This window comes from Sabethes cyaneus, chromosome 2 (assembly GCF_943734655.1).
Source record: "Sabethes cyaneus chromosome 2, idSabCyanKW18_F2, whole genome shotgun sequence".
Classification (NCBI taxonomy): domain Eukaryota; kingdom Metazoa; phylum Arthropoda; class Insecta; order Diptera; family Culicidae; genus Sabethes; species Sabethes cyaneus.
Window position 1 is genome coordinate 131,367,645 of NC_071354.1, and position 144,179 is coordinate 131,511,823.

Here is a 144,179-nt window from a genome sequence, read left to right on the forward strand (position 1 = left end):
TGCCACTTGCATTCTCTTAAGTGATTGAAGCGCCCGCTTGCGATACCTGCAGCTGGTGTTGGGCAGAGCTGCCAGATATCCCGCTTTTTTCAGCTTACCACATATTGTACACATATATTATAAATACGGCATGGTTAAAAGATATGTTTATATTAGAAATCAATATAATTCCAAATAGATGAAACAGAATGCACAAAATCATTGTTTCCGTGATTCGGCGTTAAATTCGATAAAGAATAATTCTTTTAAAAAATATCTGGCAGCTCTGCAAAGTGTTGCTGATATTTTGAGGTTTGTTCATGACAAAAAAGGAAGGAAATATTATCAATTTCCCACCCTTTCGTACGCGATGAATTATAACCGTCGCGGGCGAAACCGTCGCCAGAATCGTCGCGGGGGCAAATATCGTTTATTTTGTCAAGTAAATCAATAGCTTACGTGCTAGACAAGCATATAATATATACTTATAACTTACATACAGCCAAGTAAATTCTCTCTGCGACGATTTCAAGCTATCAAATAAGTGAGCAGCGCGTTTTGTTACCAAAGAAACAGACAATATTTTTTCCTTTTGTTTATCTGCCCGTTTAAGATTTCGTGCAAGTGCGAGCAGACTCTTCCGCGAAACTAAAAAAGGATGTTCAATTCTTTTCGCACTCACACGAAATCTCATTGTGGATTGGCAATGCGTGCGTAATGTCAAAAGTAAAATATTTCCTTCTGTTTTTTTTCTCGCTAAAAAGCTAAACATCGATGATTCGCGGTTTTGCTGATATTGTTCAGGCGTGAGAAAAAAAGAGGGAAGTATATTTTTGATTTTTTCGTACTCACACGTTGACAGTTCGTTACGAGGTTTCCTGTAAGTGCGAGCAGCCACGAAATCTCTTTTACTGCTTTCAACGCGAATTCGTGACTACAAAAGTGAATGAAATTTTCAAGCCTGTTCGCACTTACACGAAAACCCATGCCGAATTGTCAAAACTTGTGGGAAAACAATAGCAAAAATACTTTCTTCTCTTTTTTTCTTACAAAAACCAAACAAATATCAGCAACTTCGTAGTCTCGAATATGTATACAAGAGATCGTGTAGGGTGTAGCATCGTAGTCGCGAATGTGTACCTTATGGGGTTTCCTGTATGAGCGAGCGGGTGTCGATTTCTTTTAATATACACTAGGGCCCCCAGCTATATAGGATTTTGTGTTAGTGTGAGCAGGCTTCAAATTGCTTTTGCGCTCATGTCTTCGAATGAACATTTTAGGTGATCGCAGTGCCACCATACTGCGAGTGTCTCGTCTGTTTATCTGTGGTGCTAGTGTGCAAGCAAAATGTGTAGGACGATGGTTTTTAAAGGATTTTCTTCTATATGTCATGTCAGTTCGTCAGTGGCCATAGTTTCTTCCATGTAAATGAACAAATAACAAAGAATTTTTTTTTCAACAGTTCATACACTACTGCTATTTATTAATAGGACACAAGGTTGAACAGGTTTACCTTTCTTATACACTGTTAGAAAGGTATGAAAGTCGTTTGAAAAATATGAAATCGGTCACAGTCGCCGAGGGTCTTGTTTTTATGTTATTAATTTCAGCCTATTATATATATATATAATAGGCTGAAATTGAACAATTGAACAATGTATCAATGTTTTGGCATGTGTTGTGTATGTTTCTGTGTTTCATTTGTATATTGGAAATTTATTACAGTGGACCCCCGTTCGTTTGAACGATTCCTCATGCAAACTAACGCGGTTACTTTTTAATTTGAACAACTGGTAACCCGAAATATGCTGAAACCTGTGTGAACTGGCCGTCCTGCTCTTTGTTATTGTTTTGGTGGTTTGTTTTAGTTGGTAGTTGCAAGTGCGAATATTGCATTTTCCGATCGGATTTCTCTCTCAATCGTTAGGAAAACGAAGTGTGAAACCGATTAAACACGCTAGGTCAGTACAAACGAATCGTGTTTATGTGCATTGTCTGCATAAACAAACGATGTCATGTTGAGAATGACATTTGAACCATTTTTAATTTGCACGTCGTGCAAACCAACGGGGTTCAAATCAAAAAGTGTTCAGATTAAAAATGGTCAAACGAACGGGGGTCCACGGTAATACATGATTTACCTTTGCGCACAATTGAAGATAGAACTAACAAAAGGGCGAATGTCGCAAGCGTAAACAAACCGAGTGAGAGTTGATTTTCCTATCCTGGCCCAGCAAAATTTAACTCTCACTCGTTTTGTTTACATTTGCGACATTCGCCCTTTTGTTAATTCTATCTAGAATTATATATGTAAAGCTAAAAAACGAAATATTTTCTCGGGAAGCACAATAAAAAGTTAAAAATTTCGCGAAATGTTTCACAGCCTTATTGCGAATATTATTTTTCTGAACGAACTGAGCCCACTGTTATAGTGCAAAAGTATACCAAAAATATGTCGAATGATCTTACACTTCTTCACAAACGCAAAGCAAATAGCAAAATACTTTAAACGCACACAAACAATGTATAATGTTGAATATTTTAATATGATACAAAGCATGAATATGGTACAAAACAAATGGTTGTAGATACGCGATATTTCTCTCTTTCAGGCTAGAATACACGCACACATTCAAATGCCGTCTTGCGGCTGCAGGCTGCACTGCTGCTCTCGAGCAATAGGGGTTTGTCAAGTCGATCATCATTACTGCTTGGTCAATATGAGTTGGAGTAGAGAACGAACTGGACGCCATTGTGAAAATAATAAATTTTGAGGTGAAGTGTAGTATTAAATTTGTGATATTAAATGAAGACTGTGCTAATTAAGGTAAGCAGAGTAAAATGTTTGAAGTGTTGATTGTTTTCTAAGAAGTTGATTTTTCCATTTGAAAGTCCTGATAAACGAAAATAAGTATCGCTATAATTTAGGTGAAAAGTTTGGTGTTGAATTAATGTTTTTTGTTTCTGGAAATCTGGAATAAATCATCGAAATGTAATTATTTTGGTGTATACAAAAAACGGTGCCGGTTAAAGCAAGAAAAAGTGATTTTCTTTGTTTCAAATTCGTTTTGAATATTCTGGATAGTGAACGTCCGCCATTTTGTTTTATGCTGGCTTTGTTCATTTTCAGAAAATCGGCCATAATTGTATTTTTTTTTGCTGTAATGAGATTCCTTTTTCCTTTGTGTTTGTTCGGGCGAGTGAAGTTCATCACTAAAGGTTTTAGTGGTAGTGTGAACTTTCTAGGCCGTGAAAAGATGTATGCTGGTATAAAAAATATGCCTCGTAGGCAACTTGATGTCGGTCGTTTGATATGTACTGAGTATTGTATGCTCGCATCCAACTTCAAACTAGAAGTTTTAGGTAAGGGTAAACAAGTATGAAGTGAGAAACACGATCGGTCGAATCACCCGGTTTTAACGAACAGGGTTATGCGGTAGGTGCTTGTTTTAGTGCAGAGCATAGGCGGCATTACACATGCGTCAACTAAACAAATAACAGTAACATGGTTTTTCTACTACGTTTCAATTTATGAAACAAAAATACATTCCTCTGATAAACTTGGGGGCAACAACAATATATGGAGGTCTATAGTGATTCTTTGCATTATCAGTATAAGATAAATCATTCAAATACTGTCAAATGATGTCATACTCCCGCCAAATTACTCGATTGGGATTGTACTGTTGATTATTTTTAAACATGAAAAATCACAGAATTATCATTGTACTTGTGTTTGAGATATATGCGCTAGGTATCCCAATCGAAAAGCTTTAAGCACACAATGCCTGTATTTTAAGATATTCTATTAATTTGATAGGAAATTTTGAAAAATCTGAAAAAATTGGTATCTAATAAATTACTCACAATTAAACAAACTTGAGTTCCATTTTTGCTATTTTTTGTATCAACTATAGCACAAAAAATGCCTTATTTTTAATTTTATAATCGCGTTACTTGACATCAAAATATTTATTGTCCGTGAAAATGGTATTTCATACAGAACGATTTCGAATTTGGCAAACAAATGCGTGTCACCTATGTTGCCAGAATCGAAACCGTGCCCAAATCAAGACTTTTTTGATATGAAAAAATTGAATGTAAATGTGTTAGAAGATGACTGTATATTATCAACGGGAAACTAACAGTCATTAACTTTTCGTCGGAAAGCTCAATTTCGGAAGCAGTTTTTGGGCCCGAGTACGAGGTTCTGTTTGAAAAAAATGTAAATACTGCTTTCTTCTTGTCAATCTGAACACAGCGAATATATTTTCATGAACAGAATTTTTGTTTCAAACACAAAAACTGCTTTTGAAATTGGCAGAATCGATGACTGCTAATTTGACCTTAATCAACGACTGCTATCATTTTATGTTTAAAAAGTCTGCCAAGAGCTATCCGTCCAGTGCAAATAAGTTTTTGGCAACCTGCGGTAAGACGTAGTCCTACGGCGATAAAAATATTGTTCGAAATCGCACTTTTTTTTCAAGAACATACTGAGGGCATCATGTTTTCGTCATTTAAAGCATGTATGCGGAAACTGACTGATATTTTTTCCATATTTTTGGAAGTGAAATTAAATATTTTGTGTTGCCAAAATCGAGGCATGTCAAAATCGAACCATGCCAAATTCAAAATCCCATTGTATTGCTCCTAATGATTTTTTTTATTGATAAAATACTAAATACTTTCTAGTTGGCCTCGCGGTACGACGCTGACCTAACAAGCTAGTCGTCGCTGTTAGAGTCAATAGGTCGTATGAATAAAACAGTTTGCTTTGCTTTTCTCGCGTAAAGGGCCTAACAGAATGCTACGTCAACGCGTCCGTCAGCATTATTTTGACAGTTTTCCGATGGGTTTACTGTCAAATTGACGCTAATGGATGCGTTGTCGCAGCATTCTGTTTGGGCCTTAAATCTTATGGGAGCGTTTGCTCTAACTCTTTTAGTCATACGGCCTAATAAGGATCGTAGCACTAGCCCTGCAGTTGTCCTGTACTCTAACAGCTGGTTGCGAACTCTGTCGTATAAAAAACCGAAGGTCAAGTTTCGATAACGGAATGTACCAACTACCAACTAGGCTTTGCTTTTAGGATACTGATTAATTAGGACGGAAAAAAGAAAGTTTCTTGATTCCATGTTTGTCTAGGACTTCAGTCAAAGGACATCAACAAAGATCAAAGTATTTCAATAAACAAGTTACGCCGATTATAGAATGTTTCGACGACAATGGTGTGTAGTCGATGATATTGTTAATTGTTTCTCTCGATGGTTCCAGTTTCATCATAACCGTCAACTTGCCAGTCAGTTGAACTCAAGTTAATAAACGCTATTAATCCATTATTATTGAATCTCCAAATAAGTATATCGAGAGAAATCTTGGAATGTTTATTTAGGTTACAATTCCACAGCTACATACATTAGTAAACGTCTTAATGCTTTCTAAGGCGTTGGGAACTTGGGGCGCTTTGGGGGAAAGATACCTAAGGCATTGAATATGTCGTGAATGTTTTCTAAAACGTCTACATTCATTCTAATTGATAGGAGATTACGTTCTTGCCAATTAACAAGTCTCGTGCAAGGAGTCAATACAATGGGTTCAAAAATAGTAATACAAATTACTATTGGCGCAATATTGAATTTGATGATAACGTGGTACAGAACTTTGGGTCATATAAAACTACGAATTGTAGCTAATTGCTACCTACCTAAACTATGTGTATTACCTAAACAAGGATGACGTCATACCTTGCTGCTTATATAGTCTCGCGAACTATATTTTACATGTTTAGTTTTAGTATTTGAAACCGCATCTCGTTACAATATGCTGACAACGATGATGCGCCCAGCCGTCCTTCTTCTATACATTGTATTACCACAACATATTAGTTATAGCCCATTAGTCCATTCGAGTAGTATATGGAACAATCTGTGTGTTGGAACGTCATGCTAAGCACACATTCAATAACTAGAGTTAATGTTTCGAGTACCGTGCAAGCACCATATTCAAAACAGTGCCTAATTCTGAACAGCTGCAAATTTATCTTAAATATTGACAAAACTCTAGCTATTTAAACCATTTTAGTAATATAAATTCATCAGATGTAGTGATTAATTTGTCAATTTGTCATGATTTTGTCAATATTTACGAAAAATTAGCAACTGTTCAGAATTAGGTACTGTTTTGAATATGGTGCTTGCACGGTACGTAAAATAAATTTCGGGTTTCTCCAATCATCACGCAGTCACTTCGGTATTTTAATAAAGTTTCACCATAAATATATAAAGGTTGCCCTTACAATATACCTCCGTGTTTGAATGTATAGTGTGGGAGAGACGATACGTTCTTTGTTGTAATATAATAGCTACTATTACTGTGTTCGTTCATGAACATTCCTTCGGTGAACTTGCGGCGACTGGTTTTTGGCTGTTTACGAGCGATGTATACAGTTTATATGTATTGTTTTCTTTCGATCTGCGTAAACTAGGCGAGTTAAACCGTATTTGCATAAGTTATTAACATTGTCATGGCAAAACCACAAGCCATTTTCTTTAAAGCGCGACTTGATTGATGGCTCGGTTTTCTGGCTGACGGGTATTATTAAGAACATGTGCGCGTTACCTTCATTGATTGCGAGTAAGTCATTTGAGCTGGCTTCAAATTAACTATGCATGTATATGCCACATTCCATGTATATGCTGTATTCAAGGTCAACGGATGTGGATGAAAATGTTAGCTTTTTCGTTGTGTACATTAATCACGAAAAGGTTTCATTAGATGAGGAAAAGAGCCCAAGCAAAAAAGTCACGTGTTTTAAATTGCACAAATTTAGCAGCAGAAAGAAAATAATCTATTTGCAGCATAGTATTTTATACGTCAGCATGCGTTTCATGCTATTGTGAATCACTTGTTGTGATTCGCAGGAATAAAAATGACTTAAAATACGAATAAAGCATAATTTTTCCAAAACCGAGTATAAAACGTCAAAGAAAGATGAGGATCCATGAAAGAAGAGGAAGAACAATTTATACGACAACACTGCGATAATAATGTTACGCAAAAATGTATTATATTCCCGAAATATTTCTGATTGCTTTTTATAATTCAAAAGTAGAATGATTAAATTATTTATCAAATTTTGGATATACATAGCTATAGCTTGCGTTTCGTTTATGCTGCCATATTCTTCATTCTGTTTCTGGTATCGAATAAAACGCTGCTCCAACGCAAATTTTCTGCGAAGCTTTAGAATATTTCGCCATGAAGTTCAAAAGTTATGCTCTTGCGGGATTTAACTTAATGTCAACTAAAAATATATTTTTTAAATGATTGTTAATAGATTTTAAATTTATCTCTTATGAAAATATGTTTAACGGCAGTTTTTACAATCGACGGATTGGGCGGAAGAAGAAAGTAATGAAATAAAGGTGTTGATAGTATCTAAACAGAAAGGGACAAGATGTGAAGGGGAAAGCGCGGAAAATTAGGTAATGGAGGGTCATTCAAGTAACGCTTAAAAAGTTGTGTACGGTTCCTCTTTATCTAAGTTGGGAGGGTGCGCGGATCGAAACAAGCTATAATCGAAGCCAATTAATTATAACCGGAATAGAACTCATTTCTCCTCCCGGCCCTGCGGATCGCAAATATTTGTGAACCTTCAGACCACAGTGAATTGGATAAAAAGGAGATTCCACAACCCTCTAATTAAGCGTGCGACGTACTTCAAACTCCAATTAACACTTGCGGGTTCAGTTATTTTGAAACACGAATTGGGCCTCTTTCTCCGTTTATTGTAGTCAAATCCCCGAACAAGTTGTAATCTAACTCGTTTACTAACCGATGTGACGAAACTGTATTAGCTAGTTACAAGGCACTGCATGGGACATCCTGAATAAATTAGGACTCAGCAATGTTGAGGGAATATCAGCTGTTAGCAAGATGCAACGCACCAACGGCCTTGGACACAGCCTCCATTGAAACTTCTATTAAAATCTGCATGTTATTCCCGCAAATTTTTTTTGTTTTGCTGTAGGTCATGTTTTTAATGAATGTTTACACTATTCAAAAAAAAATAATGTTTCCAAAAAGGTAAATAACCCAATAAAATGTTTTTAATTTAATATGAACTTGAAATATATAACCTTGTTGATTAAATTTTCACTTGTTTGCTGTTTTGTGTTTTTGTGATATAAACAAATGCATGCAAGTTGTAGTTTTTTGCAGTGATTTGAATATGCTATAATATATCGGTATACTGGATTATATAATTAATTTATTGTAGGAAAAAGCGGCGCAATTGCAATTGTACCTTTTGAGAACGCATTAGGAGCGATTACACAGCGAGTAAAAACTTCAACGCCTTTTTTCTTGAAACCAGGTTTTCAAAGTCGGTACCATAAATATCTCAAGAACGTCTCAAGCAATTCTCATGAGTCTTTTTTTGTTTGAAAGCCAACAAAGTTATCTAGTGTTTGACCCATCCTTTTCTTGATATTGCAATTTTTGTATTTTTTTAGAAGTGTTTAAAGTCAATTTTTTCGACTAAAAACCTTTTATGTTTCAATGTCCGCCATTTTGTTATGCGTTCGAATTTGAAAAAAAAAGATGGGTCAAACACGAGATAATTTAATATACGCTCATATCGTTTTGGAATTTTTCAATTTGGATAAGCCCCCAGCGCCAATCCATGGTACCGCAATTCATGTTTTTTTTGAACGACTATCTTCAGGGAACCGTAGGAACAAGGGGAAGAGGTTCCCATATGAAAACAAAATTGTAAATATTAGTATAAAATGCAATGTTTCGAATGCAAAAAACCCGATTCAATTTGTCTTTCGCGTTATTAATTAATTAATTACGGGTAAAAAAAACCAATTGAATGCAACATGAAATAGCATAAAACTTAGATGAGGGTATAGTCTAAACAGTTTCAGTGAGTTCAATATCAAAATAATATAAACAACCTTAAAAAACAGCCTATAACTTAAAAAATCATTGGGTGTCGATTTTACTGGTAGTATTAAAACAAGTTTTTGAGGGCTCAGTCTCGAATACAACACAAACCTTTTCTAGGAAACTATAATGCCGCAACAAAACGGATTTTGAGCAGCTTTTATTTATACATATTTCGCTGTCGTTAGACGTCAAATTCTGTTCATCCCATTTGTCGTAAAATTTGTACATCCTCTCTCCCCAAAAGCCTGGACGTCCGGTTTGAATGCTCCCTTCTATAATACTCGTTCAAAGCGTTACTGTGCTTCGGTTTACCCTCTTTAGCGTCCTTTTTAGAGGGACATCTGGCCCAGGATACAGGAAAACAAAGTCGACAATAACCGCTAAACAAAAAGAACGCCACATCATATGCTTCGTCTTTCGGTGTGGGGTGATCTGTACAGTTGCCACAAAACGTGGATACGCAATAATGTTCAAACGTAGCAATGGTATCAGTTTTCCTGACAGCATGGGTAGTTGTTCCGGGGGTTTGGATATTATTTGATGGGGTGCGTTCTAAAAGCAAGGATTTCTGAAGCCTCAATGGACCTGATGTTGCGCATGTTCGATCTTATGCGTTGGGTTGAATGGTTTATGTACTTTTTCCCCCATGGCATGCTTTCAAAAAGGAATAGACATGAATACGTTGGAGAGCCCTTTTCTAGAATAATAGAGGGGTTGCAATCGGGATGGATCGAGACAACATAAAGGGATGCAAGGGCGGCGATTTAGTTTTACATTTGGGGTGGTCCTGGATAGGAAACAGCGGCCACACATACACGTATATATTTAGCAGGCGGTCTGCAATTCGTATAGTGATGTTTATTAGAAAAGTTGCAAGTTTGTAAGGGTGATCGCTAAACTAGATTTTGTATTTCGAAGCTTTCTCATCCAGCTTGTTTGCGGAGTGTAAAAATTGAATGTAATGTAGCAATAAACATTTCATATTCGTTTTTCAACAATATAACTGGCAAATTATTTAGATAACAGTGCAGAAATTTGTGTTTTGTTGCTTTTCATAACACTTCTGGTTATCTTTATGTTGACCATATCATAGGTATCTGATCTTTTCTTAAGTTGTACTACATTATGTACGAAATTATTCTAAAGTTGTATTATATTATGCACACTTTCTGAATGACATAATGATGATGTCTAAAGTTATATTTGTCTTTATCGGTACATAAATTTGAACATGTGTTACATGTTTGCCTTACGGAATGACCTCGCGATCAAACCAATGAAACTATCTGTGCCTCATTTCTAGAGCAGTATTTATTGTATATTCCGCAGCAGGTTCTTCTCGAGATTGATTTCAATCAGTTCATGCATACATTGTGAACTGAGTACAACGCACATTTGGAAACGATGAAAGCGCGATATATGTACATGTATTTTCACTAAACTTTAAGCTGCCACAGGAGAAGCCAAATAAGGTGAGCCGAGAAAAGTTTTCTCGAGTCCTACAGCGATCAGTGGAATTTCGCCTTTCTTTTTCTGTACTTCTGCTCGGCTGTCATTTTTTTCGTTCTGCGTGCATGGAAGGGAAGTGCGATGGTTAGTCGTTTCAGAGAATTATTTTCTTTGCCATGTCATGACTAGCCTCTCTGGTTTGGACAATTTCACCACTTTCAAAACGGCTGATGAGTTTTGATCCCTCTTGCTGTTCCGTGATGGCGTTGGCTGATACTTTCAGAACAGATGGAAAACTTTTCAACCGTTTATTTGTCTGTGGTATACATATAAGCTCTTATTTTTTTTTATTTAGTCGTGCATATTCCTGTCTGTCGTATGCTCATTTTCACCATGTTGGAACATGGTAGAAGTTTTTGTATCACGGCTTCTTATGCTGAAAACTATCTATAATAATATACTTGGGCATTTAAAAAAAAGATTCTAAAGTGAGTTCTCCATTCTACTTGGAGTACTTTATTGACAAATGGATTAAATATCAAATCAATTTTTTGGGATGCACGGCTACGAGCACAAATTAATGCTCAGAAATAGTTTATTTTGTTAACGGCTTTACATTATTTACATACAAGAATCGCACATAATCAGATTTTTTGAATGAAGATTTTTCCAATTAGAAATGGGGATTTGTGTGAAATTATTAGGTTTATATTTTTAACTTAAAACAATGTATTGCGTACTTTTGCGTGCTTCAAATATGAAAAAATCAGACTAATTCTACAACGGGAAAGTTTGGATAAAATTTCATTTAATTCTACTACGCTATATACCGGTTTTTACAGTTACGCGTATTTTGATTACTACTTGGTAATTTTCGTTGTGAACAGAACGGACGTCTGTTCCTAGCAGCGATGTTAACCTTCCAGACGTTTGTGCATGTATAAATTTGGAATCCACCTTAGTTATCTTAGTTCCTGTGAAAGCTGGTTTTGCTAATGTTACTGAAGTTTAAAGTGCTTCTACAAACTATTTTTGTTATACCTAAGACAAAAAAATTAGACTGAGAAAACAAAATACGTCGGAGGCAATCACAGGGTTCCAAATTTATGCATACACAAATGTGTGGAAAGTTGAAATCGCTGGTCCGCAGAATCAAATCGAATTTTCTTAACTTGTTGAATCGGGAATCGTATTATTCAACATTTCGTAACATTTTCAGTTTTTTTAAAAGTATTGATGCTTGCATAGGCATTGCAAAATTAAATTGGCATGGTTAAGTTTTATTTTATTTCAGCCTCTGTAAAAGCATTGGCGTTGCTGATTATGGACTTTAGGAATAAAACATTACTATATCTTACACCGTATCTAGGATTTATACACTATGATACTTCTCCAATAAGCTTCTCATTCAAGTGTGTGACCAACCGACATGGACGCTGACGTTTGCTTCATTTCATATACCCACATTTTCCTCCTATCCCGAACTTCTCCAGTGTCCCCATTGGTGGTATACTTTAGGCAAATCTCGCACACTAGTACATTGTGATTTATTTTTACGGTAGGTGTGCAGAGGGCTTCATTTCGTTGCATGGCGCGCCTGTCGTGGAGGAAATATTTTATGAGCTTATATTTTTCATGCTCCGAATTGGTTTTGCTTTCAAGTATGGAGCGAGCAGCTGCCTCATACTAGCGAAGTTACGATAGCAGCGGAGCATGAGAGTGTAAGAAACGAAGGAGAGTTGAGCCTTCGCTACAAAATCAAGAAAAAGTACTGGAAGCTTGGGATCGTGGTGTTTTTCATAAAGTCTGTTTTTGAGAATGTATTGGGTGTAAAAGTAAACACATATTTACATTTTGCCACCGAATTACACACCCTGTAATAGCATGCAAGCATATCATATTTATAAGCTGTGACAGTAGGCGTATTCTACTCAGTGATGCCGGCTTGCCGGCAAACGTGCGGTGGAAATTTTCTATATTTCGAAATGCTTTTTCAACAATTTGAACTCTGTGGCTGACGTGTTCCAATTTTAACGATTATGCTGATGTATAGTACTCTTTTGGACATTTTGTTGAATTTAAATAAAATATTCAGATTTCATTAAGTAAATCAAAAATGAACAATTCTCTTAAGTGGAATAAAACCATAGATGCGAGGAAAGAAGTTGCTGCATACTTCAGAATCATGATACAATACCTACCAAAATCCATTCATGTGTTTTTTGGGAGTGGTACTGTGGGACGTACTGCGTTAACCGGGTCCCGTGCAACGCTTAAAAACAAATATCAAAAGTTGAATTTTTTAATGGCGTTATTTTTTATCAAGAAAACATTGGAATTATAGCCAAAACGACAAATTAGTCAATCACATGCTTTACATATAAAAGTGGACTTTTCAAAGAACGCAATAGTTCATAACGGTGCGGTTTCACGACCATCGTCTTACTGTGCTTGGCGCTCTTTTTCTTTATAATCAAAGGAAGAAGTGCTTTGAGAACACCTAAACAATATTTTACAGAAAACCGCATTCACCCATGCAATTGCGGAAATTTGACAGAAAATCCATGGAAAACATGCAAATTTCCACAACGTATTAAAATCCGTATGTCTGGGTACTTGTATACTTGTAAACAAGTTCTCAATGATGCTTTCCTCAGACTGCGGACTGTCTCTCAATTGTTATTTCCGGAGTGATTCGCGATAAGGGCGCAACTAACAAAGTGTGAACAATTAGAAATATCACTGTGATAATTTGCCAGTACATTTTCAAGTCATAATTTGAATAAAAGTTACAAAAATCAAGTTTAAAGACATAAATTGGTGTAGAATAAATCTATCTTATAATTTCACAACAATACTGCATAAAATTTGTGCATTCAAGCTCAAAATCTAAGTTATATAGTTGAACCCCTTGGAACGAGCCTCAAAGCATTTTGACAATGAGATTCGCCCAGCCCGGTTTCGCCTTGTTTTGATTTTTTTATTTAGTTTCGCCTGTTTACAATGCGCCTGTGTTTTGAAAACAACGCAGTTTCGCTCTTTACTATCGCCTGTTTACAAAACGATTTGCAAATAAGCCTGTCACTTCACAATGAAAGGGGCTAAACTGCAAATTGTCTTTTGTTTTGATTAAACACTTCTATCGCCCATCACTAAAAACTTGTTTTAAATAACTCTTTTGTTTACAATTTGCCAGTTGAGCCCCAATCGCGAATCACTCCGGATTTAAAAATTGTAGCACATTGCGTATAATTTTTAGGGTGGCGGCTTGTGGCATCAATCCCCTTCTGTCTGTCTCGTCAGATGACCCCCGAAATTCAAATATTTAGAAGTAAGTTTCACGATTGCGTTATGTTTTCTGTGAGTTATGTTTGAAAAATCAGCGTTTAAAGACGGCACTCGATATCCGGAACCGAAAAATAATGTTATCATGAAATTTCACCATTGGTAGATTTTAAAACCGAGTTTGTACGGCCCTAATTTGAGAACAATAAAAAACGCTATCGTGAAATTTTTGCTCGATAGTTTCAATTTTTTCCTGATTTAGAACACAGGCATTTCTTTGAATTTCGCGAAAAATCGTTTCCAGATAATATTACACGTTTGATAACAAAACGCACTGGACACTTTTTTTAACAGTTTGAAATCGTCGCAAAAAGTATCTGCTTCGCTTTCGCTGTAAGTAAGTTATAAGTATACATATATTATGCTTGTCTGGCACGTAAGCTATTGATTTACTTGATAAAATAAACGATATTTGCCCGCGCGACGATTTCGCCCGCGACGGTTATAATTCATCGCGTACGAAAGGGTGGGAGCAATATTGAGAAAATTTGCTTACATTTTTGTTCAAAATGAGGGTTTGAAATAAAGCGGGAAAATCGGGAAATTTCTCTTGAAGCTTTATGGGAAATTAGAAGAGCTCGATTTTTTTTTAAAATATTTTCGTTCATAAGCGTGTCAACATGTACAAAATTTTATTGAATTCTGGGACTCTCTGTCTAAACCTATTTGACATGCAAATGGGAAATTTGATATGGTATTTCCAGTGATGCTTGGTTTGGAGATATGTATCCAACTTTTTTTTATGTTGCGCGAGCTCAAGCTTTGCAATGAATACCATTCATGTTCAAGCTTTTTGCTTGTGGTTGGCAGCCCTGTATTTCGTGTGTGGCTGCGGATATAATTTGCCGTGCTTCCCTACGACGGGATTCTTTCGATGGTGGTTGTTACTCCTAGCTGGCCTGGTATTTGTATGTTTTGAGAGCCGATTAGCCATCCACTGCAGCTGCCTCTAGCTGTGTTGCTGGTAATAGCAGTAGTCATCGCCGCGTCGTCGCTGTTTTTGGTTGGCGCTTTGGTGTGCTCATGTCGTCGCTGAGGTACCCACCTACAGCTAAAGGGAAACAAGGAGAAAAGAACTTTGCTAAAAGAAGAGTATATTTTCAGTGACTACTAAGAGAGATTACGTCTTTACATTTGCTATCGTGCGTTGGAAGAGCAGTTGGGTCGATCGTGGGGCTTTTAGTGGCGACAAGTATTTCATTCTGGGTGCCATAAAATTTAGTGCTTTTACAACACAGTTAGTGCTAAGAGAAGAATAAAATCAACAATAAGAAGATTGAAACTGAGTAGAAAATTGTGAAACGTCCATGTATGCGATGCTTTCCCGTTGTACAGTGTGCCTTGCATGCTTGCTTTACTGAAAAGCAGCACGGACTTACATAGGAGGATGATGTGCTGTGCTTAAGTGGGTCGCCATTTTCTTCAACTTTTCCGTTCGTGCTTGATGGAAAATATCGTTTCTGTGCAGTGAAGCAGTAAAATAAAGTAAGCAGAAAAATCGATTTTAAAGTGAGTTTGCTCTAATATTTTTACTCTATTGTTTAAATCATGTGAGATTAAATTTTGCAAGTTTTCACCAGCTATGAAAAAGTTTGTATAAAAATCGAAACACGTTGGAAAAAAATAATCAATTTTTATATCATTGCTTGAAACGAATCTGAGTGCAGTGCAAATACCTTTATGTGGGTCACTTTAGGTTGAAGATTTTCGGCGTGCTTTTTCTTTCACCTCATTTCATAGTATAATTTAAAATGAAATGCGTTCTTCATTAATGCTGTGCGTATGTTTCGTCAGGGAGAGTAAGCAGGAGGGTCACCACTTTTATAAATTGGATTTTTATTTATTTCAAGGGCGCGCAGTAAAATACGTGGAAATTTTTCGAAGTCTATCGCCAATATGCTGTATGCATCTTACATCAGAAAATATTTATTAGTTTATAAGAGTTCAACTTACGAAAAAATGCGTCACTCTTGCTCTGACACAGGCTCATTCTTTTTATTCTGTCCCCTTGTGATTGAACTTGCAAAATCGCATGTAGGAGGTGATTTTTTATTGTTTGTCTCGCTCACATATTTTCCATAGCCTTCATCCACTGCTGTTGGATAGGTTCGTGGGGTATTTGATGGTGTTATTGCACACAAATACGTAAATTATTATGAAGTTACCTGTTTTAGTTAGCTTGGTGTGGAAACGGGATTATGTTTGTATTGTGGAAGTATGAAATGAAAAATGAATAATTCTGAACTTTTCTCATGATTCTCATGATTACTGGAAAGAAACAAAGTTTGAGCGATAGAATAAAAAGTAAATTTTTCTTCTTAAGTATGCTTACAATATTTCAAACAATGTCTAATGTTAGTAGCCTTTTCAACTTGTGCTTTAGATGGTTCGTTTGCTATAATCATTTCGATTTTCTATAAACTTTACATATTATCTTTCGTCCATTGCATTTACCTAATGGGACAAAATCATCACCTTCTTATTTTGATCTTCATTAGATACGCATTAAATACAATGAACCCAAATGCCTGTAAAATTGCAATTTTTGCGTTTGATCTTCAATAAGCACTCTGTTTTTACAATTATCATAATAAAGTATATGTATTTGTATTTAAGGTACATGTTTTGCAATGATGAATTTAACAAATGTTACATGAAAAAACTGCTTTGCAACAGTGTGCCATTTTTAAATTACATGGTTTCATATTATAGTGAAGCATTACGTATGGTATATAATTCTGAAAATAGTGTCATGTATCATGAGGTAATTTGTACGGAACTCCAAATTTATACTACGAATAGTATAAATCAATATGATTTATGCATCAATTGTCGCAAATTCTGCCAAATTATGTTTCATCCGTTTTTCATCGATCATATGTTTCTAAATTATAGAACCAACAAATATAAACAGGAACAAACACAATGGATGATGATCAGCAGTTCTGTCTTCGATGGAACAATCACCAGAGCACACTCATCTCGGTGTTCGACACCCTGCTGGAGAATGGAACACTGGTTGATTGCACATTGGCGGCTGAAGGAAAATTCCTGAAAGCTCATAAAGTTGTTCTCTCCGCGTGCAGTCCCTATTTTGCGGTAAGTTACCATCGATTTAGGCACACACTTTTACTGATTTCTAATTCCATCAGGCACTACTATCGCAACAATACGACAAGCACCCCATCTTCATACTCAAAGATGTGAAATTTCAAGAGCTCCGAGCCATGATGGACTACATGTATCGTGGTGAGGTTAACATTTCTCAAGATCAGCTGGCTGCGCTACTGAAGGCCGCCGAATCCTTGCAAATCAAAGGACTGTCTGACAATCGGGGATCGTCCTCTGCTGCACCATCACAACAATCGAAGCCACCGCATAGTGAAACCTCAGCAACTAAAACGCTACCGCCACCAGTACCTGCGAACAAGGTAGTGTTTTTTCATCCTGCTGGCGAATGCCATTGTTTATTGATGTGTTTTTTTTTAACTTTCAGGCTTCAGGTTTAACTATCGAAAACAAAAGGCCTTTGAAACCGGAATTGCTCGATTCGGACGTGTCTGGATCGCGGGAAGGCTCTACTAGTCCAACATCGCGCAAGCGTAAAAAAATTCGGCGAAGAAGTGTTGATAATAACAACCTTATAGGTTAGTATATAAATTTCTAAAAAGCAATATATAAGTTGCTTCATCGTTATCTCGCATAGTTTCTTAGAGTCTTTATTTGAATGGTTTTCCGCAAAATAAAGTTTCATAACAAGCTACACTCTGTCGCTTGATTTGCTGGAAATTTCATCACGTGATTGATTTCTCATGTCTTTTTTACGTGATGTATTTCAACGATTTCAAATAACGAATGAACCGTGTTTTTTAATTCGTTTAATTATTTGCTATATTTTTTTTTATCATTTTCCGCATGCAGATAATCATGACCAGCATTCAAATTCCTCATCACATTCAATGCACACCTCCTTGCAATCGCAAGCGCTGGCCTTGACGTCATCGTCGACCGTGGCTGGTGTCCCTACAAGCAACAACACTGCTACCTCCCTCTCATCTTCAAGTACGGCGCCCTCGAACAGTGCGAATGTGTTAACCACGCCCGCCGCAGTTGCGGCGGCAGCAGCAGTTGCCCTCAAAAAGACTGACTCCGTTCAACAGCAGCAGGTTGCTGAAGCGTTAAAGTTGCAATTGGTAAAACATCAAAGTCAGCAACAGTCACAACAGCAACAACAGCAATCGCAACAGCAACAGGTACATCACACGGATGACGACGAACGGAGCGGTACAGAACAGGGCGAAGGGCAAGGCGAGCCTGACTCGGACGATATGGATGAAGCCCCGCAAGCCAAACGCCATCAACCGCAGGCAACTGGGGTAACGGTCGAAGGCACCGACAGTAAATCTATTAATCAATCCGAGTTAATGATTGAACCAAAAAACGAATACGATGACGGCCAAGATGAAAATGTGGAGGACTTAACACTAGATGAGGAAGAATTGCTGGACGATTTGGATCAAGCAGGACCCAGCCATGGTGGCGAAGGATCTAGTCAAGGTACTTGGAAAAACTTTAGATTGCATGTATCGCAATTGCAGTTATCCATTTTGTCAACCTTTGTATTTGCAGGCTATGCACAGTGGCAAATGGAACGGGAACAAAACGAAGCGTTCATGGCTGCACAGGACGCTGTCGGTGGACAACATCGAGACGCACAAGGTAAGCTAATTTTCTTATACTGACAGTTACGATGCACAAGACATTCGGGACGTAAAAGAGAGTGTGTCACCATCGTTAGCTTGAAATGGACGGTAGAATTTGCTGAGCGCTAATGCAAAGCAGGTTTGAGCGCAGCACGTCTTTTACTTAAATTATCTCTTTTGCATTACATTTAGTGGGCATTATTATTATTGGTATGTCCATTTCCATGTGCGTGTCGTAAAAAGATATCTTTATTAACATTGAATTTTGTTCTTTGCGGTTAGAATTGGTAATGATCAGAAGAAAAAAAGTGCAACGATTAGGTGGTGTTCATTAATAAAGGTGCAAACTCTTTTTCTCGATAGTTTTATGGATCGTACGTCGATAATGTTTTCTCTTTTAATAATAATTTTGCAAAAAATTGAATGAAGTAAAAATAATTATAGAGAAAAAGCGAGAAAAAACAACCAACATATGATGAAAATAAGTAGGCAAAATAAAGTTTTCATAACTATTTTATTGCATTTTTGGCTTTTGTGTCACGAACTGGCAGTGCCTTTGTATACGTTGCTGACGAGAAAGATTAAAGTCATAAAATTTATTTACAATTCTCTCAACGCACACAGCAAGCGCAAGCAAGGGAGCGCCGTTCCAAGATGAACGAGTAGAAAAAATTTGCATACACAATTTGCAGTAAACAGTGCATACGAAGTAAACGAATCTGCAAACGCGTAGGTGGTGCTTGACATTTACAATTATTTATAATGCTTATTGGGTATTTTTATGTCCATGAATGCCCTCAAAATGTATTCAGGGGACAAATCTTCAAGCTTGTTGAAGCACAGCTAGCCGTATCCAATGTGCCCAATTGCGGAATATCCTTCTGATTAACCTCAATGGATACTCATCATATATAATTTGTTACTTTGCTGCAAATTGCTGGCGCTGGAGTACGTTTTAGAAATAAAAGCACAGCAAGTTTCAGCATAAAAGCTTTAAATTAAAAAGTCTTGAAAAAATGACATGTTACTGTCTTCTCGTATTTGTATTCACCATCCCTTACACAATTTCATGTCATATTTAGTTTTGATGCAAAAGTAAGCATGCAGAGATTGGTAAGCTTTCGATGCCGTATGTGTGCGTATACATTACAATTATCTTTTTCTACACCAAGATACATTGACGGGTGAAGTGATTACGATTTGTTAGTCCAATTAGAACACACGATTTTTTCGTAAATTTAAAGGTGTAAAGCAGATTAAGATTCGCTTCCGTTGCGATAAATGTTGAGTGTCACAGAACTAAATGCTAACATTTCATTTTATGAATTCATCTCAACACTCAAAACATATTAAGGAAAAAATGTTGGTTATTTTTTCTCGCTTGTATTGTTGCTGTGTTTTACTAGTAATCAATTATGTATCATTTGAGTAATCATTGGTGATTGTGTAGCATCTTTATTTTTATGTTTACATATTTTGTTTCATTTCTCTTTGTCATTCCTTCATTATTGGCCAAAATATACACGCACACACAATTAAAATCTTCCGTAACGGTGTTACCTTTCTATTCTAACCTGGGGATGGCTAAAAGGTCATTTTTAATCGTGTGTGTTTCTCTTGGCTCCTAAGCTGACGGCGTATAAAGCGTACATGGGCATTACTCTCAACCGTTCATTTCCTTTACCCTACAGAATCTTATAAAAGCCAAACTACGATATGTATACACAGTTGTTTATATTATCTTATTTTACTTGGTTTTATATTCATATTTTTTATACGGTATAGGTTTCATTCACAAATATACAAGTATTATTTTAGTTTGTTTCTTCTACTTTGTTAGTTGGGTGTGTGGTGTAGTTATTTAGTTGATTGATTTTAATAGTTACCATTACTGCTAATCTCCTAGCATATTTAATTTCGCATGCCCTTTTTAATATCATTTACAGATACTATTGATTTTAAAACATTGAAACATAACACACAACACATATTATTATGAATTTTATGTTTTATCACAAGTACTGTTAATTTCAAAGGCTTTTGGCGTAAAACAGATGAAAAAGTATGTTTAAATATTAAAAAAAAACTAGTTCAAAGCGCTCTGGCACAGAAATTACTGTATTAGGATAATTGTAATATGGTCATGACCAGCATTTCAATTCGCTCATTTCATTTTCGAATGTGTTTACGTATTGATGGCACAGCTTAGATTGAGCGCACCAAAAAATTATTTCCAAATGTTTGAAAAATATGTGCCAGCTTTTAGTAATTCACTTATTGGGCTGTCAATCGCGATTATTGTCGTCCGCGTTCGTTTTTGTCAAGTTCTAGTGCGTATAACAAGGTTTGTTATTGTTTTCGTAATAATCAGTTGCTGTTTCTAATATTACTCAACTGAAGTGTAGACAGGCGTTACTAATAATCAACGTTTAAATGCATGAGAAATCGGAGAGTACAGCGGTTTTGTAGCTGCAAATTTTAATTAATTTGCAGTGAGGTAATTCTCAATATACGTAGACAACATGCATTCTACTATGTCGGCAAGTCAATTGTAACCGATAAATGCGTTATTCTTTTGGGCTACCATTCAATACAGGTGAAGAATTTCATCTTCTCGCTGCTGCGTACATGGCATTCAAAAGTACAGCGCCTTTTGTATGGTTACAAAGTGGTTATGCATGATGTATACTTGTATATCATTTTGCTGGTTGAAAGTAAGTATACTTCTCTCACAAATGTATCGTTGCGGGAGAAGACATTTATTTAAGTCTAGTTATAAGATTTGATTTCATGTCTGTATTTTTTCAATCGTAATTACAATATTAAGTTTTCAGCAGTGATTTGTGATATCAATTTTCTAGTGAAGTGTCTGTTTTCACATCATTTATCGGTATTCAGTACTGGAGATTTTCCTAAATTTTGGCTAGTTATTGCTGTTGTTGGTCGGATTAGGGTAAAGATAAATAATTCATGTAAGTATAAAACAAATATTTTAGACATCTCATGCAAGCTGCGGATTTATTGAACAGCGATTTTATTGCGGGTCATATTGTTGGTTAATATTTATTAAGGTAAATCGATGGAAATTTTTGCTCACTGCTGTATCAAGCAAGTACAATACAATCACAGTTATGATATGTGATTCATATGTTACATTTTTATGTCGATGGATACAGAGAGGGCTTTCCCTCTTTATTTGCATTTAGTAGTTGATGAATTGAAATGTCGCTTCATACGTTGATTACCATTATCGGTATTTATAGGTTGATCACCGAATAAATATTAAAGATCCAAAATCGACATGAGTTCTTTCCCCATTTTGGCAGCAGTATGCTCTTTGTTTAAACGAGGAGTATATTCTTGTGTTGAATGTAACACTAATAAAAAAATGTCATCTAGCATCATAGTCTTGTCTTTGTTACTATATTGATAGAAACTGCAGTAGAAAGTTAACTGCAACGTGCAACTTTCACTTTTTTTCAATCCGTGAGAAATTGCGCTCTTTTTTATGTTCAACTCTCGATTTACTTAAATTGGCAAAAGTAAATCCAGTAGAATAATATTGATGGTGAAGTGAACATTGCACGGCATTGACTGATAGATCATTGAATGAATATTCACTGGATTGCATTGAAACCTATTTTTCCTGGGTTGAACATAATATAGAAAAAATAGAAGGGTAAATATTGATTTTTTTTATCATGACGAGCTGGTATTAATTCAGATCGATCATCGGAAAACTAATCCAAAGTTTGGAGCTTTGGCGTTTTTGTAGCTTTTTATTGTTCCTCCGAAACTCTTCAACAAAGTTGTGTAATATGATTATATAAATCATGTTGGAGGCCAAACGGGAGAGGTTTATAGTGGTTAAAATTCATGACTAGCTTTTTTATAAATAATAATACAAAGACCAAGAGAATCTGCTGATCACTCGAAGTAGCTACTTGATCTTGAACTTGGGCGATTCAAACCATTTGCACCTTTTTATTTTTATTTATTTGCAAAATTTGGATAGTTCGTGCATTACGACTCAACGAATATGTACTTATTGTTGGTCCGGCAGAACGAAGGGTTGATATCAGAGCTTTCCATTGTCGACGGTTACCCGTCATGGTTTTTTCCTGTCGCCAGGTGATGCTGTCCAAGATAGATAAAAGAAATTTTACATATGACGAAGTGAAGTTTTTATATAAAGAACTTCCGCTAGAATATGTGAAAAAAAAAATCCACTAAGGAATGTAAACTCCAATACATTTAATCTGCTTAAATGTGTGGAATCCAGCTCATGTCAAATAATTGGATAGTTGCAAATATAATTTCTTGGAAAACTCGAAATTCAGTATGAATCGTGTTTAACTTTGATGAAAAGAGGTCAGCAGCCCAAATTTTGGTTTTTATAAAGGCATGGCTATACTTGTTCCTTTTTGATTGAACACTACTGTTTTACCTGACTCACTGCGAATATGCGTATTATTGAAATAAAACGTAACCATACGTTTTATTCGTTTATAACGCATATGCAGTTAATATTGATAACAAACAATTTTTTATAAGTTGTGCTTTTGTTATTGCATTTAATTTGTAAAAAGTTGCATAAATAACAATTCAGTTTCACAATACAATTATTGCGTACTACTGGCACTTGAAATATAACGTTTAAGTACGTTATTTTTAGTGATCAAAATTAACGATATTTTCGATACAAGGGCGATATTTTTCGAAACCTTTCGAACCAACACGATCCCGCGAACAAAACGCATATTCGCCGTGAGTCAGGTAACATAGTAGAGCAGAGAATTTACTAAATGGGATATAAAAATTGCATAGTTAATGCCACAGACTAACAAACATAACACTTCACTGTCTGTTTGTTTCACTGTTAACATTTTGGGATGCCGATATCATAGATGGCGCTAATGTCAATCATAGCCAGCAAGCACCGCATAGCCGAGATTCCAACATACCACGACTGGCTTGTTAGACCAGCATCGAACCTCGACGCTAACTCTGGGTGGTTCTTTTAAAAAGCATATTTGCCAAAAAAATCTGGTGGAGAAGTGAAGACCAGTGCTAATTCAAGACCTCGTAAAACATATAATTCATCTAAAATATCCCATGTAACTGATATTTCTTTTTTTTTAAACCAGTGTTATTAGCTGCAGCAATTGTAGTTCAATTCAGATATTAATGAAGGTTTGTACAAAAGCTTGAGCCGAAAACAAAATACTATTAGGTAATTGATTCTGGTGACCGATTTATTGTTTGGCATTGCATATGAAATGAATTTCACATGAATCGCCACTCCTCCGTGTGAGTTGAACATAAAAAGTCTGTCGTAAAATGAGCCTTTTAATTGAAGGTATATCGTATGTATCGATTATCAAAACTGAGAAAATGTCCTTGGGAGACGGTGTATTTTTTAATTTAAAGTTTTATCAGAATTTCCAAATTATTGGCGCTGTGATACGGTATTTATAAGTTTGCGTTTGTGATTAACCATAACAAATACTTGATCTACTCGCTTTGTTTTCCGTGAAGCGTTAACAACTACGTGAACTCCTGGATGTACTTTTGCACTACTTCACTACTTTGGTACCGAGCCCAAGATGGTGACTAAATTGATTCTTGATTTCATTGTAATCCACATTGTAATCATTGTAATTTCGTGTCCTAGTGGTTCTAGTTATAGTTAACTTATTATTACACGGTGTACGTTATTAAATTTATATAGCAAATTTCATACACTAAGACCATATTGCCAGGTCGTTTATCACCTTTTCGAAATGGGCATATTAGGCTACTAATTTCACTCGGGCTAATTTGTTTCATAAATTTGTTGAAAAAGTTTTTAATGACTAATTATCTCCTCAAAAACTGCATCCAAATTTCCTGACATGTCTGAAATATTGAAAAGAAAAACTTGAATTGACTCGCAATAAGAATGGCAGTCAACGGAATAAGCTCTGTATACCATTAGTTGCTTGCTATGGACCTAACAAAGTGGCAAAGTGGCTAACGTTTTTGTACTAGAGCGAACTACTGAGCAATGCTGTTGTAAAACAGTCGAGTTAACTTAAATACAACTAGTGAGTCGTTGAAAAACCTCTCAGTTGGCACGACACTGGTCTAACAAACCAGTCATCGTATGTTAAAATCTCGGCTGGTAGAGGTTGTTAGAGTCAATATGATCGTAGCACTAGCCCTTCAATTGCCTGTACTCTAGTAGCTGGCTGCGAATTCGGTCATAAAAACAGAAGGTCAAGTTTCAATAACGGAATGTAGCACCTAGGCTTTGCTTTGCTTGAGTCGGTAAAAGGTCGCGACAACTAAAAATAACATAAGTGTACTACTTGGATGCTGTATAGGGTATACGGGAGGGTATTTTCAGCAGGTTTCTAAATTCAGCCTATTTGCTTTTTCATTCGCCAATAAAAATACTTTTTTTTGATTAAAGCATACGTTTGACCGCGAAAAAGTCAGTAGGGTCGTTTGGGGTGATTTGGACACCTGGGGTAAAATGGACAGGTGCTTTATCTCGGAAAGTAGCAGTTTCTCTGACAGCCGAGCGTTCGGTGAAAATTTCAGTTTTGCAAATCGACGTTTACGGATCTTTACTAACGTTTGGCATCATAAAAAATTTTACCGAACGGCTGTCCAAATCTCGGTACGGCGCGGAACATTCGCAACAAAAGTCAGGGATTTTAATAATCGAGTTTCGAAGTGTTTGAGAACAAACTGAATGAAATATTTCTCTGGTCATTTTTCCTCATACTCAGATTCATATTGAAATTTGTGATTTTTGAGGCACTCGGGGCTAATCCCTGAATGTCTATTGTTGTGCAAAATGCAATGTCACATTCATTTTGTTATCGTAACTATTTTATCCCAATCGATATGTCTAACTGTCATTATATCTTCAGCTTTAGGTTTGATCACCCTCTCTGAGCCACCAGGAACTAATGCAGGAGCACTTGCATATGACAAATGTCGAATAAGACTTTAAATGAGATCTAGATTCATCGATGTATGGTTTTGTTTACTTGCGAAAAAACTAAAGTGATATTGGTATAATTTATGAACTGGCTCTTCCATACAGATAGACGGAATTGAGCTCGAAACACTATTACTAGTTAATATATGTTCCTAAGTTATCTGCTCAGTATGCTGAGGCTCAGTACGTTATTTCGTTAAAAACAACCGTTTTTTACACATTGTCCATATCGCCCCAAACAAAATTTTGATGCCAAAAAATCATTATTTTTATTTTAACCTATTTTAGCAAAACAAAGCTAGATACAATTGTTAAACTCCGCTAGTAAACAGAAAACAACTAAATCTCAGTATACGATTCAACTTTTTTGAAGTTTGATGCATAGATTTTGGGATAATAGGTGATTTGCTTAGGGTGTCCAAATTTCCCCAAATTACCCTACCAGTAAAAACAAAAAACAAAAATACTTTGCCGACATACAATTTTAATATGTTATAACTATTTTCTCATGACTGGAAGTAATCTACTATTTTTTATTCCAAGAACGTCAAAACCACCTGTTCTTCCACTAGAACTAGGCCATAGACCGAAAAAATAGATCCCATCGCTTAATGGGCTGAAAATACCCTCCCGTGCCCTATCTCATCATCATGTTTTTTACTGTCATAATTCAAAGTACTTTGGGCTCGGAACATCATGCTAACGAACGTCTGTTTAAATATTGCATTAGTATTGGTAAAACATGTCAAATAGCGGAGGTTGTAATCAAAAAACACATGCTCAGCGAACTACCGACTATGAACATCCCGTAATTTGGTTCGTTTTATTTATCAAGGTATTCCAATTTATTCATTCAATGGCAATATACCTTGGAATGGTAAATATTCGTGATTAGGTTTTTGCTTGTTTATTTCATTATAGCGAAAGCTGAAAACTCATTGAAAGTTTATTGATCTGTCGCAACGTTGATACCGTGTTGCTGTTAGTTTTTTACAGATCATTGTGCAACGATAAATTCTGAGTTTCCTGGTTCGTGCAATAAAACGAGAATTGAACAGAACCGTTCAAACAAGCTTCAAATAAAACTAGGAAAAGCGAAGCAAACTGTTTTTTTATTTATATGGTCAAATATTTGACAGAAAAGTACAAATAAATACTCTAAAGTTTCATAGACGCTGTTTGAGCCAGTTTAAAATGAAGGCAGAACAAGGGTGCGCTAAGCCCCCCTAGGAGAGATTCAGCCCCCCCTGGAAAAATGGACCTGGCCGACCAAATGATATGGTCCAAAAACTGCCGAAGGCTATAGCCCACGCCAGACATGAGCGCTAGTTTCGCCAATGGATGATACCCGATCAATGTATTCTGGGATTACAAAATTGTAATTTAGGTAATTGTTTTTAAAATAGTGCATTATAATATGTATGGACGGAATATATAAATATGTGTTACATTTGTTTGTGTGTGTTGATTTTTTTATAAGGCCATTACAAATATTTTAAAGTTTTTGTCCTTCCGATGCTAGACAACTGAAGGGGGGGCGAAAAAAACAGATTGTTTTAATCACGCAAAAAATAAATTAAGATTTTAGGAATTTTCACTTGAATTTTAATCGTGAAACCCGAATTTATTCTTGCTTTTGATATATACGTTGTTATTTTCTATGCAAAAAACTTCCAAAATAAAGTCAAAATCGAAAAAAAAGTTTTTCGCCGGTTTTCAAAAGCTACATTAGTTGTACTTCCATTTTTGTTTTGTGCTAGAAGCGTTACACTCCGTACACATTTTTTTCGAGTTCTTTAGGCTGTAAAACCCACAGGTAATTGATTTTATACAAACAAATTTACTTAAGCTTAAAATTTTTTTGCCCCCCGATTTTTATAGCCAATTTTGAAGGTCGGGAAGACAAAAAAACTTAAGAAAAAATTTGCTATGGCCTAATTATCAACGAAATCATGTTTATATCGCATCGTACAAGAGATAGAGCTTGTTTATAACAGTTTTTGGTCCTATAGCGTTTTCGAATACAATGTCTATTTTTCTACAATTCTACAAATTGCGTACAAATCATGCAATGCTTGGCTCGGCAAATAATATAGATGTTACTAGAAACTGTTAAATAACCTTGAACTATAAATGAGTTGTTTAAGACGAATACGTGGTTTCCCTCTATTACACAGTCTCGCAACTCTCAATTCAATTGGCAAGGGGAGAAATGTTTTCTATAGAGTTTCTCATACAATATATCGTGTCACTCTATGCAAAAATTGATAAGAAAGAGAAATTATACAATAAACCTGAATGATGAACCCAACGTTGCATTGAGGTAAACGTCATTCAAATGTTAAACATTTAGATATTTAGTGTATGGTTAAATTCAGATAGTCCATTTTTATGCAGTTTTTGGAGTAAATTTTGTCACTAACGTTTGAATGAAACTTGTACCGCACGTATCGAATGCAATTACGCATCAAATTAAAACTTCAATGTTATTTTTTTCTAAACCATGTTTTCAAAGTCAGTAGGTACCATAAATATCTCGCAAACGGCTTGAGTAATTCACTTAACGTAAAACAGGATTGATCAGTTCAGGAAAGTTGGCAGAAGTTGTTTATTTCACATATGCGAATGGTCCATTTGATCAATTTTACCCCGATGATCAATGTTACCCCCGTTTTACGGTATTTCATTTTTTGTTTGAAAAATTACAAAATTCCATCTATTTATTTTTGATAACGCAAAAGAAAAACCCGACTTAATCCACCTAGTGTTTAAAAAGGAATCTTTGTTATACCATCTTATATGTCATTTGGTACGGGCATTTCCAGCTCAAATATTATTTTTAATCTGTATTTGAATTTGTATTTTAAAAAAAAAACCGACAGAGTCAAATTCTATACGCATCACTTTGAACTAAATTCTTATATAAACTGTTTCTTAGGCCCAGCCGTTCTCAAGTTATTAAGATGTGAAATCTAAAAATTATCGATTAGAGTCAACTCATGCAAAGTATTCGATAACCGTGTAATCGACCTTCACGGATTTGAACCCAATTTTGTCAGATTGTTCATTTTAGGTCAGAAAGCAAAAATCTTAAATTTGGTGCCGATTGATACACACACACCCCACGATTAGTGGTAGTAGGTGGCAGTTTCCCAGCGCCGGACAGCTCCTAATACTCTTCTCTTCTGGACTCTTCTGATTTTCATAGTTCAAATGGTGCACCTTAGTAGCTAATATGATAAAATCAACAAAAAAGACTCAGAATTATTTATGAAAACAGAGATTTGTCTGTTTTTATCTACCATCGATCGAATTGTTATGTTTTGACTAATTTTCGAATCAGTATTACAGCATAATTGTTTTTCATGTATAAAAACTTTTTCATTAAATATTTTCCAATCTCCATAGTTCATTTTTCCACAAAGATATTCGGATCGTTTGTGAAGATTTTGTGAAAAAAAAGAGATTGAGAAGAAAGAAAACATCACTTATACCGAACCGGTTATCTTAAATATGAAAAAGACAAGGAAACTAGTTTTTCGAAGAAAACAGAGAGGCTTCGATGTAGTGCATAAAAAACTGTTGATTTTTATTCAAAGCAAGTTTTCAAACGTCTTTACTCAACAAGTATACAAGCAATAAGAGATTTTAAGCATTTTAACATTATGTTATGACATTATTTTATGATTTCTGTTAAGTATTCGGTACTAGGTAGAGATGCCAATACCGGGAGGTATTTTGAAAACCGGTTTTTCGGTATTGATAAATGCAATACCGGTAAAACCGGTAAAAAACCGGTAAAAGTTAACTCTTGAAAACTATATTCAAAAATCATATGATTTGAAGAAGTTCCTTCCATAATCAACGATTCTCAATTTCTGTCGCGTAGTTAATTCATTAAAAAAATAATATTTAACAATGCGAAGAGAATTTACCATGTCATCTTTTAAACGAGAACAAATTTCAATGAAAAACTTCCGGAGGCAGAGAATCTTCATTCGGTCTCCACAGAGAAAGAAAGAATAATTCCTAGTAATAAATTAGAAATATAGCGTAGGAAAACCCTTGTTCAAGAGCTTTTAATAAGCTGCTTAGATACTGACATTTATGATAAATTATAACTGAAGGTTCAGTTGATTTTGGTTCCTCTGCCTGCTCGGTTTCTGAGTTTATTTAGTTTTAGAGTGCGTAGTTCGTAGAGTTTGCAATTTTTCGGGTACAGAAATTCGACAGCAGCCAAGGCTGGTTTTAGCACTGCGACAATTTCTTATTTCTTCATGAATTCCTCATCGCTTAAATAAAGCGTATCCTTGTTTCTCAGCAACGAAAACAGTTCTCTTTAACGACCGCCTCGACACCAGTAACAGAGGAGCTCAACATGCAAGATGGCATGATCAGATCGATAGTGATTTGCGACTTCTGAGACGACTGAGAAATTGGTGACGAGTAACCCAGGGATTGGAACAAGTTGAATGGAGACGACTGCTTAAAAAGCATGAGGCACTCCGGCTCTATGCTGACAGCGGTGAGGTATTTCAGGGGTTTCCCTTTGGAAGAACTACATAATTGAGTTATTATTTGTAGAACCTTCAATCATGAATTTAAGTTTCCCCTTGCTTTAAACTTTTTACCAGCGATTCAGGCTTCTTGAGTTGTTATTTGATCATGCAAAAAAATACCGAAAATACCGGTTTTTGGTCTTTGAAAAACCGGTAATTCGGTATGGGAAAATAGCCCGGTAATACCGGTAAAACCGGTTTCGGTAAAACCGGTATAGCATCCCTAGTACTAGGAGACACCATTTTTAAGCAACGATTTTTATCGATGGCTCATTTAGCTTCTAAAATGGCCCATTAGTGATGTTAGTACGTGTAACCTATTTTTATTGGAAAATAATTTTCTAAATTACTCTTCCAGTGAATAATAACTGAAGTTATGCTAAGTGCTGATTTTATAAATGTCAAAATCCTGAGGTATCCGGTACTGGGGGACTTCCCTCCTTTTTAAAAGGATAGACCCGTTTTGTCAAACCTTTTTATTTTCATTTTTACTTATAGATAAACATGGAAATATTAGGTTTAGAAAGAAACTATTTTCACATTCCAATTCCAATCGAAAATAGTCGAGTAAAAAATGGCTTTTTTAGCGTTTTGAGCTGCAAATGATCATATAGAAATCGACATGTCTTCCGAACTTAATTCAACTGTTTGTTAACGCTGTGCTAGTTATTATCCATGTGCATCCTAGCGATAAACAATCTTCAGAGTGTATTTTAACTTACTAAATAACTTTATAGAACATTTGAAAGCAATGAAAACATCATGTGCAAATTTTTTGAGCAGAATTGATTTTAGAGTGGTTTCCTTAAACAAATTATTAAATTTGAAAACGCTATTTTTTTGGACGCATTTAAAAAACAAAAATTTGTGTCAACCCTAGTCACGGTCACCCTAAAAGTGTAAGAAAATGTGCAATATTTTATTAGTAACTGCTCCAAACAAACGCCCGTTGAAAAATTACACATTTTTACTATATTATTCTGTTTTTGAGGTTTGGTCATTAAAATTTTCTTGAATAAATTTCATCAATCATTTCTAAATATCTTTTGACCAGTAGAACCAATCCTTATGAGATTAGGCAGATATATTTGCAGTGTTAAGACCTCTCGTTTAATACTAAAATAATTGAAACTAGATAAATTATCTTGGTTAAAATCGCTATAAATTATTGTAAATTTTTATGTGTAACTTTAATTGCTCATTTAAAATGAGACTATAGCGCATAAATCGGTTCAGCCACATCCGAGAAACACGATAGAAAATGAGCTGCACACACACACACACACACACACACACACACACACACACACACACACACACACACACACACACACACACACACACACACACACACACACACACACACACACACACACACACACACACACACACACACACACACACACACACACACACACACACACACACACACACACACACACACACACACACACACACACACACACACACACACACACACACACACACACACACACACACCACACACAGTCATTGCGCAGTTCGTCGAGCTCTATCGATTGGTATATGGGACTTGACCGTGGTATATTGGTATATGTAACTCGGATCGACTTCGTGTTTTTCGACCAATTTCTAAACCTTTGTTATAGTATAATAAAAAAGACGCAGGTTTTTGATGTAGAATTACGAATGTATCCCATATTAAAATGTAACAATAACCACTAAAATGCAATTGTAAAAAAAAGCATAAAGATTGCTTGATAAGGACTGATTGGTTTTGAATTGCTACGCGATAGCATCGGAGTTTCCATTAACTTGGCGTCCTGAACAATTTCGGTCGTTTGCTACCGCATTCTGTATTAAATATGTGCGTTTTCAGTCAATTTCACGAAAATTTGCCATGCCATTTTGTAATTAAACCGGAACGACATCAGTGTCGACGCCTAGTGCCGCTCCAAGCCTATTCTTGATCCAAGCCGTGTGTTATCTGTTGACCCATAGTAAGGGCGGTAAAAGCTTGACTTTATCGCAGTCTGTTCTTCCTTCAGCAACTGAAACCTTGCCGTCTTCTCTAGCCACAGCGATGGCAACTGACAAAGGCGGGAGAAAGTGATACCGGCACTGGGAACTCTTGATGATGAATGAGAAGCTGATAGTCCCGAAAGCTTCCTGGCCCGGCCTGTCAATGGTCCAAATGTGAATGATGTATATTTCGTATATTATTGCTCAGTAGCTATAGTTGCTGAAATTCACATGTTACTATATTGCACTACTAGATATTTCGGCATATAGTTTAATGAATTAACACAAAATTCAAAAAAAAAAAAATCGCGAAATTGCTCAGTCTCGTCTGGATCGTACAAAAACTATTTTCTCTAGTAACCATTTTAGTTTTCGTATGTTTCAAACATTCCCCTGTATTTTTCAATAAAACTCTTTAATATTTAATATTTTTTGAAACGATGGTTCTACAATTGATGAAGGGACGGTAGGGGAAAGAAATGAAAATTTTTGGTGAAGGAGGGGGAAGAGCGGAAAGGAAGGGGGGGGGGTATTGGTAGCTATGCTTGACAAGTAGTCATTTTGACTCCTACCTTTTGTCCAATACTGGAAGGTGCATGAGTCGAACCAAGCTGTAATCTGAGATTATAACCGGATTCGAACCCACAACACCCTCCAGGGCATGTGGTTCGCTGGTACTTGTACCTTTATTATTACCTAATAGATCGCTATTGAATTGTTTCGCAATCCGACGTGCCGTTTAATAATGATAAGTAAAATAGTGAAAACAGCACGACACAATTTTCTTCGTAACCCTTCAATAATTTTTAACAAAAATTCTAGTACCAAATGAAAGGGTCAAGTTTCATTCAAAGTTTCAATAGGATGAACAAGCAGTTCAAAAGTTATACCTCAAAGAGGATTTTAATCAGGTTTCAATTAGTCGGACGTTTTGCAGAGATGGACAAATCGATTTATGCGCCGATTTATAGTCTTTTTGAAAGATAATATAGCTTCATATATTACAATTGAATTGTTTTTTGATTTGACATATAATTTGAAAGTCTTTTATGAGTAGTCGTTTCCAACAGATTTAAAATATAATAGGTTATAACAATGTTAACCAAGATAATGTACTGTGAGGGGTTCTAATTCCGTGCGGCCAATTTTGGACGCCTGATTCCGCGCATCTGGTATTAAAGTCAACAATCTACGCATTTCTACGCGTCAATTTAAAGTCAACAATCTACACAATACGCATTTCTATCAACAATGGTTGAAAGCTTGAAAAGAGTATAGGTACAAACATTTTTTTTCCCAAAGTGTTATGCTTGTTCCACTATAAAACAACCACCATAATACATCAAATGAACGGATGTGGGGCACCCCACGGTATCTGGTTTCAAATATTTTAGTATAATACGACAGGTTTCAGCGCTTCGAATACATCTGCGATACTTCTGAAAATTTTACTTGTCACCCGGGCGATATCACAATAGATCAACTATACTGGTCGCAGTGATGAGTCCACACTAAAAAAAAACTAATTCTTGGGAATTTCTTAATAGTGTCATTTATAAAGAAATTTTATTCGAAAACCAGAGTTTCAGAAAAACTAAGAAGTCCTTCACTTTGCTCCCAATTATGCGCATCGCATATTTTATATCAAAATTGAAATATTCTTTAATTAGGAACTAAATGTATACATATTTTGCGTTAAATAAGATAAAAATTCCTCGAAAATTGGAAAGTTTTAAATGAAATGTGGTGTGCGCAGAATTACGGTAATTGTTATTTCGCGAAACTGCTATTTTCGCGTCTTCAGGAATATGTTTCTGGAAAATAGTATTCTGGCGATTAGATCCTTCTGGAGAATAGTATTCTGGAAATTAGTACTTTCTGGATATTCATTTTCTGGGGATAATGCTTTCTGGTCAATGGTTTTCTGGTTATTGGCGTTTTCTGGGGTTTGGTTTTCTAGGAAAAAAGCTTCGGCGTTTTATTTTCTGGGGAATAGTTTTCCGGGAATTGTTATACAATCTTTTCAAACGTTTACCAAGAAAACAAAAAAAAGTTTGTTTCAGTTGCTGCTATTTAAATTTTCTTTTGGTGAGATGTCAAGACCGCCTTTTGGCGGTCTCTAGTTTTGTGTGAAAAAGTAATGTTTTTCAAAATTGGGGTTTTTCGTCAGCAAATTCGGATAATGGTTCACAAAAGAAAGTAATCAAAATTTTTTCAGGCTGAAAAAAAATTTGGGCATCAAAGAGTTAAGAACGTCTTTGCTGGAGTCTATGTAGCATATGGGAATTACCCTTATTGGTTCCAACATGGAATAACTTGTGATCCTGATCGTGTAGAGGCATGGTGTCTTTAGCAAAGTTGCTCAATAAATTAAGGCCTTCTGGGATAGTGCATATCGTCATCCAGGGATATTTGTAGCACTTTTGAACTTTGACTTGATATAACTTTCGATATGTACCGGCTAGGTCCAAGTGGCAAGTGGTAGCCAAAACTTGTATAGTGGTTATTTTTGACATTCCCAACTTAATCTCTCGCTTTTTTAGAGATTTCCGGTGAAAATGTAGCACACAGGTGACCTTCGATTAGTCTTTTGCAGGTACGTAGAATTTTCTACGGGTTTCAATTTTTCTGTACAAGGCAGAAGAGGAAATAATATCGTAGGGTGAATGGTGGTGGGTCTTCGTCTACTTATCCCACTTAGAGAGGAAAAGACTGTTTTCCTACGTGTGAGAAGCTGCTAATCACTAGGGGCTTTATATTTTGAGCTGTGATTTAAATCCATATTTCCATATTTTTTTCCACTCCATATTTTTTTATTTATATGTTCAGAAAGGTTCCAGTCGGTATGCAAAATAGAGCCAAATATACACGTTCGTGTTTTATTTCAATTGATGTTTTCGGTGAAGATTAACAGAACAAGAATTTTCCCACGGTGAGTAAAATGAACTGTAAATGTAAATGTTCCCACTGCAGAGATACCTTTTTTTCACTAGGCATTGCATACGTGTAGTTTTCGACGTCGTCAGTAGCCTAGTAGCCATTCCGACACATGCTTTTTCAGCAGTCGGGTCCATTCAACTCAATCTTGGGCCACTCGTCGCCAATTTTCCAGTCGTCTCAGAAGTCGGAAAACACTCGACCTGGTCGAGCCATCTTGCACGTTGAGCTCCCTGTTCCTTGTATCGGTTCAGCTGTTGAAGAAAACTATTTTCGTCGCACCGGCATCCTTACGACGTATCCGGCTACTCACTTTTGCCAGATGACGATGGAAATCTCTCCAAAACAGTGCGGCAGTGTCACGGCTTTAAACCCATAAAGAATTACCTGTCTGGTGGAGGTTTTGTACATCCCCAGCTTCGTACGGCGTTGTATGCTTCTTGATCATAGCGTTTTGCGAGCCCCGGATTTCTCGTTTAAATGCGCCCTTGGATCTGCTTAGCATCGGTCACCAGCGATCCCAAATACCTGAACTCATCTGCCACTTCTAGTTCGTAATCGTCAACAGTTACCGTCCGTGGTAGACACGTCTTTGTTTCCTTTAAGCCTCTTTCTTTCAAATATTTGGTCTTGGTCGCATTCATGTTTAGCCCAATCTACCTAGACTCCACTTTCGTCGGATCACCCCCTCAAGAGCGATGTTGAATAGCTTGCAAGATAAGCTGTCACCTTGTCTCAAGGGACTCGAAAGTGTCCCCGAGGTACGCACGAAACACATCACTCGATCCAATGTAGCTCTGGTCAGTTGCGCCAGTTTATTCAAAAAACCGTGTTCGTGCACTAACTGCCATAGCTGGCTCGATCGATTGTATCGTATGTTGCTTTGAAATCAAGAAAGATGTGATGCGTGGGCACGATGCACTCGACTTTTCTACAAGATCTGTCGGATGGTAAACATCGGGTCCGTGAATCCCATGATGCCCGCCTGGTAATTCCTTATAAAACACTGTGCTATCGGTGACAGCCGGTGTAACGAGATCATAATGAAATTTTTTTGGAAGGCACCCCCTAGACCCTCCAGAGAGATTTCCTAGTTGCGCCAATGGACGCTCCTATGTGCTTAACCGCTAGAAGCAATTTGTTACATCCCTGATAGTGATAAATATCTGAACTAAATCACGCACTAACTAGTAGACTGCAGTTGCTTAAACATTCGCGCCAAACACATCACCTTGCAAGATAGATATCCGGCATCACAAAATGTAGCAGATATATGAAGCTTATATCTACGCTACCGTCGTATGGTGAGACAATTTGGCACTATTTTCTATATCATTTGTAAGGCTTTAGTCAGTTGAACAATCGACCTGAAGAAAACATCCGTATAGCGTCACAAGATACAATGTTATACAAGGATATTACGTGTGCCAACTGTTCTCCATTTGCCTTGATCTTCTGAACAGCCTTGCCGAAAATACCATACCTATATACAGTTAGGCGCGTGGCGGTCCTTAGTGGTATTTTGGAGAGATTGCTGTATGATTGAAAACGACACAGGCAACTTTTTTGAAGAAAGCATAGATTTACCGTTACCTGAATTAATATTTTATTTCCTTTTAAAACGGCAGCCTTGTGGACCGTCTGTTGATCATGTTAATTTAATGCTATTATAAACAATGCCGCCCACTCAAGTTTTAATTGTTCTAAAAAAAATAGAAATTTCTAAAGATCTGGACACAAGAGTATAGCGTGTTGGAGAAATAATATAAGCTTTATTTGTTGTATGTTGTGTTGAATAAACTTTGTATATATTAAAAACTGTTTTTGATTGTTTGAAAGAAATTACATAATTGTTAAGGTATTTTAAGAACACATCTGGTATCATCTTTGAACATGTCATTTTGTCTTTTTTGATTAAATAAGAATGGTATCGCGCAAGCACTATATTCAAGACACAAGACAGTGAGGTTTATTCTGCACTCTTAAATGAGTTTACCCGTAAATTGGTTGAATTTAGCTAAAACTTGGTTAAAACTACTCAAAATGCCCTTAAAGTGTACAAACTCAGATTTTGAACCGAAAAAATGGGTAGAAAAAACTTTAAAGTGCGTTATTTGTCATAGAGAATAATAATTCAATTATCGGTAGCAAGTAGCCAAAATTGGTTGAATTTTTTACCCAAAATTTGAGTTTGTACACTTAAAGGGCATTTTGAGTAATTTCAACCTAGCTTTAACTAAATCTGACCTATTTACGGGCAGAATCATTTAAGAGTGTGTACAGCAAATGACATACGACGTCAATCAAATCGCTGCCGTTCGCGTTTCGTTCGGTATTGGTCGAGTCCATTGACACGACGTGAGGAACTTTTCCTTTGTTGAAGGCATTGGATCACTGCGAGCAGTTCTTCGAACTATTGTGGTGGATTAGAAACGAAATTTTCTTGACTCGATTCACATTATACCGAAGAAAATGCGAATGGCAGAGCATGCAAATTTGTTTTGTCACAGCACTACAGAACAAAAGTGGAAGTTGAATCACGTTCAAACACGTACATGCTGCCTTTTACAGATACTAGCGAATCTGGTGGTGACGGGTAACTTTTCCACAAAAACACATGAATGCATAAACCTTTGCACGGTGCCTAACCTCAACTCTGGTTTGACGTTTTTGTGAGTTTTGTTTTGATTCCCTTTGTAACCTAATTTTATTGCTAGTGGGTTAATTACTTGTAATTCGTGCCACTTATTTGCGGAAACCGGAAATACCCGACTTTTCCGAAGCAGGAAAATGATAACAGTTCTGTACAACATATATTTTTGTCCTTTTTGCAGTTTTTTGCTTCTGGATCTTGCGAATAAGTAATCAAAACAAACCCCACAACTCTGTCAAACCTGGGAGGAAAAAAACGCACTGACAGCTGCGTGCAATGCTTTATGTGAAAGCATTTAGCAGCGAGCGTTCTGCTTATAGCATAGCATAGCATAGACAACCGTACATACCATGGGTGGCGATATGAATATTTTTTTTATCATGTCTTTTATTTGTTCAGGCTCGTATGCGGTAGCTTTAAAGAGTCAACTTTATTTTTGATGTCTAATTTTTATAACATGATCAACACTGCTTATGTGCTATGTTAGAGGGTACGATCGTTACACCCGATTTACTGGGGTTAGTATGGTTTAATTATTTCCAAAGCTGGGAGGACGAGGAGGGATAGGTTCAAGGGTTCGAAGCTTATTATTGTTTTCTTTTATTTGCGATGGGCAGGGTCCAATAGATAAGGTGCTGTGTAGCGTACTTCGTGGGTATGGGCCAGGGTTAATGTGTCTTCACTGGGGTGGCATTGGTACGAGGGAATCGTTGGGACGGTTGGTCTGCGAATTACACAAAAGCGTATTGAATTCTTACGTCAATTTTCTTTAGAAAGTTATAAACAACAGTCATGTATTGAAGATCGCTGCTCGCCAGAATGTCTCGCACCGGCACGTTTGGTTATCTTCCTCGGGCCCTAAGGGAATCTGTTAGCTGGGACCTGACATCACAAAATTCGGAACACGACCATATAATATGCTTGATGTCATGATAGCCATCGCCACAAACGCAGTGGTTGCTTTCTGCAAGTCCTATTCGGTAGAGATGCGAGTTTAACGTATAGTGACTGGACATGAGCCTGGATATCAAACGAATGAAGTCTCGACCCATATCCAACCCCTTTCGTCGATACCTTAGGAGTAATGGAATGTAGTCACCGTCCCAGTTCTCCTTTATTCCATGAGGATTGCCAGCTGACGAGCGTTCTCTGGCGCAAAATGCTAAAAAATTCATTATAGGTAATTGGTCTACAACAAATTTCGCCCTCGGTTGCGCCCACCTTGGCTAATTAGTCAGCCCTTTCATTGCACGGAATGGAACAGTTAGAGGGGACCCACGCTAAGGTAACCTGGTATTTTTCCCCTGACAAAGTTTTTGAAAGCTGTCGTGTTTTCCCCAAGAAATACGGAGAGTGCCTTGCAGGCTTCATTGAGCAATATGAATATATAAGCGTAAAAATAAAATGAAATGGAGTATGTGTGGGCAAAAGTAGAACAATCTCACCAGCAATCCGGCGAATGAAATATAATCACTGACGAACTGACGTGACACGGGCGTTTCATTTTTGACTTACAAGATCTTGCAAGCAAACGACCACTTGCTTACTTACAAGCGAGCGATCGCTTATGTTAAAGAGCAGAGCGATGTACAAAGGTACAGGAGACAGATTTATGCAAAATTCAGTTTGTTTCACCGGGAATCTATGAATATCGGAAATAACCCGGTGATTCTTTGTGTATTGCAAAAACAAAGGATAAAGTAATTTTTACAAGGACTTTATGCATTCACTTGTGCTCCTAGTGTGTTTATATTTTTTCGTGTCGGTCACACATAGTTAGTGAATGACATTCTGCCAAACCTGTTCTCTATTTTTTCAAGGTAAATACCGATCCGTTGTGCAGATGGTGTTAATGTTTAATGTATTTCGTTTCAAATTTTCGGACACAAGTTTTTTAAGGAAATTGTATGGGATGTCATGTCGGTTCGTCGGTGATATAATTGTGTCATTTAGGTTTCCTTCAGTGCATCTAATATCCAATAATTCTCGCGTAACTTTTCAAAAGGACCTAAGTAACATTGAGAGATTCTCTTTGGTCTTCCTCTCTTCCGATTATTACGGGCGACATAAATGCATTTCAACAAAAGTTTTCTTGACGATTAGGTGGGTAGTGACATCAGCAACCGATTTATGCAAGGCTGATGTTTTAAAGTGCATTTGCATCGCCGTGGCAACCGAAAGAGAAGAGGCACAAAGAGAATCTCTCATTGTTACTTAGGTCCTTTTGAAAAGTTACGCGAGAATTAATCTAATTTTTTCTTCTAATATCCATGTGCATTATTTAAACTTGTCACGGTCAAAGTATTCATCGTACAGTAGTAGGGGCCTGATGAGCTCAAACGTACCAAATCATTAGAATAACATATTAGGCTTACCTGCTAACAAAGCCGTGTGGCTCAGCCGTCTGCCCAAAATCGCAGTTTTGAAATCAGGCAGCCGGGAACCACACAGCATCGCACCTCCTAGCTAAGCTACTAAATAGAGAATGCTCTCACCGGCTTTGGCCGCGTGGACGCCCTAGGTAGGGGCTTGAGATGGCAAGAGTTATGTTGGTCGCTTTCTTGTTTGCCTTCCCCATTTCATACCCAGCAGCGAGCGTTCTGCTTATATTGCAGTTATTCCTTCCTTTGCGAAAACCTTATTAAAGAAAACTAAAAGCAAACGAGACTCTATTATACCATTTTTGATCGCCCAATTGTTCGGACTTTCACTTCTGTTCTGTTATATGGTGCTTGCGATACAACAATAGTGAGCGATTGACAATCGAATTGAGCATTTTTAATCTATACCTATAAAGAAGGATTTCTCTCTGTCTGTCCGTATGTTCCTTATAGAATCGAAAACTACTGAACCAATCGGCATGAAAATATGCATGTAGAGGTTTTTGGGGCCAGGAAAGGTTTTAGTGATGATTAGAAACCCCTCCCCCCACTAAGAGGGGGGGCTCCCATACAAATGAAACACAAATTTCTGCATAACTCGACAACTAATCAAGCAAATAGAACAAAATTTGGCATGTGGGTGTTTTCGGTGACAAGAATTATGGAATTATGGAATTATCTATGGTAAATTGAGACCCCTCCCTTCTTTATAAGGGGAATTATAACTCCTCTCCTCTTTAAAAGGGGGGGCTTTCATACAAATTTCCTCATAACTCGAGAACTAATCAAGCAAATGGAACCAAATTTGGCATGTGAAGGTTTTCGAGGGCAAGAATATTTTCTATAGTAAATTAGGACCCCTCCCCACTTTAAGAGGGGGGGCTCCTGTACCAAAGAAACACAATTTTCCTCATAACTCGAGAAGTAATTAAGCAAATGGAACCAAATTTGGCAAGTGGGTGTTTTTGGAGACAAAAATTTTTTCAACGATGAATTAGGACCCCTCCCCGTTTTAGGAGGAGGGGATCCTATACACATGAAATACAAATTTCCTCATAACTGAAGAACTAATCAAGCAAATGGAACAAAATTTGGCATGTGAAGGTTTTCGAAGGCAAGAATATTTTCTATGGTAAATAAGGACCCCTCCCCACTTTAGGAGGGGGGCTCCTATACAAACGAAATACAAATTTCCTCATAACTCGAGAACTAATCAAGCAAATGGAACAAAATTTGGCACGTGGGTGTTTTTGGAGACAAAATTTTGTTCTATGATGAATTGGGACCCCTCCCCACTTTAGTAAGGGGGGCTTCTATACAAATGAAGTACAAATTTCCTCATAACTCGAGAACTAATCAAGCAAATAGAACCAAATTTGGCATGTGGGTGTTTTTGGAGGCAACCATTTTTTCTATGATGAATTAGGACCCCTTACCTTTTTAAGAGGGGGGGCTCTCATACAAACGAAATACAAATTTCCTCATAACTCTAGAACTAATCAAGCAAATGGAACCAAATTTATCATGTGGGTGTTTTTGTAGGCAAGAATATTTTCTATGGTATATTTTCTATGGATTCCCCACTTTAAGAGGGAGGGCTCCTATACAAATGAAAAACAAATTTCCTCATAACTCGAGAACTAATCAAGCAAATGGAACCAAATTTGACATGTAAGTGGTTTTGGACGCAAGATTTTTTTCTATGGTGAATTGAGACCCCTCTCTTCTTTAGAAAGCAAGTTATGGCCCATCTCCCCTTTAAGAGGGTGGGCTTCCATACAAATGAAATGCAAATTTCCTCTTATCTCGAGAACTAATCAATCAAATGGAACCAAATTTGGCATGTGGGAGTTTTAGATGGCAGAAATTTTTTCTATGGTGAATTACGACCCCTTCCCCTTTTAAGAGGGGAGCTCCCATACAAATGAAATTCAAATTTCCTTATAACTTGAGAACTAATCAAGCAAATGGAACCAAATTTGGCATGTGGGAGATTTTGGAGTCTAGAATTTATTTTACGATAGTTAGAGACCTCTCACCCCTGTGGTAGGGGGATATGGACTCTCATACAAATAAAACAGAAATTTTTGCGAAACTCAAAAACTAATCGAACTCGAGAAATTCGAGACTCTTCCATAAAACATTAGTCAATACAAGACCACAAAAACTATCTATAGTAACACTAGATCATTCAGGACGAGACGGTCGCGAGTGTTGCCGGCGACCCGCCGTCGGAAGCGTCGCCCCCTGAGAGGCTTGCAAAACTCGAGATTGTGACAAAGATCATCCGAGATTCATGATTTGTGTACAACACAGGTTAATTTGTGGCAATACGAAGTTTTTCGGGTCAGCTAGTTGCATATACAAATCGAATCGCAGTCATTTTTCTTGTAGGACAAGTGCATCAGCAATACATGGTCTTTTTCTTTGCTATAATGAAGCGAATATTCAATATATCTACGTGTTTAACAGTTTCACATTAAAGATGGTATAGTGTAATGACTGACGAAGAGAAATTCCATGAAACTGACAACCGATTTTTATTATTCAATTATTATTAAATTCCGGCTTTGTTCGTTTTGGTTCCGCCAAATTCGTCTCCGCTAGTCTGTGTATATGTACTATACCGTCGGTATTCTATACACCCTATTGACATTTTTATATCGAGCTGCAGTGAATGACAGCGACAGCATGTCATAGGCTCATAATTTGACAGCGGACCGGGGACATCAGGATGTTGGCAGTCGAGTGAAATGCAGTGGTGAAATGCTAATTCATTTTCGAACTCACGAGATGTTGGCGGCGAAAACATGATTGCCTGCCATTGGGTTATAGCCGTAATACATCTTTTTATAATATGAACTTACTGACCGGTGATAGGATACAAAAAATGCCAGTTTTTGGCCATAGCTTTCAAACGAGGTAAAGAAAACGAAATTCGAATTGAAAATGGATGAATGAGAGCAATTTCAAAACTTGGGTCGTTTTCGACCCTTAATGCATAATACGTAACTTTTTTCTAATGCATTCGGAAGGTTAAGTAAAATGTAGATCATAAATTTTGTTTTAAAATTTAGATTGCAATAAGCCACATGTTACATATCTACTTTTCGCGAATGAAATCACTGCTGAAATGCAATTGCTGAAAAATATTAAATGGTTATGTCTATGCAGCAGAACTATCCTACTTAGAATCGAAAAATTGGATACTAACTTGCTTTACAATAAGGCGAACAAATCATGTTCATTTGTTTTCTATTTGACAGTACTTCAGGGGAACCGATCATCAATGGAGTTTGCTTTAAATTAATTGTTTATTGAGCCTTCTGATAGTATCCAAAAGTTCCATATATACTGAAGTCGCTTTTTACGCGGTTTGGTTTCTACGCGATGGTCGGAATTTACGCGTTTTTTATATGCGAATTTCAAAATTTATTTTACGATTTTATTTCACGCGAATTTCAGAATTTGCGCGGTTTGCGCGTTTGCGTAAAAAGCAACTTGATGATTGTATTTATGAGATAAGATTGATTGGTTTAGAAGTTATATTGTACGAGATTGTGACTTTACCAGCTTTGAATGTTGACGAGCCTTTGCTAAACTGTCACAATTGTTCTGTTTGTGCACAAACATTAGCATTACAGACTTTTTCAATTAGGTAATTCTTGCTATAACTATTTCTTCATAACCATTTTATAGTCTGATTTTAGGCAATATTTTAAAAGTGAACTGTCCTATTAAGACACATTGCAATTTTCTGCAATAACAATCCCAAACAAAATGCCGCAGATCTCGCTGCAAAATATTGAAACATCCAGACGATTTATGCGTCAATATCTATTATTTCATTTCAATAGCTCAAATATATTTCTACGATAAAAGTTTACTGTATACATTCCATTCACTTAGGTCTTCGAAGATTATAGAGTAATGGAAATCTAGATAACTTTCTGGCTCCCTAGCTTCATCTACATTCATAGTTATAAGAGGGTAGATTTGAGATCGCTGTGTTCTAGCTTGCTTATGTGTTGACTTCATGCAGATTCATAAAATTACAGTGCAGCAAATTGTCTTGTGAGACAATACATCGTATTCAGCGTTCCGTTTTTAGGATGGCCTGATCTAACGAACGCTCCCTTCATCGTTCTATTTGCAGCGGCATGTATGATGTCGCCGATTTGTGGATTCGGTAGCGTGTGCCCACGAAACGCGCAACGTTTGCTAACGACTACTTTGCAGAATGCAGCAGCCGTGGCTGCAGTCACGGGTAATGCAACCACACTGTGTCCAAATTCAACCACTGGTTCCACGCCTACATTCAAATGCCCCCGATGTCCACGAGCTTATTCGTTGTCCTATACCTTGGATCGGCATATGAAGTACGAATGCGGAGTGGCGAAACAATTTGGCTGTTTCAAATGTGGTAAACGTTTCTCTCGGAAAGACATTCTGAAAGCTCACATTTCCAACACTAAAATACACTGTAACAGTCCACTGTATCGCACAATGGAGTAATGAAGTTTAGGCGGCTTACTCCCTGAAAGCACAAAAAATGCATTTACTTTGCAACTTTACATTCACAACTTAGTTGCCATACATTGTTAGGAGCTATAAAAACGAAAAAAAAACATTTTCTTTCTTATACCGCATGCAATCTTTAAAAAAAGATTAGAGTTTTAGGTTGTGAAATGTTTAAATACACTTGTACAATTTGTATATTGTAGATGATTTAATACTAATAAAATCAGATCATTGTTATAACACATCAGTTTTATTTATTTCAATTAATTCCTTACTAGTTATTGTTATTGATCAGTTTTTATAAAGTATTTCGAAGCTATGAAATTATTGTTTGCTCTCTGTGCTGTGTGTCACATATGGAAAATAGGAACAAATCCCATTATAAATTTTCAGGTTGTCGCTTGTACAGTTATCATCCTCCGATGCTACTTCCTGAAGATGCCTTGTATCATTGTCCGCGCTGTCCGCGAGTATATCGCCGCAAGATAACGCTGGCGAGACATCTACGTCATGAGTGTGGCGTAGGAAAAAACTTCCAGTGTCCGTACTGTCATCATGTGTCACAGCGAAACGATCAACTGTTAGGTCACATCCGCCGGACACATCCTGACATTGCACCATATCTTCCAACGAAGCGATACCGACGCACGTGGGATAAACTTTTGTAAATATTTATACCCTAATAAACTATCACACTTGTAAAAAAAATCGATTTTTATTTTACATTTTGCAAGCAAAACTGTTTTCGTGATAGTAATCAGGGAATAATTCAATGTACCTACTATCTAATATTCACACATGTAACTTGGTGATAAGCTTGTTTATGCATATAGTTTGATTTCTTTTGACACAATGCATTTCATATCTCTGTTAGTAAAACTAGCAGCCAGTGTCAAGCAAATCCGCATAAAATCCTCCCAACCTGTGCTTTTCCAGATGTACTAAATACGATGTCGTGTCACTCTACTGCATCCGCTATTATCGGTGCGTCACTTCCCTCCAATTTGATGCCATCATCGTCGTCTTCACAGTTATCGACAACGTCAGCATTGATGTATGAACCGGAAATCACTATTCGTCGACTGTACAAATGCTGCAGTCGAAGCTGCGGACCCAGTTGCCATACCACCGGAGCCGATTCCAACAGTCACGTAATTGGTCGAAACATCAATAGTCATTTTAGTAAAACGATGTTAATACTGCCGTCAAAATCGTCAATATCTAGTAGTTCTCCAATCTTGTTTCAATGTGAATATTGTGAATTTTGCTGTTCTTGGAAATATGACTTGAAATTGCATCTTAAGCAAAAACACGGAATTCATAAAAAAAATATCTAATAGTCTAATCATCGTAATTCTTTTGTGGAAGAAAGTATTTGTTAAAGTTAACACAGAACCTTATTACAGTGCTTTGTTATTCGGTAAGGTGATGAGATTCATGAGAGTATGTAAATTACTAATTTGCAACAGTTTGGATCGGTTACTATTGATAAATTGCAAAACAAATAGAGAATCGCATTGAAAATCTAGGCAGAAAATTCTCAATTTATCCCTTTTTCGTACTATTATTTATATGAGCTGTTATCGAAATGTTTGTTAGGAGTATATGTTTCGATTATGGTACAAAGTTGTTCAAATGAAAGTAAATAAATTTTTATTGTGCTTTGAGAAAGACGCTGACATCTGAAAGTTGGTATTAGCAATTAATCATTTAGTGCACGTCCAAGTATTTTAGGTAATTTAGAAATCTGAGTTTTAGTTACAGCTACAGTAGTAGATAAGTGAAATATTGTTGATTATTGATTTGGTTTGATTATTTATTTTTTTAGTTTTTGCTGTAGGTATGAGTTTATTTTTTATACAATTTTATTTTTTTGTTATAATTTTTCTTCAACATTTTTGTTTCTTCACCTTCGCCTGTTTGCAGACCGAAAGCCAACATCGAGTTTATTTTACGCTAACTATGCAAACACCGGTCAACGTTTCCAGTGCAGCGTGTGTGATAAAAGCTACCTAAGGAAGCGTCATCTGCAACGTCATATGCGGGATGAGTGTATAGGAATTCCGCCTCGTTTCAACTGCGATCACTGTGATTCCAAGTTCCGACGCAAATATCATCTAGTTCGGCATATGGCCTCAAAGCATGGTATCCAAATGGATAAAATGCTAGGCCCGGCTGGTTCAGTCAAGAATGAGAATGAATTTTATCAACCAAAAGGCAACAACGATGGCGACAAGTTTTCCGTGGACGCACTCATGATGAAGCAGGAAGTGCTTGATCAAGTTACCTCGCAGTCTTCGTTGTTGCAAAACTTTAAGTCACTATTTTTTGATTATGCGCTCAAAAACGTGCCGACTCAGTTACAATAAGCTTTATTTCAATTCTGACATTTTTTTATTCATACCATTTCTTTCTGTCTTTTTGTATAGTGTCTAAGTTTCAATTCAATTTTCTTATAATGATACCTGAACTCTATGAAACAAATTCTACGACTGATGCATTTTTTACTTCTACGATTTTTTCGTAAATGTTTGACGATGGTCTCTCTACTTTTAATATTGACAGCCATTAATTTTAAGTAAAATTTTGTACCAAACGAAAATGCCATTTTTACATTTAATATTTTACTCAAATTATTTTAGAATGAAATCGCACATTTGTGATTTAATAAGGAATTAGATATTTTATTAAAATGTAATTTTTTTGCAGCAATCTCAATAAAATAAGTTTTAAACGACACATTGCTTTGATCTAATTAATTATTTCGCACAAATAGCATGAAGAAACCTACAGACATCACCAGTCATTGCTTTTCGTTGACTCGTTCATCTCACATGCTCCTTCAACTTCTCTGTCTTATCGTGTTTTCCTTTAAATATTATACTTTGAAAGAGTACTGTTTTGCTGTTCCGATCCATCTGCTCCTGTTATTGTTTTTCTTTCTTGCTATTGATACCCAGTGTTAAATCACATTTCTTATCACCTAAAAACAGAAAAAAAACAAACAATATAAATAAGTAAAGAAACTTTAAATCAAATTCAACCCCTACAATTTTCCAGATCTAACAAACGCAAACGCCCGCTGTCTGGATGGAAGGCGTCTGCTACAGTTAAACGATCTGTTATATAACATTAAGTTTTCCGATCTGTCCAAGTTTATAAACGCCGATGGTCGTTATCATTGTCCGAGGCGGAGTTGCGATAAAAACTATAAGGATGCGAGCTCACTCCAACGTCACATCAGGTAACAAAGCAACACTTCTGCCTCTCTTATTGTTAACGTTAGCAATATCCTTTGGATCTTTTGTTCTGTTTCTTTTTCTTTTTTGTGCTATAGGTACGAATGTGGCGGTATGAAGAAGTTCCGTTGTGTGATGTGTGGTAAAGCGTTCTCACAAGGATCGCATTTGAAACGGCACCTCGAATCTGGTGTATGCATAAAATATTATTTTTAACCAATTTTACCAGGAGGTAGTAAAACATCTCTTGCGATACTAAAAGTCCAAATAAAGCAACACGTGTACCAAACGTAGAAAAACAAGGAAGCAAAACAAGAAACCAAAAATGCAGGAAATCACAAGTCTTAGTCTAGGGAAAAGTAAAAATTGTACATTAACGATTACATTGTAAACCTTGTAAATAGTCTTCGTCCGAGAAGTCTTCGGGATACCAACAAAACGTTGTAGATCACTAGTAACTTATGAGAAAATAATGTTGTAGTTTGTTGTTTTTGTTGAATCGTAATATGATTGTTATTTATTGTTTAAGACTGTTCGATTAGCAAAAAAAACCAACAAAAGAACAAATTAATAATTATCAAAGTTTTTATAACTTCTTATAAAGAACTGTAAACGAAACCAAATTAGTAGAAATCAATAAACCTAGTAAATTGAACAATTTTAACTAACCATGACCAATTCTCATTGCCTTTTAGTTGTGCTATTTTGTGAACGACAGCTTTAGTTCATGATATCTTCCAAAGCTTATTAATTAGTTCTCTTTTTCTCAATTTGGTGCCTTCCGGTACTGTTTCTTTTTTTAATCTTTAGCGGATGCATGCAGTACTTTTATGATGTCGAGCTCGGACGTGCTTAGAATGATGGCTGCTGGTACTGCCGTCGACGCTGACAACAATGTTCATTCGTGTGACAAAATTGTCGAAGAAGTTATGGTTACTGACAACGATTTTATTCATCTTGACGCACTATATGATGATACAACTAAGGAAAATTCAGTGACCACACCTGGTTTTATGATCGACGATAGTGATCATACTCTGCAAATGAATAGTATTGAGGAACATGTATCTTTAGTAGAAAATTCTCCGACTTCGGAGCAAGATCTACCATACATCAAAGAGATAATCTCCTACCAGCGCTTTGGAAAAATTGATAAAAATGTGTTAACTAACTTGAACTTCAAGTGTCATTTGTGTGGCTTCGGTTGTGCAATACGCGATACATTGTTAAAACATTTTGACGAAGAACATCCTCTGTAATGCTCACGTAGTTTACAGTCAACGATTCAGTGAATTGATTAAAGAAATATTCTTTATGATTGCTATTTAGAATCGATAAAATAAAGGGATTTAATCTAGAGTTAGTCTCTCACTTTGTTTGTAGTTCTCTATTATAATGTCCATAAGTGTCTACATTTTATTCTAACGTGTTTTTCCTTTTCCAGGTATTGCTCTGTGTGATATAGAATATTTGGAGGAAGTGGAATGTCAACGAAACGAACCGTACATACTGCCAGAGGTTAAACAAGGCACGCTTATGTTTGAGATGAAGTCAGATGAATGCAATACTTCTATAAAATATATTATATCGGAAGATGATGCAGATGCTACCGTTAGCGATTCCAATACTAAACTGATAAAACCGCATCTGATAGACTTGGCACAGAGCAAAAAGCAACGAAGAATTCCTCAGCATATGCGACCTAAGTACGACTGTGAAGCTCGCTTCTTGTGCCCCAAATGCGGAAAAGGTTATTCTTTAGCGAAGAATATGCGTCGTCATGCCCGCTTGGAGTGCGACCAGGAGCCGAAGTTTGCGTGTCCTCATTGTCCATTACGTTGCAAGCGAAACAATCAGCTACAGAGGCACATTATTGCTCGACATACAAGCAACCCTTAAATGTTGTTTCCCTTTGGTATGCTGGTTGCGTCCGATGTGAAATTGATGTAGCTTCACAACAGTTGTCATAATAATCATCCGTGATATTACTGTCTTTGATAACGAGAATGTCTTGATTTTCAAATAAATTTTACACGGCATAAAAAGTAATACAATAAAGTATGTGTGAATATTTTCGAAATAGATTTACCCACAACTGTGTGCCACTAGAACATTTGTAAAAATTGTATCTCGATAGTTATAAAATGTCAACTATATTCAGAATAAAAAGTCAAATCACTTCTGTTCAAACCGCTGAAAAGTGATTGATCAATATTCTCGCATCATAAATATTGAAAGGAAAAAACTTCTGTCTAGTGAATTGTTACGAGCAGTACTAAGATATAAACTATCTACTATTCTTAACTGAAAAAAATACAATGTATTAAACCACGTTTATGCTTTTTCTCGGATGGCATCAATGGTAACCCGTCTGTCGCGGAATTTCCAGGAAATATACAGATTACACAAATTAGATGGTATTTTTATGAAGCACTATTGAACCATTAGCTACAATGTTATATGCACCATTTAATACGCTCTTATCATCGGTTTAATATCATCTCATGGGTGTCCACAGAATGTACGTACGCGAGGTATTTGAATCTCTAAGAAGACTGAATTTATTTTGTATATTTTCGCGAAAGGGATTTTTTATGCTTTTATAACTTATGACTAACACTGTATAAACAAAAACAATAAAAATAATTTTCTATCAAAACTATTGTTTTAACTGGAAATATTCTCCAAACTCTGGTATCGGTGCTTCTTTTGTTCTACAGAATTTTCTTTGTCGGAGTAAATACTATAAATGATAATAAACTAGGGTAGTGCTTTTAGAACGATTAGAACAACAAACGAAGTATAAAACAATTAAAACTGGGTGTTTGCATCACCCGTTTGCCATTTATTGTAGTACTAACAAGTTTTTTTCATTGCAGATAAACGTTCCGCGAAGTTCCCGCTGGTGTCTAATCCAAAAAAAATAAAAACAATCACAGTGACCGTACCGACTTCTCCTTCGTCACTTCAAACCACGGTACAAGCAGTACCAGTAAGCACATCTGCGCAGCTGACTCAGATAACTCAATCAACACCGGTTATTCTGAACGATCTAAATGAATGTCTACTGGAGAGCAAAAATATTGTTGTTTCAAAAAAAGACAACAAATACATACTATTCACGACGGCTGCCGTTGCACAACCACAGCCACCACCGTTACAACCTGCACAGGCAACATTGCATCCCGTACAGACGACCACAGTAATCGATACCACGCGCATCGAGGAGCTACTTAAAAAGGATAAAATTATTAAGAAGACAGAGCTTCAAGGCGACGGCACCACAACCACCACTTACATCTTCGACGAGTGCGGTAATATTCAAATTGTCTTTACTCTCTCGTTTGGGTCTCATTTTGTTCGGAGAATTTGGGTTTTACAGATCTTTTAGCTTCACATCTTTGAAATCACAATCGTTTGACCTAACGAAGGTGCAGAATATGCTCAGAATTCTTTTTCGTTAATGCATTTTCTGAGCTTTCACAGGTCCCATCTGTTAGTTATTTTGGGCACTAAACGTTTTACCTAGGACATCACTATTAATATCATTTCAATAGGTTTAAATTGGTTGCGGATAATAATACGAATAAAGTGTTTCTCCTTCGGTTTGTCTTTATTTCAACATGTGAACATATATTTAAAAGTATACATCGTTAAACAAAGAAAAGAGTTCAAACGAATGCTTCACAAGAAGTGCTCGTCTGGCAATTAAATCCTTATTTGCAGATTTTTTTTGTATGTTATTACTGCGCTTATCTAACCATCGTTTGATTGTGTTTTTCGCTTGCCATTCATGCTAACCCAAGTCACGTTTCATAATCCCGTTACCAATGCATCGCTAATCAAATGTTTGTATTCTTACAGATATTTTACCGTTGAAACCTGTAACCAAAGAAATGGTACCTAATTCTGCTTCTATGCCGACAACCGTTGAAACTATCAGCTTGGCTTCACCTCAAGTTGGTAAACCGACTACTATTTCGATTGTGAAAGTAGCCTCCGGTGACGTCGTTACTACGGCTGGTACTGCCGTAATTCCTGTTGGAACCACATTGGTTCCTGCATCTGCATCGTCCACCGTCAGTGCAATTAACAGCAGCGGCGCAATTATAAATGCCAGTACAATTCAAAGCAACCAAAGCCAAATCCCATCCGCTAAGAAACTTTTAAAACCAACTCATCCCCGGATTAAGTATTCAAAGCACAAGAATCCGTCGGCACAATCGCTTGCTGCTTTGCCCATTTTAACAATACCAACGGTCACTACCAGCCAACCAATTGCTGTTCCTATCCAAGATGCAGCAGCTGGCACTACCACTAAGATAGAGTTGTTGAATTTTTCTCTTTCGCGGAAGTTCCCTGCGCATGGACAAAGTGCCAAAACTATCGACATTAGCAATATTCAACATATACCCATCACAGCCGTCTCGAAGCCGATGCCTACACGATATACAGTCAATGAATATGAAACATCCACATCGAATACTTCCCAAAGTAATGACTTCACTACAGGGATAATCGACGATTTGGATTACTCTGTTATTGATGACATAGAGCTTCCGGACGACGTTCAGGTGAACTTTGGGGACTCTTATCAGGCAAAGTCGTCACATGGTGGTGAGATCGACGATGACGTGAATGACTCTCAAGACCAAACCAAGACGGCCAGTCAGGCGAAAAAGTTGATTAAATCGGACGCAAAGATTCTCAACACTTCGATGGATGAGAAGTATGCCCTATTAGCAAATACAAATATCATGAAAAACTTTGAATATACAGTTAATGAATCGGTTGTTAGTGACAATGACGATGGTGAGATGCGTCAATATATTTGTCGACACTGCGGGAAACGGTATCGTTGGAAATCAACCTTGCGCCGGCACGAGAACGTAGAATGTGGTGGCAAAGAAGCAATGCACCAGTGTCCATATTGTACGTACAAAGCTAAACAACGTGGAAATCTAGGCGTTCATATTCGTAAGCATCACGCCGACATGCCACAGCTTGAAAGTCGTCGTAAGTCAAAGAATCGTGATTCCTTGAGCTTAATCGACGCCATTAAACCAGAGTCGATGGAAGGACAAACGTAAACACGTTTCCGATAACAACCGCGCAAAAATATAAATCGATCTGCATGTAGGCTACTCTGTAACAGAGTATGTATTTGGCTCAGAAGGGTAAATAGTTAATGTTCCGATTGCTGATAAATTAGTGGACATAACGATCCCTTGCTGGTCTCGTTGAGGGTTGCTGTGGCGCTATTTCATTTTTTCTCAATGGAAAATCAGCAGTAGGGACTGTGATATTAACGTTTGTTAATGAGTGACAGCTATTTTGGTAGTTTGTACACTGTAATTCATTTCATTTGGCATATATTTTTTTCGAATAACAAATGAGTGTGATGTAGCCTGTTATGGACATCATTCTGTTCGTTTTTTAAATTAGCTTTAGCCACGCATTGAAATTATGATAGCGTTTTGTCGACTAATCGTCTTGTAATCTTTTGAATAAACTACGAAAATGACGTGAACAGCACAGCTAGCTAACTGATCCACTGCAAGCCGCAATTTAAATAGAGATATTGTTTGCAGAAATATATTTCTGGATTGTTTCATTAGTATATTGGGTGGCGCTGCAGCGTCAATTTTTTGTACCAATATTTTATTCTCGGTATAACTTTTTTGGTTTTTTTAATACATTCGACAATTCACAGCAAGCTAACGGGAAATAAAACAGCAAAAGCAGTTTAGTTATAAGGCATAATGGAGAAGTAGTATGGCAAAACTGCAATCACAATCGCGAAACAACTAAGTTTTTAACCAAAACATTTTATTACTGCTTGTTTTATTAAAGATGCATCTAAAAGAGGGGTACAACCTTTCAAAACAGAAATTAGTCAACGCATCTGATTGATCTTGCAGAAAAGCGTGTGAACATTTGATTACACTTTTATTCTTGCGGTTAGACTACACACAGGTTTGCACGGAAAGGCATATTACTCATTATAGGTTATAGACTCTTTGCATAAACTGCAAAATAAAATCACAAAGAATGATTGCATTTTCGTATCTCAACTTCTATATTTCTTCCATTTTAGTTTTTCATTATAAACAAATGCACTTGTCTTCGTATCCCTGTGTTAATGATCAGCATATTAAACTCACATATATGTATGTCCTTTCATTAGTAATATCATAATGTAATAATAACAATAATAATTATAAAATATGATACATGTACGACTATTCTTTATCAGCTCTTTTTTTTCTTGTGAAATCTTAAAAAACAACGTATTGTAAGCATACAAATTTGAAGATTATAACAATAGGAGAGCAAATTTAATTGTTCTTAATATAAAACTGTGAATCGAATGTGAATATATCAAAAATGCTAAATGTACGCTAAACATTCGTGGATTGTTGAGAGCACGGAGAAAATCCGCTGATTCGTAATTTGGTTGCCATCCCCAGAGAATTAGATTCCTAAAACTTGTAGAAGCAGCGTCCGTGTTGGACAACACCTAAACATAAAAAAGGACAGTTTTAAGGTTAGAAGATGATCAGCACTATATATCTCTATATATTTATCTATCTACCCGTATAAATAAATGAATGGAAGTTTATGAATGAAATAAGAATATAATATCTCTTTGTTTTTCATCTCTATGCCTTCGTGGGTTTACCTCATATCAATTGTTCTGTGTAATGGAAAGAAATGGTCAAAATACTCTTTTTACTTCATATATACAAATATATATCATGTCTAAGCAAGTTATTCTTTTTCTTGTACTTTTTACTAATATTTTGTTTTTCCTTTTCAGGTAATCTACCGCGAGAAATAGGGAGACATGTGTGTAATTCAAAAGTAGTGCGATTGGGACACTTGAAAAAATTAATACATGGCAGACAAATCCATCATCAAAGTGCACTAGTTGCTTTATACAATTTTGCTAAGAGTTTTTTCTTTTCAGAACTGTTGCAGAGTGTGGCATCCGTGGGTGGACAAACACTACCACCTCGGTCATGGTTAATGTGGAAATATCTGGAAACCAAATATAAAAATTTAGGCCAAGAAATATACAAATGCCGTCAATGCGGCAAGCTTTATCGTACCAAGTACACGTGGAAGCGGCACGAAAAAAAAGAATGTGGGGTAAAACCCCAGTACCACTGTTCACATTGTGATTTCTCCACAAAATACAAACATAATCTAAAGACCCATAATAAGATCAAACATGAGTTACTCCAGTCGATGCATCACTCTCATTCACATCTATTCTATCGTCATCATCATCATCCGCACCACCTGCAACAACAGCCTGTAGTTGGCAGTGATGGTGGTGGTAGTTGTCTTGGCGGTGACGGAACCAGTTTAGAGGAAGCTAGTGAAGGCGATGGTTCATGCGGAGAGAATGTTACCGGAATAAGCTGCAGGAATAACAATATATTGAAACATCATCTTGGTGACACCGGTGACGATATCGTGTAAACCTCATCTAGCTGTTCCACTTATTTCCAGAACATAAAGCAGATATACCAAGAAGTTCGTGTGTGCGCAGCAATCTTTTAAGTGAAGTGCTCATAAAAATTGGTGTTTAGAGTGCAAATTCAAGGAATATTAGTTGAGTTTTATTTTGGAGCGTTTGGATTTTGTTTGACAATAGTACCTACTAATAATTGCATCTGTTGTTTCCTTGAAGTTTGTTATAGTTTTAAGAAAGCGATTTCAAGTTATTGTTGTTTTATATAACTCTTTCATGTTTGATTTCAAGTTTTAACATTTAAGCTTTATTTTGTTTAATGCAAGTTTGGTAGTGTTCAAAAATGCGCAAAAGCATTTGTCAAATAAAACGTTATTGAGTGAGGAGAGTGAGCAAATTCTGATAATAGGCTAATTATTATAGCACACATTCCACGTGCTAAAAAGACATTTAATATGTGTACACTGTTAGCAGTTCTGGTACCCCAAATGTTACAATAATTCAAGACCAGAGTTACTTTTATAGAAACAATTATGGAAATCATTTAAACCATTATCTAGTTCAACATTTGAGAACAAATTGTTACAATTACATTCATATGAGTTGAAAGAATTTTAATTTCGTCTAATTTTGATCATTCAGGTCATTAGAAATTGAACAAAAAATATACATAAAAAAGTTGCTCATTCTGTTGCAACATTGTTTTAGTCCATCAAATTACACATTAATTAAATGATTCCTGTAGTAGAAATACGTTTCAACAGTCATCATTTTAGTTGTAGTTCCCAACTTTCCTAAGAATGTAGGAAGATTTTATACAGATAATTATACAGATTTATGCAGTGTCTTATAATATTCATGCAACAATTTATCTTTTCACACCATCAGTACTTTGCATTTGTTTTGTTTTAAACAATATCTCTCCAAACTATCCAGTAAAGCTAAAAATAAAAAAACGTCAACTAAGTGGTAACTAAAATAAATTTAGGAAAATATTTTGGTTGAAAACTGTAGAATATCATTTTTTTTTAAACTGTGATAGATCAGATTTTTTAAAATTACCGTTATCGTACCGTATCTTGAAACTTTTGTCACTCAATGAATAGGAAAAAATATTTTGTAAATTTTCTAAAAATTTTCACCGTGGAAAATTCTATGAGCAAATTTTGACTTGATTGTTGAGAAAATTTTCTTACCTTTTCATAGAAGAATGTTTGTTTTTGGTCCTATAGCTATGAACTTTTGATATAAGCGATGTTCGAAAAAACCGGAAAATTTCCCTGTGGAAAATTTAGAGTTTTCTGGGAAGCTAGAATTTTTTAAATATTATTTTCATTAATAAGTCCATAAGTTATGCCCGCGTGCAAACGTTTACGAAATTCCGAGACCTTTCGGCCCATTTTTACGATAATTTGGTGCAGGTGCCCTATTATTTTGTACACAAATCGTTTCGATTGAAAGTTACCTAGTTTGTTCAATGGTAAATTCTAGTCATTTGAATTGCCAGCTACCTACTAGGATGCGCTGCCAACAGGGAGAGTTTCTTTATGGACAAATCATAAAAAATGACACCTATTTATTTTTATTTGATAGTGTTTGATAGTGCATGTTAAAACTGTACGAAGTAAAAATTTTGATTTTGATTTTTTCGATTAGGGTAAATATTTGTTATCCCATAATTTGCCACAGCCACAGTCACATTATTTATGCTAGACGCTTTACTACAGGTGTGCTAGATTACTTATGCAGTGCTGTAGTTGTCAAAACCGGCTGCCTAAATCTGTAATTAAAAATCGTCACGCCATAATACATTGAACTCAATCGAAGTGGCTCCGAATGAACTTCGGACTAACACTAACAATATTGCCATCAGTTGAAATAATTACCAGATTCACTGATTAATTAATGGTTCAGTTCTGAAAATGAAACAAGCCGGATCATAGGTACTTGAAACAGTTATAAGACCGATCTAGCCTCATTGATTTGTTTCCGATCCTAATTGAAAATGCATATAGGTTGAGAAACTGCGAACTTCAGAATTTTTTAGTAAGATACATCACAGCATATGGATTATGGATTATGGATTATGGGTAGCGAACTAACGATATGATATTTCTTATATCAAATAAGTATAAGACACATTCCAGCGTTACGGGACACAATTAGTACCCATTCTTACCCTGTGAATTGCCTCCTGTTTCACCAATTTTTCGGCAAATATCTTGTAAAATAGTTGTTTAAAGAGTACTTCATTTTCCACTAGAATGCCAGGGATTTGATAAAACAGGAACCAATCTGCATAGTAGGAATAGTGTCCCGTAACGCTGGAAAGTGTCATAAGAATATCTTATCCAATCTGGGAGACTAAATATGAGAAAATTTAATATCGCTTATTTTATCGTGAAATGCACTCATATTAATATCCCGGGATAACCTGGGTAAATTTTGCAGCAAATTTTCATCGCGCAGGAATAATAGAATTCCAGACCTCTCGACAGTGTTGAAATTCGTTTTTCTATTCGTGATGAAGTCATGATTAAAAAATTTATTCTAAAACGTAATTATGATACAAGTTGATATCTAATATTTGAATTCGATAACACAGGGGGCAGACTTATTTATTGTTGCAATCAATTTCGATAAGAAACGAAAACAAACTTTGTGAAATTACTTTTTAGCTAGTTGATGTTTATCAAAGCTAAAAGCCAACAATCAAAACTCTTCTCTTCAACAAATTCAACTCTTCTGATTGAACACAAAACTCAACTAAGTGGTGACTAAAATAAAAATGCTTTTGCGCAGACAATATCGAAATTTTAGTTATGCATAATCTACATACCAACAACATATATTCGTCAAGCTATTAAATTTACATATTTTTATATATAAACATGTTATTGTTATTTTAGCTTTTACTCATTTCGCACAAGTGTAAAATTTAACTACAATAGTTATACCTATGTAGTTTTGTGAAGCCAGTTGCCATTTTAAAAATAAGCTCCACCGGTCAAAGCATTATATATATATATATTGAACACGAAACATAAAAACAAAAATGATGTGCCAAATAGTTTTCTAGTGTTTTTTCGTTTTTTTGTGCATAATACAATTAAACATAGTACTACCTTTAAAACAGGATCTAATCCGTGAAATAGTATTTAATAAAAACATTTGACCTTAACTTGTCACTTCCTAAAGCACTATTTAATTGAAGTCAGAAAGCGTATCATTGAAACAAACGTAACTTGAAGGAAGAAAATAATAATAATGTTTATATTGATATTTATTGTAAACAAAAGCGGAAACTATTTACATATACGCCTATTGATAAACCGATGTATACATTATTATACAAAACAATATATTCGAATATATAGTGTGTTTGTTTTCATTTCTCGATTGCACATATGTACGGAATTACAAAGAGAATGTTTTACACGTACGTAACAGGATCATGGCATAGTAGCGAGCGTGTAAAACATTTTCCAGTGATCTTCTTTAATAATATCTGTCGTTTTCTCAAGCTGCTAACATGGTATATTTCTATTAATTTGCTATTATATTGATCCTAGTTTTACAATTTTGCTTTGGTTTTTACTTTATTGGATGCACTATGAGATAGTTGTTTACGGCGGACAAGATATTTAATGTGCGCTTATTAAAAACTTAAAAAGCTTTGATTCGCTTTAACATATTTATCAATAAGTTTAATTATCATTTTTAGTGAACTCATCTTTAGTTTTTTTTGTTTTTTTCTCGGTGTTTTCTTTTTTTCATAGCGGAAGATTTAAGCATCACAAAAATTGGTGGATTGACCTGGGACCAACTAGATGCGCGCCTCGCGATGCCAATAATTTCATCTGGTGGTGCAATGCCGCTAGTGACGACTTTTCGTGAAGGTGCTCTGCCGCTGATATTTCCTCGTGATTTATCCGTTAGTCCAGTTGACACCAAACCAGGCTCTGTTGGTAGCACGGGAAGTAGTGGTTGCGGCAATTCCAGCATAGGAGGCAGCATATGTAGTGGTGGTGTGATTGATGCAAATGGTTCTGGTGGCTTCGCTTGTCCAGATTGTGGTAGAGTGTACAAATTAAAGTCTTCTTTACGAAACCATCAAAAATGGGAATGTGGAAAGGAACCACAGTTTCAGTGTCCGTACTGTGTTTATAGGGCTAAACAAAAAATGCATATAGGACGACATATGGAAAGAATGCACAAAGAACGCTATTTCAAAATGGAAGGAGAAAAGATTTTGACTTTCGATGAAACTAGTAATACCCCGTCAGATCTTAACAGCACGGTTTAGACAGCAATTCGTAATTTCCCATTCATTGAAAGTGTTAAGTGAGTTTAGTTTACGGTATACGATAGAAATGGATGGAAGTTATGCATATGAAATAATAGTGCAAAGTGAAAACAAAAATCAAGTTGTGCTTGAATCTCAGTAGGCAGAGTAGCACACAGTCAGAAAGCAAGAAATGTAATATCGTTGCCTACTACGTTTTCGTGTTTTAAGCGCACGAGTGATATTACGGAAAAAAATGAATCATATATTTATATTTCGATTGTTACGTCTTCCACAGAAAGATTTTTATTTTATGTGAAATTTGTTAAAAAGAAGTTAACAAACAGAAAGAAACCATTCCAATTATTTTTTAAATTCCAACAAAAAGTTTATAAAACTTTTGTAACACAAAATAGAGTGCACAAAAAAAACAGCAACAAAAATACAGCGTACAATTTTTGATGAATTTCAGTATTTTGCATTCCAGAGAAAATGGGAAATTTACCAAGTGAATTTTCTATGTTTAAAAAGTACAGTGAATAACTTTCTAGCGTTACTAGAAAGCATCAAGAGACTCAGCGGAATGATTGCATTTGTTTAGACATAACTAATATGACGACAAGGTAGAACAAGAGGATTAATTGTGCATTCGGTGGACTTTCTTTATTATACTAGTGCTAAGGAACAATGTTGATAACAGAAGTAAAAGAGAAAATGACCAGGCAAACCCAAATTGCCATTTTGTTACCGATCGTTTTTATTTGCAACAGAACAACCTTCACAAGATGTAGTAAAAACAACGTTTTACCTCAACGAATATTTTAGGTTATCAATAATCTAGGTACTAGTAATAAGTGGTAAACGGACAAAAAATGGGAATAATCAAACACCCTATTACTGTATAATAGATTTTTCCTACCACATGTGCCTTTAAGTATGTTAAATAATAATTAATCGTGAAATATTGATAATAAAAGTATAGCGAAAACTGAGATGGTAGGAAACAGATTCATGAAAACAGCAGACCAATACAAGAATTCAACATGAAGCAGAATACATCAACAGTCAACAACCAGAACACAAAGGAGAAACCATTTAAATGATAGTAAATCAATCGATTCCAATTGACGAGATCTACATGAAACAGGGCAAATGTAGGTTAAGTGTTAGAAATTAATTTTTTTTCAACATATTTCTCTATATTTAACGGATTAGAACATAATAGCGAAGTCATCAAACAACAGGCTTCGGCAAACAGTATAACCTATTCAAAAATGGTATTTTGGGCTAACCTGACTGCAAGTAGAGCGGAGTGTGGTTGTTTTTGCTCGCAGGAATTATTAAACGAATTGTTGCGCTCCTTTGTTTAACAATCAGCTTGATTGCACATTTTGATCAAACTTTATGATCAGCAGGCTTATTATAAATTCAGATCAAACATGTGTCACCTTATATGCAGTTTGGTCAGAATTCGAAATGGACATTTTGATCAGAATGAGTTTAATTAATGGGTAGTAGCGATGGTGAATGACCAAATGGTTAACCACGTTAAAATAAAAAATAGGTAGGGTATCGAGATGAGTATATTTGATTGCTTTATACAAACCATACCTCGTTTTTAGGGTTAAAGTCGACGTTGGTTTCAAATAAATTGTTTAAATTGTTAAATTGGAAGAGGCTGCTAGAGTCAATAGAATCGTAGCAACTGGCCCTGCAATTGTCCTGCACTCTAACAGCAGGCTGCGAAGTCTGTCGTATAAAAACAGAAGGTCAAGTTTCGATAACGGAATGTAGCACCTAGGCTTTGCTTTACTGAAACAAACAGTTAATTCGGAACATGTTTTGTAATAAAAGCAGACATAAACCGTTCTGATCCTTTTCTTAACTTATTACCCAGAAGACTGTATGATAATATTCCAACGCATTAACATCAGCAGTAGTCAGTCAATGAGTTATTCGAGTCTTAGATAATAAGACCGCAAGAACAGTTTTGCAGTGCCATTATTTGGGGAGATAAGCGTGGAGCAACATAATATTATAATCTTTTATTGAAAGCCAAATGTTTCAATTATTGATTTGCATACCTTTTGTTTTCGTCATTGCACAGGTTAGCCCGCGCACTAAAATGTTATGTAGTGCCATCGAACGATTGTTCTATTCCATGGTTCGTAATTTGAAGTAAAATAGTGAAAAGATTATCGTTTCATAGTTTTCGGTTGCCATGTTTAATCAAAGAATAACTGTATAAAACTAATAATTGTTTCCTAGTATGAGCGCATGATAAACGCTACTTGAAACACGACAAACACATTCGCTGTACATTATTTATTCAACTTCAGTTATTCAAGAATTGAATTACATATTTGTTTGAGCTGTTGCTGTTTGTCATAGGTTTTCCAATGGCTCGCTTCATTCTTTGTTCAATCAAATATATAAGATTCACAGCCCAGTTTAACTCAGGCGAAATATATTTTTATAATTGTGTTTTTAATAAGATAGTGTTAATTTAGGCTGAAAACGTTCTTACGTTACATTCCCGTTTAAATGTGTTAAGGTTAAATCGAATGTTCGAAATTGTTATTCATATACTGCCGCTACTCACATAACAGTCCCATTTAGGAAACTCTATAGAAAATAGAACTATTATGCGAGTACCGGCGACTGTATACCCCTTTTTCATTTGAGCAAATAATTGCTAGGTTTAACACACTGTGTATTCATAAAAATAACATTCTTCTTTTTTTTCTGAAGTGAAACGGTAATATGTAGTAACACCGACAAATCGAATGCCATCAGTAAATGTTCCTCGAAGGAACTTTGCGTTTAAATCAATTAAGCAAATTTTTTTTAAATCAGTTTTTTTTTGTTTTGATGCTTTTAGTAGGGATTATCATATTTAAGCACTTTTTGTATAAACATTATTGAAAATAATCAAAAGATCGGTGTTGGGTCCTGAGAAAATGATTACCAATTGTTTTAGCTGAAATTCCAGTACGTCGTTCTATGCCGGTAAGCATAGGTCAGGTGATTCAAGGCATTTTAGAAAAATAACATTCACGAAAAAGACATCAGGTAGATACCAATCTTGAAGAAACTAAAAGACATACTATTCCAATAATATATTGAATACTCATTAATGTTTAAACGAATCAGATCATCATTTCGTAGAAAATACAAAAAGAGACAGATGAAGAAAGTTGAAACATATTTTAATTTTATCATATTTACACTCTTTTTAACTAAACGTAATTTACTCATCTAAAGGAAAACATAAGCTATAAATAGCATACACCCGAGAAAGTTTGTATCGAAAACAGAATATTCGTTTTCTTTAGACTATTCCTCTTTAAAGTAAGTTGTTTGTATTTGACAGAAATATAAAATACATCTATATTTGGAATAAAAACTTCTTTTTCCCAGCGGTGCGTACTTGCAAAGAAAGGGCTAGAGAGATAATGAGAAATCGGAGAGGTGAACGTCTTCTCCGCGGATATGTGTTATTGAATTTGCTCTTGTGTTCATGTGTTCCGCTATTTGAATAAGACTTTTTACTAACATGTGTTTTTTCTTTCAGATGGAATTCGCTGTGCCTCGCTCATGCATAGAACAGATGTAGCATTGGAAATAATTGACGACACTGATAAACTTCTAGCGGGTCAGGATACCCATTCTCGCCAATATCTTCCGTCATGGGCCGACTCGCTACTCGGGGCGGCAGGTCTACAGCTCAGTGGGTTAACAGTTGATCAATACCAGATAGCAACCGGTTTCAAAGGTCGTACCAAAACTAGTCAAGTACAGGATACCGAAAAATATCACTGCTTAGCATGTAATCGTAAATATCTACGGAAAAAAAGTTTAACACGTCATTTGCGCTACGAGTGTGGCAAGCAGCCGCTCTACCTGTGTCCAGTGGAACTGTGTTCCTACAAAGCCTTTTACCGAATCGTTTTAGAGAAGCACATACAGACGCATATGAAGAAGTGATGATGGTAGCATGTTCATGATCACATCTTTCTAAAATGATTTGTGAATAAAAAAAATTCAACACCAACCAACTAACACTCTACTTACTAATGACTGCAAAAAAGTGCAAATAAACGTTTGCTTTTTTGGGGTTGTCGTGTCAATCTTTGTGCATCTTCACTATATAACATTCAAAGGATGCTATAAGATTGATGACTGATTATTTACTAGCTCTATCTTATTATTGTGCATTAATTGATCTAGTATATAAGTTAGGATTGCTTCTTAACGTAACAGCATCTCTTATGTAGCTGATGGTGTAACTAACCTACTAATCTACTAACGCTCTGTATTTTTCTCTTTTCTTTTTCCCTTTTGGCCTACGCACACATTTTTCCCAAAAACAAATCCAAATGTGCACGACAAACATACAAAATGCCTTTCTCTTCGATATGCGTTGTCACCAGTAGACGACAGTAGCTCACTGGGTGGTGGTTTTACTAAGATCAAGCTCGAGAATTTTAACTTATGGTCGGACTCGGACTTTATTGCCATTAACGATCAGTCAATGAATTCATCAACCGGCGTCTCACCACAGCCGCCAGCTCAGTACGTACCATTGTGGCGCTGTAGAACATCTCGATCGTCTACTAAAACCACGTTACCAGGCAAGATCAAGATCGCAGCTAGGAAGACATCTTCATTATGTGCAACAGCCACTACTGCATCATCACAGGGAAAATCATCACATAAGTTGGTGCCTGCTGGCTCCTTGAATAGTAGTAGCTCAAGTGCGGGTTCAGGTACGTCACACGGAACGAATGGCGGCACTGCTTCCAGTGGGTATGTTCGAAAGGAAGATAAGATTGTCTTTCAGCACGAGAATGATACGAAACCATGGAAGTGCAAAACATGTGGTCGGAATTACAAATGGAAAAATAGCCTCAAGTGTCACATTAAGAATGAATGTGGCGTTCCACCCAAGTACTACTGCGAACGCATGTGTGGTTACAAGACACATATTCACAGCAATCTAAAGCGTCATTTGAATTCCAAGTTTTGCAAGCCTAATTAGAAGGGAATTCGAATACCTATATTTCCTTCAGACGCTACAGAAAAATACGACACGTTTATAGCATGCATTCCATACATTTTTGATTGTCGAATCGTAGTAATGAAGAACAGAATAAGTGTTTTGTTTCTTCGAATTGCAAGGCTTTACAGTGTATGCAACCATGATCGGCGAGACAGTCATATGGCTTAATAATTAGTCACTTTTTAACACACAACCGGTGTAAGATAGTAAGAGCTGATAAATTCTAAGAAATAGATAATTTTGTATCAATACCAATGAGTTATCTGTAGTTTAATGCTAATTTATTAATGTACAATCGGCGTGGTTTTTATTTAATTTATTTTTGTTTTTATCTTGCTATATTTTAACATTACACAGCCTTTCGTTGCCATATTAATTTAATATATTATCGTAAGTTTCTTTAGAAGAAATTATGCATGATTTATATAACGGATTATAATGCACTGAAAAAATTCATTATCATTATTGCTGTCGGCATAATTAATGACTACTTTGATAATACAGTCAATCTAAACACGACGAGCGCAGATTTGCTCATTGTAATAAAGAGTATGATAAATCCACCCGTACTGCTGAAGGTATAATTATTACTCAGTGTCAGTAATTATTATAGGATTGTTTTGGAACTTTTTTGACCCATTCCTAAAGGAAATGATTTAGTTTTTCTCTGAAATATAATTTTAAACTAATTGGTCCACGTCACTCGAAGCCTCTTTCAAATGAGAGATTGACCGTTCGTTTGTTACTTACATATCTTCTACAGTTGTTACAATGCAATCAAAATTAAATTGTTGGACCGATGCCATCTAAATCATTTCACTGGAAATAGGTTAACGCAAATTTTGCACCATCTTGTTCTTTAAGATATATCTTACGCGATAGTTTGGGATTCTTATTTAAGCCACGAAAAATGTTCCAAATATAAAAAAATACAAACGGACCTGTGCTAGTCGCTATTGTTTTAACGTCAGCGTATTTGCCATATTTTAATTTGAAATCACCAAATTACACAAACTTTGGAAGAGGTATTTTGCAGTTAAAGGCTATTCCGAAAAATGAGATTTTTTCCGTTCAATTTGATCTTAACAACATGTTGAATCAATTGATGTTAAGAAATAAGCGTGCAATGCGACCTCAATAGTTTCTCGGAGTGGACTGAAAATAGGTTACAAAAAGTTATGCTTCTAGTATACCTACCGCCGTATTTGGGGATGCTAACATTCACTTATTACATATATTGCGTTGATAGATTTGTGCGTTGGAATGTATTTTTGTAGTTTTAAATAGTCAGTATTCATTAGAACACGCGCCACTCAAAGACAGACTCTATCCAAACGAATATGTTCAAATGTAAACGATTTTTCAAGAAGTAGTATAAATTGAAAGAAAAAAAATCTAGTCGATGTACTTACTTTTATTATAATATTTAAAACAATTTAGTTCTAAAATCGCAGTGCAGTGTATGTTTTGTTTTTAATTTTTTATCTAATCATTCACGAGCCCAGTAATAATTAAAATACAATGTAATATAAAAAAAGTTGCAGCAAAACGCAAAAGAATGAATGAAATAAATATATCTTCTCTTAGAACTTTCCCTAATATAGAAAGTACACTTAAACAATAAACGAAAGAAGAGAAAAAGCTATTATCAACAAAATGATTTGGCATATAATATAGCTAAACGGCGGTAAAAATATGAATCTTAAAAAAATAAACAAAAAAGCTTGTTTAACAATTTATTGTTTCCAGAAAGCATTTGTCTGATCTACAGATCCTACAGTCAAGCAGTCAATAGTGTTTAAAGCTCGCGTACTCCGGAGGCTAGTCTGTGGCTACTAAAGTAACATTTAATTAATATGTGTTTCTTTTTAGGTGGCTGAAAATGGAAGAGAAAACATTGGTACAACTCGGAAGACCGGCGTGTAGCAGCATGATGACCTTACAGGGATGATGACACATAAGATGCACAATGCAACATTTGATTGTGGTGTGCGTAGATATTTTCTTCTTGTCCTACTAGTGGATGCTCTTTTTCCCTCACTGTGTTCGCCGGCGAGAAAGATTTCGTATCCTATGTAAAATTGCAATCGTACCGAACAGAATAAACACGTTATTGTTTTGTTGGTTTTATTATTTTCGCTGAGATTGAGCGATATTTCAAGCGCACATCTTTGGTCTCTAAAGAAGCTCATTTATCAACGGGAAAATATATCATCTCTCTGTGAACCTAATGTTTGGTGGTGGTGAAAAATTAACTGGCGCTATAATATTTTATAATCTCTTTGTTTTTCTTCTTGAATGAAACTTGTTTTCTTAAGCAAATCAATATCGGAAGTTTTGCTATCTAATTAATATTGTTGTTAGATTTTAAGTGTGAGTGTAGGCACAATTGTTATAATACTGCGCGCAGCAATACTAGAATACAATCTCACCTCGCCAATCACTATCATAAACAATAAACAATCGCTTCATACCAAATATATATTCTAAAAAACTGCAATCTTTTCGTAAATATTACAGTTAGAAAGCAAAATAAAAAGATTACAGTTTAGAGATGGCTTGTGTTGTGTTAGGAGAAGAATAGGAACGCAAGCAAATGCTAAGTGTTGTCCAACACCAAACCACTGTAAATATGATTTTTTACTGATTTTACTTTTTTTGCTTCCGTCATTCAGTTTCTGTATCTGCAGGACCCTTAACACCAGGTAGTGGCCAAGCTTGTGATGCGATGGTGATTCAGAAAGAGGTGATAGTTGGTGGCCAGCATCAACAGCAACAACAGGCTCCTATAGATGACCAGCCGTGTGATTTAAGATTGTTGACACCAAGCTATCTTCGCGAGTTTGCTGTTGACAATAAGGCACAACAGCGCGAATTGATTGCTGCGGCGGCCGCTGCAGCTGCTGTAGCTGCGGGAAACTCCGGTGGTGGAGGTTGTGGTACAGGTCCACTGCCTGTTCCATTGTTCAAAGGTATCAACATAACATCGCCGCCCACAGTGCCTTCAATCGGTGGTGCATATACGTGTAACCGATGCGGTAATTCGTACGCAAGACCGCACAGCCTCAATCGGCATATCCGTTTTGAATGTGGGGTGGAACCCAAATTCGAATGTCCAGTATGTCATAAGAAATCAAAACACAAGCATAATTTAGTGCTTCACATGCGCACACATCAGCATCGATGATTAGTTTTACTCATATCGATCGGCAGCAGTTAATTACCATACAATCAAATATGAGGTGTGCTTTTTGTTTATTAAAGCGTGTACTATCAACCAGCATAGAAAAGAGAGTAGTAAGGCAGTCTACACTCAGGTGCGTATGGCAAATAGACTCGAGTAGACACAAGAAACTCACACTATTTTTGTTTATGGTTCGATAAAAAAGCAGTTGTGCACACTCCACTTGCTAGCAACAACTATAATTGGCTTTTACATAGCTTGACGTACCAATATTAAATGGAACATTTTCATTTTCGGTTATCAATTCATTTAGGTTAAATGAACTGATAGTCGAATCGTAGTTTATTGTTCAGTTGATGTACTTTTATGCAATACTTTGCCGTTGCGGTAAATAATTATGGGTTGGACTATGTTGAACAAACTTAACAGTACCCAAATTTGGTCGACCTTAGTTTACCTGATTGTTGAACCCAATGTGAGTCTCTCGTGACGAACTAGATTTTGTAGGCCTCAAACGTTCGAGTGTGGGGAAAACATCTTATTCTTATCACAATTATTATGTTACCTTTTATTTGTTTGAACGTTACTTTAATTGTAGACCAACTTAATCTGTTTTCTTTTGTAGTACTACCATGTTAATCTTTTTATTCTTTTACAGAAGCCCCTCAAAGCTTTAACTAAAGAACTCGATCCCCTGACGAAGAAGTTATTATTTCATCTTTTTTTTCGATAGGGCGATGAAAGGACCGATATATATTTACACCGATATAGTCAAAAATTACCAAAAGATGTAATCAAAACAAGCGCAGCGTTAAAGCGAAAGAAAGTCAATGGAAAAATGTAGACAGTTCAAAAAAGAACACACATATACACATACACTATACACAAAGTGTAAAAGTGTTAGTCCGTCATTAAGTTTAATCAAATTAAATTAATGACCATTCATGCAGATAATATATTCAAAGAAGTTAATCAAACTGCAGGGCAGTAGGTAGAGGTAGGCTAAGAATTGAAGGTTTAGTTAAAAGAAAACTTTATTAAAAAGAAAAAAAGCAAAGTTTGAAAGGGTTAAGTAATCTGCGTCAAGAACGTCAATATAATTAATGTTCATGCTAATTGAAATTTGTCATCGCTCGAGTGCCAGCTTGTTTCCCTTAGACATTGTTTCGGTAATTTCGTTAAAAATAATTTGCAGTTTTTTGAAATTGCCTCCGTTTCGACAAACCTACGCTTGAGCTTTAAAACAGCATAGCATTAATATAATTGTGTTTGGTCTTCAAAAGTTGGGCAAAACTACGGAGGAGGTAAAATTTAGCAACTTCTTTAACATGAAATTAGGCTCTAAAATGACACACTACTGGAGTTAATATTGAGACTATTATTACGTTTTTGTTTTAAAATAATTTTGTTTTCTTAGATTGAGGATAAGGTGGGTCAGTTACTTAACATTCTTTCAATTTAAACATTCTAATACTACACACGGCAGCTGAATTACGCTCTAAAAATAAAGGAATACACTGTAAAAACAGAAAATCACATGCAGAATATAAATTTTCTGTAAACGCTTTTATGATTGATTGAGTTTAAATTCGTATGAGTTGTCATTTTGAGTTCGAAAAGATAGCATATGTACATAAAATCGCTGTATAAACGACAACTTAATTTTTAACATCGATACATGTTTATGCAATTGATACGATGTGAGAATTCATGCAACTGTAATAGAACACGAAACATATATATGAGATAATGAAATTATCGGATGGCAGTATCATAAAATGGTTGTGTGCGATAAAAATCTAAAAACAATTCACGTACATTATCTGAATTCGAATCAAGTTTTCCGCAATATAGATGGAAATATTTAAAATTACAGATAAATTGCAGTGCAATATAAAGTATGTGTGATTGTTAATTTCCTTGGTTTTTTTTCTATAAATGTCTATACCACGCATTAACTTAAATGAATTGAAAGATAAGCTTCGATACGCACAAGGCCGAACGATAGTTTGCCTTTATGTGAGTCCTGGATGTACCGCGAATCTGACGACGTTCGACATCAATTTGAATGCAAATTGTTTGTATGATAAGTTGTAAAAGACTATGTTGCGAAACAATATTTTTCAACGATTTGCGTTCAGCGGAAGTTGTACTGTCATATATAAACAATAATAAAATTATTTATTAAAATTACGCCGAAAAAGAAAATCAATTGGATTGTGATATAAAAAGTATAGTCGTTTATTTAACTCTGCGAAAGAACTATGTTACTAAGCTAAGCAAAAGCGAAACGGATTAAAGATGATATATTTTTCATTTAATGCATGTGTTGTACATATAGCTATTTTAACTACTAAAACAATTTTTTAGTACGTTACAAGAGTGAATGATAAAACATTACAAAACTAATAAACAATGTAGCATAACAGTAGAACGTAAGGAGGGCAAAAATCGCATATCGAAAAGACGACGACAAAGAACAACTAAACGAACCAGACAAACACATCTTAAGCAAAACAAAACCCCTGGAAACCTGTTTTCGATTTCATTGTTGCTTTTGGTTTTATTTCTGGCAACATTCCATTTTAATTCTTGTACACATTTCAATGAATCTTGTGAATTTTAAATTTTTAAAATGTTGCTGCTTACTGATCTGATCTCAATTTCATCTATTTTGCAAGAGAGTGCTTTATTTATTAAAACTGTTTTAAAATTGTTGACATTTAGAAAAAAAAACTAATTTTTAGACATTCAAGCATAACATTTTGGAAGTTGAAAATTATGGCAATAAATTTGCTGTCGGTTGATTTCAATTTTGTCTATCTGTTGACGTGATTTGAATTGACCTGGGATGTGCCTGCAATTGGGATATTTAATGGCATTTCAAATTTCAAAACTAAGCAAAAATAGGAGTGAATTGTTTAGTGTCGTGCTTTGAAATTACGCACAAATAATTCGAATAAAGTTAATGAGAGAATGTTCCGCAGTTTTTTGTTTTCTAAAAAATTCAATTCAAACAAAGTAATGCAATCTGCAAATTAAATGTTCTGAATAGTGTTGCGCTGTTTGAGTAACAGGCGAATTAATTACGAATACAAATCAAATCAAATGTGTTTTGTCCATCAATTTTCGTATTGTGGTGCTCTTACGGTGGCACGAAAGCAAGAAAAAGTGAAATCAAATCTCTACGCATATTATACAATTCAAATAATTTATTGATTATTAATGTTAACACGCTTGATTTTACGTCAGTAACGAGAATGGCATAAGTTGAGTACTGAGCTGAAGCAGTGAGGATTATGAGGGGAGCAAAGAGTGAAGGAAATAATGAGGGTGATTGTAGTCTAATATTGTCGATATTAAATACTCCTGCTGCATGCAAACTGCTTCAACACTGCCCCTAGCTTATGTTAAAACATATCCTTGTGTTTGTGGTATGGTTTTCTCCATATACGAATACTAGTTATGCAAACTTCTTTTCCTGAATGTTCATTGATTTTAATCTCAAAACAAAAAAAAAAGAAATTCAAAATAATGAGATACATACTACAAATGTATCAGAACATTATCCAAGAGAAAGGAACATTCTCTCTGTATTGATTTTCGAAGCATGAATTTGGTTATTTATATTACCGGAAGTAAAATTGAACGGTTCTAAAATTTTTTTCTGTTTTACTCGTTTTGCTTGTAGACTTGCAGAATGTTGCTCTTGCCTAGCAGTTTTTTTTATTTCAATAGTTCGTGTAAACGATTTCAAGCTATCATAAATTCGAGAATGTCATTGGGAATACATAGCAACACACAAAATTGCTTTAAGCAAAGGCAAAAAAAGCTACAAGAAAAAGTAAATGTTGTCGTATGAAACCAGAAGTTAATAAATTAATTAATGAAAAACCAAGGAGCTGTGAACGATAATATTGATGTGATTTTTTGTGATTGTTATTGTTATTAACAAAGTAAATTAAAATTATATATTCTATATTATACATACAATACAATAATTGCATAGCGGATTAATTTACACAAGGAATTGAAAACAGAAAAAACAAACAGATATAATCTGGATATGAAACAACACATAATTTAAATCTATCTATCTGGATCATTCACCGTACGAAGAATTAGCGAATTTCACTGGTTTATTTATTTGATTGTAAAAATAGAAGGTATGCAAATAACAAGATTTATCTAAAAGATACGAATATGTAGATGAACGGAGTAAGAGAATGTTAGTGAGGTAGAGAAGAATACAATACATTTATGGATATGTGCAATTCAGCGTACGAAGAATCTGCTGATTCTCTAAATTATTTCAAATTTGTACACTTGTATCTGTTCTCAAGAATTCAGACCAATAATTTTGATTTTGTCATTGGGGTGTAGCTTTCTGGGTTGGGTGATGGTGGTTCATAAACGCTCAGTGTCTTCATTAAATTTCTTTGTACAAATACCTTCGATTTTGTTTGCTTTTCGGATTAAAAAGCTATTTTGAATTAAAAAATGCAAAAAGGATTTTTTGAACATAGTCGAACATAGTTCGAACATTATAGTCTTATAATGAATTCCGCCAAATTCACAGCAAACCTGCATTTCAGATTGGTTGGACATTGTTTAGTGGCATCGCAAATCACTCATAAGTTGAGCAATAAATATGGCAAAACCAGTTTTGATATCAAGAAAGAGAGGATTTTGCTCTACAGTGGGAAATACAAGAGTTCAGTAATTTCTAAGTTATTTTTAAAGCCTATCGAGAAAGTTTTGAATCGAAAGATAGTTTCGTAAATACTTTATAGTAAAAGCCGAATTTCGTTTTTGTTTTGCTTTGAAAAGGGAAAGTAGCAAAGTAGTTAATTTTGGCTCAACCTTTGATCACTTCGTGGGTGCACTAAGTAATGTTCCATTAGTCTCAAACTTTGCGTAGAGAATTTAGATTTTTTTTTCGATTCAACAAATATGTTTTGCAGCTTTCGATATTTTTTTTCTCGTGGAACCATTGTCACTCCAATTAATATATATATATAATGATATATGCTAAGCATTATTATTAAGTGTGCGGTAGAATTGTATTTTGCGGGTCCGGGCAACTGCCGGCGACTGAGTGGTAAACTAATGTTCTAGCATTCTACAGAAAATGATAAAACAAATAATAGAAGATATTAACCAATTCGTTGTTCGGAAAGCAACGTTGCGGGTGAATAAGTCTAGAAACCGATCGAATAGTATTCTTTTCTGTGAAACAACACGTAACAATGTACTATGACTGTCTTGATCCGTTCTAAATGTGCAATGTACTTGTAAACCAAGAGATATAGTGTGGATTAGATCGAATGTATAATCGCCAGCCGCATAGTTGTCGCCAGTTGCTTGACTGGTTCATAATATACATTTATTTTAATATTGGTTTACGAAAGGAGAAAACCCTTTTAAATATATATTCTAATCATTAGGGTTAAGTTATACATTGTGGATTAGTAAGGTTTAGATGAATGTCAGTGTAACTGGAGTAATTTACGACGAACGCAGACAAAATGAACACTCCTAAACAGTCGGCAGTGTAACAAAGATTTAACACAGATACAGACGATAAATAAAGGAATCCTACGGATCCACTAACGCAATGAAAATTGCATGCATTACGTATTAAGAGACGATGAGTAAAAGTACTAATGTAATGGCATGCTAATTTCGGATCGCTTTTAAACATTACGATTTAATTTTGATTGCTGTTTGAAAAAGGAGTTCTTATTATATGTTAAATTAACATAAAGATGCAATGATTTATACATTTTTGTTATTCTACTCGTGAAATGTTAGGTAGTTTTATCGGATCTTGATAACTATACACACAACAATGATATAAAATACTTACACATACACGGACTATTCAGATTAACCAGCTTTTTATTATAACATTGTTCAATTAGAAAATACGGGCGTAAGGGTTTTTTTTGATAAAAAAGAACGCAAGCGAGTGTGAAAGAGCAAAGGAAAAAGATGGAATGAATACAGTTTTGCTTTTGCCTTATTCAATGCTCAACATTGCATGCCATTTGAAGTGGAAAATACCAACCACGTTCAAAGTTGAAGCATATCACAAAAGTTACCATAGTCTACGAAACAGTCAAGCCTAATAGTCGCCATAAAAATCAGTTCCCTTTTTCAATCAAAAGTCAGCTGAGTTACCAACGAAAGTTACCACAATTAAATCGGACGCCATATACTTTTTTCTACACCGACTTACATCCTAACAATAAATTTGTTTTCGTTGAAGATATATCTAGGTTTGCACGAACTACGTTTGCTTACTCTTGATTCACAGAAACACGAATGAAGTGCTTGTGACGGTCAACTTAAACGAATTTACCGATAATTTTTTTAAATCTATCTATTGGCCTGCCAGAAAAGAATATTAAAAGTTATTAGGATGTGTCAGCATTGTGATGATAATTTTGGACACATAAGCACTAGAAAAAAAAAAAAAAATAAAATAGAGTGACGATCGATGAGGAAAGCAACTTTTACACACTATTCACACCCAAGCGATTAAGAAGAAAAAAAAAAAAAAATAAAAACGAATGCAAAAATCGAGTAACATACCAAAACTAATGATTGTTTATTAATGAATTGATTTAAGAAAACTCGCTCTATACAACCAATAGTGTCAGGTTGAAGATTAATCAAAATTTAAAAAAATCTAATTATATAAAAACAAAAAAATATTTTGCAAAGAGAAAAACTGAAATATAATTTGTAAAAATTCTGATAAAATAATTATGAAACTGTTTCAATTAAAAAGAAAAAAATTTCAGCTAAATGCACGGTTACTATCTGTGTTCGATATATTCGAACAAACTAAACAAATATGTTTGCTTTAATTATTCAGTTTTTAGTAACTACCTCTACATGCTGATACGAAGTTGTTGTTGGCTTTTAAATTTTCTACTAATATTTCGTGTACTTTTTTTACATTACAGCTGAAAGTGATGTTGACTCTCGGTTGCAGTTCATTTGGGAAGGAACCCGTACGTCATTACCTTTGAACGTTGCAAACCAGGATATACTGGAACCGATGGCGTCAGTGGATGACGATCAAGCACTTGGGACAGCGTGGATAGGAAAACCGGATATCTACGGATTTTACCGATGTCCAAATGGCTCCTGTGAGCGAAAGTGAGTAAATTATTTTAAACGCCTTAGAAGAGTCATAAGTTCATATTTCGAAATTATTTTTAGTAGTACGGACATTGTTATTAAAGCGAGTTGGGCTTATTCTGTGTCACGTGAATCGACACACATTCGACTCGACTCGCGCAATACCACCTAAAACGCGAATGATAGCAAATTCAAGTTTGACATATCACGTCACTCGCTTCGTAGAATAAGCCCTATTTTGTCCGCACGGTGTGGTTTTTATCTTGCAAAAATAACATTGACAAAATATAATTTGTCTTACAATCGTCAGACTGACCAGTCGATACGTCAAATGCCATAAAATTTTACGAATTTACGAAATCCAGCAACTCAAAGTTTTTTTCTCTTTTCAAACTAGTAAAGTTTTATTTTAATAGTTTTATAGTACCACTCGTATGTTTATTTGCTGTGGTTGAGATTTACTTGTTCATTGTTTTACTGAATTAACGAGAAAGTTAGAAGTAAATTCCATTCCAGTAATATAATTATACTAGTTGTAGTACCGCAAAAATTCTTTGACAAGAGGTTGAAGTTCAAGATTGTTGGTTAACTTAGCTAGCGTTTTTGTATTGGTTATCTTAACCCTTTAACATACAACATCGTAAAAACGATCGAATCAAGCTAATATTTTTTCCATGGTAATTTAGTCAAAAGATGATTTTCATGAAAGAGTCATTGTCTGAACGAACACTAGAGAAGAAGTTAGTTAGTTTTTATGTCGAATAATATTATTTATAATATTCATATGGTACTGCACTGCATAATTTTAATTTATCAAACATAAATGTTGTTCATTAAGAAATGGACTTGGTTTTTTTATTTTTGTATGAATAGTGTGTGTAGCTTTTCCAGCAAATCAGGCCAGAAAATTGGTTTCATTTGTCGATCACGTTGTAAAAAATCGTGTGTTAAACGCGTAACAACGATCTTTAATATTTTCTGAGTATAGTAAGGTTCCATCTCACTTTTTCATTATTCACACATTTTATTAATTGTGAAAGCCAGCCAACCTAAAACTACTGTGAGAACTACCTACTGCTCAGAATCCCCTTAGAATGCAGATTTTCAGAAGAAAATTTGTTCTATTTTGGACGCTTGATACCATTAATTGAATTACCTATTTTCAATCAGAAATAACAGACTTTTGAATATACTTTCCCCAATTACTGGAATTTTAAACTAAGTTTAAGAGTATTTCTAAGCAATTTATGAAATATAGAAATATAGAAAAATATTTTAGAATGTAGAGAGTTCCGGTTTGCGGGAGTTATGTAATATACGTTACCAATCATCTTTCTGCATGGTTCGACCAAATGAATTTCATACAATATGCGCCTGTACGGTTCAATGACAAACACACCTTATTTCTTACTATTATTTTATTTTTCAGATACAAAATCAAATACTCGCTCATACGCCATCTGCGCAACGAATGCATCGACAAACGCCGCTTTCCGTGTCCGTCTTGTAAGAAAAAATTTTCGTATTCCTTTATATTGAACAGACACCTGCAAAAGGTGCACAAGATAAATCTGCACAGCTAAACGAGAAGTTGCAGGGCCAGGAAAATCGAAAGATGAACTCGCGTGACATTCCAAATAACGATAGTTTAAGTTTTATTGACCACGAAAATAATGAGGAAATATATTTATCACTGTTACTTACAACGCTTTTTAGCCCAAAAAGAGGCAGTTCCTAAGTTCCATACTTTGCCAGGATAATTTATATTGGTTTAAAATAAAGGAAAATATGAATGCAACTCCTTTCACGAAAAAAATCGATCGAACATTGTTCGAGTGTTTTATTACTTACTACCGGTGGTGGAGTAGAAAAAGTTTGCTTGTTTTACGGACAAGTTTTTTAATTATTTTTTTCCTTTGTAGCGTTGAGTTGAATTATATACATTGGGTTTAAATTTTAGGTCGTTTATCAGTATGTTTTCATTATAATCTTTTTTTTTATAGATTTCTAGCTAGAATAATCGTATCGAACTGAATCTTTTTTCTACTACTATTTTAACTATACTTGCTCTTCTTTTACAAGGTAATTATTGAATTTGAATTACATAGTATTTAGCATTTAAACTCGATTGGCTTAGTCGTATATTTATTGTAATGTTTACTTTTGTTATCAATAGCAAACAAAACTTTTTGATCGAAATTTTTCTATTTTATTATAAGTTTGCTTTTCGCATTGTGTTTCGTTTTGAAGAAAATACTAACTAATATCTTTATCTTTTTTTTACTTTTCATTCGTTCATCCTGAACTCTTTTTTAGACTGCATCGAAATGCTAGAACCGAAAGTAGTAATCATGGATGACGGATTGGCGCGCTATGTTTGTCCCCAGTGTGGAGTGAAGTATAAAAAACTGAGTGCCCTGCGTGGCCACATGAAGGAGTGCGGGAAGGGGGCGCAGTGTCCTCTATGTCCGAAGATTGTCACCCAGCGACGGAATTTGCCAAAGCACATGGAACGTCACCGGCGCGATGGACTGATGGATTTTCACAATTTTATCGATAGTTTTCCTACTATCAATCTGATGAACTCCACCTTTTAAATGGAGAAAATGTGTGACAGGGGCAGAAAAAATAATGTATCAATGTTTTTCGTGTTTTTTGTTTCTATTCTTTTGAATACGTAAAATGTAAGGTGCAAGAAGTGGCCAAACGAAATTTGCAAGTATTATTGACAGTGATATTTTGTGCGAAATGTAGCATTTAATGATAATTTTAAAAAACCTTTTCTAGAATTAGGTTTTCGAAACGTGCAGCAGTGATTTAGATTAAGTTTGATACCGCAAATTAATCAGCGCAAATACTTTTAAAATTAATCTACCTCTATCGTAAACAGAACAAGAAAGTCTGCAAAGTTACTATTTTAATCGAACGCATAAACTATTTAGTCTATTTTAAAGAAATCAACACGTCAATCGATTACGTCCGGGGCCAATGTGGTGAATTTAAGCCAGTATTTCAATTGTTATGCAGTCGTCGGTATATTATACTTTCAATTAGGTATATGTTTTGCGTGTATCAAATCAGACTAATCTGCTAGGTAAAAGTATTATAGCAAATTTAAAAAGATTTGTTCATTGTGTTTATTTAAATTATTCTTCCTCTACGGATAAATGAAGACTTTCAAAGTTCGTGTTTATCTATATTTCTCGCTATTTATACTTCAAGCGGGAGTGACTTTTCCGATCAGAATGAAATAACAACATTACAACAGATTGAATTTTACATAACTAGTATTTTGTTGAAAACGTGCCAAAAAATGTAAAATAAAATAAAATTCAAAAACAATCGTTTTCGCCCACTCAATTGAGAAGTAAAGCATACTGTTTTGTTCATACGGCATTTCAATTAAACGTTGATATAAGCATCGGTTTAAATTGCAAAAGTGGCAATTAAATTATATTTTTGCGATTGCTCAGTTCGGGCTGCAGTTAGTTTGTAGGTTTGAAGGAAGACATAGTGTTTTCTCAGCCAATGGAGAAATCATACTACAGCACAAAGATAATAATAATGATATCAAATTCGATACAACCGAATCGCTTCCTCCAATCTTCGCTTCGAACTCAACCTTATATAAACTGCTGGCTCAGCCCACAGCCAATGTCCAGTGATTCAGTTAGTCTTTTTAGAATGAAATATAGTCATACGATCATGCACCGTTTATAAATTAGCCTTTTGTGATTCAAGAACGGTCTAAATTTAGCTTCAGTAGAACGGATCAATGATAGACAAATTGCTAATCTAAGTTATACAACATTGGAATTTCTGAACTGAGATGCAGTACAAATTTTAGTAATTGAGGAATATTGGGCAAACCACTCAAAACGAATGCGTCATTGCTAAGGTTAGCTGTTAAGATATACTTTTTTAAATTATATTACAAAATGGGCCGATAGGTGAGCATATTTAATTAAATTATAAACGAAAATTGCATTTAAAAAAATCGATGTGCATTTTCAGATTTCAAGGCAAATTTTCCGATTTTCTTGATAGAACGGTTATTTCAAACCTTCGTGACTCTTAAACCAAGCATCGTAGACCAAAAATTTTTAATTGAAAATGTAGGTAAAAATATTTAGTAGAACGAAGTATTTCCCAATGCCGATTATTTTTTAATGAAGTTTTGAAGTACTTTTTATGATAATTAGGGGTAATCAAGAGTCCAGTTCATTTCCTACAAAAAAATTCCTTCAATGCCGATTATTAATCATCTAATTTTCTGTAAGGATTTAAAAACAACGTTCAATTCCTACAAAAAAATTCCTTCAATTATTAATCATCTAATTTTCATCTAATCATCTAATAGTTTTACCGCTATCCTGAAATTTTAAGAATTGTTAAATTAAATTTCGAAAACGAAAACAGAAAACATATTTTTTGAATATTGCGTTCATTCATAGGTCTGCGACCTTTCGGCCCAAATCTGCAATTTAATTTTGAAAAACGCCTTTATCGTTCATAACGGTACTAACATCAGATGATTACGAAAAATTGTTGTCTCCGTTATGTTCTTTCATGGTTTTCCTGATAGCGCCTGAGAGCACTTTCAAGACTAAGACTTCCATCCTACCGAGTCGTCGTTTATCTTGATAGCAACGGTCGAATTTGACATCTATGCTTTGAAAAATGGCCGAGCAGAAACTTTGAAGACTTCGTTAAATGACTCGGGTCACGTTCACTGATGATTACGAATAATTTTTGATCGGGAACTCAACGGTGTTTAGAGAAAAGTTAAAAAGTCGTTCAACTTATTATAAAAAACTAGCCTAGTAGCATTGGAAAATAACTACAGGCGTTTTGTTCTAAAACGTTAAATTATAATAATCTCAAACGAAATGATCTAGGTTTACTCAGCTCATGGCTTTTTGTTGGGAAAAGCCGACTTTTACAAGACAGACTTTACGGCGTTGCATTTAGAAATGGCCCCGGATAGTTAAAAGAAATTATGCTTTTAAAATCGCATTTTTTCTTTGGAATACGTTTAATACTTACTGTGAAATAATCCGGAATCTGCTTAGATTTGAAATAGTAGCCTTTATATATATATAGATATATGGAAGGCAAAATGCATTTATGTATACGTTAAGAGTAAAACGCACAATCAATCTGGTTGCTCGACTCTTGTAAGCTCTTTTTTTCGGTCCTTTGATGAGCTTTACCATTATATTGTAGCTTATGAGTATGTAAATTTTACCTAAAATAAGATAATGTTTGGCCGGCCTGTAGGTAACATTTGTAAAAAAAACTGGTGGTTCTTTGCGTGTATAAAACTCCGTAGTGTATTGACATATCGAATATTTGTTGAGAGAACACATTAAGTAGTATAGCTTTAGCTTAGTAATCGCCTCGATTCTATGTTCCGATCAAACCCGTTCCGATCAAAAACCACATTCTGAATTCCATTCATTCTGGTGTGCGTTATAGCATACAGTTTGGTCCTGACCGAAACGAGTTCGATCGGTAAGCAGAATAGAAGCGAATAACCGACCGTGATCAAATTAGACGGTAAAGAAGAGCATAGATATTGTTAAGAAATACAACTACTATCATTCCTGTTTTGCGTTCTACTTAAATTAAGCATTTTTTTCAAGATAGAATTTAATGTGATAAAGATTATGTGTACATTACTTTCAGCTATCCTCCAATAAAAAAGGCATGAGTTTATCATGGTTATAAAAAAACGCAGAGAACTGTGAAGATTTTATGCCAACTTCCTTCTGATTTTTTATATGGTTTTGCTCTTTTTTAAACTATATTTTCTACATAAATATCTAGGTTATTAACACGTGGTAAGAGTTTCTAGCATACGCTTTAAATAACTGTATACATAGGCACGATTACAAAGCTGTCTCGCCATATTTTTAATAGCAAAACAAATTCGCGTAGTGTCATATACGCTTTCGAGCTAATATGGCAGAATCTATCCTATTGACCAGACGATTCTGCCTTACATTTTCAGAGCCGTATAGTATGCTCCACACGCTGTTGAGTGAGCCGAACAAACTCGACTATCCACAGAATCCGTATGCCAACGAGGTTGTAATTTTCAACGACGATGATAGTATGAATGATGGTCAAGGATCACACGAGAATGGAATCACTAGATGTTCGAACTGCAAGCGTGTCTATCCGAGTCGAGAAAAGTTGCAACATCATATAAAAAAGTACTGCTTGAAAGAAAAGAAATATCAATGCATGTTTTGTCAGTACCGCTCGAAACGTAAGGATCATATTGTACGCCACACTGATCGGATGCACCCATCCCAAATGCAGGCTAAACTCTACGACGGTACCATTAAATGCTCGACGGAAGCATTTCTGCAGCTTGATCCGCCGGACACGCTCGGGTATGAGAGCGGTGATAATTGTTTAGAATTATTTAGCGTCAGTTTTTCTGAGGATTTTTCACGAAAAGCGCTTGAGCGTGACTATAATCGGGATGTTGCCACTACCGCAGATGATAGTATTGACTATGAAGATAGCGTGAGTAACATTAATGATTTTAGATCGATAAGTTGATTTTCTTAACGGAAACATGCATCCTGTTTGTAATATTTAAACATTTGGAAGATATTTAAAATTAATTGCAGAAATCGTGATAACAGTGTAAATAATTTTGAAGAAGGTATTTTTTTGTATTTACCATTTTACTATCTCGTGACAGAACACTCTTTCGCTAAACAAATATTTTAAGCAGAGTAAGGAATGCGAAAGCAAATGTGCCAATAATCTTTGGAAGAAAAGTTTTTTTAGCTTCATTTGATATTATAAACACTAAACTAGGCAGTCAATCAATTGGAAAATGATATTAACAAGTTATGTAAATCTTGTGTTTCAGTTAAAATTTTACAGTAAAAAATATAAAATCATTCCGTTAAATAGCCTGAATAATAAAATTGATACTATTTTTGTAATATGAATCTATCCAACAATAAACATGTGTACACTCTTGATTGTTAGTTCAAACATTTTACTGCATCTGCTGATTTTTAATTTCTGGTGATTAACTACGTAATCCAATTTTCTCGCTGATATATATTTTATTTTATATTTCAGATGCGTCATTGGCGTGGCACTCCGATGGTGAACATCGCATAGAAAGTTACCCTAGCATCCAAGACAGTGCCTCGCGACAGGGTGTTTATACTATACTTGCGGACCATGCGAATGGGCTCATGCGATCTTTTTCCAAACAATTTTCCTTCTGCTGTGATAAACCGCCAGTGCTGTACGAGTGCTTTGATTGCCACAAACAATACAAAATCAAGGGCTCACTGCAACGACATCGAGCTTACGAGTGCAACAAGTTTCCTCAACAAACATGTCCATATTGTTTTTACGTGACCAAACACAGACATGATCTGAAAAAACATGTCCAACTGCGTCACAAGCAGCCGTTCGTCTGATTTGTTCTTTTCGGTTAATAGTTCCTTTCGCTCTTTTTGGTGCGTGATAGACGGTCATATACCTGCAACGTTGAAAGTTTCTACCTAAAGAAATGGCAAAAATAAAGTTTCAAAAAATTATGGTTTTCGTTTTGTCGATTCCTTTGTTCTTCATATGATTCGGTCCTCGATGACATGGTGATTGTGTCTGTTGAAGATAATTATTCTGTCCTTTTACTTTATGATCATTTATCCTAAACAATACTTTCCGAAACTAAATCAGTGGACCGTTTTATATGTGTGATTATGTAGTATATTTGTCTTCTGATTTTCGTTCATTAAAAAAAATATAAATCTTTATTGCAAGGAATGTTTTCGAAAAAGAAAAAAAAACTAGAGTCACAAAACATTACATATGTGTTATCACATGTACATACAACCGAAACTAACGTGCAAGAGTTTGTGCTAGTTGTTTGACTAATCAAGTTCAAGTTTTAATTGTATACTAATTTATTATTATACTTCTCTTTCCTGAATCTAGAATTGTGGACCGATTACTACAATTTTGGCTCATTGACCGATGACCTGTATGGTCGTTCAACAGATTCACAACGTCAGTTAAGCCATGCTCGGTTTTTAGCACGCAAGAACGGTCAGAATTTTCCCTGTCTTAAGTGCGGTAAATGGTATTCGACGCGAAGTATCATGCTACGCCATATGAATCATGAATGCGGCGTGGAGAAAAAAATCCAGTGCAAATTTTGCTATAAAAAATTTCGCCGCAAATGGAATTTGGAGCAGCATATCAAGCGATTGCATCTCAGTGAAAAAAGGAAACACCAACAGCAACAGCGTGAGCTGCTACAACAACAACGTGAACAGCGCGAACAGCGCGAACAACACCGCGAACAACAGCGCGAGCAACAATCACAACAACAGCCAGTGATCAATAGAAATTAACACTTTTTATAGTTTGAAAAGTCATAATCAGGATCTTAATGTAATTTTCCTGTTAGGTCAGTGTCCTGTTCACATCTAAAAGTGAAGAAAAAATATTTCCACAAAATCTGCACACTCTTGCGAGACACTCATTTTTAAGTGTCGCTTAGATGTGATTTTGACACAAAATTGAAACCGGTCGTTTACACGTATTAGTTTAGTAGTACAGTATAAAAGAAAGATCGATTGGCTAACCAGACGAACAACAATCAAACTCATCCTAAGTTATACCAAACTAACATTTAAAAATTTATTTATTTTCAATGAGCAGAATCTAGTAGAATTTATTTATATTTTGTTTTAGTTTTAGAAGCTTTGACCACATGAAGTGGGACTCACTTACTCATATACTGCAGAAATCTCTCTGTTAGTTGATTAACCAAATAATAATAATGCACTTATTGTGTACGTAACATTTTACTTTCTGGTCCCACTTCGTGGTTAGCTACACCACGTTGGTCAATGCAATTTCCCTTTTCCGTGTAGATACTTAAAACGCTGGTGTTTTTCTGTTTAGTCTGCAAATTTATTTTTGTAAAAAGAAAACTCTGTATCAATGAAACCCGTAGATTAAGTCGTTTAGAAAGTAAGATTATATCGTAGGACCTAATGACACGCACCGAAACAAGTTAACACAATTGAGCATGAGCTGGTTCAAAGGAAACGTTCTGAGGACATATACACATGTACTATGTTTATATATATATACCAATCAGTGCCAAAACCAAAGAAAACTGAGATTGATTCTCATTTCGTACTAGATTTTCGCGTCATAGAGTAAGTAAAATTGGAAACCCGTATACACAGCTTCATATAGAAGAAGAACCGCTTAGCAGGAACAAAAATGAAACATCAGTTGTTATATCTACTAAATATGCATTTTTACTTTTAGGTTGAGAACAAAGTTAAATCAAACGTGTTGAGTTAGTATTGGTCGATTTTGACCTAAGGTCGAATTTGATTAACCATCAAGGAAACGTCTTCAGCAAATGGTTACATCATAATACGAAAGGTTAATGCGTGAATGTGTGCATTGAAAATATATGTAACAGTCATTTGATTTCTCGTTCCACCGGTGGCGTTCTGTTCATGATTGTTGGTGGCTAATGTGAATTGACCTGTTGAACAGTTGATTAGGTAGTAGATTTACACCTCGAATAAGAAAAAGATTCAATAAAAATAGACCGACAACAATATTAACTTAAACTATTTTCGATGCTTCCAGATTTTACCCTATTGTCATGTCAAAGAAGCAGCGCTATAATTTTAAAACTTTGTATTAGACGGATAGTTATTTTTACGCAACCTCAGATGGGAAAACTCAATATGCATCAGCATGAAACTAAAAAATCAAGCACTAGTCGCACGTATTTTAAAAATGTATATGATTAAATGAAAGTTGCCATACGTACACATTGTGTTCTACACAATGATTGCTTATTTCCAATGAATCGTCTCATGCTCCAGCTAATTCTGGACGCTTAATTTTTTATCTAACAGTGCCAAAAAAGTCAATACATGATTGACAAAAAAAAGAGGAACACCAACAGAAGTTAATTCATCACTTTACTGCGGTCTTGTTTTTGTTTTAATGAGACTGTTGTTACATGGATTTTGTTTACTATACCATTGTCTGCCATAAAAAAAAACAAACGAATAATACAAACAATCAAAACTAAGTGTTTAAATTTGTAAACTTAATTAGTCAAACTAAATTACAAAATTCTCTCAGCATCGTTCTGTCAGTGAGAAGGACGCACGATTGAACAAAATCAAAACTAACACAAATAGAAACTATCGGCGTTAAACCATATAATCTTAGTTCTAGTAGTCATTTAGTGTACTAATCATCTCTAATACCAGTGTTTAACATTTTGCCAAAGCTATCACGCAAGTCGTTTATTTGTTTTTAATTACATGATAGGCAAAACCATAAAAATTCTCAAATAACAAACTTTTGCTGATTTACGCAAAATAAAACAAACAAAAATCGATATGGAACGAACAATACACATCTTGCTTTTCACATCTTGTTCGCCAGGATAAATGTTAATTTATATTGAGTGTTTTTTTTTATTAGCATTTTTGCGGTTTTGGGTTTGGTAGATATGCAAATGTTGTATAAATAATAGTTATTGTAACAAATTTTAAATAGATTGAAATTCCACAGACTACAGTTATGATACTTATTATGTTTTTAAACATAATATGCCAAACGTTCTTTGGAATGAGTATATTTATAAGTGGTGGACCCCTATTATATGCTCGCGAATTATGTTCATTATTAGCTCAAAATTAAGCCACAGATTTCGCTTCCTTTAATTATGGTCTTATTTCATTTGATGTAATTATTCTTAAATGCCTTGGACACTTTACTTTTTGTTCTTACAAAGTATAAAAATTACCTTTTTGCCGACCGGTTTCGGGTAAGTAGTTACCCATCTACGGGGCCGAGTCCAACTAATTATGTTGATGAGAGCAGCTACATACTTAACTTTGTTAAGCCGAAGAGTGGCGATATTATTGGAGCATCATTCTCGTTCATCAGTGGCCGCTCAGCTGTGAGGATGTGTAATGACTCCCACGCATTCAAATGTGATGATTTTCGTACATTTTTTAAAAGTTTAGCACTATTCCAGTTTATCACATGTTCACTGCTAATGGCATGCATTGCCACACTGGAGTCATTAGTACGTTTATTTTCGGTTGCTGCTTTATGTTCTTTCACGCGGACTTTAATTTTTCGACGAGTTTGGCCAATATATATCGCCGGGCAATCTTGACACTCGATTTGATAAATTCCCGATTTTTCTTCGGCTGGGTCTTTATCTTTCGTGTTACAAAGTAAGTCCCGTAGTGTATTATTGCTCTTGTACACTACGCGATACCCATGTCGTTTAAGGCGTTGCTTAATCGGATTGGTGGCTTTCGGGTAGAATGGCATGCTGATTCGCTGTACATCATCTTTCTGCGGTTGTAACATAGTGACATTTTTCCTGTGTCTCTTGCGCTAAATATTACAAAACATTTTGTGTGAGCAATTTTCTTCAAATGTTAATCAATCTCAAGAGAGAGTAATGATTATTTTGTCAAAATGGTAAGTAAGGTTTATCAGCATTTGCATATCTGCTTTCCATCTATTCGCGTATAATTGTCAAAGATATATTTCGGCATCATCATTCATGTAAACTGTGTGTTTACATGTGTGGAGAGTTATCTTCTGTTGTACTAGTATAGAGAAAGCAACTTTCACTCGGTTTGTTTACATCCTAAAGCTACACCCTTTTGAAAGTTGGTGCCGATTTAACTGTTGATTCAAGTTTCGTGGATGATGAAGCATTTAAATTTAAATTTCATATTTTCTTAAAAAAGAACAAAAATTGCCAAGCTTCTGTAGGGTCAAGGGTTATGTTTACATTCGTTATGTATGCAGAGTACAGTTGCAAGAGTCGATAGAAGGTATTGTGCCATGTTTTTTTTGTATTTTTGTATAAAAGTGAATTATGCTCGATATTTACAAGTCAATTTTTTAAAATGCGTTAAATCATCTTCCAAGCTAATTCAAAACTGTACCAGAAACCAAAGTGGAAACATTTTGTCATATTTACATGTCACTCTTTAAATCCAAAGCTAACACTCAGGCTCACTCCGCCACACAATAGTAGTCAACCTGTTAAGTAGGGTGTATTTTTTAATAAAATTTATAAAACCGCGTTATACAGTAACGATTAATTTTATTGTATTTAAAAACTTGAACTAATCCTAGAGAGTAAAACAGCTCAGTTTGCTGAATGGAAAGAGAGGATAATAAACAACATCATTTGTTATGTGTGTATTCGTAGATGTTTGATTCTATTATATACTAGATGATCATGTGAGCTTGATAAAAAAAGAAAAAAAATGCATACTAAAATTTGTGACTTCATGAATAAGTAAATTACACATATAAAATATACTAAGTTTTAATAAACATTCACACAGACAAAACGCCTCAACGAAAATTTTTAAAAATAGTTCTACATTTGTTATAAAGACCAAAAGTGGAAAAAACAACTCGAATACAAAATGCATGTATAAAAATAAACAAATGAGGCCAAATTTAACTGTAAACGAAACATCTTTTTGTAACGTGCAGTGAAAAACATATTTCTATTACAAAGAAATAGATTTGTTATACAGAGGGCAACAGAACATAAGGAGAATCTGCAGATTTAAAACTATTTTTTATACATACGTATTAATATTATATTTGAGATGCGAAAACATACAATATTTTATAAAATGTTTTACTAAAATTTGGCAGTCGAATAAACACTCTGATTGACACAATAAAGATACTTTTTAGAAACATCGATCTCGGAGTCACTCGGACGGCAGAAGTGTGACTCAGCGTAGACACTACGTCGGACTGAAGTTCAGGAGGCACACGTCTGCTGTGTGTGATGCTTATCAGATTTTTTTACTAGTACATTTTAGTGTGCAATTCGTTTCGTAGGATCCATGCTGTTGTAGTTCTTTTTATTGAAGAAGTTACTCACTTCGACAACATTTCTAATGCATGTTTTCTTATTTCTCCAAGATTATGCATACAGCGATAAATCCAGCTTCGAGTTTGAGAATCCAGCTTGGAATCAGCAGCCGAATGATTTACTAATTGCACGGGAACTGTACGAATGTAGAAAAGGTTGTGGGAAGGTATATAATACCTACGCAACTATGACTCGGCACATGCGGTTGGATTGTGGAATTGAACACCGGTTTTCGTGTGAATTATGCTTCAAAACATTCAAACGGAAGTACCATCTAAATCGACATTATCGGACGCACTTTTTTCGAACACCTAAATCGAGAAATTTTACTATTGAAGAACTCAACACCGGTAAGTTTATTTGCTTTTATATTCTTATTATTCTTGCATTCCTATTTATATTATATTTTATATTTGCTTTTATATTCAAAATGAGAGCGTCTGAAAACTAATTTATTTTACGTATCTTTCGTTTCAGATGAACGACAAGAATTGCTTTGTAGCGCAGGGGATAATGAATAATTGCAACTCAAAGTAGGCCACTATCTTTTATTATTAGATTCAGGATTGTAATATCCTTCACTCAGAGATATCCTATTTCTTCTGTTGAACTGAGGTCACAGGACACGATAAAGTTAGACAAACTCAACCATATGTTGAGTCGTTAAGATATGGTTCAATAGTCCAGTGTGTATGTATGAGTGAAGCCCATGAATTTTTCAAAATTTCGTTCGAAGACATTACCAATTATTATTCTTGTTTACGTTATAATCGCTTTGAATTTTCGCACATCCCATTGTTTCTTTCGAATTTGAGAATACTAGTTGTCTATTTCTATGATGCGATACATGGTTTTCCCAATAACTGACCGTTGGACGTTTTTTTACATTATCGTACAAAATGCGCAGAGCAATGCAGAACAAAATATTTGTGGAAAATTTTTTGATAAATTGTTTTAATAAAATTTTCCACGGTGCTGAAAAATTTCAGAGTAAAACCAAAAGAACGTTCTACGTCATATTATGTTGTGTTCAACAAATTCCATTTGGAGTGTTCTGGGAAAACAGAGGCCATGAAATGTTTTAAATATTTTTTTCGTTCATAGATCCATTAAATATGCTGACGTACAAAACTTCAAAAAACTCAGGGATACTTTGGCCCGAACATAGAAGACCTTGCTACAGGGCCCACGCCAGGAAATCCTGGAACTAAGTAAAATGTTGCGCATTCTATAATAGATGTTTCAAAACTAGTAACGAATGCTGTTCGGCCAGCTTTATATGCCCCAAAGAAAACAATGAATAATTAGCAGGTGTTTGAAATGTCCGGCAAGTATTCAGAAAATCATAGAGTACTTTGAGCTTTAGTTCAATATTGTCGTGCTTGTCGAACCGCACGTTTTATGAAAAGCTCATTAAAATACTTTTAATTTGGAATTGATGCCATTAAAATGGGTTCAATGGTTCAATAGTTACAATTTCTTTAAAAAAGAAAGGTTGGTAAAAATGGTAGTTTTTGGGGCTCACTCTGACTCAGAGAAGAGAACCTCAAGTGCCAAATAAAAATACGGTTCTCAAATTTACTGAAAAGGAATACGTACACAAAATTGTCATCAATTCGGAGCGCTTTTAAAATTTGATGTCTTTTTTTCATAAAATTGCTGAATTGACATTATACCCTATGACTGATATGATAGGATTGAGACGTATACGATGAAATTTCACATAAATAACTCAATATATTTTTGGCCTGATATCGAAATTTTCCCAGTTTCATCCAGTCTACCATTCTGCTCATCAAACGTTCCTCCACTTTATTAAAAATAAATTGAAATAATATATATTTGAAAAGTAATAGTTTTTCTTCATCTCAATTATTTTAGAACAATTTATTTTTTCCAAATTTGTCTACTTTCCAAATATATCTACCAAAAATTTTCGGAAAGGTCGATAAAATCGATAAATCACTGTATTTTGTAATGAAATTATTATCTCAATCGAAGTGTAGAAATCGATTTCAAGCGTTATCGTATAAGTGAAAATGGACCGAAAAATAGGTTGCTTGCGTTACATGTGACATCCCATTCTGTGAAATTTGACATTATTTTGCCAGAAAACCTGAAATGGTCTACAACCACGTGGCTTTTGTCTTGGCCTTTATTGAGGTCAGGCATATAATTATTTTTTTATAACTCGTGCACTATTAGAAGTCTTTGATAGCCTGTGAAAGTTAAATAATGGGATTCCGCGATTCAATGCTCGACATACCTCTCAGGGAATCTCTGTACCGCTAGAACCAAATAAAATTTTTATATCTTGAATACGTTGTTTTTTCGGTGAATATAGAAAAATGTTGTGTTTGCCGCGGACGTTTCGACCCGCTAGAGTTATGCTGTTGGCCAAGTGGTTGAAAGGAAAACATAAAATGGAGGACTAGATTTCGTAAGGACATAAAATGAAGACCTGAAGAGTATTATTTCTGTTTTTTACTCATCATTAGCGCAAGAAAAATGAGGGATACCAGAACTACTAGAACACTCCCGGTGCCGAAAAATCCCTGAATGCAATTTTTTGTAATAATCGGTCCAATAGTTTTTGAGGCTATAACGGAGAGATAGACACACACATTGCCATTTATATAATTCATATACTTCAATTGATTACACTTTTTTACATTGCGTTTTCATCAAACAGCGAATAAAAAACATAAGTTAGCTGGGCTATATGGAGTGATTTCAAAATGTAACACACATACTCATATAATACATACACATAATTTACGACTTTGTTTTATTAGCTCTAGCTTGAAGCGAAATCTTTGCTCGTAAGGAAATCAAAAACAGCAAAGAACGATAGCTTTTTATAAAATTATTGCTGACTTTTGCTGCAAATTCTAAGAATTATTAACAGATTTTTTTATTGGTTTTAATATTTGCTAGTTCAACAACTTCAAACGTAACTTTTCATTAGCAGCTGGTCAAGTGGTTTTGATTATAATTAATGTGCTCATTATTCATTGCATACAAATTTTAAGATAATTCTAGTCTTTACAATACGGTTAGTAATTGATGTAATTATTAAGCCATGTCAGATCCAAGGAAAACCCACAGCCTAGACATTAATCTATGATTGTAAATACTATTTATTCATATTCGATCCATAAACTGTTAAATGATTATATTTTGTAGTTTTGGTTTATGCTCATAATATTTATGAACATTTGTTTCCTGTCACATGACGTAACGAAAAGCTTCTGCCGTTTTTCGATTTATTAAATTGATTTTAATTAAACAGTACATAAATGTGAAGTAAAAGTGTATTGAGCGAAATTGGAGCAGATCAAATCATATTTGAAGGGTGACTATTTTTAGTTTAACAGTAGACTATAGCGATTAATTTTTGCGAAAATAAATATATTTGTACAGTGTACGTCTGCGTCACAAATATGTCTGATATTCATTCAAGAGAACGTTTCGGGCTGAAATTCGCTGTAAATAAAATTATCAATATATCTTTCGTGTTGGTATTTGGTACACTTCCTCGTTGTTTCTTAATGTTGCTACCAGCGCGGCACATGTTGCCCGTACACTAACGATTGCCTTATCTATTTTCATTTCAGATCTTCACCGGCAACCCATGCAGCGTATTTCTTTGGTACCAGAAACTGTTCTATACAGTCTGAACAAGAAGAGTAGCGCAAATGCATTATCGCCAAAACCGACGGTGGATCTCACCCCATCAACCACCATAGAAAGGGTTTTAAGATCCAAATCAATCGATCGTCGAACCTGTTCACCGCAATTCGCTCCGCAACAGCACCAACAATCTTCAGTTCAAAGCGATCTGTACAATCAGTATATGTATCAGCAACAGAAAAGTTTAGATGTTACAATGTCGAAAAATTATAAATCTATTTTTTATCAAGTGCCTGGTTTAAAAAAATCTTTCATGGCTGCATCGAGTAGTAGTAGTCAGCCGATAGGAAACACTGATGTTACTCCAGTAAGTTTGCATAAGTCATCCGTGTCCTTACGTTGCTCTGGGCCTGTGGAATCGAGGCGTGGTAATACAGTTGGATCCATATCTAGCTCGTCTTCTGGTAATAGTAATAGAGATCATATTCCCTTCAAGTGCCCATTATGTTCATTGATATATCGTACACAGGCCTTTCTCAACGAGCACATGCGAAAAGAGCATTCAGTGTTAATATAAAATAATCGAGGTATAATAATAAGGTTTCGGTACTTTTCCTAAATCGTATGTCTGCAAATGTCAACACACAGTGAATATACTCTCACTCAGTCTGTTTGCATCAAAATCTGTTGTTGCGAAAGATATTTTTGGATAGTACATGAGATTTTTTCTTATATTTTTATAGGAGCTTGCCTCAATGAATTGCATTTTGTGCTGTAAAAAGTGCAGGATATATTCGCCTTTCAAATTTTTACTGAATCCTGTAAGACATTCTAAAGTGACTCTAACGTTTGTTTAAAATCCCTTTGATAAATCTACAAAATTGATGTAGCGCGTTAAAAATAATAAACATCTGATAAAGCCGCGTGAGTTATTTTCATTCGTTATAATTCACAATCCTTTCTTCTGTACTCGAATATACGGATAGAGGGCAGATATATCTATGAGTTGGACTCTAAAAAAATTTCAGCAAGTATTAATTATCTGGTTTGATTTGGTAATGTTTTAAAATAAATGTTGCTTTAAATATTTTTTTTAGTTTATTCGTGACAGTTCTATAGAAATAATAAATCTGAAGTGCTACAGATCCTTCTACCTAAATTTTGTAGAAGATATTTTATTTTTGATTAGCTGTTTCAGTAATTTAAACCATGATTACAAAGATTAGCCAATTATGAGCAACTTAAATATTTGATACCATCGGTAACCATAGTTTTCAAATAATATTTTATGAAGCAGATTTGAAAAATACTTTGTGATTCTTTATTTCAGATTCTTCTTTCTACAACAGTTGCATTAACGATTCGCATCCACGGAATCCATTGAGCTTACTGGAAGAGGAAGTTTATCAACTGGGTAAGTAATAATCCATAGTCTTTTGTAAAGCATAAGGAGATTAAAATTAATTCTCATTCTTAATAATTACATAACCGGTTTCGGCCAAAGTTGTAGATGATAAAATTGCACCTCTAAAACAAATAATTGCATTGTAAATGTAATTTCATTAAAAAAAACTCAATATTTAAAAAATGCGCATTCTTTAAAAATTGAAAATTTAAAAAGTAAAGATGTTTTCTTATGAAATTTCAATATGGACTTTTCTTATAGACTTAGCAAAACTGTACAAATTACAAATACGCGTCTGCAAAAAAATACGTTTTGTAAAAAATTGCCTTAGTTGAAAATGAATAATTTTTCAAAAGGACCCCTTAATAACAATGAGAGATTCTCTTCATGTCTTTTCTATTTCGTCTTTTCTATCACGGGGCTACAAACGTATTTTAACACAATTACTTTGCATGAATCGGTTAGCCAGCTAATCGTTAAGAACACTCGCTAAAATGCATTTATGTTGCCGTAATAATCGATAGAGAGGGATACCAAAGAGAGTCTCTCAATGTTACTTAGCTCCTTTTGGAAAGTTACGCCAAGGACGTTATACTTATCGTCAGAGAAAAGTGACGCAGTACTGTTAAGTCACTTGCAAGGAGCTCTAATCACTTACTGCGAATCTTAAAATATTTTAGGAAAACTAGAAAAATTGCCCCGTGGAATGCAATACGTTTAATTGAAAAATGTCTTATTTTGTAGAAGTTACGGTTTGAATTTCGTCAAAATTTTGCCTGTCCCGAACATTTTGTCTAACCTCCGTATTTGCAATGTACATCTGGGCATAAATATGCTTGAACCGAAATTGCAGGCATGCGAGAATTGGTATCTTTACGGACAGCCAAGCAGCACTAATGGAACTCAAGTGTCTAAATGCGGCTAAATGCGTGTCCAAATTGATTTGTGAGTGCAGCCCAGCGTTAAGGGAGCTCTCGCCAAAACAAAGTTTTGTTACTATGGGAATCGAGGGCAATGAATCTGCTGACGACCTAGCTAGATAAAAAACGACGTAGCAATTTATTGGCCCTGAAACGTTTTTGTGCACCTCCACATCCGCCGTATCCGTTTAGGAATCAAGCACAGGGTTGTAGCTTGTAGACAAGCTGAACCAAGACCTGCCTAGATCTAGACCTAGACCCAAACCCTGCAGTAGCTAAAATACTAGGTATTCAATTTAACTCGTAGCGAACTACGCACAATCACGGGATTCCTAACAGGACACATCCCCGCTCTTTATCATTTAAAGAATATCGGCAAGGTATTATCCGACTCCTACCGCTACCGCTTTTGTAAATCTGAACCAGAAATTTTAGCGCATCTCCTCCGCAATTATCATAAAACTACACTCAAAAGACACTCGAGTGTTGATTTTCATGGAAAAATATTTATCTGGAGGACCGGCAGGTATGAAAGAGCCCAATTTCTCTTTTTCGTTTTTCAAGCCTAACGCTCTACTCAAATATTTTTTTCAGTTCAAATATAACACAAAACTGAAATTAAGCATGCAAATTACTCATAGAAAAAATTTGAGGTCGAACATTAAGATTAAGATGTCCATTATCTTCAAAAGTAAAAACGGGAATATTCACACCATAATTTTTTTTCGTAATTTCTCGGAATTCTTGTTTTTGAAAGATGATAACTTTTGAACGCATGGTCAGAATATTGTGATATTAATATCAAAATGTGGGGAAATCTGTTCTGAACATATTTTTTATATTATCAATTCAAGACAAATTTCGTATCTGGTTCTGGAGCTCCAAGCCGCCATCTTCAGACGGTCTTAGCCGTTAGAGAATGCGTAGAATTAAATAGGGTTTTTTAATTTCTTGCAAAAATACTCGATTTTCTACAACTATTTTTCAAATGCTATTCTGCTGGTCATGATATTTCGAAAAATATTTATGTAAAAGAACAGTTGCCCTTATAAAATATTTCTCTTGAGTCATATTGATTAATTGACCTGTGGGAAAAACAATAACTCTGCTGCACTGCATTTTCACCTGGAAATGCAGTAATAATTTTGAGCAAGTTGGTAAATCTCTGCAACACAGAATTTCCAATGACCTGACTTTCAATGACCTGCTGCAAGTAGTGCGGCATTAAGTCGAATGAGAGACTAACCTAAAAATATTATAATAAATAAACAAGAAAAATCGTAAGGATTCCGTTTACTTTTACTGTTTGATGTGATTTCGCGTTTTTTACGATTTTCGAATTAACGCGATTTTTTCGACGACTTTTGGATTTTGAAAAGCTTTTTTGATTATTTTTGAAATTGCGGTTTTTTACGACGATGTTTGAATTAACATGGGTTTTTACACCATTATTCGAATTAACACGGTTTTTTACAACATCGAATTAACGCGGTTTTGAACAGTTTTTTCTATTACGCGGCACGTATCCCCCGTGTAAAAAAATAAAGAGATAGAAAGATAGATAGAGACAGAGAAAAGAGGGAGAGACAGAGAAAGAGGGAGAGAAAGACAGAGAGAGACGGAGAGACAGAGAAGGAAGGAGAGATAGACAGAGAGAGGGAGAGCGAGAGAGAGAGAGGAGGGGAGAGAGAGGAGAGAGATAGAGAGGGGAGACGGAGAAGGAGAGAGAGGGAGAGAGAGAGTTACATGATAGAGAAGTGAAAGAGAAGAGAGTAATGGAGAACGAGAAAGAAAGAGTGTTTTATGATAGATAATGAAAGCGAAATTTACGAAAATAATATCGTCAAGCATACTTCCGTCGTTCTTTAAAATTACTATCGTAGCAAGTACAATCGCAAGTCATATGCAAATGCCATACGGACGATACGATAGTAAATTTGGGTTAACCCATTCGCTTAAGGCGCATTTATGTTCTTTTTTTAAATTATAATTTAAGCTATATCCCATTTTCTGGTTTCGTTTCGGGTGGTAGCGCTGCCGCTTTTCCAATGCTCAATTCCAGAATTACCGCGCACTTGCAGTCTGGTGAATTCCTATCGGCAAGCCATGCTCTAAAATAATAACAGAGTCATATAAATTAGTGTTAAGAACACATTCACATTAAGTTGACACAATGTGTAACTATTCGCGTTACTAAAAATTATGATTATTTTTTTCACAGATGCCTGGAACGATTTCCATGGTTTTAGCAGTACAAAAAACGTTTTTTATCTGTTAACTTTTTGGCGAAAAACAAGTCCCATCCTTGGTCTTAAATTAAATAACGCCTTTACTAGGAAATGTGTAGCATAAAAATCGACATTCAAATATTTGTATTTTATGTCGTGGTACAATTTATTCAAGAATTTAAACGCACCTACATTTATCGAACCCTCAGAGAGTTTTTTTAGATACCTACTTGTTTCCATTTTTATTAAACCATGAAATACGCATATTTCAGGTTTCGGTAGCAGTTTCTTCAACGCATCGGATTCACCGCCGGTTTCACTGTTGTGGCGACCACCAAACCGGGGTCGGCTGCCAAGGAGTAACATTGGAGATCGTTTCTACTGCGATGTATGCCCCAACCGGTCGTACACAATGAAAGAGAACCTTATGCGCCATAAACGAGTTGAGTGTCAGAAGGAACCGCAAATAGCGTGCCCACTTTGTGATAAAAAGTTTTATTACGCCTCACAGCTATCCCTTCATTCCAAGCACCATCAGCAGTTTGGTGTTTAGAAAGTGCAATGAATACAACTGATGAGAATACGAAGTATACGATTTAAAGGCTGATAATTTTACGATAAATTCAGTGATTCTGTGCAAAAAGCCAAGACTAATAAAAAAAAATAATACTTAAAAGATCTGTGCTTCCTGGTTTTCGAATATTTTAAGCTATTTTTTACTCTTTTTCATTTCGATGTTTATGTAAAATTATTCTTTAGTTACACGCTTGACAACCGATAATGCGAAACTATTCTGCTGTTTTGTTTTGCAGCCCATGTCACCTACATATTTGAAGATGAGTGGACAAACGCAACGTTTCAGAAGTTATCAACGCTGGTGGACGAGTTGGGGCGGTTTATATGTCCCCGACTTCATTGTAACAAAGGTTACAAGCATGCTCGCTCACTTCAACGGCATATCAAGTAAGTTATAGACATTGTCAGTTGTGTTCAGTTGTACTTTGGCTCCCTAGTCTTTTTTGGCCAAACAAATAAATAAAATAAAATAAACCTTTCTACTTTGGCTTAATCAAACCTTTACTGCCTGTGTGATAAGAGGAAACATGCACCTTCCTCAGATATTGGCACCATTTTGATTCAATACTCATTTTTAAAAAATGCGTATTAATTTTCATGGGCATTATGATTGAAAATTGTATCTCGAAAACTATAGATTGCTCAAAAGGTATATCTAGAGATGAGTTGTTGAAAACTGATTTCTAAACATGAAATTTTTTAAATGCTTTGAATATATCTATACCTATAAAAACGGATTTCTGTCTGTCTGTCCCTATGTTCCTTATAGAATCGAAAACTACTGAACCGATCAGCGTGAAAATTTGCATGTAGAGGTTTTTGGGGCCAGGGAAGGTTCTCTCGATGGCAAAAGACTCCTCCCCCTACTAAGAGGGGGGCTTCCATACAAATCTATGCCTATAAAAAGGGATTTCTGTCTGTCTACCCGAATGTTCCTTATAAAATCGAAAACTACTGAACCGATCGGCGTGAAAATTTGCATATATGGGTTTTTGGGGCCAGGGAAGGTTCTTATGATGGTTAGAGACTCCTCCCCCACTAAGAGAGGGGGCTCCCATACAAATGAAACACAAATTTCTGCATAATTCGAGAACTAATCAAGCAAATGGAACAAAATTTTACATGTGGGTGTTTTTGGTGATAAGAATTTTTTCTATGGTGAATTGAGACCCCTCCCCACTTTAGGAGGGGGGGCTCCCATACAAATGAAATACAAATGTCCTCATAACTCGAGAACTAATCAAGCAAATGGAACCAAATTTAGCATGTGGGTGTTTTTGTAGGCAATTTTTTACTATGGTGAATTGAGATCCCTCCCTTCTTTAGGAGTACCGCCATCCGGGGTGAGATTGTGCCACGGGGGTGAGATTGTGCCAAAAACCAAAAATGTTTATTTGTGAAAATTTATTATATCTGTAGAAACTGGTGACCTAAATTCAAAATGATCATGAACATAACATATTTATTCATAACTTAGAATGGAACGCGATAATATTAGCAAATTATTTAGCCTAAACAGTGTTTCAAAGTTCGCGATCAAAAATACTCGGAAATAACGCTTGTAAAAAATGTCCCGCATAAACCAACCCAAACAAGAAATCGCATCAACTTGCTATTTTGAAGGTATATAAACTAATCATTTACAATGCATTGAAAAGTCATTAGGTGTTGGATAAGTTTTGATTACGAAACTAATATTTTTCGAAACTTTGTACTTTTCGAGCTTCATGGGAGTGAGATTGTGCCAAGCCATAATGATCGATCTATTTTGTGGATTTCACATACACAACAAAAATACGTCAGTATACACCAGTACACTCACATTTTTACTATTGAGCACAATATTTTGACAGATTAGATTGCATCATCCATTTTGGAGCAAACAGCATCATAGGTCTGCTAAATAATTTAAACTAAGTTTTACTTTTTCCCTGGAAATTTCAGATGCTTTGAATAAACACTCTAATATAAGACGAATATATTATACCGTGTATAAACGCCAGTTTCAAGGAGGGGGAGGGGATGGTATGGGCCACATGTTCTGCGGCCGCGGGTTCTCGAACGAAGTAATGGTTACTGATGATCAAATAGGTATGCCCCCTTAGAACACACCCCTTCATGTATCTCCCCTTGTTAACCCTAGAAACGCTACTGGCTATATAAAGGCTGTCCATTGACTACGAACTCATTTTCAGTTATTTCAAACCTCCCCGGGTTATTTTCGTTCATACTTTTTGTATGATGCGTTGTTTTTGGCCGACCCCCTGTCCCTAATAGTCCACCTAGTTCATGGACGGCCCCATATGAACTACTTTATACTAATACTAGAAGATCCGGCAAACTTCGTACTGCCACAAATTGGGCTAAATATACGATATGTAAACTTCAGATGAACTCCTGCTGCGTTTTAGAAAAAGGGATATTTTCTATGTATAAGTCAAGTTTTGCCGTTGTCTAAGGAGTTCTGCGCTGGGTTTATTAAACGTTGGGATTTCAGAGAATGTCTAAATTTAACAACTGTATTAAGTCATTAGTAAGAAATGCATATCGGTGTTAAAGTTGGTTTGCCAATCCCCGCAATATCAACAGTCGTGTTTGTGGTAGTTGCATTGAGTCTTGTTTTAAAAACTCTGCTGGTTAAAAATAGTAATACTGGATGTTAATATATTTGTTGTAAAATTTGGTACGACGGCTAATATCGTCTGCTGCAACTTTGGAATTTCTCGATAATTTAAGGGCCAATTTTATATTCTGATATGTATTCAATATCAATAGTCATCAGATTTTTATTTTTTTGATTCATAAATCTATTGATAAAAATTACCCAAAGGAATTGCATTGCTGAATCTCGATAACTGTTATTCTCAATTCTCAAAACAAACTAAATTTTATTATTCCACAAAATCAATTGATCGCTGTATTGTTCCTTTGGTAATTCACGCACTAAAACAATTTAACATAAAAGCGTCATTTTATAAACCTTTTTACACTTCTAAAGAGTCTAATACGAAATGAAATTGACTGAAAGTTAAATACGATTGTTTTTTGTTTTGATTATAGTCACTTTAACCAGCTTGAGTCATTCGTAACTTCTGCGGGGTTGGGATTTGAAACCGGGTCCTCGGCGTGAAAGGCGTGAATGCTAACCACTACGCCGGGACTGATCCCTTAAATACGATGTATAATAGTTGCTTCGTTCACTATTTTTTTAAAAATTCTAAATCATATGCTCTTACTGTTAATTTATTAGCTTGATATTCAGTTAAACCGAATGTGCTCATAATCCGTTAACATATGCAAAATGTATTCTTCATTTGACGATTGGGAAGTGGCAATTTAGTGAATTTAGTGCTTAAACCAGCAGTGCAAAAGCACTGGATCTTCTGGCTACGCATCCGTTGCAAAAAGGAATAAAAATGAATCGTGTTTGTTTTATAAATTTGATAAATGAATGAACGAATGAATGAAATTAACGAATTTTATTGCTAACACTTTAGGCTTGAGTTTAGGTTGATTAATAAGTTGGACCTATTGATTGTTTATTTTCTGAAATTGTAAACCCCCAAAATGTTTAATAGCATTATTAGATGTGGCGATTCCAATGAAGGTAACCACGTGTTTGTTTGAATACGACAACGGTGCTGCAAAAAATCGTACGATGATCATAGCAGCCAACGACATGGCGCATACAATGCGTTGCGGGTTTTATATGGAAAACTAATTTTTCGAGTTTTCCTATCTTCCGAGTAAATTTTTCAACTTTTCTCGCCGTAAAAACATAGCGGTGGTGGAAACGAACACAATAAAGAAAAGACGGCTCAAATCGGAGGCTCCGTTCTCAAGTGATGCGCGGTCGAACTTTTTCACTTCCATTTTTATATATAAGATTTATGTGTATTGTTTATAAACATGCTAATGTTCACTGTTTAGGTTTTTAGCTTAACTGTATGTTTTTGGCACAATGTCACCCCCTAGAAGCGGTGAGATTGTGCCAAAGTTCAAGCACTTCCAGTAAAATTAGGTTTCATTGTAACTAAACCATCTCTATGGTAGTTGTTGATTGAACAATTTAGTATATATTGACAGGTTTGAAATCAACTTAGTTCCTAAATTGTGTGTATACTGAGCTAAAGAACAAAAACATATGCTTTTTTGGCACAATCTCGCCCCGGATGACGGTAGTTAGGAGTTAAAATAACAAATTTACTCCTAACATACTATATACCTAGGACTGACGGTTTTAGCGTTATTACTTTTGTCCACCTAGATTTGGGTTTCATCCCACAGTGCATCGTGCCCAGTAAGGGAATGCGCGCACAAAATTTTAATCAGATTACATAAATGTCACAAAAATACCCAAGCAACAACGTGAGTTTTATTATACTCTAATGGTGGTCTTCAAGACCAATTTTGGTCTTAAATGCCACCATAAGAGTGTAATAAAACCCAAATTGTTACTTGGGTAGCCAGAGATATGAAATGATTTTGATAGCTTTAAACAACACAGAGTAGCAAACTTGAACTTCGTTTTTCCCGAAATTAGAAATTTGTTGCTCGGTTCGGTCTGGCTTAACACCGACCATCTCATGTATAAACAAAACATATATATTTAACATATCAGTGTGCTCATAAAATGCGAAATGTTTGAAAAAAAAAAAGAATTTTTATTTCACAATGTCAATTTTTTTTTTCTTGTTTGTTGCCAATTGTAACTGAACAATTACATAACTAGTTTAATGTATTAATTTTACGTATTGGTATTTTTATTCTTTTTCTAGTTTCGAGTGTGGTGGTATGAAAAAATTTCGATGCGACTACTGCGGGAAGGCGTTTTCCCAGATTACACCGATGAAGAAGCATGTTGAGATTTGTGGATCTAGCACAGGATTCTTATGAACGAGTCTTCGCTACGGAGGCGCTGGATATTGTATCCTATTTTAAAATGGATGTCACAACCAGGGTCCGGCATCGTCGAAACAAATAAATGAAGCTGACTTTCTCTTAACTTCGCTTCATCATGAAGCGACTTCTTCATTTGTTGAACAGAACGTTTCAAGCAAGCTTCAATTGAAGTTGGTGACTGTTTCAATGGACGACGACTGAAAGTCAGGCACGTTTTGTCGATATTGAATGGGTTAATTTAATAAGCGTTGCATTATAAGAAATGTTACTCAAATTCAATTTATTTGCATTCAAAATTGTTGGCCTGCTTCTGAATGTTTGATAAAAAAGTACAAATGAAAAGTTAAAACCGATAGTCATGATGAAGTGAAACCCTTCTCACTGACGCTGCCTGAAGCCAGCCTGAAAGCGAAGCGGTGCTGCTTCAGTTAAAACCGAAGTTTCACTGCTTCATTGTTGTGTGACGTATGCAATTGAAAGTGACGTTGTCGGGCCCTGTTCACAGCTTGAATATTCTGTAAATGATGAATACAGAATGTTACTTGAAGTGGACATGATCTAATAAGTGTAGTTTGATAAGAAACACTGTTAATGTGTTGTTCAAGGTGAGTTAAAATAGGTGATCTAGTTTTCACAGTTTGTAGAAGAGAAGTGCGCGGAACGATTGGTTAGCAACCATCGACGTTGTTTATACATTCAACAGTTTCCGCATTGAAAATTTCGGTGGTCGTCAAGAGTAACCCAGCGGGGGTGAAAAACAAATTTGAACATCAGAAAACCTCTCTTGACTAACCTTGGTGTTGTTCTGTCAGTATTACTAAAATAGAATAAAATTTGAAACCCATGAAACTATATTGAATATATTGATGTTCTTATTTGATCGATTAATCACAGTTAGCAATGAAAATGGGTTGAAGCAATTTGTGTATGGTTGAGAGGGGAACAGAGAATGGAGAAGAGGATGTGGGTGTTTGGAGTTTGATATTGTTGAAAATATTCTTACTGCAAACAGCTTCAGTGGCTGGCAAAGAGTTAACATGCGCAAAATTACGACAGTCTTACTATAGTTTAGTTTAGGGGGAATTTTAATTTTTAACACTTGATCAATGTTAATATTGACTTATGATGTGTTTACAATTTTTGTAGGTATATTGTAATAAAGAAAAGATTGGGTTTTTGCACCATTTAGAGTAGTGATGGCTAAATTACGGCCCGCGGGCCACATGCGGCCTTTCAAAATGTTTTGTGCGGCCCGAGGACTGATTTGAGAAATGGTGGACTTACGAGTAACTTTTTTGATGACACAGGGGTTACTCAAATCAGTCGTAATGCCTCGTGCATTTTGTAGTTCCGAACACTTTCCGGTTTAAATCTTCTGGTAATTCCCAGAAAATGGTTTTTATTGCCGCATATTTTGTATTTTGTTATGCCCAGGAATGGCCAGAGGAATTTGCGGCCCGCGACATCATGGGGCGATCTCGTTTGGTCCGCACCATGCCTGTGCCTGGGCACCACCGATTTAGAGGATGCTTGACTTGTGCAACTCCGGCTAGCTTTTTCCTGCCTGTTTCATCCAGACTATGAGTCGCATGATATTAAAATAAATAAAAATTCATTTTAATTCACTGGATTGCGGACGATGTACTGTTTCTAAAGGCCCTCCCGGTTCTACTCACCATGTCTTCTGATTTAACTAACGTTTAAAGAATGAAATAGAAATTTTTAGAAGAGTACACCATTTCCAGTTACCCACGAGAAATACGAACTGCAGCCTGAAAGAACCAGTTCGCCGCATGATGTCCACGGCAAACGACGTACAGAATGTAGCATCGATACTAGACATTATACCATTAATTAAAAATAATGTAAAAATACATTTTATCTAAATTATGTGTTAGGGAATTTTCGACAATTAATTACGCGGTGAACTGGGGTTTGAACGGTTAGAGGCTTTATTCGGTAAAGAAAGCGAAAGGGTTTGTATAAACGGTACGTATCTTCTGACGATATATTTCAGACTGATAAGAAGAGGGTGCGAATCTGGGTGTCCTATATCTATTTATAAGATCACTGCAGAGCTACGCTGCGAGAACAGGAAATGAATCAAAAGGCCTTTCTGTTCGATCGGTTTAATTTGATCGCGATAAGAGAGATAAAGCTAATGAGAATTAATATGAGTGCCTTAGGATCGTACCGATCTACGACCGCAATAGGGTTGATAACCATCTAATATAAATCTAAGATAAATCGCGTACATATGTCGCCCTCCGTTGAAAATCAAATTTTCAACCTATCCTATTAACTAATTTTTCTAATAGTAGCTCTTCCTGTTAACAAGCTCTTCGTATTAACAATAATAATTCGGGTATTCTTCGGTATTCTCCACGTGACTACTCGGCTGCTTATTTATATCTACATGTGCCGATCCCAATGATCAGCGGTTTTGTTCGGATATTAATGTTTTTGATTGGGGGGTTGCTTCATTCATCGGTCCGTGCCGATCAGCTGTTCCATTGATTCAAGCCGAACGCATATTGTCGTGGATGTCATCATTCGTTGCTTTTGTAGACGTCCGATGGTTGTCGCGATGATAACGGTCAAATGCCTTGGATGAGGGTTGTGGGTTGGAGCCAAGGTCGACGTCGCCGTAGCCAGCCAATATGGAGGATAAAACATTCTATTACTTTTTGAAACTTCTTATAAAAAACATACTCACAGAGTCCGAGGGCCCGCGAGCCCTCGGTCGTAGCGTAGTGCGGACACTACGATGGAAGAAAATTAATTATCATTATCGTGGCTCCCGTTGGATGGAGATGGTTGACGAATGGGTAGCGCGCAGATTTTGGAAATTGCGCGACTGAATTCTCCGTCCTTGGTCCTCACTACCAAGACACGTATATTGCCGTCATCTGCTCTGAAGATATGCATGATTCTGCCAAAACGCCACTTGAGAGGTGGCAGATTCTTCTCCTTGACCAAAACCATGTTTCCGATGGCAAGATTGTCTTTTTCCCGGGTCCATTTCGTCCGTGGTTGCAGGCCGGACAAATGTTCTGCATTCCAGCGATTCTAGAGTCGGCGAACGAATTCTTGAACTACCTCCCAGCGATCAAGTCCATTAATTAGTACATTTTCTAGAGATGGCTTTGCTGGGGCCGTCAGGGAGCGATGGACAAGGAAATGCCCAGAGGTCAGGACCTCGAGGTCTTCAGGCTCGGTTGTCATTTGGGTCAAAAGACAGGAATTGAGACAGCTCTCGATTTGAGCCAAAAGTGTGGTCAGTTGTTCAGCAGTTAAAACTGCGTTTCCGACAGTTGCTCGCAAGTGCGATTTGAGAGACCTTACTTCCGCCTCCCATAATCCACCGAAATTCGGTGATCGGGGTGGAATAAACTTGAATACGATGCCTTCTTCTGTGCACGAACTTGTTATGGAATGCTGCATTTGTTGTGAGTTGAATTGTCTTTTCAGTTCGGCTAATTCTCGAGATGCACCCTTAAAATTTGTTGCATTGTCGCATTCGATAAGACGTGGTTTTCCACGACGGGCTATAAATCGTCTTAAAGCAGTTATAAACGAGCCATAGATTGACCTTCGACCAGCTCAATGTGAATTGCCTGTACTGAGAGGCAAACGAAAATCGCTGTGTATGTTTTTGTATGCTGAGAGCGGCGCTGAGCAGTGTTACCAGGTCGATTGCCCATTTTCCCGCTGCCCAGAGGTTGATTTCCCGCTGAAATCCCGCTGTCTAGAGTCTATTTCCCGCTAGAAATCCCGCTGAACCAAAAGTCATATTATTCCTTCGTTTTTGGTGCAGAATATTCATTTCAGTAAGGCTTGCATTTGAAATCAAGTTGATCTGCTGAAATTGAGAGGTTGCAATTAAATGAACATTATGCAAATTTGCTGCATTCATGTTGACGAAGCTTCAGGAAACAGAAAAAGAAGTATCTTGAACACATGCGAAAATTTCGAAAAAAGCTTTAGCACAAATTCTCTTTCTGTGTCTAACTATGATAAAAATAATGCAAAATTTCAGCAAAGCTGGCAAATGGGTATGGTTTTTGGTGACAAAAGAAGATATGTTTCAATCTTTATAAGCAGCCCAAATTCAAAAATATCTGAAAAGCACATCGGTTCTTTGTTCTCGCTGATATTTTGTTTTAGCAAAAATGTACCGATTTGTCCTTTAGACTTAGGGTTTATCGGCTCATCAGCCGATTTTTTTGGTTTTGTTATCATACAAATGCTGCGGTATATAGCAAATTATGATGTATATAGATACATAAGTTGTTTGTGTTGTTTTGTTTGCAATGCATGAATCAGTTGGATTTTGCCATTGGCAACGAATTAGTTTGTGGAAAAATTAGGAATACGCAAAACGGATTGGTTTGGTGGTCTTCTTGTCCAGTAAGTTCTAATGAGTATTTGTCAGAACTGATCCCATTCTAGGCAAAAACCACGAAGTTTTCTAATCAGCAGGATATACTGAACCATCTGCCAATGCATGAGCAGACATTAAACTGTCAATAAACGAAGTTTTTTGCTGTCAACCTCTCTGTCAGCACTCTTGCCTACCAAATATCGCTAAATCGCGATCCCGCTAAAATCCCGCTGAGTTATTTAAGAAAACCGGTAGACCGCTAGCCGCCGTTTGGTTATTAAGTCCCGCTATCCGGCTTGAAATCCCGCTAAGTCTAGCGGGAAAACCGCTGATCTGGCATCGCTGGCGCTGAGGGTGTCGATAATACGGTGGTTCGCATAGGTCCACTCCAGTGTGAACAAAGGGTAGTGTGGGAGACACTCGCTCAGGTGGCAAGTCGCCCATTATTCTTGCACACTTTCGTAGACTGGCGATTAGAAATTGTGGCCCCGCGTGAAGCAACTTTTCATGATAATAGCGTGCTATGAGGTCGGTGAGCGGATGTTTTGCAGGTAGTATCATAGGGTGCCTTCGATCGTAAGAGACTGCAGCATGATGTAGTCTGCCACGAACGCGAAGAATGCCTTGATAAACCAATGGCGTCAGTATCCTTAGCGGGGAATTTGGTTTGACCAGTTTTAGCTATCGACGAAAGATCTTCCGAAAATATTTCGCTTTGAGCGATCCGTACTAAAGTCCTTTCTGCTTCTTCGATTTCCGCTACCCATAAAAATCCATTTCTTCTTAGTGCCAAATTTTTGGGTTGACTGTTATAACAAAATTTCTGCATCCAAGCTACTATTCGGACCAGAGCCATGTACGAAGATCGTAGGGAAAAAATTGAATTTACTGCTATTGGTTGTGCGTCTAATGTGTTTGGACGTTCATCGAGATCTTGTTGATCAAATGATTCGATGTGCAGTGGTGACAAGGATGGCCAAAATCTTGGCTGCTTAATAAGCCAATCTGGTCCATGCCACCAGGTCGACGTATGCTGAAGCTGTGTGGGATCCATTCCACGCGATATTATATCTGCTGGATTTTCTAAACCTGGGACGAGAGACCAGATTCCAGAAGCTGTGATATGCTGTATCTCGGACACTCTATTGGCAACAAAGGTCTTCCATCGAGACGGTGTTGCGGCTAGCCAGTGTAGGACGATGATTGAATCTGTCCAAAAGAACGGTTTCGTGTTCAACCGAATAGCTTGTTGAACCTTTTGGAATTCGATTTTGGAGTGAGGAGATTGACTGTGACGGGTCCGTTTGCCGCTATTGCTCGTAGGTAAATGCACGCGCCATAAGCCTTTTCTGATGAGTCGCAGAAGCCGTGTATTTCGATCGAACTAGGTGAATCTACTTGGATTGCCCAACGAGGAATGATTAGGTCTTGAAGAGTGGTCAAACTATTTTTGAATTCGCGCCATCTCTCCTGGAATTCTTCACTAAGTGGCTCATCCCATGTTTTCTGGTCTCTCCAAAGATCTTGCATACAAGATTCCATTCCATTTAGGAATGCCGAAAATGAATTGGTCGGAATTGGTCTGCCACTGTAAACCGAGCGTTTTAATAGCAGCAGAACTAGAGTTGAGCTCGAACAGTTGCCTTTCGTCAAGTATGTCAGGCGGGAGATGTTCAAGAACCATTGGACAATTAGATGACCATTTTCTCAAGGGAAAACCAGCTGAGTTGAGTACATTTAGCAGCAGTGAACAAAGCTGCTGACCATCGCATTATCATCAACTCCAGTTAAAAGATCATCCATATAAAAATCAGACCCAACTATCCTGGCTATATTAGGTTGGGTATTTTGCACAGATTTCGATAACTCTTGTAGGCATTTAGTAGCGAGATACGGTGCACATGATGTGCCATATGTTACTGTTGTCAGTTGGTAGGTACGTAGCGGTTCTTGTGGGGAATTTCTCCAGAGAATTTGTTGCAGAGCACGATCAGAAGAATGTACGACCACTTGCCGGTACATTTTTTCGACGTCAGCTATTATCGCATAGCGATGCATTCGAAAACGAAGAACTATCGATAGGAGAGCATCCTGCACAACGGGTCCAACCATAAGTGCGTCGTTCAACGACAACGACAAGCATCGAATACGATGGTAGGTCAGATGGTGTTGACGGTTCGATCATGTGGCCAAGGCGATAATACTCGTTAATAAAGTTGCTGTAGGCTTCCTTCAGGGGTGGATTTGAGTTCAAGCGACGTTCTAGTGCCAGGAATCGACGAGTTGCGTTTTCTTCAGAATCTCCCAGTGTGGCCAACGCAGAGTTCCGTTTAGGAAGTTGAACTACAAAACGGCCCATTTCATTCCGCACGGTAGTTGCCGCAAAGTGAGCCTCGCAAAGTGTTTCTTCGACCGAAAGAGTGCTTTTAGTAAAACAAGATTCGGTTTCCCAGAAACGCGCCAATTGTTCATCGATAGTGGTTGCTGTGCAAATACGAAGAGTAGGCGCTGACGAATTTCCAACCTTACCGGAGACCACCCATCCTAGTGTGGTTTTTTGCAATACTGGCAAATTGGCACCAAGTCTGACTAGCCCTTCTTGTATGAGTTCATAGTATACTTCCATACCCAATATCATATCGATTCGACCAGGTTGGTAAAAGGTGGGATCAGCAAGCACGATTTCATTGGGAATGGTCCATTCTGCGGTGGCAAGAGCCCTGGCAGGAAGCTCACGAGTTATTCCTGACAGCACGTGGAACGAAAAATCAGCAATGAAGTTTGAACAGTGAGACTTTATTTTAGCGATAACGATATGCGATGACACGACAGTAGAATTTCCAACACCACCGATTTCTTGGTGAGTTTTTATGCGGCGTAACGTGAGCTGCTGCGACAACTCCTCCGTTTTGAAATTGATTTGTGATGCTGGGTCTAGCAAAGCTCTAGCCCATACGGTATATCCGTTGATATCGGACACCTTCACAACAGCAGTTTGTCATAATACTGTGGCTGGAACTGATGTTGTATTTCCGAGCAAGGAAGTCGACACGTGGCTTGTGGGTGGGGGCGAAGACGAGGCGATGCTGGACGATGGTGCTTGATGCGATGCGGGCAGAGGAGGAACACTACTATTTCGATTAAACTGAGCGTGATTCGATGACGACATTGGTGATTGTTCAGAGAATTTCGGTTTTGCTACGGGTTCGGGTAAGCGTACGGTATTTTGGTGCAACATTGTATGATGTTTCTGGCTACAGACTCTGCAAGAGCGTCCGTCAAGCTCTTAACGTCTTGCTTAACGAGATGTGAGTGTGAGAAGCAGTTAATACAGAGCGAATTTTTCTTGACTGCTTCGAATCGTAGGGATATGGGCATTGATCGAAAGGTATCACAATGAAAGGGAGAGGGTGGCATTCGTCTACAAAACGGACAGTTTCTAACCGATTGGTTAGTAGTAATCGCATGAACCAGCTTTGGTTTCTGTAAGCGAGTAAATTCAGTTTTCGGTGGTTCTACAATTCGCGGTTTCAACGACGATATCGATTGCAAAATGGTGCAATGTTCTCGTAAGAACTCAATTACTTCTGCATAGTGTGGCACTTCAGTTGAACTATGACGTTGTTCCCATTGTTTGAGAATAGCTGCATCTAAACACGCGCACACCATATGCGCTAGGAGAACACTCCATCCTTCGACATCAATCCCTATCTTTTTTATCATATTTAAATTTCGCTCGTAATCATCAATTAATCGAGACAAGGAATCGTAGCATTCGATAGGTTCGATAGCTAACAACGACTCAATATAACCTTTTACGACTAGTTTTTTGTTATCATAACGCTTTTTCAGTAATGCTCAAGCTACTGAATAATTGGCTGAGGTTAGTTCGGTCCACTCTACAACTCTCCTTGCTTCCTTCGAGAGTGCAGAAACCAGATAAGAAAATTTTTCGATTGGTTTCAGTTGGATATTGGAATCTATAAGACTGACAAATGTGTCCCGAAACGTGAGCCAATTTGCTAATGATCTATCGATTAAAGGCAATTTTACTTCGGGCAATTTAACAAGCGAAAGAGTGGCTTCGGGAAAACCTTGACCTTGGGGGATTACTCTTTGCACTGCTTGTAATGTGGAAGCATTCTGCTCAGCGATCTCAGCGACTAAAAAACCACACATCGTCATGTAATCTTTCTCGAATTTATCACGTACAATTCGATTTTGATCATCTGTTGGGGGTAAAACATCTTTAGCAATTTCTTCTGTCTCCTCGAGTAATTCGATATCTAAACGAATCTTTTGAAAGTCTGCAAAAATACCTTCTAATCGCTGCTTCCAACCTTCTAGACAAACGTTATCTCTTTGCTCATCAAAGGCGTTCATCAAACCAATTAAATTCTTCATTGAGTCAATGCAAAACCGCTCTTGGCGTGATAGCGTACGCAATAGGGATGGAAACTATCGTTAAAAATCGTTACTGATAACTATCAGTAAATATCAGTAATTTTACTGATTGTAGCAAAAAAATAGGCAATTGTAATAACGGCATTATTCATTGTAATTTTACATTATAATTTATCAGGTGGACTTCATGGGGGCTCGCGCAACTACCGACCAGATTTTTCCCATCCGACAGATCTTGCAGAAATGTTGAGGATACATCGTGTCCTCGGATCATATCTTTATTGAGTTCAAAGCAACATACGACACAGTCCATCGCGACCAGCTATGGTACATAATACACGAAATCGGTTTGCCGGATAAACTGACCCGACTAATCAGAGCTATATTGGAACGAGTGATGTGCTTCGCACGTCTCCGGGACACACTCGTCGAGGGTTGGGACAAGGTGACAGCTTATCCAGTATGCTGTTCAACGTCACTCTTGAGGCGGTGTTCCGATCAGCGAGTATCGAAACGAGAGGCATGATTTTCATCAAGGGTAGAAGTATACGACATACTTTCACTGCTTGAGAATCCTAGAGCCCCATCTACATCTGACGAAAGTCGGTAGGCTACGGTGGGCCGGGCACGTCGTAAGGATGCCGAACGATAGAGCAACGACAATAGTTCTTTTCAACAACCCCACCGGCACCGGAAACACGAAGACTCAACATGCAAGATGGCTTGACCAAGTCGAAAGTGATTTATGACTTTTGAGACGACTGGGACACTTGCGACGAATGGCCCAAGATCGAGTTAAATAGAGACGACTGCTTGAAACAGCACGAGCCACCCCGGCTCTAGGCTGCTGACGACAACGACGATATATTGTGTCACTCTCGTCTATCGTACGCAACTACCTACCATTTATCTAATCCAACTGATTTTTCTAACGGGGTGACGTAACCTTAGCAGTAAGCATCAATAACTGCGAAACCTTACTGATACTTAGTGATATTATTGCTTACTGATAACTATCCGTAATTAATGATAGTTTTCCCATCCCTAGTACGCAAACTTGGCGCCATTGCAGAGGATATGAGCGTCCGAACCGAAAATCCTCAAATGAACCAACCGATCAAATGAGCATGTGTTTTTTGGATTACCTACGAATAGCCGAAACACAAATGGCCGAAACACAAATGGCTGAAATAACACATGGCATAATATACCTAATGGCCGAATCACAAAAGGCCGAAACACGAATGGCCGAACTTCTTATTTGGCCGAAAATATTGACGGCCTTCAATCTGCACAAACGTTGGGTACACGGGGGGGCTATCCCCCCGCACCCCCCGCAATGGCCGGCGTTTCCGACGGCGGGTCACCAGCACAGACTCGTGGCCTGCGGCCGTCTCGCCCTGAATCATCTAGGAAACATTGGCTACTGACACGGTAAATAGGTCTCGCATTTGCGCTTAGGGGAAGAAAGAACTTTCAATCATCTATACCCTATAGTAAATAGTTGTGTTGCTTATTTTGTTTTTTGGTTGATTAAAGTTAGTAGATAAATGCTTGCCAATTCATGTTTTTAGTGAATAGTTATGTAGACATTCCGAAAAAATTCGGCCTTTCGTGATTCGGCCATTCGTGATTCGGCCTTTCGTGATTCGGCCCTTCATGATTCGGCCTTCTGTTGCTGTTGTTGAAATTCGGCCATTTGGATTTCGGCCATTCGTGATTCGGCCATTTGTGTTTCGGCCATTCGGTACCAGCCCTGTTTTTTTGGTATTAGTCAATTTTTCCGTAAATCACTCGAAAATTTTCGCTTTTGGGATCAGTAATCCTAGATATTATAGATGAAACTCAGCATTCGTTTGTAGAAGTTTTATTAAAATCCATAGTAGATGCATGCACGTGTACTTACAATCCGCTCGACGCTTCAGTTTTATTGTTCCTACCTCCTTTGTTGAGCCCAACAATAGCACCCAAGCCAGGCCTAGATCCACCACGTTATCCAGCGAAATGCAAACCTGTGCCTAAATGTGTTCCAGCGACGAATTTTTATTTCACTTTTATGATTTTTTGCTGAACTAGCGGTATCATTTTTAGCTGCTTCTATCACGATAATTGGTCCGTATAAAGTGTCGATAGAGATCAGGTTCACGGGTTTGTTCTTCACAAAGCAGCGTCGCAATTTTCAGCGATCACGATTCCGACGATTTGGTTTTTAACAAATTTCAAACGCGGAATTGATCCGGGATCGGAGGACCAACTTTTTATGTTAGGGAATTTTTGGCAATTAATTACGCGGTGAACTGGGGTTTGAACGGTTAGAGGTTTTATTCGGTAACGAAAGCGAAAGGATTTGTGTAAACGGTTCGTATCTTCTGACGATATATTTCAGACTGATAAGAAGAGGGTGCGAATCTGGGTGTCCTATAGCTTTTTATAAGATCACTGTAGAGCTACGCTGCGGGAATAGGAAACAAATTAAAAGACCTTTCTGTTCGGTCGGATTAATTTGATTGCGATAAGAGAGATAAAGCTAATGAGAATTAATATGAGTGCCTTAGGATCGTACCGATCTACGACCGCAATAGGGTTGATAACTATCTAAGATAAATCGCGTACATTATGTTATACGTTTTTTTTTGTCTGATTTTTTTAATATCCTATGGATGAAGGACTGGATCCATATATCTGGATGGCATGGAATAAATAAATAAATACATTAATTAATTAATCGTTAAGTTTTTGTCAATAAAAGTTATACGAACCAACTAACACCAATAACAGACAACTGAATAATGTTCTGAAGCCGTGTCGCTTTCTATCTATGACAAATAAGAGGTTATAACCAGATTTGTTATAAACACCGTCCGGTGCGACACGGCTGCTACCCGTCCAGATAGGCACCACAACGGGTACTTTTGATAATAGAACGCACTGGCGTTGCTACATATTGGCACGCTCCCCGACAATGCCAAAACCCGATCGAAGTGCTTTTGTCTTCGGCTAAGCACCGGTGAGCACGACGGCTTGCATGAATTCGTTCTTTGCTTTCTTTCTTGTTCGTTCATATTCGGTGTACGGTGTATATTCGGTGTAGGTCAATTGCATATTGACCAGATTTTAGAGGCTGGAGGAAATCTCTAGGATACAGCGATAGTAGGGTAACCAACGTATTTTGGACCCCATCACCAGTTATACATAATTTGGACACTTACAGCAAAATCAAATGGAAGTGTCCAAATTATGTACAGCTGCTGATGGGGTCCAAAATAGGTTGGTTACCCTAATGACGGAAATTCAGCTCGAAGATCTTATGCCAATCCAGGTATTAGGTCTGAAATCACGGGTAATGATATGAAATTAATTAAAAGGTTGAGAAATTTTCTTATAGCAAGTTCTTGAACACATTATTTCAGAAAAATTCGAAACTTATTGTTTGTATACCAAAAACCTTTACGTCAGGGTATAGTCCTCATATAATACGTCCACTGCAATGCAAAGAATTTGAATTCGCGGTCATAAATGAATCTAGACAATTATATTGCTGATTGGACGAATGACAGAAGTAGCGCAAAAATAAGTTTTTTTGTTTAATTATAGTCACTTTAACCACTCGGGTCATTCGTGACTTCTGCGGGTTTGGGAATTGAACCACGGTCGTCGGTGTGAGAGGCGTGAATGCTAGCCACTGCACCGGTATTGACCCTGACGAAAATATGGTTATTGCCTTATAAGACAATATTTTATATGCAAAAATAAGTGTGAAAATCTTGGTGAAAATACAAATCGTGATAGAATTATTCATCTTCTTATTTCTCCGGATAAAGCTTATAGCTTCTTCGAAACGGAAAAATGTAATTAGAAAAATCTTTCTGAGAACGCTATATTACTATTGAAGACGAAACGTGAAACTAGTGATTCTGCAGAAGGAGAAGAAGAAGAAGAAGAAGAAGAAGAATAAGAAGGAAAAAAAGAAGAAGATGGAGACAAAGAAGATTAAGAAAACTAATAAGGGGAAAAGTTTTGATTAATATTAACTTATATGGATTTGTGTTGATTATTAAAGCTCATACTTGCTTTGAATTGTTTTATATAATGTTTTATCCTATAAAAATCCATCTGCAATAGTTTTCCATAGACCCTCATTTCTTATACGTCATTATACTTAAAAAATACTTGAAAAATAGTTGAAAATTCTCCCTAACACAAAAAATATACGTTCTAATGCAAAATAAACCTGAAATTCGGGCTCGGCACCCCAAAATTACTCAAGAACCACATATTATCCTTGATTTAAAGAGATTTTTTTGCTTGGCCAGCGTTTGTATGGAGTCACCCTACTGTGGAGCGGTGCGTGCTTTCACAAGTCTGTTATAACTTATGACAATTCATTTCTCCATTTCCAAATTTTGCATGCTTCTTCGAGAAAGATTAATAAATATTTTAAAATAAAAAAAATCGAGAAAAAAAGTTCCAACTTTGAAAAAATTGCAATTGTTTATAAAAATGCATTATTTAACTATTGAAAAACAATCGAAAGGAGGTACGGTATACCAATTTTGATAGCTTGTGGAATAGTGAACACATCTGGTAGAAAGTCATTTTTTGATATTACAAACTATGTTTACAATCAGTATTTAAACAATAGTATTTTTTTCGGATTACAATACTTTTAAAAATCATATCTTGCGAATTCCAACAGTGACATCGAAATAAAAAAATACGTGTCGATTTTTTTGCATAGAGAACGTAAAAAAAAGTCCCGAAGAGAAAAAAAAAACTTTGACTGTAAATTTCCCGTGGAATAACCCATATGTATAATTAGATTGTAAATAAGAGTTACGTACTGATATGCATCCAACAACAATCCAATCGTATTCGACGCGCAAAAACCGCTTATCCGTACCATTTTGGAGGCGATACGCGTACTGAGCAATAATTTTTAGCGATACACTTATATACCTTATATACGATAAGATCCAATTAAGCGCGACCAGCTTCATACAGTTATACAACTTTTGTAACCTTCACGCACTGACGAACTGACATGACACATAGAAGAAAATTCTTCAAAAACCATCGTCCTACACATTTTGCTTGCACATTAGCGCCCTCTGTTATGCATGTTGCGGAGTAGCTTGCATTTGCAGGTTTTTTATATTTGCAGGGTTTTAATTGTATAGGTTTTTTACATTTGTATGGTTTTATACTGGAAACTCGAAGCAACACTCAAGCGCCGCGGTGTGGACATGTTGCGAAACATGCTTTTTTGAAAAATAAGTTGTTTTTGAATGGACGATGGAATTAACGCGAGTGTCTCGTCTGTTTGACTGTGCTTCACGGTTACAATTTCACTACTAGGTGGAAATGATCTATCTTTGTGTAGTATTTGGCAACCGTGCTCACCACTAAGCACGTTCACCGAAATTAGTTTGTTTGTGTTAGGTATTCGATCGGTGAATGGTTATGTATTGTCCAGATATAGTTAGTTGATTTGTCATTGTCATGTGTAAAGTGTAAATGAACGCTTAGGGATAGATAGGTCGTACGTCTCCCGCGGTAAATAGAAAACCAGCGCTGACGCTGAGTTCGGTCGCTGAATTCGGCAACAGAATTAGCTAGGGTAATCGCATGGTATGTGTGTATGTTGAATGAAAGCTGAAGCGATCGTCAGTGAGCGACAAAAAACGGGCAAACGACAAGACAAGGCAGATTTTGTCCGGAGTTCCGAGTAAGCAGACGAGATACGCGTTTGATCCGTATGTAGTGGCCGCGTGTGAAGAAGAGCGTTTGCCCGGTAAACGTGTTTGCCGGTTAGATAAAAAAATAAAGCGAGGTCGTTGCCGAACTACGTCGCGTGGTGGTAGCAAAGTGCCGTGATACATTGGTAGAGACAAAAAAGAGTGGCATCTGTGATACGATTCAGTAGGTAAAACACCACATTAGCTGCACGTGTTTGCGTTTTGGCAGCAAGCTGATCGTCACCTTCGTCAGCAAGCTAGCTGATCGTTACCTTCGTTAGCAAGGTCCCCCGGGGACCACCTTCTACACCTCATCCCCGCAATATGGGAGACCACGAGATTAGATAACGGAAGATTTTGTGCTGTTGTTCGTTATATTGCTTGTATATGTGTCGTGTTGAGAGGAAATCTGAATTGAGATAGGGTGCACCCGAGCCGCCCTGTAGTAGAGAGTGGGCCGGACGAAATAGAGCCTTTTTACACTTTCTGCTGAAAATCGCATGTTGGTCAGCTACTAGCGTTATAAACGATAGAATATCAACTTGTGCGCGCTTTATTAGGCTATATTTACGAATGGGAATTTGTTAAGAGATATTTACGATAATTTTCATACATTGATATACGAATTGGTGTTGGCTGGGTCGTACCCGACTTTCAGTCATTGTCACTTGAAACAGTCACCAACTTCAGCTGACGCTTGCATGTAGCGTTCTCGTCAACAAATGAAACAAATTCATGTCTGATGCGAAGGTAAGAGAAAGTTAGCTTCATTTATTTGTTTCGACGATGCTGTGCCCTGGCCAGGTTGGAAACTTAACTTGTATCAGTCAAGTTTTTTAGTACGTAAACCCTGCCATACTTCGATGAACGTAAACGTAGATCCTATTTCAAACCTAATTCCACATTTATTAAATGCAGGCACTCAGGGCCCAGTTCCAGATGACCCATTATAGCGCCCAGAATTACATGAATGTTACTACCCACATTCAGGTATTCAGAGTTAGATCCCGGGTGCCTCAAAAATTATATAATTCAATAAAAGTAAGAAATAAATAATTCGACTGAAACAAATTGCCTTCAATTTATTTTCAAGAATATCGAACCCCGATTATTAAAAGTCCTGACATTTGTTTCGTATGTTTCCTTTGGCGGTCAGATCAACGTTGTTGAAGGAATCACAACACTCTCGAAGCTATATTCCCGAAAAATCCGTTCAGGTAACTGCAATGGTCTTCTTCTTCCAAAATTGCATGTACTTCATTATTGGGTGCTTCCGTGGCATCCAGAATCAGTCAGACTGTAGAAACAGCATAAAAAGATATGCGTTCAATCTATACCAATAAAAATGAATTTCTGTCTGTCTGTCCGTATGTTCCTTATAGACTCAGAAACTACTGAACCGATCGGCGTGAAAATTTGTATGTAGGGTTTTTTGGGGCTGGAGAAGGTTCTTATGATAGTTAGAGACCATTCCCCCTTAAGAGGGGGGCTTCCATACAAATGAAATACCAATATCTGGAGAAAGGATTTTTTTTCTATGGTGAGTTAGGATCCCTCTCCCTTTAAGAGGGGAGGGGGGTCTCCAATACAAACGACATACAAATTACCTTATATCTCGAGAACTAATCAAGCAATGGGACCAAATTTGACAAGTTGGTGTTTTTGATAGCAAGATTTTTTTCTATGATGAAGTAGAACCCCTCCTCTCTTTAGAAGAAGGGCTGGGGCTCTCATACAAATGAAATACAAATTGCCTCATAACTCGAGAACTAATCACTTAAATAGAACCAAATTTGGCATGTGGGGGTTTTAGGAGGCAGGAATTTCCCCCTCTTCCTTTAATACCCTAGACAGACATACAATTGTACCAGCGTTGCACATGTACAACGGAAGGGTGACAGACATACTGCTGTACGTTTTACGTGGTTGTGCTTATCACTGATATTCTCTAATTGTATGGTCTAAGCGTTGGTATTTGTTCCTATTCACGAAATGTAAACAAAAATTTCAGGATGCCGAGCGTTTAGCGTTAAATCCTTGCCAAAAACTTGCAAAATAATAATTAATTTAAAATTCTGCTTAGTTTTTGTTATCACAACTACCAGTCATTGGCGCTGCGCGCAGTAAAAATCGAGCAGTTGTAGCTTCGTACAACGGTGAAAGAGGTAGGTACAGAAACCACCGTTGTACCCACCCCATCGACATCTCTATATCGAGCTGCAGTAAACGTCAGCGACAGCATGTCCGGGGCTCAAAATTTGACAGCGGGCCCAAATCAGACTGCTGGCAGTTGAGTGAAACGCAGTGCTGAATTGCTATCTCATTTTCGCACACACGAGATGTTGGCGGCGAGAACATGGTTGTCTGCCATGGGCTTGGTTGTACCACTTTGCTTGCGTGATTCTATAGTTGTACACGGTGACAGACATACAATTGTACAGGTACAACGCTGGTACAATTGTATGTCTGTCTCTGGTATAAGAGAGGGGGCTCCCATACAAACGAATTACAAATTGTGTAGTCATAACTCGAGAACTAATCATGCAAATGGAACCAATTTTGACATGTGGGGGATTTTGGAGGCATGAACTTATTTTGTGATGGTTTTAAACCCTTCATCCCTGTGGTAGGGGGATAAGGACTCTCATACGAATAAAACAGAAATTTTTGCGTAACTCAAAAACTAATCGACCTCGAGAAATTTTAGACTCTTCCATAAAACATTAGTCAATAACAAGACAAGGCCGCAAGTGTTGCCGGCGACCTGCCGGCACAAATCACCACTGTCTAGGCTTATTTGTTTTCCTAGGCAATGTTGGCATATGCTGAACTCAAGTTGAATCGAAGTCATTTTTCTTTGATTCACGTTCAACTCAAACTTGCCTCTTCGCAGCGTTTAAAGTTTTTTGCGGACCGCATACTCTGATCAAATGGTTCACACTTTGGTACGAAACATTGGTAACATCATGCGATGTACTTCGACGATGCACGCGATGTACCTGCGATGAATTGAGGCGACGTGTTCAGCATGGATTGCTGATTTTGTGGGTGCACACAGCACAGCAAAAGTGAAAGAAACTGTGTCGATAATGTTCTTCTGACCGTTATGCTATTAGCAAATCTGATGTCAATGCGCTTTAATGAATATTTAAATTACGATTGGTGATTAAAATGTAATTTTAATTATTTAATTGTGTTAACGGCAATTAAATCATACAAAAATATTTATTTTCGCGTTAAATTTTGTTTATTCACTTGTTTCTTTTTACTGCTTTGAAGCTTTTAAAAATTTTCCCGCTTGACTTTTGTTTAAAATCAGGTATTCGGTTTATTTAGCCAAAACTAAAACGTTTTTTATACATAATAAACAGAATTTAAATGCTCGTTGAACTTATATATGATTTAATATATCAGAATATATACTATAATATATTCTGGACTTGGCATAACCTTGAGGAACGCTTAACTGCAGGGTTGATCTGTATCTTTAATTCTTTACCTACCCCGTAACAAAGTGACAGTTATTAACAGTTTCCCATAACACCCGCCAGTGTCAAAAATGTCGCGACGATCGTTTTTACGTGCCGTTCAAAATTGACGCACCTTCGATTTCCAAAGGAATTGTTAATTTTTGTTACGTTAAATGTGAACGCAAAAAGCTGTCTGGACAACGATTTGAAAAGTGCGTATTGATTCATTCATGTTTTCGGTAAAACTGCTTGAATTCTTGGTGGGTTGTTTGATTGCTTTGTTTATAAGATACTAGCTGACCCGACAAACTTCGTATTGCCACAAATTAACCTGTGTTGTACATAAATCGAATCTCGGATGATCTTTGTCACTATCTCGAGTTTTGCAAGCCCCCCAGTGGGCGGCGCTTCCGACGGCGGGTCACCGGCAACACTCGCGACCGGCTCGTCCTGAATGATCTAGTGTTACTATAGATAGTTTTTGTGGTCTTGTTATTGATTAATGTTTTATGGAAGAGTCTCGAATTTCTCGAGTTGGATTAGTTTTTGAGTTTCGCAAAAATTTCTGTTTTATTTGTATGAGAGTCCATATCCCCCTACCACAGGGGTGAGAGGTCTCTAACTATCATAAAATAAATTCAAGACTCAAAAATCTCCTACATGCTAAATTTGGTTCCACTTGCTTGATTAGTACTCAAATTATAAGGAAATTTGTATTTCATTTGTATGGGAGCCCACCCTCTTAAAAGGGAAAGGGGTCGTAATACACCACAGAAAAAAATTCTGCCATTTAAACTCTCACATGCCAAATTTGGTTCCATTTGCTTGATTAGTTCTAAAGTTATGAGCAAATTTGTATTTCGTTTGAATGGGAGCCCCCCCCTCCTAAAAAGGTAAGAAGTCCTAATTCATAATGGGAAAAATGGTTGCCTCCAAAAACACCCACATGCCAAATATGGTTCCATTTGCTTGATTAGTTCTCGAATTATTAGGAAATTTGTATTTCATTTGTGTAGAAGCCCCCCCTCTTGAAGTGTGGAAGGATCCTAATTCACCGTAGAAAATATTTTTGCCTCCAAAAACCTCCACATGCCGAATTTGGTTCTATTTGCTTGATTAGTTCTCGAGTTATGGGGAAATTTGTATTTCATTTGTATTGGAGCCCCCCCTCCTAATGTGGGAAGAGGTCCTAATTCATCACAGAAAAAATTCTTGCCTCCAAAAACACCTACACGCCAAATTTGGTTCCATTTGCTGGATTAGTTCTCGAGTTATGAGGAAATTTGTATTTCGTTTGTATAGGACCCCCCCCCCTCCTAAAGTGGGGAGGGGTCCCAATTCATCATTGAAAAAAAATTGTCTCCAAAAACACACATATGCCAAATTTGGTTCAATTCGCTTGATTAGTTCTCGAGTTATGAGGAAATTTGTATTTCATTTGTACAGGAGCCCCTCCTCTTAAAGTGGGGAGGGGTCCTAATTCACCATAGAAAATTTTCTTGCTCTCGAAAACCTTCACATGCCAAATTTGGTTGCATTTGCTTGATTAGTTCTCGAGTTATGAGGAAATTTGTATGGAAGCCCCCCCTCTTAAAGGGGAGTGGAGTTATAATTCCTCTTATAAAGAGGGGAGGGGTCTCAATTCACCATAGAATAAATTCTTGTCACCAAAAAAAACACCCACATGCCAAATTTTGTTCTATTTGCTTGATTAGTTCTCGAGTTAGGAGGAAATTTGTATTTCATTTGTACAGGAGCCCCCCCTCTTAGAGTGGGGAGGGGTCCTAATTCACCGTAGAAAATTTTCCTACCCTCGAAAACCTTCACATGCCAAATTTGGTTCCATTTGCTTGATTAGTTCTCGAGTTATGAGGAAATTTGTATGGAAGCCCCCCCTCTTAAAGGGGAGAGGAGTTACAATTCCCCTTATAAAGAGGGAGGGGTCTCAATTTACCATAGAATAAATTCTTGTCACCGAAAACACCCACATCCCAAATTTGGTTCTATTTGCTTGATTAGTTCTCGAGTTATGAGGAAATTTGTATTTCATTTGTATAGGAGCCCCCCTCCTAAAGTGGGGAGAGGTTCTTATTCATCATAGAAAAAATTCTTGCCTCCAAAAACACCTACATGCCAAATTTGGTTCCATTTGCTGGATTAGCTCTCGAGTTATAAGGAAATTTGTATTTCGTTTGTATAGGAGCCCCCCCCCCACTTAAAGTGGGGAGGGGTCCCAATTCATCATAGAAAAAAATTTTGTCTCCAAAAACACACACATGCCAAATTTGGTTCCATTTGCTTGATTAGTTCTCAAGTTATGAGGAAATTGGTATTTAATTTGTACAGGAGCCCCCCTCTTAAAGTGAGGAGGGGTCCTAATTCAACATAGAAAATTTTCTTGCTCTCGAAAACCTTCACATGCCAAATTTGGTTGCATTTGCTTGATTAGTTCTCGAGTTATGAGGAAATTTGTATGGAAGCCCCCCCTCTTAAAGGGGAGTGGAGTTATAATTCCTCTTATAAAGAGGGGAGGGGTCTCAATTCACCATAGAATAAATTCTTGTCACCAAAAAAAACACCCACATGCCAAATTTTGTTCTATTTGCTTGATTAGTTCTCGAGTTATGAGGAAATTTGTATGGAAGCCCCCCCTCTTAAAGGGGAGAGGAGTTACAATTCCCCTTATAAAGAGGGAGGGGTCTCAATTTACCATAGAATAAATTCTTGTCACCGAAAACACCCACATCCCAAATTTGGTTCTATTTGCTTGATTAGTTCTCGAGTTATGAGGAAATTTGTATTTCATTTGTATAGGAGCCCCCCTCCTAAAGTGGGGAGAGGTTCTTATTCATCATAGAAAAAATTCTTGCCTCCAAAAACACCTACATGCCAAATTTGGTTCCATTTGCTGGATTAGCTCTCGAGTTATAAGGAAATTTGTATTTCGTTTGTATAGGAGCCCCCCCCCACTTAAAGTGGGGAGGGGTCCCAATTCATCATAGAAAAAAATTTTGTCTCCAAAAACACACACATGCCAAATTTGGTTCCATTTGCTTGATTAGTTCTCAAGTTATGAGGAAATTGGTATTTAATTTGTACAGGAGCCCCCCTCTTAAAGTGAGGAGGGGTCCTAATTCAACATAGAAAATTTTCTTGCCCTCGAAAACTTTCACATGCCAAATTTGGTTCCATTTGCTTGATTAGTTCTCGAGTTATGAGGAAATTTGTATGGAAACCCGCCCCCCCTCTTAAAGGGGAGAGGAGTTATAATTCCCCTTATAAAGAGGGGAGGGGTCTCAAATTACCCTAGAATAAATTCTTGTTACCGAAATCACCCACACGCCAAATTTGGTTCTATTTGCTTGATTAGTTCTCGAGTTATGCAGAAATTTGTGTTTCATTTGTATGGGAGCCCCCCCTCTTAGTGGGGGGAGGGGTCTCTAACCATCACTAAAACCTTTCCTGGCCCCAAAAACTTCTACATGCAAATTTTCACGCCGATTGGTTCAGTAGTTTTTGATTCTATAAGGAACACAGGACAGACAGACAGACAGACAGACAGACAGACAGACAGACAGAAATCCTTCTTTATAGGTATAGAAAAAGCGATATTTATTACAAGATTGTCACTCTTGTGTACGAGTTGTCTGCTGTAAAGTATTTAAATATTGCGTGTTTCATTGAAAGTTATCCGCTGCGCAATTCAAAATGAAATGCTCTTTCATGATTGCTGGATCGATTTTGTCGTTAACAGAACAAGTTAAGCAAAATTCAAGAGTCAATCCAAGCAATAGAGATCGTTGCAGTTGTACAAAAAACACTTTGTTACATGACAGAACCAAATAGAGCATGTTATTATGACAGAAGAACCAGTTATGCTGCTATTGTCATTACCACGGAAACGTTTTGATACTTGACATAATGTTGTCAGTTCGTAAAATACTCTATTGAAATAATAAACCAATTCAAATCTTATATGCACAAGGGATTTTTTGCCAAAACAAATGATAATAAACTCTTTCTTCGATATTTACGCCGCTTTCAAACATCTGTCGTGAACCATGAACCAGCAGTTTTAGGTACGTTTGATTAGCCCTTCTAAGGTCTACATCATTTTTAGCACCGCAAAATTTACTAAAATGGCCGTAACTTTTTTATGTTTTAATATTTTTCCACCAAATTTTGGAATTTTGCCGAAAATATTTTCTATTTTCATAATATCTATAGATAATGGCCATATGGCATATGGTCCCGGAGTTATTCCGGAGTTCCTTGGGGGACCGAGATATGGCTTTTTTAGATAAAGTTGCCAAATATCTAAAATTCGTTTGAAATCTGTTGATTTTTGTAAACATATCATCGACTGTGGACATATCAGTTACTTTGCCGCAGTTAGGAGCCATGGTGCGCGCCATCCGGATCCGGGGGACACTATAAATCCGGAACCGGTTCCCGTAACGGGACATTTCAGCATCAGCAAAGCATGTTGTGTCGCATATCAAAAAACATCAGCATTCGACAAAATAGCGATTGGTGATCATCTCATGTCTCTCAGAGGCCGTATGACCGGCTCCGGGTCCGGGGAAATTTCTTTCGTGATTCAAGCACGGAACGGATTTCGGAGAAACTTGTCCGGGACCTGGAATCGGCCATATGGCCTCTGAGAGACATGAGATGATCGCCAATCGCTATTTTGTCGAATGCTGATGTTTTTTGATATGCGACACGACATGCTTTGCTGATGCTGAAATGTCCCGTTACGGGAACCGGTTCCGGATTTATAGTGTCCCCCGGATCCGGATGGTGCACACCATGGCTCCTAATTGCGGCAAAGTAACTGATATGTTCAAAGTCGATGATATGTTTACAAAAATCAACAGATTTCAAACGAATTTTAGAAATTTGGCAACTTTATCTAAAAAAGCCATATCTCGGTCCCCCAAGAAACTCCGGAATAACTCCGGGACCATATGTCATATGGCCATTATCTATAGATATTATGAAAATAGAAAATATTTTCGGCAAAATTCCAAAATTTGGTGAAAAAATATTGAAAGATAAAAAAGTTACGGCCATTTTAGTAAATTTTGCGGTGCTAAAAATGATGTAGACCTTAGAGGGGTTAGTATGGGAGCTGTCACATTGTTACCGGGTTGTTCTTTACACAAATGAAAGATGCATACTAGTGATGCCAAAAGTATGAAGTATTTTCAAATCAATTCAATGTAGCATAACTTTCAAAGATTTGACTTATGAATCATGATTTAAATTTTTCTATTGATTCAGGACTTTTGATTAGCGTTATTACAAGGATTTGGATTCCCCATCAAATGATTCTATTACAGAATTATAGCTCCAGTTGATATTTCTATCAAAGTTTGTTATAAATATGTTAGGAAAACTTGCGGCACATAAAATGTTTTACAAAGATTCTATCTCTTTCTGTTATTTATAACACGTTTTGTTACATTTTAGTTATAAAGCAGGGCAGAATGCTGGTTTTTGATCTTGACATCTTGATATAAACTAGATCAAATAAAACCATAATTTGATATATTTGTTTTGCCTAGAGCGGATTTTGTTACAATTTTTGTTATTTTAAACGAGCCTAAGTTTATAGCAAAATGCAAAGCAGATTTTGTTATAAAAAAAAAGGTTATTTAGAACTCATCCTGTTATAAATTTTTTATTTTCATTTGATTGGGTTGGCGTGTCCGAGTTGCAAGTTTTAACCACTTAGGGCAGCTGCCCAAGGGGTTGGTGTTTTCTCCCCTTATTCTTTCAGGTAGTTTTATTTGCCGACGGTCTGATAGAGCAATTGTCGACAATCCGAGACAACCTAAACCAGAAAAGAATCTCAATTACAATAATAGGGTATTTTGCCTATCATTGAACGATTCCAACTAGTTATTCTTTTGGCCTTAAAGGAGCAAAATTTTGATATTATCTTTTGGTATTTTACCAACTATGTCAGCCAAAACAAGACCAAATTTTGATATGAGTTATTAGATTTCCAATAACACATTTTGATATTATTTTGCTCTTCGCTCCTGCTCGGGCAATGATTGAACAGCGTCCAATAAAACGCTAATTCTAGAATACATATACGCTCAAACCCTATCAAAGTGCACGAATTACTCACTTTCATCAGTTGTGGATAATTTCTTGTAACAATGGCGTTATATAAGGCAAGATTTAATAACAAACATTCAAGTTGAACATTGTCATATACAATATGGGCTATAACCCTGAATTTTGTTAGCATTTCAGATAAGAAACATGTCTCACTAAGCCTTATACAAATTTGGAAAAAAGTTTATGTCCTGGTCTCGAAATATTGCTCAAGGGGGGGGGGGGGGGCAAGAAAAAAATAATAACATCAAACCTTCAAAACCAAAACAAAGGAGTAGAAACCAGTGTTTATTTTTACATATTAATGCATATTTAGTACAAAAATGTTGTACAGTACTTAAATTTTAGTTCAAACCGAACTAATCATTGAAATGTTTGGAGAGATAAACCGTTACGACTGCCTAGCAATGAAAATGTTATTCCAATTTAATTCCAGTTGCGCACATTACCATAATCCATACTAAAACTCCAATTTTAAAGCAGATGAAGATGCACAGTACAAAAGAAATATAACTTAACATGACTTGATTTGATGTTAATGTCGGGGCCACCGTTGATCCCAATGATAATCACAACATGACAATAGTCCGAAAAGTTTCGAACAATTCAGTAACATCCTTTCTGCATGCATTCAATACATGATAAAATATTGTATTTGTAAGGTAAAATTGTAAGCTTTATGTCCCCAACATCCAAAATTAGGGTAAGTTCTTGGACACTACGGAATAAAACGACCAATTGGAGCTCCGAAAGTACTGAAAGCTGATATTTCGGAGTGCCTAATTTGTTGTATTTCTATTTTAATCTATCTACTACCCATGACAGCATAAAATAACCCTCCTGCAATTCGGAATACATCCGTCAAAAGCGGTACCAAATTTCACTAATATATTGTTTAGTTTATTGATGCCTCAATCTAATTCGGTTCTTTTAAAAAAAGTTAAAATAAAATGGAATAAGATTTAAAGTAAATGGAGCCAAAAGTCTGATTTCAAGCACATCCAATTTTCGGCTTTGGGAATCAAAAAGCTTAGTTGGTGAAGGAAAGTTGATCGAGGCTAAGCGGATAATTACTTTAACTTTGCACATATTGGGTAATTTAGAGATGTAAACTCGGTGAACTGTAAAAAATCTGCTTATCACTAAAGAATGCAACGTAAATTTTTTTGCCCCTTCAATTTTCGAAAATTTTGGAGTGGGGATGGGGGGGGGGGGGGGGGGTGGGGCGACATAAACTTTTTTTCAAATTTGTATAAGCCTAATTAACGTTTAAAATAATTATATTGCTATATCATGCTGTTCATAGCTAATGATATTCATCTATGCACTATTTGTCAACATTTTCAAGCAAAATAAAAAATTATTTATAGTATTAAAATTTAACTGTTCAATCATTGGACAATAAAGCAACGATGGTCCTAAGCTTGTACAAGAACTGACATAGCATGAAAAAACCGCTTTACTTCTCATTATGCATGTGTATTTGACAGTTTTTATGTTTATGGCACTGTTTACAAATGGTTTTCATTTGTACGCAAAAATCTTCCGTTGAAAATTTATGTAATTCGCACATTTAACTAACAAATACTATAACAAAGGTTTAAAAATTGGTCGAAAAACACGAAATTGATCCGAGGCCCGGAGGGCCAAGTCACATATACCAATCGATAGGGTTCGACGATTTGAGCAATGTCTGTGTGTGTGTGTGTGTGTGTGTGTGTGTGTGTGTGTGTGTGTGTGTGTGTGTGTGTGTGTGTGTGTGTGTGTGTGTGTGTGTGTGTGTGTGTGTGTGTGTGTGCGTGTGTGTGTGTGCGTGTGTGTGTGTGTGTGCGTGTGTGTGTGTGTGTGCGTGTGTGTGTGTGTGTGCGTGTGTGTGTGTGTGTGCGTGTGTGTGTGTGTGTGCGTGTGTGTGTGTGTGTGTGCGTGTGTGTGTGTGTGTGCGTGTGTGTGTGTGTAATGATTTTTGCTATCACCTGTTTCTCTGAGATGGCTGAACCGAATCGTTCGATATTACTTTTGTTTGAAAGGTATTATTGTCTAGTAGATCACCATTGAGTTGTTTCGTGATACGAGGTTTCGTTTAAGAGTTATAAGCAATAGTGTGAAAACTACGTGACATGGGTTTCTCCAGAACTACATGAGCGATTTCAACGATCTTAGTATCAAATGAAAGCTCTTGTTAAAGCTAAATTGTTCAGGAATTTTTATTGAAAACAAACAAGTAGTTCAAAAGTAATGCTTAAAAACCCTGTGTTTGGACACGCCGCCCGTACTGCGGTCGGTATCACTGTCGTCACTCGTGAGTGACCTACATGAAAGCCACGCTATGTATTCCCGCTTCTAGTATAAGAATAAGTCTTTGTTGCGCCTCACGCTATTGTTACTAAAATCTATATAAACCAGCTCAGATGCTGGTCAGCAGTTCTTAGTATCGTTATTATCACATTCGCATTTATCCTTATCAGCATTCAGTAGCCCAGTTGCTACTTGTCTCTGTTGCCACCACTGTTACGTGGCTTTTTTTTTTTTTTTTTTTTAACGAGTAGGGAAATCTGCTATCAGACACCTGAGAAGACAGCTCAGGGAGTGGGGTTTGGTATCTCGTGAAGATCGTGAAGATCCAGACCCACTAAAACCCTACTCGAGTCTCCAGCCTCAATCCCCCCTGGAACCACCTTATCGGTATTACTTCAGGGAGGGGCTATTGTGCTTAACGCACGCTCTTAGATAACTACTGGACTATGGTAGTTAGGCTGTTTATTCGCCGTTGATCGGCTTTCCAGCGGTTTTGTAGCTCAAGTACGATCTGGGTAGCAGCCGCATTGACCGCACCCCAGACGTCCGAGCTAGAACACATCCTTTGGACTAAGTTATCCGGAGTAGTGTCCTGTCCGCTAACTGCCATCATGTTGCTTCTCACGCCCTCGAAACGAGGGCATATGAAGAAAGCATGTTCTGCAGTTTCCTCAACGTCCGCGCATTCGGGACACTCGGGGGACTCCGCATGCCCAAATTTGTGCAGATACTGTCTAAAACAACCATGCCCTGACAGAATCTGTGTCAGGTGGAAGTTGACTTCGCCATGACGCCTGTTGACCCATCCGGATAGTTCCGGGATAAGTCTATGTGTCCACCGGCCTTTTGTGGAATCAGACCATGCCCGCTGCCATGTGATCATCGAGGCCGATCTTGTGGTACTCCGTATGCCTCTAGTTCCACGTTGGTTGAAGCACTCTACGTCCTCGCTGATGATGATACCAATAGGCATCATACCCGCTAAGACGCAGATTGCGTCATGTGAAACTGTGCGGTACGCACTCGCCACTCTTAAGCACATGAGACGATAGGTGCTTTCCAGCTTGGCTAGATAGCTTTTGGTACCTAACGCCGATGACCACACCGGCCCGCCATACCTGAGTATGGACTGGACCACGTTGGCTAAAAGCCTTCGCTTGCTGCCATATACCGCAGAGCTATTAGATATCATACGAGACAATGCCGAAATAGCTGTGGAAGCCTTCTTGCAGGCATAGTCGACGTGGCTCCCGAACTTGAGCTTGTCGTCGACCATGACTCCAAGGAGTTTTAAGAACCGCGTTGACGAAATAGTGCAGTCCCCGACACTGATATTTGCTTGCTGCACCGACTTGCGGTTGTTAACCACGATAACCTCCGTTTTATGATGCGCTAGGTCCAGTTTCCTGGATCGCATCCAATCTTCAACAATGCTTATAGAGTGGGCAGCCGTCAACTCAACCTCTCTGATAGATTCACCGTAGACTTCCAAGGTGATATCGTCCGCAAAGCCGACAATCGCCACCCCTACCGGAAACTTTAGCTTCAACACCTCGTCATACATGACGTTCCACAACACCGGGCCCAGTATGGAACCTTGCGGAACCCCTGAGGTGATTGGAACGCATTTCTGACCCTCCTCCGTGTTGTAGCATAGCACACGATTCTGGAAATAATTTTCCAGAATTCTGTACAGCGACACCGGCACTTGGACGTTCCGAAGCGAGCTGGCTATGGAGTCCCAGCTAGCGCTATTAAACGCATTTCTCACGTCGAGCGTGACAACTGCGCAATAACGAATACCTGTCCTCTTGGGCTGGATTGCCACCTCGGCTGTCTTAGTGACAGACAAGATGGCATCCACCGTAGATTTGCCTTTTCGGAAGCCGAATTGGTTCCTTGACAGACCGTTTGTACCCTCCGTGTACTGTACGAGTCTGTTAAGGATAACCCTCTCCAGCACCTTGCCGGCAGTATCGAGTAGACAGATCGGCCTATATGACGAGGGGACACCCGGAGGTTTTCCCGGCTTCGGCAATAGGACCAGGTTCTGTCGCTTCCATCTGTCCGGGAAGTGGCCAGCTTCCAGGCATCTATTCATTACTGCCCCGAATAATTCGGGAGCCTCTAAAATAGCCGCTTTAATGGCCATATTCGGGATACCGTCTGGCCCCGGTGCCTTGCTCACCTTTAGGGATTTAGCGATATCAATGAGTTCCTCGTTCGTAACCGTCACTTCCTCCCCGACCTCCAAACCGCCGTCGCCCACGTTACTTTGGATGTTCGGCTGGGAGGCCGACCATCCTACGCTATGGTCTGAGATACTGGAACGTCGGCCGTGGGACGACTCATCGGCCAGGGCCTTGGCTCGTGGCGCGGAAAGAGGCCCTCGATGATCCGCTCCAGCATCTCTGGCGATTGCTCAGCGGGCGCCATCACACCCTTGGTCTTTGCCATTACGACTCTGTAGGCATCACCCCACGGGTTCGCATTGGCACTAGCACATAACCTTTCAAAGCAGTCTCGTTTACTAGCTTTTATCCCGCTCTTAAGCGCTGCGCGTGCAGCAACAAGTGCTACTCGACATTCAGCCCTGCTTTCATCCGAACGAGCTCTTTGCATAATTCTCCTCGCACGAAAGCACGCTCCGCGGAGTTCCGCAATTTCATCTGTCCACCAGTAAGCCGGTGACCTGCCATACCTAGGACGACCTTTCCTAGGCATGGTAGCGTCACATACTCGCGACAGTACCTCAACCAAATGATTAGCGTTCGAATCGGACATACCGCGATCACCGCACTCTCTCCGGATCGCTTCCACAAATACTTCGGGATCGAAGTATGATGTCTTCCATCCACGGGTGGTTGGAGTGTTGGCCCTACTCGCCGCCTGCCGCCTCGTTATCTGACCGACACCATAGCGGACCGCCTGGTGGTCACTGTGAGTGTAGCCATTATCTACCCGCCAGTCTCCTATCAGACCAGGACTGCCGAAAGTCACGTCGATGATAGACTCCGCACCGTTCCTACTGAAGGTACTTGTGTTGCCGACGTTGACCAGATCTACGTTGAGCTTTGCCAGAGCTTCAAGCAGAATCCGACCCCTATGGTTCGTGCGACGACTTCCCCACTCTACCGCCCAAGCGTTAAAGTCGCCCGCCACAACCACCGGCCTTAAACCAGTCAGCACAACTGATACTCGGTCTACCATCCGCGTAAACTGCTCGATAGACCAACTCGGCGGAGCATAACAACTGCAGTAGAACACTCCACCCACTTTGGCAACCGCAAATCCCTCGTCTGCAGTTGACACAACCTCCTGAACCGGGAACCTGCTTGTTGTCCATATAGCCGCCGTCGCAGACCTATCCGAGACCCAGTTGCCGTTTCCGGCAGGGACGCGATATGGATCCGAGACTATGGCAATGTCCATTGCTGACTCAGAAACTGCTTGGTGTAACAGCTGCTGAGCTGTGCTGCAGTGGTTCAGGTTGAGTTGTGTCACTTGCACTATGAACGTGGCTTAGTCGCCGGCACACCGGCCGGGCACCTTGGACCTCCCGTTACGTGCTTTGCGTCCCGTTTACCGGTACAGATCAGGCACTTAGGAGGCTCCGCGCAGTCCTTTACTTTATGGCCAGCACTGCCACATCTCCTGCACAACTGGCTCCTATCTGGCCCCTTGCAGTTCCAGGCTTTATGTCCGTGCTCGAAACACCGGAAGCAAGCTTCCGACTGCTTGGACACACTCAGTGGGCATACCGACCACCCCACTTTTAGCCTAGCAGCTTTCAGGGCTTTGTTTCCGTCAATCAGCGGAAGTCGTATGGTGGCTACCTGGGTCCCGGCCGGACCCTTGCGTAGGCGAACCGCCTCGGTTGCCACCACCACTCCACTTTGCTCTTTGAGAGCTTGTACGACCTCACGCACTTCGGTGATCTCGTCCAGGTTCTTAAGCTGGAGAGTCACTTCTGGTGTGAGAGCACGTACCTTCACTCCGTCCCCGAGCACTCCTTCCGCTATGGGCTTGTATGCGGAACTCTTCTTTGTGGCGTCCTTCTTTAACTCGAGGATCATATCGCCCGTGCGTGAGCGGCGGATGCTCCGCACGTCCGCGCCCAGGTCCTTGAGTAGGGCATCTCCTCTCATGGCCTTCAGAACCTCCGAGTATTTCGACCCGTCGGTTTTCAGGATAAGAGCGTCGCCCTTCTTCGCTCGCTTTCTTGCCGGTTTAGGTGGAGCAGTTTTTTTACTGGAGCCTCCTCCGCCTTTAGGGCTGTTACGTGGCTACATATGTAGTTGACTAAGTGCCACTGTCGGCCTGCTTACCAGTAGCCGCCAGTATTCCATAATTGTTACCCCGTTTGTGATATAAGTGAATATAATTCGTATAGTAAACCAGTGTACTATTCAGTAACTGAACATAAAGAAACCCGTGATTCCCGGATTCAGTGATCCAAATTCACCAGGCCTTAATTGCCCGGTACAGTTTACTACAATTGGCAGAGGCCAGGAAGGAAAATTAGAAAACACAACGTACGGCCTTCCACAACGGACGAACATAGTTTTGGTGCCGTGACCAGGATTGGTCACCTGCTGCCGGCTTTTGTTATTTGCCACCGGTTGTTGGAATGCTACCGGTTTTTGTTATTTGCCGCCGGCTATCGTCACACTGTCGGCGAACCTCGTTTGCCGCCGGCTATCGTTCTTTCTATTTCGTCTTTGCTATCGCGGTGAACTGTACCCGCCCATGATCGAGAACAACCAAGTGAACATGTGATCAATTGAAATGGTACATCCGAGAATGTTCACTAAAGAGTGAACATTAACTGTATGTGAAGAGAAAAATCAACCCACAGTGAATTAACAATTTTCTGATGCCAAACGAACAAGCATCGAACGTTCACTCCCTTCCAGTGTGATACACTGCCGCAATTAAGTGCGCTGTTTACTCGCGGGACGTCAGCTCCCATAACTGCGATGCAGGAACATACAGCAATGTTCAAAGTTTTGTACGTTTTACGAGTCACCACATTGCTCCCGCCATGGTTATTAGTGCGTATCCATAGCTCCGACCGACCAAAGTCGCCATTTTTTCTTGCTGGTGTGCCAGCGATAGTTTCGGCGTCCCATGCCGCCATTTTGCGTTATCAGTGCTAGTGCTTTGTGCACTAATACCGTTGCAGTTCCTGTTGAAATTTATCTCGTCATGGAGAAACTCCGTGAATTTGCTGAAAAACACCGGTTGAGCGCAAAGAATCTGAGCCTTTGTTGTAAGGCTATTGTCGTGCTGAAAGGCACATTCGACTACGCAACCATTGTATCATTATCATCGATTGGAGCCACAATAGGGCTATTGTCTAACGTTGTTCCTGCTTTCAAACCGCTGCATGCGGCCTCGGATTCGGATTTGTTCATGTAATATTGTGCTATGGATATTCTGGAGTTTGGCAAGCAGTTGTTCGTATTATATAGTACCATCGTTCCTGCTACAAAATGCCATCATTCCTACTAAAAAGTGAATTCGACAATGAGTTGTAGTATCGTCTTGCTGTGGTGTGCCAAGCCGCAGCAATTTTCTGTTTCACCTCTGCGTGAGAAGTTTGGAATTTCATGGGAGTTTTCTGGTTCAGCCGGTGCTGGAGTGCCTCCAGCCACGATGATTTTCATAGTTTGTCTCGCTGTGGTAACAAGACCGCAGTGACTGTGCTGTGCTATTTCTGCTAATTTATCGTCATGTTGTATGCTGTAGAGCGCGGCCTCTACATTTCGGGAGCTTAGTCCTCCAAACCACCGGTCGGAGTGCAACGTCCACCGGTTAGTGGAATTCGCCGGAGTGGCCATCCTGGGATTCATTATCTGCAGCGTTTACCGTCGACTTGATTGTCTTTCAAGGACAGCCAGTCCTTTGGCGTGAACCGCCAGTTTCGTGTCAAGTGTCGTGGAACCCAGTTTCCACATTTCAGGAGCGTAGCCCTCCAAACCGCCGGTCGGATCGTAGCGTCCACCGGCAAGCTGAGTAGAGTCGACGGAGCGCATTCTACAAGTTCATCGCCAGCACAGTTTTCCAGTCGTTGCTTTCATCATCGTGGATTACACAGTAGTGTAGTGCATTCATCGAGTTAGCCACATGTCAAACGTGGCAAGCCGTGTTCCAGCACAAAGGCATTCAGGGGTAGCGCGTTTCTGGTCAACCGAGGCGACCGAAACTGCTGCCCTACCAATGTTATGAGTTAAGTATTTTTCTATTTCGATCCCAGTTCAGTCGATTTACGCCAAGACGAATTCTAGATTTCAATGCAACCCGCCACCGTTCGGACAGGATCATCCAGCGGTATTCATCAACGTTCGTAGCAGCCGTGCCTGCTGTTTCGGACCTTCGTGTCATCGGTGCGGTATCATATCTCGGCCGCACTTCGTAGCTGTGCCTACAAGTTTGGATTTCTTCGCAAATTATTGTTAGTTGTTGCCTCCGGCCATTGGAGTCTCGCTTCCTGTAGCAGTATATAGCGTACTGTCCACGCTATCCACAACCTTGTTTTCCGGATTTGGAACACCGGACTACATTCGTCGAGCATCAGTCGCGACGATTTCATTTGGACCTTTGTCGCTGTGGCCTCACAAGCCGCGGCAATATGCTGAGCAGTTTTTCGTCGTTGTCGTGAGCCGTTTCTGCAGCGTCATCCATCGGCTCGAGTTTCTTCCGGGATTCAGGATCCCTCAGCGTTCGCCATTTGTCTTCGAGTAGAGTCGACGGAGCGCATTCACCTGCCAGTACAGCTTTCCGGTCGCAAATCATCGTCGTGGACCGTGCATCGTAGATCAACCAGTAACCATCGTATCAACCATCCGCCACACGTTTGAAGTGGCATCCTGGTTCCAGCAACAATGCCTTAAGGGGTGACGCGTTTCTGGTCAACCGAGGCGACCGAAACTGTCCCCCAAAACCATTCAAAGCTAAGTAGTTTACCTTCGAAGGCTAAATGCAACCCATTTACGCCAATCTTGTTTCAGTTCAACATTTCCGGTCAGAATGTTCATCGACTTATCTTCTGGCCACCTCTGCTTCTGCACCGATTCAGCGCAGATTTCATCGCAGCTTACAACACTGAAGCAGCTAAGTCCATCGTTGCCTACCGCTACCAGGCCAGGTAGCAGGCGATTTCCAGTGCATCATCGCTCGTCTGTTCGGATGCATTTGGCTTGCATCCCATGCTGATATCAACGTTGCCTGTAGTCACGTACGCAGCTTAGTTCATCGCTGCTTGGTCATCACCAAGGCAGCCTAGTTCATCGGTGCCTGTCCTTCGTCAATGCAGACAGCATCGATGCTGCTCATCTGTTTGCGCAGCTTGCACATCCATTGCCGTTCAGCTGCATCAGGGCATCCAGCCAGTCCTCAGCGTTATCATCTGCATCAACTGGTTCAACGTTTTTTGGTTGGTGCCGCAGATATCTTGCTTTCGTCGACGCTGCCATCAGCCTGTGCAGCAAGTACACAACATAGCCAACTTCTTCCCCGCCACACCCGGATGAATGTTGAAACCAGGTGGTTTCAAGGGGGGGAGTATGTTTGGACACGCCTTCCGTACTGCGGTCGGTATCACTGTCGTCACTCGTGAGTGACCTACATGAAAGCCACGCTATGTATTCCCGCTTCTAGTATAAGAATAAGTCTTTGTTGCGCCTCACGCTATTGTTACTAAAATCTATATAAACCAGCTCAGATGCTGGTCAGCAGTTCTTAGTATCGTTATTATCACATTCGCATTTATCCTTATCAGCATTCAGTAGCCCAGTTGCTACTTGTCTCTGTTGCCACCACTGTTACGTGGCTAGATTAGTACAATATGTAGTTGACTAAGTGCCACTGTCGGCCTGCTTACCAGTAGCCGCCAGTATTCCATAATTGTTACCCCGTTTGTGATATAAGTGAATATAATTCGTATAGTAAACCAGTGTACTATTCAGTAACTGAACATAAAGAAACCCGTGATTCCCGGATTCAGTGATCCAAATTCACCAGGCCTTAATTGCCCGGTACAGTTTACTACAATTGGCAGAGGCCAGGAAGGAAAATTAGAAAACACAACGTAGGGCCTTCCACAACGGACGAACACCCTGTTTTGACAAGATAATAATTATCGCCTGTTTCTCACAGCTGGCCAAACCGATTTATGCGGTCTCATTTGAAAGGTAATATATCCTAATAGATCACTATTGAATGAGTTTTTGATTGCACGTTTAATTTGAAAGTTATGAACAACCGTATACACCACACCAAAACTAACAATAATTTATAATGGTTTTAACTAAGATAATTCATCTAATTTCAATTATTTTAATATCGAACGAGAGGTTTTGACACTACGAATATAATGGTATGGTATACCTCTATGTTTGCTTGTTTTGGAACTATGGAATTTTGATTATAAAAAATACCCTAATTTTGACTTCTAAGTACTCGACTACCAGCAGACATTTTACATTTGCTGATAGTTTTGCTGCATACAGACACCATTTTTCCATATGAAGAAACAAGGGAAAATTCTAGTTTGGGCCAAATTCTAGTACACCTCACATGCTGATTGCTCCGTTTCTGTGATTTTTATTGTTGTTCACAGTTTTCAATTCTGTACAGACTAGTATTACTATGTACTATCAACTTAAATTAACAATTGCCTTTCTAAACCTACTTTTACTGATATTCAAGTCAAATACATGAGATACTTCGTTAAAAAGCCTACAACAAGCGTGCAGCGGGTTATTCTGACCATACAATGTTCGGTGCGTTGGAGTCCAAAGCAACGTATAATGGCGGTTTATTCTGATCTATTTTCCCAACAATTTAAATTATTAATGTATTGAAAAATTATGACATTTTGCCCATAATAAGTTTATTGAAGAATATACGTTAGTTAAAAAACAATTTTTAACTTTATAACAATATGGCGTTGGAAAACCTACATGTGTTGTACAAAATGCAACAGCGTAAGTAACCGAAGGTTAATAAAAATTGATGAAAATTATTCAAGAAAACTCTATTGATGTGAATCAAATAGAATGGCATTACAGGAAATTATACATAGTTCAAAAACCTATAAACTTGGCCTTTACTAGGCAATATATGTGTTAAAGAATAAGATTTCCTCTTACAACTTACTTTTATTTGCACTTAATCAGATTAATAACAACTTACTTATTCTTACTCAGCAATTTCATGAAAAAAGAATCTAGCAAAATTCAAAAGTATTCCTATTTTGTTCCAATTTTGTAAACTTATTCAATTTTCAAACATTTTATGTAAACCAACGCCCTGCGCAACGTTAACCAATAGATGAATTATGTTCCGAAAATGTGTCGATTTCTATCTCAAATAGCAAGTAAGACCGTATAACAAAGGTTCCTTTCACCACTAGGTGGATTAAATCGGGTTTTATAACAACTAATTGCGGTACAACGCATGGTTTATGTATGGCTTATTAATTAAGAAAAAATGGCATCTGCGAATATCCGAAATCCGAAGTAGCAAAACCCCGGAGCCCACACAATTGTGTAGGTGAGACATGACTACTTTTAAAAGTTTTTCGTTTCCTCTCTAAACGTTTTAGAAATTGCTTAGATAAAAAATTATTGGTGATAAGTATTTCTAACTGATGTAATTAAAAATTTACGAGAAATAACTTTTACAATTTATTTCTTCTTCTTCTTCAGCAGCATAGAGCCGGGGTGGCTCGTGCTGTTTCAAGCACTCGTCTCCTTTCAACTCGGTCTTAGGCCACTCGTCGCCAATTTCCTAGTCGTCTCAGAAGTCGCAAATCGCTTTCGACCTGGTCGAGCAATCGTGCACGTTGGGCCCCCCTGGTTCCTGGTGCCGGTGGGGTTGTTGAAGAGGACTATTTTCGTCGCACTGTCGTCCGGAATCCTTACGACGTGTCCGGCCCACCGTAGCCTGCTAACTTTCGCTAGATGTACGATGGGAGTCTCCCCAAGCAGTGCCTGTAGCTCGTGATTCATACGCCTCCGCCACTCTCCGCTTTCAGTTTGTACTCCGCCAAATATCGTCCGCAGCACTTTCCGCACAAACACGGCAAGGGCGCGTATGTCCTCCGTAAGCAGCGTCACGGCTTCAAGTCCATAAAGAACTACCGTTCTAATAATTGTTTTGTACATTGTTAGCTTCGTGCGGCGGCGTATGCTTCCTGATCGTAACGTTTTACGAAGGGCAAAGTAGGCCTGATTTCCCGCTTGGATGCGCCGCTGGATCTCCTTACTAGTGTTGTTGTCCGCGGTCACCAGCGATCCCAAATGCACGAACTCCTCTACCAGTTCTAGTTCGTCGCCTTCAACGGTTACCGTCCGTGGGAGGCGCGCGTTTGTTTCCTTTGAGCCTCTTCCTTTCATGTATTTGGTCTTCGACGCATTTATTTTTAGCCCAATTCTCCTAGTCTCCGCTTTCAGTCTGGCGTAGATTGCCTCCGCCGTCGCAAAGTTCCTGGCAATGATATCGTAGTCATCTGCAAAGCCTAGAAGTTGGCTACTCTTGGTAAAAATCGTGCCTCTCGTTTCGATGCCCGCTCGTCGGATCACCCCCTCAAGCGCGATGTTGAACAGCATGCAGGATAGACCGTCACCTTGTCTCAACCCTCGTCGCGTCTCGAAGGGACTCGAGTGTCCAAGAGATGCGTACGAAACACATCACTCGATCCAATGTAGCTCTGATCAGTCGCGTCAGTTTGTCCGGAAAACCGTATTCGTGTATTATCTGCCATAGCTTGTCTCGATCGACTGTATCGTATGCTGCTTTGAAATCAATAAAGATGTGATGCGTGGGCACGTTGTATTCCCGACATTTCTGCAAGATCTGTCGGATAGTAAAAATTTGGTCCGTAGTTGCGCGAGCCCCCATGAAACCCGCCTGATAATTCCCTACGAAACCCTGTGCTATCGGTGACAACCGGCGTAACAGGATCTGGGAGAGTACCTTGTAGGCGGCGTTTACCAGCGTTATACCACGATAGTTGCAGCAGTCTAGCCGATCACCCTTTTTGTAGATGGGACAAACCACTCCTTCCATCCATTCCTCCGGTAGCTTTTCCTCCTCCCAAATCTTGAAATAACCCAGTGTAGAGCCTTTGCTAGCGTTTCTCCGCCATGTTTATAAAGCTCCGCCGGTAGGCGGTCCTTCCCAGCGGCTTTGTTGATCTTCGGCAGCCTGATTTCTCGTTTGACTTCTTGGAGATCAGGTGCTAGGACCAGGGATGGTTCGATCACTTTGACTCAATTTTGATTCATTTGACAGTACCGTCTCAGCCGAGCCAAATATGACAATGTTATGTATGGGACATTTGTAGAACTAGTTCTAATCTACAATTTTTCTGAACAAAGTTTTGCTGTATCGTTTGTAGTTAAGGTGCTTCAACGCTAGTAACTCATCAGTGACTAAATGAACGTTCATTTAATCACCTCTAAGATACTAGCATTGTAGCGCCGTAACTACAAACGATACAGCAAAACTTTATTCAGCAAAATTATAGATAATAACCTGTTCTACAAATGTCCTATACATAACTTTATCATATTTGGCCCCGTTAAGACGGTACTGTAAAATGAATCAAAATTGAGTCAAAGTGATCGAACCATCCCTGGCTAGGACATTACTATCTTCCATGGGCGCTCCTAGGTTAATTTCCGTTCCGCCTCCTTCATTGAAGAACCGCTTCCACCTGTCGACCATCTCGCGCTCGATTGTAATTAGATTACCTCCCTCGTCCCTACACATGTCAGGTTTCGGTGTGTAGCCCTTCCGAGTTTGGTTCACGGGTTCACCTTCTCATAAAACTTGCGCGTGTCATTAGCTCGTAGGGATGGGCGATACTAAGCAAAGTATCGAATACCTTGGTATCGGCGATACTTACCAATATTCGATACCAAGCATCGAAGTATCGGTGATAAAGTATCGATACTATCGATACCACCGGTATCGAACCTTTTTTTTTCAAAATGCAAGAAAAAAGATGAAAATGTGATTGTAAATTTTACACCTTATCGAACGCGATAAATTGTAACTGTAACTGTTGCCAAATTCGTCGCGAGCTGATCTCAGGTCGCGAGTGCAAAATTCATTTATTTAGCCAAGCGTTTTTTGCCTGCGACGATTTCAAGCTGCCAAAAAATTGTGCAGCGCGTTGTACGAGGAATATTTTCTCCAAAACGACAATTGTCATTATGTCAGGTAAATTTGGATTTTGAGAGTTTTCCAATTGCGCGATAGACAAACAAACGAATAGGTAACATCACATCACGGAACGCCAACGAACTAGTATGGATGCCGGTATTAAAATACTCGTGGAAGGATGTTGATGGTTGTTGCGTGTATAAAGCTTTACAATTAATACAATATTTGTCGCGATTTCATTATTATTATTCGTAAATATAGATATTCGTTCATTTTTAACCAATCGACATACTTACAAAGTTTCTATTCAATAACGGAACGAGCTAGAGACTTGAATGTTTTTAACTTTTCCCAACTTTGTAAAACTAGCATTGTGGGGGAGTTTCAGCTTTCAGCGACATTTAGAAGAAACGCAGCAAAAAAGTTACACATTTTCATTGGGGTCCCAAATCGATCAATTTTGAGCTTACTCTCAATCATCCATGTTCAATTCGAAATTCGTTTTCTTTGCTTCATTTGAAAGGTAGGACCTCAAACTTGCACGTTAGGTAAGTTAGGGGATTTTGTTGACAAATGACCACTTCAGCGTCGATTCCGGAATATCCACTGCCTGTTATTGGGGGAATTTTGCATTTTTGAGATAATTCATCTTGCGACGCATTAAATCACATCAGCTTGATAAAATAAGACTGTTGGAAATAAAATTGGGACATTTGGAACCAAATGGCCACTTCACTGTCGGTTCCGAAACATGTGATACCTGGTTTTTGGGGAAATTTTTTAATTTTAGCACAGCTCATTTTGCGGCACGTTAAATCTCATCAACTTAATAAAGTAAGACTGATCGAAATATAAATTTTGGCCATGGGTCAACTGTCAAATTCACGCTGACGGATGCAGCATTCTATTCTGCCCTTAACTAATGTTCCGGAATAACTGTTGAAGTGGCCATTAAGATTGAAAACGACCCCATTGTACTTCTATCAGTCTCATTTTAACTAGCATTCTGTAATTTGAACGGATTGTTTTTTCGAACGAAAGTGCAAGTATTCTTCATTCCGCCAGCAAAATAAAATTGACAAAATAACTCGTTCGAAACAAGTCGAACGAAATAAAGATCCGTTCGAAATACAAAATAGGGGTGTTTATCAAGGCGATGTGATTTGGTGTGCAGCAAAATGAGTTATGCTAAAATTTAAAAATGTCCCCAAAACCGGAACCGATGGTGAAGTGGCCATTTGATTCCAAAATGTCCCCATTGTACTTTCATAAGTCTAATTTTATCAAGCTGATGTGATTTGATATGCCGCAAGACAAATTATCTCAAAATCCAAAAAAGCAAAAGTCCCCCGGTAGTGGGTGCTCTGAAACCGACGCTGAAGTGGCCATTGGTCAACAAAATATTCCCTAACTTACTTCGAGTGCAAGTTTGGGGACGTACCTTTCAAATGAAGCGAATAAAACGAATTTCGGATTGAAAATTGATGATTGAGAGCAAGCTCAAAACTGGTAATTTTTGACCCAAATGCATAATGTGTAACATTTTTATAATGGGAAGGTTAAAATTAATTAAACGGTTTCAGTTAATTTTTCAGTGAAAATGAGCTGACGGCATTTTGTACGGCGACAACAGTTTTTAAATCAAATTTGCATAACTTCAACGGTCAGAATGAGATCCCAGGGGCTCGCTTACTTTGCTTGATTTGCCTATATCGCTAACGATAAAGAGGAGTTTGACCTGCCGAAAAAGGCTAATGACCAGTGTACAGTCGGGAGAGGTTGGCTAGATATATAAACTGTTTGCTAGAAGACAACTGTAACTGAAAGTACAATTTCAAACACTGCACAAAAGAACCTCGCGAGACAGTTTTCCGGTTACTAAAGATGGTCTATCTAAGGATCATCTTGCCTTGATCTTTTACTTTGATGTGACCTGTGAAAGAGGCGAGTGGCCCATAATTTTTTTCACATCGTGATGAATGCATGTGCAGTAATGTATTGTGATGAAATGCATGAAGATTTTTCACAAGTCTAGCTTGACAGTAATCTTTTTCCTTAAATAGGCAGTTTTCCCTACCGCAACCCCCGTGTGCAACTCTATTTCGTACGGACAAATGGTCGGTGTTAAGTCTGACCGGACCAAGTCGCAAAATTTAAAAATAGGTAATGATAGCAAACGATCAAGAACTTCCTAAACTACATTTTACTCTAATCAGATTACATAAATGTTACAAATAGCCAGAGATATAAACTCATTTCGAACGGTTGATAGCTTTAAACAACACAAAGTAGCAAACTTTGACTTCGTTTTTCTCGAAATTAAATTTTTGTGACTTGGTTCGGTCTGACTAAACACCGTCCAAATGTGCTATGAGAGCTATGATACCTATTATTGCCAAGAGGTGGTATGCTAAGATACCACGTATGGGATATCTTTTAATTGAACAGATTCGCCACGGAACACACTATTGTACCAATGTTTGTTTTTGTTCCATCGTTCAGCATCAAGATTTTCCGGTACGAGACAACGCCGGACATTGCATCCGGTTGCATCCACGAGATAGGCTGGCTGAAAAGAATTCGGTAACATTGAATAACACCAAACAGCAACCAGCAGCATCGTGTAACAACTAGCCATTAAGCCCCGCCTAAGCCAACCAGCTTAAGCAACCATTGAGCACACCAACCAATTTAGTGCACACTGTGCGCTGTACGCAGGAAAAGCAGTAACGGGATCTGCGTGGCGCGGATGTTATTTTCCCACACCATCAACCCGCAGCAACGGTAAACTTCAAGTAAAACCTCGGGTATTGAATAAGTACATTTTTCGTTGATTTGTTAATGCGCATGCGACTTGAAGTTTTCCACGACCATATCTTGTAGCTAGCTAGTGAAATAGAAATGGAATAGGATAAGAAAAGTTAGGCCTAGGCAAAATGAAAATTATTAAAAACCAGTGAATAAATAATTTATACAGTTTAAGAGCGAATAGTTTTGTTAAGTGCCGTTCTTAAATAATTTTAGTTTGCTATAGCTATAGTTTTCTAGTTTAGAGATAATGCGACGAACCTTCATGCGGAGGTTTTCACTTTTCATGTCTTTGGTTGGTGGGGTTCTAATAGTTTGAGTCCTTTTCCTACCAGAGAGGCTGACTCCGGAATCAGTTAGAGACACTCAAATCGTTTACAATTATTTTCATGTGGAAGCTGGACTTAGCCACCGATGAAAATCCTGCGTCATTTTTTCTGCTGTAGCAACATCAAATGCTACTGTTTTCAAGTATCAGGTCTGTGGTCTGTCTCATGCCGGGCAACCGAAAATGTTAGTGGGTGGTCGTTTCTAGAATAGTGGCACTTAAGCCACCCGTTTACACGGTTTGTTTAAATCAGCCTTACGTCAGGTTAGAAAAAAACAAACGATACCTATAAGTATCGCTTGAAAAGCATCGATACCACTACTCATTGGTATCCGGAGGTATCGATGCCAAAATACTCGATACTTTAGGGTAAGGTATCGATACCGAGTGTATCGATTACCAGTATCGCCCATGCCTATTAGCTCGGAATAGTTGTTCTAATTCTTCACGATCTCTGTCCTCCTTTTGGCGCTTTTTTCTCCTCAGGATCGTGGTCAACTGGTTCCTAGCTCGTCGGTACTTGGCCAGGTTCTCTCTAGTGGCAATACTTAGATAATTTTTCCAAGCGTTTTTTTTCTCCTCCACCGCTTGTTGGCATTCCCCATTAAACCAATCATTTTGTGTACTCCGAGGCTCAATACCTAGTGCCGCGGTAGCGGCCTCTCCGATGGCCGAGCGTATTCTGCCCCAACCGTCTTCGAGGTTTGAAGCACCTAACTCCTCAGAAGAAGGCAGTGCCTCATTCAGTACTCCCGCGTAGTTCTCGGCAGCTTGTGGGTTATCTAGCTGCCTGATGTTCAGCCGAGGAGGGCGGCTTTGACGTGTCCGGTATACGGTGGACAGCTTTGAGCGCACATGTACTGCTACTAGGTAATGGTCAAAATCAATATCCGCACCCCGACGGGAGCGTACGTTCGTGATGTAAGAGAAAAACCGGCC

At 37.4% G+C, this 144,179-nt stretch overlaps 2 protein-coding genes across 6 annotated transcripts; both read left to right on the plus strand.

Moving 5' to 3' along the window:
• Positions 1-2,694: 2,694 nt before the first annotated feature.
• On the plus strand, positions 2,695-82,422 carry LOC128733453 (longitudinals lacking protein, isoforms A/B/D/L). Of its 5 annotated transcripts, none has more exons than XM_053827050.1 (8): positions 2,695-2,806; positions 16,624-16,827; positions 16,881-17,159; positions 17,225-17,375; positions 17,650-18,285; positions 18,358-18,447; positions 80,890-81,413; positions 81,987-82,422. In XM_053827050.1, the coding sequence occupies exons 2-8, from the start codon at positions 16,654-16,656 to the stop codon at positions 82,026-82,028; spliced, it is 1,896 nt and encodes a 631-aa protein (XP_053683025.1). In that variant the 5' UTR covers positions 2,695-2,806; positions 16,624-16,653; the 3' UTR covers positions 82,029-82,422. The 5 variants fall into 5 exon arrangements, with proteins under 5 accessions (XP_053683025.1, XP_053683020.1, XP_053683024.1 ...); XM_053827045.1 differs by lacking the exons at positions 80,890-81,413; positions 81,987-82,422 and adding exons at positions 50,593-51,027; positions 51,578-54,325; XM_053827047.1 differs by lacking the exons at positions 2,695-2,806; positions 80,890-81,413; positions 81,987-82,422 and adding exons at positions 14,720-15,237; positions 50,593-51,027; positions 51,578-54,325.
• A 308-nt stretch (positions 82,423-82,730) lies between these two features.
• On the plus strand, positions 82,731-83,275 carry LOC128736004 (UPF0746 protein DDB_G0281095-like). Its single transcript, XM_053830489.1, has 2 exons — positions 82,731-82,773; positions 82,857-83,275. The coding sequence occupies exons 1-2, from the start codon at positions 82,731-82,733 to the stop codon at positions 83,273-83,275; spliced, it is 462 nt and encodes a 153-aa protein (XP_053686464.1).
• Positions 83,276-144,179: the final 60,904 nt, after the last annotated feature.

What these genes read in the sequence shown, in the direction of transcription:
- LOC128733453 (XM_053827045.1), top strand. Translation starts at nt 16,654, where the DNA reads ATGGATGATGATCAGCAGTTCTGTCTTCGATGGAACAATCACCAGAGC. An exon ending in TGATAATAACAACCTTATAG is followed by an intron (nt 17,376 to 17,649) that starts GTTAGTATATAA and finishes TTCCGCATGCAG; the next exon opens with ATAATCATGACCAGCATTCA. An exon ending in ACAACATCGAGACGCACAAG is followed by an intron (nt 18,448 to 50,592) that starts GTAAGCTAATTT and finishes TTTTCATTGCAG; the next exon opens with ATAAACGTTCCGCGAAGTTC.
- LOC128736004 (XM_053830489.1), top strand. Translation starts at nt 82,731, where the DNA reads ATGTGTTATCACATGTACATACAACCGAAACTAACGTGCAAGA. An exon ending in ACCGAAACTAACGTGCAAGA is followed by an intron (nt 82,774 to 82,856) that starts GTTTGTGCTAGT and finishes TCCTGAATCTAG; the next exon opens with AATTGTGGACCGATTACTAC.